Source organism: Peromyscus eremicus, chromosome X, assembly GCF_949786415.1.
Source record: "Peromyscus eremicus chromosome X, PerEre_H2_v1, whole genome shotgun sequence".
NCBI lineage: Eukaryota > Metazoa > Chordata > Mammalia > Rodentia > Cricetidae > Peromyscus > Peromyscus eremicus.
The window spans coordinates 20,001,038-20,145,216 of NC_081439.1; the positions used below are offsets into that span (position 1 = coordinate 20,001,038).

At 38.6% G+C, this 144,179-nt stretch overlaps 1 protein-coding gene and 1 pseudogene across 2 annotated transcripts; one reads left to right on the plus strand and one right to left on the minus strand.

Annotated features, from left to right (window-relative positions):
• Nucleotides 1–13,232: 13,232 nt before the first annotated feature.
• Nucleotides 13,233–117,953, minus strand: Mid1 (midline 1). Of its 2 annotated transcripts, none has more exons than XM_059250191.1 (9): nt 117,367–117,953; nt 78,868–78,963; nt 52,644–52,751; nt 46,950–47,098; nt 41,137–41,264; nt 36,142–36,285; nt 25,229–25,390; nt 20,152–20,359; nt 13,233–13,814 (listed from the first exon to the last, which is right to left on the minus strand). In XM_059250191.1, the coding sequence occupies exons 1-9, from the start codon at nt 117,910–117,912 to the stop codon at nt 13,466–13,468; spliced, it is 1,890 nt and encodes a 629-aa protein (XP_059106174.1). In that variant the 5' UTR covers nt 117,913–117,953; the 3' UTR covers nt 13,233–13,465. The 2 variants fall into 2 exon arrangements, with proteins under 2 accessions (XP_059106174.1, XP_059106172.1); XM_059250189.1 differs by having other exon boundaries at nt 117,253–117,953.
• LOC131898904 (fructose-bisphosphate aldolase A-like) lies at nt 66,829–68,128 on the plus strand (annotated as a pseudogene).
• Nucleotides 117,954–144,179: the final 26,226 nt, after the last annotated feature.

Consider the following 144,179-nt stretch of genomic DNA (forward strand, 5'->3'; position numbering starts at 1 on the left):
ATGACTGGGGAAATGCCAGTTTCTTGCTAATTGTGAGCTAAAAGCTGTCTTTAAGTTCAGAGGCCACCCAGTGTTTGCTGCCACAGGGCTCTCACACAATATGTCCAGTTGCTACTTCATAGCCAGCAATGATGGTTGTTCTAATTGTACTAGCAAGGCAGAACTTCACATAAACATTCTATAGTACAGTCAAGACAAATATCTTTGCCATATTTCATTTATTAGAAACAAGTCACAGGGCTTTCTTACATTCAAGAGCAGGGGATCATACTGAGATCTCTGTTCTGAGTAGAACAGCCTTTCAGATGATTCAATTGCAAGGTGTGCTGGATAGTTTTATGTTAACTTGACACAAGCTCAAATCATCTGAGAGAGGGGGATATCAATTTAGAAAATGTCTGCATAAGATGGGGCTGTAGGCAAGCCTGTAGGGCATTTTCTTAATTAGTGATTTTTTGGTCGGGGAGGGCCCAGCCTATTTTGGGTGGTGCCATCCCTAAGCTGGTGGTCCTGGATTTTATAAGAAAGGCAGCTGAGCAAGCCATGGGCAGCAAGCCAATAAGCAGCATCCCTTCATGGCCTCTGTACTATCTTCTGCCTCCAGGTTCCTGCCCTGTTTAAGTTCCTATCTTGACTTCCTTCAATGATGAACAGTGATATGGAAGTATAAGCCAAATAAACGCTTTTCTCTCCAAGTTGCTTTGGTCATGGTGTTTCATCAAGGCAATTATAACCCTAACAAGGCCACAAGGGCTGCCTGCAATATCTTCTAAAGAATTCTTGCTTGTTGGTGTTTGCATTTTCACTCACGGCGCCAGTCTATTGATAATGCTTGCATTTTATTTTTATGACTTTTAAGCAACTGTATAAACGCTTTGTGATTTAAATAAATGACAACTCATTCAGTCTTTCCTCAGTTTATTTATATTCTGTTTTTTTTCTTTTTTTGCCTCTTTAAATTGATGTCTTTTTGTACATGCCCTTAGGAATCGAAGCTTTATTGAGCTGTGGGATTTTTTTTACCATACTACTTATGTATTAGAATACATAAGCATAAGGGATAGATGTTGCCTATTGCTTACATCTATTCAGCCAGAGAGTTAACAATTTTAATGGATTTATTTATTATTGAAGGTATATGATGGGTATATCTGTGTGTTCGTCTCTCTTTTTTGTTATTTTTCCTCTGGCAGAGAGGCTGCACTTGAATCTGCTGCTGTTTAAGCCAGTAACTGTTTGAGCAGTTATTGGTCCATTTTTCAAGAAGGGACTCAGCAGAACTTTTATGTCCTGCTGGATTTGCCTCCTGCTGCTGCCACCAGATGTAGTTTTTAAGTAAATCTCTATTGTTCTGTTTATCAATAAAGACTCAGGAGTCAGAGGGCAGTGAAAACCTGCTAGCTCAGAGAGGTTGAGGAACAACTAGCTGACCTTCCCTCTTCACCAGTGTCTCAGAAAGAAAGCATTTCTTCTGCCACTCCAAACCAAAAAGGACCGCCAGACTCAAAGTCTCTTCCTCCTACTTCCTGTGCATCTCTCTATCCATTATCTGGATTCCCTCTGACTCTCTATGATTCCTTTCTGTCAACTAGTTGCTCTTCAACCTCTCTGGCCCAAGGTTGATTTTATCTAATTAACAAAAACACAAAGTCAGTGTTCACAGTGTGATCATATACCCCACAGTACTTTGTGTGTGTGTGTGTGTGTGTGTGTGTGTGTGTGTGTGTGTGTGTGTATACACACTTGTGCAAGAATTTTTGTGAAGGTTAGAGGACAATTTACAGTTCTGTTGTGGGTTCCAAGGCTCAATCTCAGGCCACCAAGGCTGTTTGATAAAACCTCAGGTAATCATATTATTTTATATTTATTATGCAATGTTTTTCTTTATTCATACAAATGTCCCTTGTTCAGAAGTCTTCTTTGTCTTTTCTTAATAGAGCCACTCTGGATTTGTTTTGATGAATGTTTGCTGCTATATCTTTTATTATCTTGCTGTTTTTAACCTACATCTTCATTATTTCAAGTGAGTTTCTTATAGATTTTACTTAGTGTATACCAGTACCATGTCCTGGGACCCTGACTAGGGACTGTGAAGGAATAAAGAATAGATAAACACAAAACATGTATAAGAAAAACCTGGGGTCAGGTGGTATGTGCTCTCTGGAGCCTCACCTACAACTGTAGCAATCCAAAACCTCAACATATTTAATATACAGTACAAGGGAAGGAGTTAATTAGTCTGAATGGGGATGTCTGTATGTAAGCAGTCTTAGTCTACAAACACCCTGGAGAAAGAGGAAGTTGAAGTTGCTAGTTTGTGTACACACTGATCAACATCCATAGACATTTGTATTTGGATAGAGGAAGACTTTGTCTTTCTGAGCCTGACCCATATGAGGAATGGCTTTGCCAATTTCCCATGGGCCCAAAGCCTTGGAATCCTAGGTATGGCCATGCTCCTATCAATAATACACATTCACTCTTGACTTGACTCACTCAGGGTTTCTTCAACTCCCTACGGGTCAGTCTGTATTTGGGGGGCCATGTGGATGTGACCAATTCGTTGAAAGGAGCAGAAGGAAATTCAGACCTGGGAGCACAAGAACAGCCTCTGAAATGATGGTGAAAACAGAGAAATCAGCCATTGCAAATAAGCAGGGCAGGAGCATAGAATTGATGACCAGAGATACTGAACAAGCAAGCAACAGAGGTACTGAATGTGCTCCTGCTACCTGGAAGTCCAAAGTTCACACAGAAGAACAAGTCAGGAGAAATTCAAAACCAGAGAAGTCAGCTACCAAGAAGAAAAGAAAGAGCCTGGGAGTCTGTGATGTTGTAGTCCAGAAGAGAGGGTTTTTAAGCTAAAGAAGCAGAAAACCAGTCAAGAAAGAAATCAGAGAAACATCACCTTTTACAATAGCCACAAATAATATAAAATACTTTGGGATAACTCTAACTAAGCAAGTGAAGGACCTGTATGACAAGAACTTTAAGTCTTTGAAGAAAGAAATTGAAGAAGATATCAGAAAATGGAAAGATCCTTCATGCTCATGGATAGGTAGGATTAACATAGTAAAAATGGCAATCTTACCAAAAGCAATCTATAGATTCAGTGTAATCCCCATCAAAATCCCAACACAATTCTTCACAGACTTGGAAAGAACAATACTCAACTTCATATTGAAAAACAAAAACCCAGAATAGCTAAAGGAATCCTGTACAATAAAGAAACATCTGGAGGCATCACAATCCCTAACTTCAAGCACTACTACAGAGCTATAGTAATAAAATAGCTTGGTACTGGCATAAAAAACCGACATGTGGACCAATGGAATAGAATTGAAGACACTGACATTAATCCACACACCTATGAACACCTGATTTTTGACAAAGAAGCCAAAACTGTACAATGGAAAAAGGAAAGCATCTTCAACAAATGGTGCTGGCATAACTGGATGTCAACATGTAGAAAACTGCAAATAGATCTATATCTATCACCATGTACAAAACTCAAGTCCAACTGAATCAAAGACCTCAACATGAATCCAGTTACACTGAGCCTGATAGAACAGAAAGGGGGAAGTAGTCTTGAATGCATTGTCACAGGAGACCATTTCCTAAATATAACACCAGTAACATAGACACTGAGAGCAATAATCAATAAATGGGACCTGTTGAAGCTGAGAAGCTTCTGTAAGGCAAATGACATGGTCAATAAGACAAAAAGGCAGCCTACAGAATGGGAAAAAATCTTCACCAACTCTACATCTGACAGAGGGCTGATACCCAAAATATATAAAGAATTCAATAAACTAGATATCAAAATACCAAACAATCCAATTAAAAAATGGGCTACAGAGCTAAACAGAAAATTCTCAACAGAAGAATCCCAAATGGCTGAAAGACATTTAAGGAATTGCTCAACATCTTTAGTAATCAGGGAAATGCGAATCAAAATGACTCTGAGGTGCCATCTTACACCTGTCACAATGGCTAAGATAAAAATAACTGAGGACAGCTTATGTTGGAGAGGATGTGGAGTAAGGGGAACACTCCTCCACTGCTTGTGGGTGTGCAAACTTGTACAGCCACTTTGGAAATCAGTATGGTGTTTTCTCAGAAAATTGGGAATCAATCTATCTCAAGACTCAGCAATACCACTCTTCAGTATATACCCAAAGGATGCTCAATCATACCACAAGGACACTTGTTCAACTATGTTCATAGCAGCATTATTCATAATATCCAGAATCTGGAAACAACCTAGATGCCCCTCAACTGAAGAATGGATAAAGAAAATGTGGTACATATATGCAATAGAGTATTACTCAGCTGTTAAAAAAGCAATGACATCATGAAATTTTCAGGCAAATGGATGGAACTAGAAAATATCATCCTGAGTGAGGTAACCCAGACTCAGAAAGACAAACATGGTATGTACTCACTTATAAGTGGATACTAGATGTAAAGCAAAGGATAACCAGACTACAACCCACAGCTCCAGAGAAGCTAAGTAACAAGGAGGACGCTAAGAGCGACACATGGTGCCAGGCGGGAGGCAGAGCCAAGCAGATCTCTGTGAGTTTGAGGCCAGCCTAGACTTCCAGGAAAGGTGCAAAGCTACACAGAGAAACCCTGTCTCGAAAAACCAAAAAAAAAAAAAAAAAAAAAAAAAAAAAGGGACACATGGATCTCCCTGAGAAGAGGAAATAAATAAAATCTCCTGGGTAAACTGGGGATAGAAGATGGTAGAGGGGAGGGGATAGGGAATAAGATCATGAGGGAACGGGATGGTCAAGCTGGGGGAGGGACAGAGCGGGAGAGCAATAAAAGAGATATCTTGATAGAGGGAACCATTATGGGATTAGGGAGAAACCTGGTGCTAGGGAAATTCCCAGGAATCCACAAGGATGACCCCAGCTAAGACTACTAACAATAGTGGAGAGGTGGCCTTCTCCTGTAATCAGATTGGTGAATACCCTAACTGTCATCATAGAGCCTTCATCCAGTAACTGATGGAAGCAAATGCAGAAATCCACAGCCAAGCACCAGGCTGAGCTCTGGGAGTCCAGTGTAAGAGAACATGGAGGGCTTAATTGAGCAAGGGGAGGTCAAGATCATGATGAGGAAACCCACAGAGACAGCTGACCTGAGGAGTGGGAGCTCATGGACTCTAGAGTGGCAGCTAGGGAGCCTGCATGGGACTGACCTAAGCCCTCTGCATGTGGGTGACAGTTGTATAGCTTGGTCTGTTTGAAGGGCTCCTGGTAGTGGGACCGAGATCTATCCCTGGCACAAGAGCTGGCTTTTTGGAGCCCATTCGCTATGGTGAGATGCTTTACTCAGCCTTGTCACAGGCAGGGAGGGACTTGGTCTTGAGTCAACTTAATGTACCAGGCTTTGTTGACTCCCCATGGAAGCCCTTACCCTTTTGGAGGAGTGGATGGGGAATTGGCTGAGGAGGAGGCAGGGGTGGGAGTGGGGGGTGTGGGTGGTGAGGGTGGTGGGGTGGGGTGGTGTGGTGGTGGGAGGAGAAGGGGTGGGAGGGGGGACTGTTGTTGGTATGTAAAATGAATGATACAAAAAGAAGTAGAACACTGAGGTCAAAGGTTCCAAGATGGAGTTAGTGATACCTTAGATCATGATTTCTGGGTTTACACCTGGGTAGTTTTTACAGGGTCAGGTAAGCTAAGCCAGAAAACTAAAATTATGTAAGCATGCTCCAGATTTAGAATTCAGAGACAAAAGTCAGACAGGAGATAATAAAATACTGATGGACAAATTTTTCCCATATTTTTCCTGGTAAACTTGTAGATGTTATAAAGGTAATATGGAATTTACCAGAAGATAGATATTCTAGATTTTATTTTGATACTATTATTTATTTTTTAATATTGTTTTATTTAATTTTAACAAAATATCATGTTTTGACAATTGACATAATGTAATTCAAATCTTTGCATACATATTACTTGCAGGAAGCATTTAGAATTTGCTTTAGATTTGGTCTGTGTTTTCTTTTTTTTTTTTAAATTATAGTATAATTACATCATTTCCCTCCTCCCTTTCTTCCCTTCAAACTCTCTTTCAAATTCATGGCTTCTTTTTTTATTGTGTTGTTACATGCATATATGGATATGGATATACGTTTGAATATAAAACTTGCTCAGTCTGTATAATATAACTTGTATGCATATTTTCAGGGCTTAACCATTTGATATTGGACAATTAATTGGTGTGCTCTTCCATGGGGGAAGCTATTTCTCCCATTCTCAGTGTTTCTTGGTTTTCCTGTAGCTCATTGTGTATTTTTTATTCTGTGGTACATGTTGTTGCTATCAATACGAAGGGGTATGTTTTGAGAAACACAAGTCTGTAAATAGTCTTTTCCAGCATATATGGGAGAGTTCAGAGGAAGAAAATGGAAGACAGAAATGTTGTAACTATATTATAACCTCAAAAATAAAAAAATATTAAAAAGTAGAGAGAGAAAAAGGACACAAAGTTAGAGGGTTAGGGAGGTGGGGATTGTCTGAGAGGAATTGAGGGAGGGAAATATGATTAAAATATATTATATACATTGTTTATCAAGAAAAAAATTTAAAAAAGATTATTGGAGATGTGAATTGAAGAGAAAATTGTAAAATACATCCATGGGAATTTGGAATTCTGCTTTAAATATTTATCAGTTACCTACAATATGGCAAATATTTGGCTAAACAGAGCTTGGTCACAGATTTCAGAGATATTACACACTGTAAAGGGCATGTAAGCAGAAATAGTAAACAAAATTTTCCCTGATTAAAAAAAATCACAAACAGGGAACACATCATGTAGATAGACACAGATGTTTCTGTGAATGGATGTTAGGGCAATGTGGTTCAAGCTGGGATTTCAGAAAAAGACTCCTCAGGAGTTGAAGAGGTTGATAGGAAGTAGGGGCAAAACTCGGAAGGGTTTTAGTCAGTACAGTAAAATGCCATATAAACTAGCTAGGTCACTTCAGTGGTAGAAGTGGTGGATGTGACAGAGTTGGAGGTTGTGTACAGAGGTAGAAGTAAGTAAAGCATACTTAGGAGATAAAGTCAAAAGGACTTGGTAATGGACTGGACCCAGAGGACAAAAATGACATCAAATATCTACCTATGGATTTAGGCTAGGAGTTTTCAAGCAGAGCTCCTGAGTACAATTCTGGACATACTGAACTTGAGGTGCCATTTAGGTTTGCAAAAATGATTGCCTCGAAGCCGGCCAATGTATATGACAAAGCTCAGAGGAAAAATTAGACCTAGAGATTTGAACTTGTGTGTGTAAGCAGTTTTTGCACACAATGATGATTAAGGCAATGGTAGAGATATCACCTATGGGAAGATTTAAAAGGAGGTAGCTAAGCACACCTCAAAAAGTTGTTGTATGTCAAGATGAGGACAGGTGAATACTTGAGACTGGTTTGTTTTTCTAGGTGTGGATGCCACTTCTCATATCAGTGAGTACTTTTCAGTGTAATGAAAGCCCCTGAGCTTCTGATGGCACATAGGAATGTGCAATGCTGGATGAGCAATGAGCAGTAGCAGGTATGAACAGCCCCTGGGGAAGCTTGAGAGAGAAGAGGAGGTGAAGGAGGCCAGTAGTTGGAGGGAGAATACCATTAGTTAAGGGGAAAATCATTATTAGTACTTGAAATGCATTAGTGAATTTGAACAGCTTTTAATGACCATCATCAAAATTGAGCTTTGAGAATAAATAGACTGTGCAAAAGAACCAGTGTTCATTAAATCATTTTTTTCTGTGCTATTTCTTAATTGGTAATTGGTTTTAGGCCATGGCATATTTGCTTGCTAATTGCTATGCTTCCTATCTAATCATGCTTTAATAATTCTCTTAAGAGGGCATTCATTACTAAAAAAAATCCAAAGGGAGAACTGCATTCCTTTCCATAGATTGCCCATACTAAGTTAGGACAACTTAAAGAAAGGATTGCCTTTAGGTCCTAGACCCCATTTTCATCTAAATGTGTATTCCGTGAGAAGGCTGATACTCAAGGGAAAGGGAATTTACAAGTACCACGTCTCCCCTTTCGTTCTCTATACAAGCAACTACCTTCTTAAATATATCACACTTAAGACAAAAAGGATGGGATGTGGGCTGCCTTGGGAATTGCTTGGCATGCCCTTCAAGTTAACGTTTAGAAGGAGATTAATTATAGTGGTGTCTACAAAGCTTTAAAAGTTCAAGTGAAATGGTCTTAAAACACTTTTCAAAGGGAATATATTTTACACACCTGTCACTTGTGAGAAGTCTGATTTGAGTTAAAATTACAGAGGTAGTAAAGCTAATCATTAAAACATTGACATGCCCCACCCTAGTCTATCAAATGAGGGATTTTCCAATATCCATTGAATAGCCATGTCTTAAGTACCCCATAACCAATTCTCCATGGGTTCTGTGGTTTCATAGACTTGATGGAACTCTGTGTTGGAAAGAACTTTTAGAGCTCACCGAGATGTGAAGACGGCACGGCCCAGTCTTGAGTGAGTGAGAGGGTACAGAATGCCCAAGGGCTTTGAGTAGTCGAGCATCCACTATAGGAGATGCCAGCAAACTACAGCTCATGGGTGAAGTTTCATTGGCTCCCAATCACATCCATTCACTAACATATTTTCTATGACCAGAGACTGGAGGATTTATGGCAGATACTGTGTGCCAGAAAACCCTAGGATTCACCATCTGAACCTTAAAGTGCCCAACTCAGGCTATGGCACTGACTGCAAATCCTGGATGAGCGTTAGAATGATGGTTTTTAAAAGTACATACTGCTGGGCTGTTCTTCCTCACCCCCGCTTGTCACATCACCTTTCAGAGTAGGACCTAGAAATCAGCATGCATGAAAAAGAACATTTTCATACAGTCAGATGAGGAATCCCTGCATGATGTTTTGCTTTGATAGTGCTTAGCCTTAGAAACACAGTTTGGGTTAGAAAAAACCTTTTTATATGGGTTATGAGGTTGGGAATTTCTGCAGAGAAGTGTCTCCTAAACTCTCATTAGTAGCAGAATCTAGTACAGTACTTGTTGAAATTCAAATTGCTGGATACTTTCTTCAGAGGTCTGACTGACAGGCCTGAAGTGAGACACAAAGGGCCTTTTCCATAACTGTTTGAAGGTCCTGATACTGTGGCTCTGAGCAACTCATTCTGCTTAGCAGTGACCTAGACCAAAATGGCTTGCATTTCTAAGATGCAAAAGTCAGTTCCTGTGGCTCCTGGCATGGGTAGCGGCATGGGTATGGACTTATGAACCACGTGGAAGGATGGCTGCAGACCACACTCTAAAGACTACTGTTTCTCTGCTGGCGGTCACTGTTCCCCTCTTCTCAATTACCCCTGTGAGACTGGACATCAAGCAATCTTTGCTCTGCTTATGCACACCTTAAGGAGTTGACTTTTTATTGTATTTTAAAAGTCTCTGTAGGGGATCTTAACTGTTTTCCCTTCCTGGGGCCTTCCATGTGTGTCCCTCTTAGGGTCCTCCTTTTTAACCTAGCTTCTCTGATTGATATGTAAAATGAAAAAAAAAAAACTTTAAAACAAATAAATAAATAAAATTCCCTGTAGGGGATTTTCAGTGCTGTAAAGTACCTGTATTTTGAATGGAGGAGGGTGGATAGTGGATATGACAGTATCAGGTGTCAAAACAAAATGAATGGCATAGCATAAAACAGTGGAAGAAACAAGTAGAAGTGGAAGGAGTGTTTGTGCAGGTCATGAATGTGAAAACGTAGAGCGGCGAAAGGCAACTAAGCCTGGCAAAGACCTGTTTTGGTGCCACAAAAGGATTTTATTTTGAACCAGGAAGCAACAGAAAACAAGAAGAGATTCAGGCTCGAGGGGCTTGGCAGTTAACTCAAGTACCAGGATTGAATTTGTGCTGGTACCAACAGGCATAGAGAAAACTTCATTTCTACACTAAGACCAGCAGATCACAGCACTTATTTCAGTAATTTGCATTCACACAGTCTTCGATTGCTTTAGAATTCAGATTTTGTAAATAAGTTTTGATGATGAAGGTGCCACTCCTGTAACGGTATTGACTGTTGTGCCTTTTTGTTTGTTTGTCCCTGGAAAAAAGGCAAACATTCAAGAGTAGCTGAACTAGGACACAGCTGACATCTTGAGCCAGATATCATTTTCTGGCGAGAAGATTCACTGTGCACTGTAGGATGTTTAATGCCATCCTTGACTCCTACTCACCAGATGCCAGGAACAACATGTCTCCAACTTGTGACTACCAAAATTGACTCCAGATATGGCCAAATGTCTTCTTGGGTAGCAAAATCAAGACTTGGATGAGAAGTACTATTTTCAAAACATTTCTCTTGCTAGTGTCATTGTCTCTGCTTGCCAGTGATGTTTTACCAAGAGAGACCAGATGTCAGCTTTCCAACACCAGATGCACTGAACAGGCAGGCACATGTCTCTTCAGCCATTTGTATGCACTCCTGGAGCTGAGATTGAAATCCATCTTGAGTTGGAGGGCACTGGCTCATTCCTCAGGAAGTTCAAGGTCCATTTATCGGTACCATAATAAAAAGTCTGTCTGTGTTCAGGTGGCTTTTCTCCCCACAGAAACCATTATCTATACAGTCACTTTCTGAAGTCCCTTTCTTTTAAAGCTGGAGAGAAAATCTTCACCCTGCACGTACCCTCATCTAATCCACCATTTAGATTTGTACTCGAATAATATGAATCTAAAGCAAGTTTCACCGAGCAACGTTCAAACTTGGATCCATGTTCTCTTTATCCATTAGGAAGAGCAGTACCATGTTTTCGAGTCCTGTTCCAAGGATTGGCTACATAACACACAGGGTCAAGGGCAGAGAGAAAATTCTGGCCTTGTGTTCAAAAAGCACTAAGAGTTTCATCATGGTGAAGAGAGAACATGATGCTAGGCTTATGCCCTTCTGCATTCAGGGTGCTTGGCAACTGAGTCATTCACATACACATGGTGCCAAGTCTTTACAGCCTTTGTTGGCATCTCATCAGTTTCATTGTACTAATTTAATTGGCACTGCCATCTCTTTTGCCCCTCTATGGAAATGCTTCCTGTGAGTGGCCCCAGTCCACTTAAAGGAAATGCAGAGTTATACTGCAGCAAATGTTTACATCATGTATTTTTAGACTTAAAAAAAATCCACACGGAAATCTTTTCTACATCATTACAGCAATTAAACACTGTGGCCTTTCACCATATACATATTTTCCTGTAAATATGACAACCTGGAAATAGTAACTGCTACATCCACAATGTTTTTAAGTTAGCCAAGAGTAAGACTTCCACAACAAAATTATAACATAATCTGTCTTGTCCTTACAAAAATAGTCAAAACACACCCTAAACAGCTTGCAGTGAAAATCTGAATAGTTAACATCTTTATACTGAAAAACATATTCATGGAAATAGTGTCCTGCTAGGAAATGCTTTATGTTAACATTATAAGGCAAACTGTAGCATTTATTGTTACCTGGAGACCATGAGTTTTTAAAAACTCAGAATTCGAGTTTTAGACCCTTTTGTTTAGAACCTGTAAGTGTACAAAGTGCATTAAAATATCTATCCAGTTACCCAAAATGTACATAAAAATGACTGAGACAACTTTTCAGTTTATTCAGGGAAGGCAAATATGTACTTTTATATTGTCAAAATCCTAAGAAGTTTCTAGAGAAAGATGAACGTTTTTCCACTGAGGTGTCCATTTTTAAGATGTGAAATTGTCTTAAGCTGCTATCAAAATATTCATCTGGGTATAAATAATATAGTAAATATATAAAATCTATCCATTAAGAAAAAGGACAGCATCTGCCAGGGAAGAGACAAAAAGACACAGGAAGCTGGCTTTGTCTTCCATGAAGTCCAGATAGGCAAGTACATCAATTGTGACCACGTGACGCTTAAAAGGAGAGTGTATTGAGTAATTTCTGGGAAATGGTTGATTTGATTAAAAACAAAATCACCAACACCAATTCTTCAATCCACCAGTCTTTTCAGTCAATGGCTGGTTGACATGGTGGCCCAGATAAATATTTTAGCAATTGAAACCGTTTATACAGGTGAACCCATGCCAATGTCCCATGCCAAAGACCACCTGAGGAAGTCTTAATCCAGGGACCATTACAGTGTATCAGATTAGCATAAAAAAATTCTATCTGAAGTTTGATTATCAGGTTCTATTAGCAGATTCCCCTGTAGGAACAGCAAATTTGATTTTTTTCTTACAACTCTATGATAAACTATACTAGGATATAAGGGGATGTCTACAACTTTCAAAGTGTGGTTACTAAAAGACTGTAACTTTAGAGGCATGTATACTGGTGACTAGTACTTTGTATAATGTGTTATCATTACTCATAAATACTGGTGGTTTTTTTGGTGACTTATATTTGGACATGGTAGTGTTCAAGGCTGTGTGTTGATGTCCCAGAGAACAAAATCAATTGAAAATGGGATTGCTGTTTGTGACAGGACATGTTAATTTCCGTAGACCCAGAAAGGATAGAAAAATTGATTTGTGGAAGGGTAAAATAAGGTACCTATCAAATGTATCAAAAGAATTTCACAGGCCTAAAATAACTAGTAAGAGAAAAGGGGAAATAGTTTTATACCATGAAACAGAATTCTACTTTTGATAAAACCAAAATCAACATGAATTCTTGAATCATCTGTAAGATTCAATTGTAATCTCATTCATGATGTTAGCCCAAAAGCTTCAGCCCTGGAGAAGTGGGTGAATACATGACTAAAGGTTTAAGAAACTTTTTTCTTCCCCAGATCATCCTCTCAGTCTCAGCTAAGCTTGAGGTCCAAAGTTAATTCTTTCCTTCTCCCTTGTTCCCCATTCTATTTGATCCAACACAAGTTTCTGACATCACAGTTAAAATAACTCAAGTTCAACCAGAATAAGGAAGCCTGTTAACTTCCTTACTAGATTCAAAATGTCTTTTGCTTTTTAAATAGCTGCATAGTCTGTTATTCTAAGTGACAGGACCTAGCACGGCCTTAGTATGAAATAGAATGTGAGAAAGTGAATCAACACACAAATCTAGGAAAGGGTTTTTGCAAGCCCACACACTGATGAAATGAAACTGGCAAAGGGCTGGGAAACTTATGGGCCTCTTAATGCACAAAACCAAGTGATTCCTAAGAGGTGTAATCCAGATTATGTTTTTTTTTTATAAATAATCTATAGATTTTCCTCTAAATACAAAAAAAATCAAAGAAATTATTAAAGCCTGAACTTAATACAAAACACAATAAAAGGAAGGAAATCTCTCATCTGGAGCCCTATCTGAGCTGGTTTTCTGGACAAGCTGGGGAGATTCAATCACACTCTTGAAGCCTTAGTTTCCCAATCCCCTAAACAGTGGCCTCAACCTTTGTTATTCCTCAGAGCTGCTCTGGGGCTGGATACTCAAGGCAGCTGTTCTGTACAGTCCAAATGGTCTGGGATGGGAAGGCCCGTTATAATTGTCAAACACTTGTTCCACACAGTAAAGGTGGGGCACACAGGCTGTGAAAGCGCCACATCAAAGGTGTAGAGGTGGATGGAGTTCAAAGCATCATAAAAAGCGATGGAACCATTATCATAGTCCAGCAGGATGCCTACGCGCCGGAGGTGGGGGGCTGGCTCAATGGGGATTTCCTTGCTGTTATGCCTAACCACCCAGTTATTGTTGCAACGGCAGAGGGCCCAGGAAGCAGAATTCTTCCCAATCCATTCATGTTTGGGGGCCGATTTGTATGCAAGGCCAATGGCGTACCTGCAGAGACAAAACAACAGTGATTAAAAAAAAAAGTGAACCACATTGCATGTGAATAAAATTTACTCTGTGTTCCACGGAAGCTGTTAAAATGTGATCATTTGTTGCCCGATCACTCCCTTGAAGTGAGTATTTAAATATAAATAATCATCTTTGTCCTTCCGGAACACATGGAGGTGGAAGGCGTGTTGGTCTACCTTTTTACAGCTTAGATGTTGCAAGAGAATCTTGACTCTCCATTTTACTGTTCTGTTTCTCTTTTGTGCATGCTTGTATATTAAATTCTCTGGACCAGTGCTGATCAACCCAGCCAGGCCTTTCTGTAGTAATTGAAGTGTTCTGCTCTGTGCAGTGTGGTCGTCATAAGCCCCATATACCTACTGAGCCTATGAAATTAACCTTAAATTTACAGACAATCCATGATTTAGGATGACTGGATTTAAGATTTTTTTTTTTACCTCATTAAAGGCAATGTACACTCAGCAAAATCATCCCCTGAGTTTTGATATTTTCCTTAGCTTGTAATGCTATCCTTTTGTATGATATTGGGTATCATGAGGGTAAAATGATACTATACAGTGTACTGAAGACAATAAAGGATGTGAGATAATCAAGATGTTATTACAAATAGGGCTTTGCGCTAAAGGAGTTAGCCTAACTGCAGGTTCATCTAAGTAGTCTGAGAACATTTAAGGCAGTCCAGGCTGAGCTATGATGTTCAGGAGGATAGGTGTCAGAAATACATTTATTTTTCACTTATAACATTTTCATTTGTCCCCATGGGATTATCAGCATATAACCTCAGTATACATATGGAAGAGCCTGTATCTGTCTATCTATCTATATCTATCTGTCTGTCTGTCTATTTATTTTGAAAAACAGTTTCATACTGTAGCCCAGACTGGCCTTAAAATCTCACACCCTTTCTGTTTTCAGCCTTCTGAGTGGTAGGACTTGAGTTACTAGCCCCACTTGTAATGAATTTTAATTTTCGTTAAGTTTATTTAAGTAACTACACATGTGGAGCAAGGCTGCCATACTGGAAAACAGACTCTATATAGGCTTATTCTTTCAGAAGACTTTAAACTTTGTGATTGCTATCATATCTGCTGCTTGTCAATGGCTTTGAATGTACTTTGGCAAAGACAAACAGGAAAAAATGATTTCCACTTAAAAGGTTAAGTCCTTTGTCTTCATTCATTCTCAATGTCTCATATATAACACAGGAAGAAGTATAGTCTCCATATCCCCAAATTAAAGAGTAAAAGAAAAATGTGTTTTAAATCCCGATCACAACGGCTGGCAATGTGATGTTCTGTAACTATTATTTTATCATTACTACCTAATGACACACTAACAGGAATCAGAATTCAAACCTAGTCTGATTCAAAAGGCCACAACTTCAATTGATACTTTATACCATCTTCCTCTCATTAGAAACTTGCAACATACCACTGCCTTTCTGATTATATTTCCTAGTACAATTTTAAGTTTTAAATATATCTTTGAGAGGGCTGTAGAAATGGCTTGTTAAGAATATATACTGATCTTCCAGAGGACTCTAGTCTGGCTCACAACCATCTGTTACTCTAGCTCTAAGGGATCCAATGCCCTCTTCTGACTGCCACAGGCACACACACACACACACACACACACACACACACACACACACACACCTAAAAATAAATTTTATGGATTCAATGTGGAAAGAAGAAAATAAAGAAGTAATGTTAAAGTTGGGTGGAAAGGGATGGGAGGGTTGGTAAAGTAATAAGGAAAGGAGTTGAGGAAAGGGTAGAAGAGCAAAATACGTTATACAAAATTCTAAAGGAATTAACAAAAACATATTTTAAAATTCACTGAGCAGATAGTTATTCAGTTATTCTAAATATCCTTTCTTACTACTCAAAAATAAAAATTCTAAAGAATTTTCCTACAATATTCAAAACTTCTTAATCTTTTTACATAACTGAGACATGCCCTTTAATACTTAAAACATTTCACAGTTATTATCATAAGACAAACACATCACTATTAATCAAGAGTGAATAACCCTGAGTTCAACTATCGATATGTTAGAGTAATCAGATAGTACATATAGTACCTGACCCTAAGCAGAGAGAAAAACTCCACTGGTCTTTGTTAAATTAGCATTTTTAAAAAGAAAAATCAAATTGCATGTTAGATCTAAAATACAATCGCCTTAAGAGAGGTGTTAAAGAAACTAAATGCCACAACTAAAGAAGATGTAAAGGTAATCCATTAAATCAGAGTGCCAGCCTTACTGTTAACAACACAGCATCTTCTTGTCCCTCCTGACAATCTCCTGTGCACAGACAGTTCTGGGTTGTACTACCTGGAAGCCCCATTTTTGTTTCAGTCTGGAACAGGTTGTGCAATTGCAACATCCTTGCACAGGGTCCTGAAGTTGGAAGAGGATCAGGGACACTGTTTCCCAAAGGCAGACAGTGGATATGAGGTTTGCTGAAGCTTTAGAGGACTTCGTGGTGCATCTGCTTGGCAGTGGAGAGCAGGTCCTCATGACTTCATGAACTGGAGTGATAGACTCCAGACCTGTATTCCCAGCCCTGTTGGGATCCTGTAAGTTCCCTACTCCCTTTATCTTTGTAGGTCCTTGACTGACTTCTGTTTATTTGTTAAGAGCCAACCAATACATTTTTGGAATATTTGTCCCCCTTCTGTGTGTGCAGTGTGTGTGCGTGTGTGTGTGTGTGTGTGTGTGTGTGTGTGTGTGTGTGTGTGTGCGCGTGTGCATGTTCTCTCATGTCCATGTGTGCACATCTGAGGTCAGAGTTTAATACCGGGTGTTGTCGTCTATTGCTCTCCACCTTATTATTTGAGACAGGATCTCTCATTAAATCCACACCTAACTAATTTGCTTAAGCTCTTTAGCCAGTGAGCTATGGGGAATCCTCTTATCTGTGTTTCTCCACCTTCATACTAGGGTTACAGGCATCTGCAACCAATGCCCGGCTTCTACGTGGATACTGGGGATCAGAACTCAGGTTCTTATGCCTGCTTAGCTGGCACTTTACCAACTAAACCATCTCTCTAGCCCCATGATACACATATTGCAATTTAAATTATCTTCATTCACGGTATACTCTATGGCTCATCAGACACTATTTTAATTTTCCAGATAACATAGAACTTCAATTTGCATCCCTAAGTAACAATGGCTGTATTGTTTCCTTCTTGATGCTGCAGATCATTTTTAAATTAAAGAACGCTAATGTTTAGTTTGAATTTTAACCCCCATTGAACCCTTTGAAGTAGCTACAGCAGGGAGGGCTGATTTCATTCAGAAAAGCAGAAAGTTAAAATTAGAAGAAAAGTACAGAAATCTCATGCTGCCCACTCGACTTATAGTCTAGTAGTATTGGTATGAACCCATTACTACTGTCTTAACACTATTCATTAACACCAAGTGCATGTTAACAGCATTTGAGAGCAAGAAAATTATCAAGTGTACAGTCCATTAAGCAAAGGAAAATACCGTTATATTATCATTAATCTGTAAAACTATGTAATATTTCCATTGAGCTTGAAAGGTGCAGGCAGAATATAATGTTCTATTAAGGTACGCAGTGAGACATAAAGAAATTAAAAAGTACAAAAACTATGTTTCTCAGAGCAATGTTAACATGCCCCATTACATGGATCATAATGTGTATGTTAATTTAAAATCAAGCATATATTTCATAAAAATATATATGCATCACTAACTGTTGTAAGTCACAGGCATTTAATTCTAGGGAGCAACCCTCCCTTGCTGTTACCATCTAGGAAATGCAAAACTACTTTCTACGTGTGATTTTTTTTAATTGACACAATCAGGTTTGCATATAAAGACCCAATGTGTGGCAACTAATTGTAGAATTTATTTTCCTACACATGATTTAGTTTTGACATCTGGAATGTGTTTTAAAGGTAATACTGATCTGTGTTTATGTTACTAAAGTGGTCTGGTGGAATTTTCCACACTATTCATCAACGGCAATGAGATCATAATGATCAGGTATCATTTATCACAAATAATTATTAATGGGGTTATAATCATTTAGACACTAGATTCTGAAATACCAGATTAGTAAAGCACATCAATTAACTAGAATTGTTGATTTTTCTGCACATGAATTCTACTTCCCTTTGTGCATTTATCTTGCCTCAACATAGCTAAAAATTTCAAGTGCCAGTCTGGGGAGATGTTTCAATTGGTTCAGAGAACTCAAACTTGGTCCTCAAGATTCCATGTAAAAGGCTAGCTATGACAGTGAAGCTATACTCAGGACATTTCAACAACATGGCTACCTACACAAGACCTGAAAAATTTCAACAACAGTAAACATCACAGCATAGAAGGGGAAATCTCATGAGGTCCTACCCACAAATGAAAACCTGTAAGCAATCAACTTCGAAGAGAGGGAGAATCAGTCTTCCCCATGAATGAGCCCCCTCATTGGTTATCTAATACTAAATGGTCAGCCCTAGAAACATACATGCAGCAATACTGAACAGACTCAGCAGGTTGTATTTGTATGTTTACTTATTTATATGTATCTGTAACCACAATGGTTAAAAATGGTTAAAAAAGAGGAGGCATCATGAATTTGGGAGTTGTGGGCAGACACGATAGGGAAGATAAGGAGGAAAGTGAGGGACAAATGAAGTAATTGTGTTTTAATTAATTTTTTAAAAAGGGAGAAGGAAAAAAAAGCTAGGTGTGGTGGTCTGTGCCTGTAATCCCAGCACTGGAGAAATGGAGACAGAAGGATCCCTGTTGGTCAGCCAATCTAGCTGAATCCTTAAACTCCAGATTCAGTGAGAGACCTTGTCTCAAAAAATAATGGAGGGCGGTCGAGGATGCAGCTGGCCTCCATATGTACACACACACACACACACACACACACACACACACACACACACACACACACAAGGTACACACATAAATTTCAAGTGCCAATGAATCTCACAGCCTTGGAAGAAGTAGGATTTATTCTCCATCCTCTGACAGAATGTTGGAACATGAGAATTGTTTAGGCAAAGAGAATCAGGAGGATAATAAAAGATGAAAAACTACCTGCTAGGCTAATGTAGATACCATTATTAAGAGAGTGGGGATAGCCACTTGTGCAAGCTTCCTTTGATTCGGGTTGACTTGTACCCAGCTATGTGTACCTTGCATTATTTGCACAGAGTCAAATGAAAATGTCTTTTGTAATAAAAGTATTTTGTCATGCTTGTATTAAAACAAACATTGCTGGTATCCTCATCAATATCAGGTTATGCACTTTTGAATGTTGCTCGTAAGTTTTATTTTTGTTTTTCATTTTTTATTGCTTGGCAGCCTCATACACTTTTGTAATGAATTTTAGTCCTTTTCACCTCTCTCATCTCCCTCCCTCTCCCACCTGAATCCTTCTCCACAACTCTCTTCTTTCATGTCAGCGATCACTCATTAAGTACACTCCTTCAGGCATTAAAGCATAATTATAACATTTCAAAACTATATCACCCTTTAGTGAGTGATGGCGTACTATGGCAGTTAAAGCAGGGATCAACAAAATACAACCCAGCGGTCAACTTCCGCCCCTTGCCTATTCTCACAGATGAAGTTCTATTGGCACTCAGCCATACCCATTTGTATATGCATTGTCTGTGGCTGCTTTCCCTCTATAACAGCCCCAGGCTGAGTACTTGGGACAAAAATTTCCTGGCCTGTGAAATCAAGACATTAACTCTCTTGTCCTTTATTTATGAGCTCCTAGTTAAAAGTTAGACCCTTGACCACAGAATTTGTAACTACCAACTGTGAATTTTATGACTTTGGGCCCATGCCTTAGTCACCTCATCTGTAAAATGAGAATGACATCACCTACTTTTTTTTCTTTTGGCCTTGAAATATATATATGACCTTGAACTGTAGTTCTTCTTGCCTCTGCTTTGTGAATACCGGGATTATAGGCCTGTACCACCATGTTAGATTTCTGCAGTGCTGGGAACAGAGACACAGAATAGATCTAGACCCAACCTGTAGCTTAAAGTATAAACTCAGTTGGAATTAATCCTTATCAGCTAACCCACAAATATATGTGTTTAATAGCATTAGTAAATGGTTGCTGTTGAAGACACACTGATGTCTGAGGATGTTGTTGTGTAGCATTATTGTAGGGGTAGGTTTGGTTCTTCAGAATGGATGCTGGTTATAAACTTATAACTTTGACAAAGCACAAAATAACTTATTGATATCCTTGAAAAGGTTTAGAACAGCTTGTGCCTTTTTACAGTTGGAGGAAAATCGATAGAAGCTGCCTACCATGTGCTTCCGCTTATGACCACTTCCCAGTAATGCCGGCCACTATCAATGAACACGTTTCCAGCCACTCCATAGCTCCCTTGGCTAGTGAAGCGTTCTGGTGTGTGACTCTTTTTGGATGATGACTCATCTCGTTCTACAGTCAGGTTATCATGGGACACCTTCAGTTTTCGGTGAGCAGATTTGGGATCCAGTTTAAATGGCTGACCTAGAAACAAGTTCACAAAAGGAAAAGAAGTGAAAAAGTACTGTTTATTGGAATGTAACAAATGGTATAGCTTCATAGATCTAAAAGTCTGAAACAAGGGATGAAGAGATAGCATGGCGGTTAAGAGCATTAACTGCTCATCCAGAGGGTTCATCCCAGCATGCACACGGCAGTTCACAACTATGTGTAACTCTAGTTCTAGTGGATTTGATGTCCTTTTCTGACTTCATTGGGCATAAGACATACACATGGTTCACAGGCACACATGCAGACAAAATACCCACACACATGAAATACAAACAAAGATTTCAAGTCTGAATGTAGACTCTTCTAAACACTCAAACACATCATTCTGAGCTTGACAAAAGGAAAAGTATGACTCTTTAGGGACTATACATTGAAAATTTTTTCAGCAAGGGCAAATGACAGTAATGTTTAAGTTTTCTATTTCTGGATTTATTAATACATATAATAAATACAATTCTCTTTCATCATTCACACTTGTGTTTTGAAAAGTCCAACATTAAAAACCCTGGCACAGTCATCTATGGGCACTTTGATGTAGCTGGTCCTTCTTTGTCAATTCAGTATTGGGTGTGGGTACTGCCTATCCCTTGACACCACATAGGGTACAGGACTTTTAAAGACAGGCAACATATTCCAATTTGGTAGTAATAACATGCTGTCCACCTTCATAGTCACTGTTGCAGTTGGGAGAGGCCATGTATACAGGTCCCAGGGAAAGACAGGAAAAAAGCCTGGTAAATAGGACTAAAAGCAATGCATGTTTGGGCTGGAGACCCCCTGGGGTACTGTGTTCACTTAAATATGGGTAGTTCTGCTTGGATCTAAACATAACACCAAAACCTCAAAAATTTTTGCCTTTAGGTCAGAGACTAGCACACTTTCTGCAAAGGGTAAGAAAATAAATATTTTCAGTTATGTAGGCCATGTGGTTTCTTTTGTGACTCTGTCTTTGTAGTGAGGAAGTCGTCACAAATTGATAAATGAATGGGTATATGTAAATAAAACTTTATTTATAAATGTAGGTAGTCAGATTTGGCCCTTGAACTACAGTTTACTGATCCTTGTTTTATATTTCTGTAGATATCAAAGGGAAGCCAGTTGACATGCCAATGGGGACTAGAAAATTCTCACAAGGTTTCACCCTTAGAAGAGGAGCCACAGGCAAATTGATGGTTGCTGAGGAAGGGAGAATCAGTCTTCTCCAGGGGCAAGCCCTCTGATAGGTTAGCCAATCCAAAGAAGTCAGCCTTAAACACATATAACACTAAATGATCTCAGCATATGGTATTTATAAACACATATATGCACACACATATACTTATATACGTATATACATATGTGTGTGCATAAGACTTACAATTAAAGAATTAGACGCTATGAATTTGAGAAGGGTGGGAGGAAAGGGGAAGGAACTAGAAGGAGAAGAGGGAGAAGAAAAATGATGTAAATACAGTACTCATAGCTGAAATTCTCAAAAGAATTATTTGCTATGTTTGTATCTTATTGAGACCTTCAATGTTTTAGCAGAGGTCTTATAAATTCTTAAATTTATTTCTAATGTATCATTTTGGTGTAATGATAAACTTAAACTTCCAATTTTTGGAGCTTATACTTGAATATAAAATTGATGTCTGCATACTAAAAATAAATAAATGAAATAAAAAAGAATAAAAGAATATAAACCCGACTTAAAAGAAAAAAGCCCACAAGGGCCGAAAAGGTAGCTCTCAGAGGCTATCAGACCTACTGGATAGTTTACATTTTCAAGTTTAAACTTGGCTTGTCTTGTAAAAAAAATAAAAGTCTCCAAGGACATTCATGCCAGCAACTGTTGGGGATAAGACATAGAATAAATTCAAAAAAGAACAATGATGCGATTTCTTAAAATATTCCATTTTTTTAAAGGTGAAAGACAAATGTGAGTAAAAATCATTTGACACTAATGGGCAGAGCAGGAAAACAAAAACCTCCATCTTGGAGCTCCCCATTTATGTAGGCCTGAGTGCTGTTTGGCCTCTTGCCAGTGAGCAACAGCGGCCGAATGTTCAGAAAGATGAGGCTTGTAGCAGAGATCTGCCTGCAGTGTCCTGCTTGCCCTCTCTCCCTCCCTCAGCCACTCACACACATAGCAAGGCCCCACCAGCTTCAGTGCGACCCAGGCCTTGTGTTCTCATTGAGCTAATTCTGTCGGGGCCACAGAGGCCTTTCAAAAAACAAACCACTGCCCATTCTTACCAACTTTCAGGCTTTAGCTTCAATGAAGACAAATTAGCTTGAGAAGGAAGTTAAACGATTGTGTTACTAAAGAACTTAATTCATCAGACCTTTTGTAGAGGACATGACCTTACCATGGCTACTGTTCTTTTACTTGGACAATGCTTATAATGATATCTGGACACATTCCCCAGCTGTCAACCTTCCTTCATTTTAATCAGCTCATCATATCACAGTGCAAAAAAGCATTATGTTTTGCAGATCCTCATCCAGCCTCTATCATATATACCTGTCAACCTCTCTCCCTTCAAACACTGCTCTTGAAAAACCAACTGCCTCATGAGCCATAATGGGTTTACCATCTGGTTTTGTTTGTTTTTGTTTTGTGATGCTGGGGATTGGAACCATGGGTTCACACATTCTAGCCAATCACTCTACCACTGAGTTATATCCTGAGCCATATCTGACTAGGGCTCACTAAATTGCTCAGGCTGGTCTTGAACTCACTCTGTAGACTAAGCTTGCCTTGAATTTAGGATCTTCCTGTAGGTAGGATTACAGGCCTATGAGAACAGGTTTGGCTAGTTTTTATTTTTTAAAACTGAGCTCTCTCTCTCTCTCTCTCTCTCTCTCTCTCTCTCTCTCTCTCTCTCTCTCTCTCTCTCTCTCTCTTTTACTGGGCTTTGTCCCACTACAAACTCTAGGTTGGTCTGGAATTTGGGATCCTGTTTTACTGTCCTGAGTGCTGGGATTACAGATGTGCACCAGTGCACCTAGCTTTACCATGTGGTTTTTGTTTCTAGCTTCCTTGTTCAGCCATCCTTTCAACTTGTGTCTTATTTTTATCATGCTGATTCCTTTTCTGTTGCACAGACATAATTTTTTCTTTGGGCCTTTGTATATGCTGCCCCTTTGTCATGGGCCATTCCCTTTTCTTTACATCCCATAATCTTACTTCACCCTGAAAAGCCACCATGGCTATGCAGGGTGATGATTTTTTGAATATCCAGCACTTTCATGAGTTACTGCCATTACAGACTTCAGAAATGCAATGATAACTAAGGCTTAGTGTTCTGTCTTCCCAACAGTCTACAAACTCCTTGAGAGAAGACCATCTGTAGGAGCTGAATATTGTCACAGTGTGCTCAGCCTGTTGCATAGCACCTAAAATTTACTAGAAGCTCCAACAGTTTTTGAGAGACCAAATATAGCCTCAAGTGTAAATAAAAAGCTCTTGACCCGAGCATGCATAAGTTCATTTCCATGTGCTCTGTGGCTTTTTAACAAAGCATGGCACAATATTATTCTTATGTTCTCAAAATTGTTTCAAATTTATCTTTGTGACAGCTTATAAATGAGACCAAATTTTCCTATTTTAAAAGTGAAGAACCAAAAACTTCTTTTAAAAATGGGAAAAAAGATGAAGAACCACCAAATGTGGTATGAGTTCTTAGACTGGATACTGTGAAAGGAACTGAACGTTAGAGATAACCCTGTAAACTCTAAATAAAGCCTAGGGCTTAGGCAACAGAAATGTACCAATGTTAACTTCTTAAGTTGTGACAAATGTGCCAAGGATATACAAGATGTTGATACTAGGGGAAGCTGAGTAAAGGTTATACAGGACTCTCTGTAATGCGAATCTACAATCATCACAAAAGAAAATGGTTTTGTTTAAGAAAATATGAAAAGATGAGTCTTACAGCCACATGGACACCATGTGGCAGAATGTCAGCTTTCTCATGCTTAATCCAGTGCTCTACTTCCAGCCTTGGCTTGTCCTTAGATCAAATCATGTGCTACCATGCTCTGGGAAACAAGGATGTGGTTAAACGGGAGCTCCTCTTGAAAACTCATAGTTTCTGTTGACTGGCAACCCCACAGCATGGCGCCATATTGACATAGCATAGTGTTTCTAGATCAAAAAGATGTAAAGAAGAAAAGAGGTTAAAAGAAAACACATGTAGACAGAGACAGCGACAGCAACAGCGACAGTGAAATGACAGAATCGTGAACCACAAGGACAGGCTGCACCATTCTTTGTGTTGGGAGCTGTCCTCTATACCATAGATGTTTAATATGCCTGTCTCCCATTCATTTGATGGCAGCATCACCCTCCTCAGTTGTGATAATCCAGGAAAACATCTCCAGACTTTATTAAATGCTACATGGGCTGGGGCTGTGGGAGAAAAGACAGAATTGCCCCCAATTGAGAATGACAGACCCAGCCAGATATTTGGAATAAAATAAAGAATTTCTGAAGAAAGAGTTATGAACTTGTTTTCTGCTGTGGAAGCAATCCTATCTACCATTCACAGAGCCCTGTTCTGTACTGGGCTTTGTAAGCACCTACTCTATTTCTCACAAGAACTTCTCCAGGATTATTTTCTCAAAAAATGAGAGCAACTATATGCAAAGATGTTAATAGCCACATGGTTTAGAAGACACTTTGGAACCCAGAAGTAGCTGCTGGGAACTTCAGTACTCCATACTGGCTCTTTATTTGCTTTTCTGAGCCTGTCAGTGATGCCCAAGACAGAAAAGGAAAAAGAAAGGCAAGGAAGAGTAGTGTTATCCAAGAGATGAACAAATGTGAGATGACAGCTCAGTTGAGTTCACAGCACTTACTGTTTGTCTTCAACTTCCCAGGCTCACTACTGCGGCTGCCTGCCTGGTTGATGGCCTTGACCATGAAGATATACTTGGTGCCACTTTGTAGGCCATGCACAGTGTAGTGGTTCTGCTTGATGTTGGGCACAATCATCCAGCTATCAGCTGAGTTACACAGACCTGCAAAACCAACAAAACAGGGGTAATCATAGGCAATGTTTGCAGAATTTTAGGTTATTTGAACTGTAAACATTGAAAAACGGAGAGCGTTTCTCACTTTTTATATGGGATAACCAATAAAACAGTGCTCAGCATGCTATCTCTAACGAGAACTCGCTTTATATTATATGTTCCCTTTGAGTGTTCCATCTGGACAAGCCACTGAAGATGCTTACATTGCAAACTCTGGTCTGTGTGAACAGGTGCAGCAAAGGTGTTTTTGTCTGGGATCTCATGCATTGACCATGCACATGATGTGTTATTAAGGGTTGTGGGGCAGAAACAAAAGTAACCACTGATTGATCCCACCCTTGCTTACCCCCTCCCCAATGACACTGGTCATTCTAGCTTGGTTCTCATGAATTAGGAAACTCACAGATTGTGAGGGTTTCTGATGCATGTACTAAAAGCTGCCTTCACCAGCACCGACATAGTTGATTGCATTTTTGCCTCTGATACTTTTCCTGCACATATCCAAGCCAAAGTGGCTTTGCAGCTGCTCTCTCTGAAAAGGAGGGATATACTGCCTTGCCATGTGGCTTTGGGTTTGGTCATATGACTTGTTAACTTGAGCAAAAATGACAATGTGCTTGTTGCAAGAGTAGGCTCGAGGTTTTCTGTTGGTCCCCTGCTTTTCTGCCATTGCCATGGGGGGGGGCAACATTTGAGGGGGGCAGTCTGCTTATTTCAACAAATGAGACAAGGAGGGTAGCTATTTTGACTAATGTCAACTTGACACAAGCTAGAGTCATTTGGGAAGAGGGAATTTTAACTGAGAAAATTCCCCACTAATTGTCCTGTGGAGAAATCTATGGGGGCATTTTCTTGACTGGTTGAAGTGGAAGAGGCCAGTTCACTGTGGATGGTGACATCCTGGGGCTGGTGGTCCTTGGGTGCTGTAAGAAAGCAGGATGAGCAAGGCGGTAGAGTGGTACTTCATGACTTCTGTATCAGCTCCTGTCTCCTGGTTCCTGCTTTGCTTGAGTTCCTGACCTGACTTCCCTCAATGAACAGTAATGTGGAAGCATAAGTGAAATTAGACCTTTTCCTCCCCCAAGCTGCTTTTTGTTATGGTGTTTCATCACAGCTGTAGTCCGTCTAAGACAACAGCCTTATCATTAGGTCAGTGCAGTGGGAGACCCAGCACAGATCGGACAACTCCATCCAACTTCTAATGGAAGCAATTTAAAAGTGATCACCAAGGTGGTCTATGATCCTGTATTAGTGTGGATTCAGAGAAACCTGAGGCACCAGTAGCACTTTAGGGACAGCTTGGCACCCAGTGTGGACCTTGGGAAAGTGTCCACGGGATTTTTAACCAGCTACATCCCTGGGAACTCTGGTCCAGAGTGAAGTAGGGCTGCTCTTCTGTCTTCATTCTGCAGGATGTGGGTTGAGAAACAGGCTGAGGATTTATGAGGCTTGGAAGAACATGTAGGAAAAAGGAAGCCTATTTTGTTTTGCAGCTGACTGATGCTAGAAACTTCTTTTTGGTATCAGGCCCAACTTTCCTCTCTCCACCCATCAATCTCCATTCCAATAGAACTTTTTCCCATTTCCCTGGTGACTAGGCTGTCATGAAGTTTCCTTTCTCAGTACTAGTCGCTGAGAGAGTGCCAGACCCTTCCACTTCCTGAGGTACTCCAAACTCACCTCCCCCTCTTTCCTTTTTGGTTCATTTGCAAGTCAAAGGGTTAGTTCCTTTGATCTCAAGGCAACTTACACCTAACCCAACTCTCAAGCAACAGTTCCACAAGAATCTAATCTTTCTGAGAGAAGAAATTCACAAATACACATCTACACCAAGCCACAAATATTTGCATAGCATTGCAGGATAGTCACGGGCTCCCTGAAGTCTGACTTTGATTTATATACTAAATGCTTTTTCCAACTTGTGACTTAAAAATTACACCTGGAATTATGACATGTGAGAAGAACTTTTAAAAACTCTGTTTTGAAAATCATTCACATTCTTTGTACCATTTTTGGTGTATGTTCATGTGTGTATAGTGTGCTTATGAGTACACATGCACGCACAGGCCAGAGGTTGATACCAAGTGCCTTCCCTTAATTCTTCTCTACTTTATTTATCAAGATAGGATCTCTCCTTGAACCTAGAACTCATCAGTTCTAGCTAGTTTGGCTAGCCAGCTTGTTCTTAGGATTCTCTGTCTGTGTCCTAAATGCTAGGATTACAGGTGGCCACAATGCCTTTCGGCTTTATGTGTGGGTTCTGGAGATCCAAATATTGGTCCTTATGCTTGAACAGTAATCACTTTATCCACCGAATCATCTCTCTAGCATCACAGGCTCCGAATCTTGAGTGAATAGTATTTTTAGGTACTCCTGTAAGTCATTTGGTCTCATGAGAATTTTCTGTCACTTCTCTTCATTTCTACCTGTGAACATTTTTTTTTTTTTTAGTCACAAGACCTTGAGACTTGAAAAAAGTAAGCAAAAAGCAAGGAAATAACTTGATACTCATAGAAGAGTTTGAGTGTGTGAAACTGCATTTAATACTGAGTAGAAAAATTAAAGACATCATCTATTTCTCCTCAGTTTGTCTGTAAATCTGCACCTGTATTTACTTCCCAAGTATCCCCTGAGTAAGAAGAAAATATCCCAAGTTCCAGTTGGCCATTTCTTATCATAAAACAAAGCTTCCAGTACCAGGACTGGGTTACATCCAATTGATTTGTTGGCCAAAGGGATCACATGGAAATCCCCAAACAACCCAAGCAGTTGCCAAGAGAATAGGTTGCTCTCATCAAATGGAGAGGAGGTCCCATTGCTAAAGACCACATCTACACAACTCATGGAACATGGAGAGGTCAAGCTGCTTCCTACATACTCTTCACCACCATGTTCTGGTGTCTTTTATATGGGCAGGTACTCTGCAGGCTACCCAAAGAGAAATGTAAACATCAATCCAGTCACAAAAATCTTGGATCTATGATGCTGTCTTTACTGAAAAATGTGCCAGTGCAATGGTGGTACAAAGCCTGTGGGAGTAACCAACCAATGTCGGATTTGAGTTAAGGTCCATTCCACAAGCTAGAACCCATACTGGACTCTGGTTGGGTGACCAAGAATGAGAGACCAGATAGTCCAGAGACCTAGGATCAGGGCTTTATTCAGCCATCATTAGGGAAGCTTCCTCCTGTAGCAGATGGGAAAAGATACAAAGACACAGAGCCAGACATTATGCAATGAGAGAGACCTTGGATGCAGCAAAATGATGTCTCCATCAAATCCTTCCCCTCAGGGAGAGCTCAGGGAACCACATGGAAGAAGAGGCAGGAGTGTAAAAGCCAGAGGGGATGGAGGACACCAGGAGAACAAGGCCCTCTAAGGCAACATGAGCAAAGCTTATATGAATTCACAGAGACTGATGCAGCATGCACAGGACTGACATGGGTCTGTACCAGGTCCTCTGTGTATATATTATAGCTTTCAGTTTAGTAATTATTTTCAGTTTCTTTTTTAACATTCTAACCACAGTTCCCCTCCATCCTCTCCTCCCAGTCTCTTTCTCTTCTTCTCCCTGCCCCCCTGGTTTAGTATTTTTCTGGAGGTCACAAGTGAGTCTCTGATTCTTGTTTCTACTTTTAGGATTCTTTTCCTTCTGTTGGGCTGCCTTGTTCAAATTCAATGTGATGGTTTTTGTTCTATCTGATTATATTTTCTGTTGTTATGTTTTGTTGTCTTTTAGAAGCCTGTTCTTTTCTTTTTTATTAAGAAATTTTTTATTCATTTTACATACCAACCACAGATCCCCCTTTCATCCCTCCTCCCACCCTTCCAGCCTCCCCTGCCAGCCACCAACCCATTCCCCATTCTGTCCTCTGACAAGGTAAGGCCTCCCATGGGGAGTCAGCAGAGCCTAGTATATTCAGTTGATGCAGGTCCAAGCCCTTCCCCATCCAAGGCTGTATGAGGTGTCCCACCTTAGGTAGTGGGCTCCAAAAAGCCAGCTCATGCACCAGGGATAGATCTTGATCCTACTGCCAGGGGGCCCCTTAAGCAGATCAAGCCACACAACTGTCTCAATTATGCAGAAGGTCTAGTCCAGTTTAATGTGAAACAGAAAGGCAGTGGATCTGAATGAGAGGGGAGGCATCAAGGAACAGGGAGGAGTAGTAGAGAAAAGGGAAATCAGGATATATTATATGAAAAAAAATTTTTGGTTTTTCCAAAAAAATATTTTTAATAAAAGAAGGGGAAAACAAGAAAATATCCCCAAATGCTATGGTGACAGGAAGATCTCCCTACTCTATATTCTCTTTGATCCTTTCTCATTATACCTTGTTTTAGAAAACAACTACAACAAACCCTGTATTCCTGGAGCCTGCTGCAGCCAAATATTAGATTTAGAGCCAACCAAGGTAACGTCATTTTGAACTCTATGATCCAGTCCCTGAGAGACCTATAATTTACTAGAAGACATTGAATAATATTATTAAAATAGTAATAAAACAAAACAAACTTTTCTATCTTAGGATAGTCCACTCATATCCTTAGGTCTTTGTCAACAGCAGTCAGGCACAAATGCAAAACAATAACAGCATTCAGCAGATTCAAATGAAAATCTATCAATTTCACTGCTTTTGCACCGTTCCTGTTTAATTGCACATGTTACAAGGAAATGACTACTGAGGTCAAAGAGGGACAAGATAAAAATGCTTCAAAAAACTCTGCAGTCACTGTACAAACCCAAAGCTGGGTTTAATGTAGTTGGGGATACTTTCAGCAACACCATAGAGCAGATGTCTGAAATTGGTACACACTGCAATTTGGCTTCCAACCACAAATATTAACAAAGATTTAATGTATCAAACCCTCCCCACAAAAAGCCAGGATGTGAAACTGACTATCTTGATTATTTTGAAGAAGTCACCATTTTTTTCTTTGAATATTAGCGGAGTAAAATTTTACTGGGTAGCTTTACAGTGAACAAGCTACCTTCATAAACACTAACCAGTTTTTTTTTGCTTCCCTTTATATTACTAATATTGCCAGGATAATGATGGATAATTTATTGAAAATACCAAGAAAGCAACACTGAAAATTTTCTTTTGGGGCATTTATGTGGGGGTGCCTTGGGGTGCACCTCACATATGTTGCTAGTGTTGGTCTTATACCAGCCTGTACCATCTAATTTCTTGCACATGGCACTATGCTACCCTGACACTACACTGTGCCTAGTCTAGTGTGTAGGTTTGCTTCATCTGTTTATGAAACACTCACATGATGATCTTGACTGAAACTTCACTTTCTCCCAGACTTGTCCGGATGCTCTGCTATTCATGACTGCAACTCAGGTAAAAATATTAAAACAACAAATGAAACTAGAAGATCATTTGTTCATAATGAAGCATAACTGGGCCTTTTAACTTTGTACAGTATTTTTCATTGACCATGAGTCAGAAGCATTTCTCTCCCACTGTAGCATATTAAATGATCTTAATTACGTTGGGGATTTGAGAGCCTTGCATGGCAACAGCCACTTTGCCGCAGGACATTGTGCAGTGTGGACATTGTTTGCAGAGGCTGTCTATGGATTCTCAACAACCTTTGTCTCTTCTAACAGTTTGGGCAGAAGTAAACCATTTTTATTTCTTCATTATTAAAATAATATATTCTTAATAACTTTCATGAATGAAATATATACATATAACTATTTCACATGATGTCCTCAAGAAATGTGACTTCTGCTTATTTTGCAAATAATGAGAAGAGCTTGCTGGCAAAAGGCCCCAATTTGAGATTTTAAAAGAACATATGAAAAGTAGTTTTGGTAAACATTGTAAATTAAATATGTATCTATGTGCTAATAAGAAAGTAACATATGTAGTCATAATTCTATCAATAAAGTGACAAAAGCAGTATCATTAATTTTGTATTTGGATGTGTACATTTATGAGAAATTTAATGAGATTAAATAAAGTTCAAAGATATTATCTAATTCCCCCTCACTAAAGTCAGGTGAAAGTAATTAACTATGGTTTGTTCCAACGAGTGAGGGAACCATGATCTAGAAACAATAAGAGATTGCCTAGTGGCTCAAGGAGCCCTGGGCAGGTTTTGAAACTGCTTTCCAGTTTCAAATTGGAAATCTATTTCATTGACAATAGATCTTGTCAATGAAAAATATTCCATCAAAGCATAGGAGGGATGGACAAACAGCATTCAAGGAGAGCCTTTCACATGGGGACTATGTAAGAAGCTATGATGGAGATAATCCTGCTAAATATACAATGAGTAATTTTTCTCAGTCAAACAAAAATTGTTTCAGAGAAATACAATACTCTTCACATGGACCCAGAACTCCCCTTTCGGTTTTAAATAACTCCAAATGTTTTTTTTTTCTACTTATAATATTCACTTATCAAGCTTTCACTCATATAATATATAATATTCACTTATCTACATATTCTTGCCATCTTTTGCATTCCATATTTGAGTCTGATAAAATCGTTAGCTTAGTTTACCCAATACACTAGTAATATGATACACTAATAACTTTGATATAATTATTTATAATATATTTAGTAATAAAATATAATACAATAACAGCAATATAATACAAAATAATTCCTTAAATGAAGACAAAAAGATATTTGCCATTTTTCTGTCTTGTGTTTTCTGTACTATAGAACCTTCTACACTATATAGCACAGCTGTGTATGGGTTAATATATTATGGGTTCTGCATTAGCTAAGTTATACCTTAGATTTATTATGTAATACTATGTAATCCTGTAGATACTTGTTTGCCTTGCTTTAAATTGGGTTTCTTACATTTAACTTATAGTACATATGTCCAAGATCAGTGAAATGTAAGTTCCTACTGCTACTAAAATGCATTTTAAACATCACCTATCACCTCTCTGAAGGGCAATTTAGCAATGTCAATCAAAATTAAAATGCAAATAATCTCTTTTTATCAATGATATCTCAAGAGATTATACTAGAAATTTTATTTTGCATGCACGAAATGGAAAATATGCGAGGATATTCACTGGGGTAACATTTGCAGACATTGGAAAGGAGCTAATGTTCGTCAATAGAAGATGGGCAAGATAAATCAGGCTTTGAAACAGGACACCTTACTGCTTCAGGAAGAAATGAGGCAATTGTCTGTGCCAAAATGGAATGGTCTCTTATTACACTTACTTTTAAAAAAAGTAAATATCCACATATAGTATGATAATACACAGGAAGGTAGAAAAATTGGCATTTATTAATGCCATGCAGCAAGACCCATACAATTGGGAAGAAGAATAATTTCAGAAGAATTCACAGTCTTAGGATGAGTGCTGCTTAGACTTGTCTCAAAAGGCATTTTGAGCAAGTAAAAGACAGTGATGATGTTACAGGACTAAATCAGCTCAAGGACAAGGAGTCTTTTCAGCTGAGTGTCATTTAAAGATCTCGGTTAACCCTACACCTTAGTGAGTTCCCACGAAAGGCCTGCTGTTCTCTTTGCTTCTAGCCCATTCTGTCCCCTCTCCACTCTGTGAAGTGCTGGCACAATTAAGCTTCAGATTGTGCACCTGAACATGACCCTCCAACATAAAATTCTGTGGTCTAGTACTTGTCTCTGGGTTTAAGTGAGTGATGCCTGAGAACATGTGCGTTCTGAAGCTAGCTCCATGGTTATGCTTCTCCCTCTTCCTTTTCACTGCTTCCCTTTCCTCACGGAAATTTCCAGCCAGGCATCATCAAGTCAAATCTTTCAGTATGTTCTACTACTCTGTTGGTTTTACTTACAATCCAGCTGTCTGCAGATGGACACAGTTATCTGCAAATACCCATAATATTCTGATCCTGCCTCTTGACGCCACCCTGTGTCCTGACGTAAAAGTCTCTTTTTAAGGAAAAACTCTGCCCATTTCTCTCTTTCTTTTCTCTTCTGCTTCCTTCCCAGGAGGTGCATACCCTCGAACCCTCCCCTTCTCTCTCTCTCTCCTCTCTCTCTCCCTTCCACCCTCTCCCTCCTCCCCTCTCTCTTGGTCACCCTCTTTGTGTCTCTCTCTGCCTCTTTATCTCTCTATTATAGCAAACTCTCTATGTAGATGCATCATCTGGGTTGTTTATCACTGGCCGCGGCCACCGCCATGCCTTGCATGGCATGCATCTGCCCAGCCTGCTTCATCTGCCAGCATGGTTTCCTGCATGCAAGGGATATCCTCGGGGCTCTCCGAGTAATATAATTCATGACAGTGACCACAACCTTTCAAAACTTAGTTTAACTGCAACTTCACTCCAAGGCCTTTTTGTCACATCCACTTTTAACTTCTCTCTGTTCTCTACCTACAAAACAGGTTGCCAAAACCGTTCTTGACATAACATTTCATGAATCACTCTTCCACTCATATATTCCACACTCCTGAAAAATTGCAAGAATTTTATGAATGCTTCCAAAGGCAAACCAATTAGGGGAAAGGAGAAAGAAGGAAGGAAGAAAAGAAGGAAGGAGGAAAGGAAGGAAGGAGGGGGGCTAGAGAAGAAGAGAGAGAGAGAGAGACAGGGAAGGGAGAGAGAGATCTGAGAAAAGTGTCTACAAAGGGGTTAATATGGATCATTTGCACTTTTGTCATGGTGAAGCTAGTGCCTTTCTGTATTACTGTTACAATTAATCTTAAACCAAATGTCTATTTAAACTACCATGTACTCAGAACAATATGTACTATGAAAAAAAAGTTGAGAGAGGAGGATTCTTATAAAAAGCACATTAAACTGATATTGATGTATTCAAAATATCTCTGTGGAAAAATGACTGCTACTGTATTCTACTTCAACATGTTCTGTATTTTCATTGTTGTGCTGGCTAGTTTTCCTTCAAGCTAGAATCATTTCGAGGAGGGAACTTTGAGAAAATGTCCTGTTAGGTAGGCTCATTGGAAAGTCTGTAGAGAATTTTCTTGATTATTGACTGGTATAGGAGGGTCAAGGTCACTGTTCACAGTGCCACTCTTGGGCAGGTGGTCCTGAGTGTTATAAGAAAGCAGGATAAACAAGTTATGAAGAGCAAGCTTGTAAGAAGTGTTCCTCCATGGACTCTGCATCAGTTGCTGCCTTGACTTCCTGCCATGACTTCCCTGGATGGTGAACCACAAGCTGTGAGATGAAATAAACCCTTTCCTCCACAAGTTGCTTCTGGTCACGGTGTTTCATCACAGCAATAAAAACTAAGAAAATCACCAAAGACAGTTCAAATTTGTTGCCCTGGAAAGTGATTTCTTCTAGCCCGTTGCCAATTCTTTAATTTATTTTAAATAGCTCTGTTCTATGGGTAGCTATTGCTGTTTGAGCTGGTCATAACATTCACAATGCCAACTGTCAAGAAAGCATGCGTGACAGAGGAGCGCCTCTGCATTTCAGGTAAGCCTGGTTCTTCCTAGGAGGTGCTGGTTACTAAGATTTAAAGTCGCAGTCCTAAACTACCTCTGAATGGCACCGGGTACTTAATATTCTTTAGCTGTTCATTTTACTAAATTCTTATCTTTTTTCTGAAAACTGAAACATTTAGTAAAGTTTATAAAATTAAATGCATGATAAAGTGATCAAAGCATGTTAACTACCACCCAGAAATTGTTGTTCATCCTATGAACCATCATATGTACAAACATATATACAATATACATGTACCCTGGATCTGAGACCTGAGCCACTGAAAGAAACACTTTAGCTCTGAACCTAGAACCTAAGAAACACGTCTAGCCCTAAAATTAGGGCCAAAAGGCTAAAAAGGGCCAGTGAAAGAAACACAGTTTGGCCCTCAAATGAGAGCCAACTCTGCCCCTGACCAACGAAACTAACCAATCCATGCAGAAACTCCATCTATAAGAAGCCCTATATAAACCCTCTGCCTGTTCAGTTGTTGACTGTCATATGCCATATATATATATATATATATATATATATATATATATATATATATATATATATATATATAATATACGTAGGTGTGCAGGGAGCAGGATGTGTGTACTCATAGCTGCATGTGTATGTGGACTCCATGGTCAACATTGAGTGTCTTTCTTTATCCAACTCCATTTTGTTTTTTGACCCAGGGTCCCCACTGAACCTATGACTTGCTGATTAGGTTATCCTGGCTGGCCATTGAACTCCTAGCATTTTCTTGTCTCTATCCTTCCCCAACACTGGGATTACAGGTAAATGTCACCATGCCTAGCTATTTTCCATGTGTACTAGAGTTCTAAACTCTGTTCCTCATGTTTGCAAGACTAATACTTTTTTTTTTTACTGACAGCTGTATCCCTAGTTCCCTCATATATTTCGTCCCAGTGACAGTTTCTATATTTCATTCAAGATATAATCAACATCCTGATTAATATTTATATTTTTAACCTCTAAGAATGAATCTTTAAGCAAAAAATATTTTGATTTTTAAGTTAGGAATTGATAAATGGATTTACTTTGTATATGTTGTTACCAGTTGCTTTCATTAAACAACATATTCATGAGCTTCATCGATGTAGTTTTCCAACTTCATTGATAATTGACCAGCTGTTTTCACTACTTCAATACAAGTGAGCATTATCCCTTCTTTAAGAAAAAGAAACCAATAAATATCGTACTTTTTTCCCTTCTTTATCTACCTTTGGTGTTTATATTCCTTCACCCAGTTTACCTGAAAACAGTCATCAAACTGAGAAGTAAATAGGTCATGTATGTGATACTCACTAACAACATTGGCTTGTCCAGTGAATATGGTGTACTGGAGTTCATAGGAGACCACACTGAACTCATCATCCGAAGTCCAGTGAACAGTGATGGTGTCATAGGAAGCCGTGCAGAGCTCTTCTCTAATTGTGGGAGGGTTGGGAGCTGTGGGCATCAAGAATGCATATCAGTGGAGCAGCAGACATCATAGGGATCCCATTCTGGAGATACATAACTGTTAAAGCAAGCTATAAGTAGGTCTACCAGGACTGCTATCTTAGAGATGGAGATTTCAGTTCCAAAGTGTTTAGCTGTCTACTTAGGGAATTTGTTTGTTAGTTGTTTGTAAGCAGTGTGGCTAGAGTCCACCAGAGAGTAAGACTTTATCTCAGTTTATCATTAGAATATATTTAGGAGACTAAGCAAACAATAGCTTCTTGTATGTAAAGAGAAACACATTAAAGACAAACTTTCATAAGCTCATTCACTTTGGGGGTGGGGTTGGAAAATTTTACCGTAAATGACTAGGTGATAATTTTAGGTATTGTAGGCCAGACTGTTGCTCTTGCAACTACTTAACCTTGTCATTGTATCATGACAGCAGATGTAGATAATTTGTACATAAATGAGTATGGCCACATTCTAGTAAAACTTGATTTACAAAATAGCCACAGGAACAGATTTGACCTGAAACCCACTTTGCCAGCCTCTTATCTACATGACACCAGACATTTGAAAAATATCATTTGTTACCCCATAGCAAATCAACTAAATAACTGAATGTTTTCTTTTATTAGATATTTGATGTCTTGCTAAAATTATTGGTGCATTCCTATTTTCTTTTCATTTTTCAATTTATAGGTGATATGCTTAATTAAAAATATCAAAATTAATAAGAAGTCCTCTGAGAAATGCATTTTTGTTTACAAAGAAAATCATGAATGTTTGCATTTCGTTGCCTTTATCACTACAGAAGCCCTTGGTTTTGTTTAACACAGTCAACAGCCAAAAAGTTTAAATACTATTAAAAATGATTTCTAAATAACTTGCATTGAATTAAATCCAATAAGTAACTTAATAAGTAGAATAAATAAGAGAATACAAGGCTACGAGTGTTTTGTGTTGGCAATAACATTATAAAGCAGAGGTCGGCAAACTATAGCTATTTTATTTTATGTATGTAGGTATTTTGCCTGCATGTATGTCCATTCATCATGTGTGTGCAGTGCTTGTGAAGGCCAGAAGAGGGCATAAGATCTCCTGGGACTGGAGTTACAGCCAATTTTGAGCCAACATGTTGCCGCTGGGAATCAAACCTTGGCTCTGAGGAAGAACAGTCAGTTGTTGTTAACCACTGAGCCACCTCTCCAGCCCACAACAGCTATTTTTGTAAATAAAGTTTTATTGGAATACAGCCACGACTCACTCAGGTATTGTCTGTCTATGACTGTTTTCACACAACAGCAAAGCTGAGTAGTTACAACCATATGGCCTGCAAAGCCTAAGACATCTGCCATCTGGCCACTTTCAGTCAAAGTTTACCAGTCTGTGGTTTAGAGAATTGAACCACAGCTTTTCTTTATATTCTTCTGTATACTGCAGCTGAACTTCAAAGAGAGAAGCATGTTTGCATTCTATGGATTTAGAACAACTTTTACTTACACCATCGCATAGGTCTTTTCTGTTCTAGATTAGTTTCTGATTAGAATTGGTGAATTGTAAAGAAACCTAAATTGAGGGGGAGTGTTTATATAAATAGTAAATTAAAAACTCTGCTTTGATTCTCTTCACTTTGCCACCTGAAAAGACATTTAGGACAAGTCATGAAAAACTCTGCCTGTTAAGTTATTGAATTGCGCAAAGACTCTCCATTAAGAAAAAGGGGCTCAGTGGGATCTGATGGCATGCATTTGTCATCTCAATACTTGGAAGGCAGGGGCAGGGAGAATGTGAGTATGAGGATAGCCTGGGTTATATAGTAGATCCCATCTCAAAATTAGGTCCACAAATGAAAAACAAGGAAATAGAAATGAAATAAATAAGCATTCATCATAACCCTTCAAGCATTTTTCTGGAAATGTGTGCTTGAACATCTGTCTTCTGAAGAGCCCACATGTGAAATTTAGATTTGTGTGGTGTGACTTGGAAATGCATGAATTAGTGACACCAATCAGGAGATGCATTCCATGCAGGTCCAGCTGGGCCGTAAAAACTGCTTGTTTTTGTCTGTGTGGTCATTGTTGCCGTGGTATCATCCCTGCACAAACCAGTGAAAAACAACTTAGTCTTTAGTAACTTAAATAGTTAATTGAATTCTTTCTCTATCAGCTATTGTGGAAAGAAAAGAGATTTTGCTGTCCACATGGTAATATGTGATTAAAAAGACAGAAAATGTAAGTTCAAAATAGGCAAATGGCTGTGAGACACATGGCAGTAGCTGCAATCAGGAAGGAAATGTCACCTCTATGGGTTATTAACTTGACATACTACTTAGAGGTAAGTCATAGGGAAAAAAAAATCTTGTTTGCACAGCCAGGCAGGCTAACCCTGTTTTGACTGTAAACCCAATGGGTTTGTCCTGCAAAGTCAATTCCTAATTTTCTGTAAATGAAAACTGCAACATGCTGCCAATTTCAATACCCACACAATCAGTACCAGAAGTGTTATTTTCTTGCCTTCATCACAAACACTATACAAGGAATGGTGGGCTAATACGCCACAAACACTTCATTTCCTGCTTATAAATATCAGATAAACTATTTGGACTTGGTAGTATCAGCCAAGCATTGTATGTTATGGCCAGGATTGATGTTATGTCTAGAAATGGACTTTGAGGTTGACGGCTCAAAAAGCAAATTCTCAGGTACCCGATATGGCCTTTAGTTTGGCATAAACAGCCGTCGTTACAATTTCATGCAGACCACTTTCACAGTTTCCTTTTTAGTCAATGAGTTCATGTTCCTACAGAAATTTAAATGGACATCTATTTTGAATATACTAGGTAATTGTTGGAAAATGAAGACACGTTCTTGTTGATGAGACAAGGAGAGCAAAATGATTGTACAGCAAGACCATGTTCCTGGGCAAATATTTAATTTTCTGGTTTCCTCTGGCCTTGGAAATGAGACTGTGACATGGATCTGGTCCAAGAGACCTAAGTGAAAATTTGCTAGGTAGGTCTTTTGAGCAAGAGTTTTGGTTTTATGATAAACAAGGCCATAATTGGCTGGCCAAGTTTTTTTCAACATTATTCCCTCTTTTCTTGTGTACTTTTAGATAAAACTTCAGCATGATAGTTGTAGATAAAGTATTCATGTTGTGAAAAGACAATACATGAAGATGTCAGGGCAGGAAAAGAGAAAAATGTAGATAGTGATACAGTAGCTATGGGCACCACGTAGCTCTTTAACTTCTAATTACATTCAGCTCAGTTAAAACAATCACATCTCACTATGCACATTTCAAGTTTTTAATTACTCATATGTTGGCCATCATGGACACAGAACATTTTTTATCACCATAGAAAGTTCTACTAGATGGTAATAGTTTAGACAAATCTCAAAATCAAAAGCTAAAGAAAGAAGGCATCATATCCATAAGTATTTGAAACCAAGTTTGGTTCCTTAGTGTAAATGCTTTGTGAATCAAATTCTTTCTTCTTTAGTAGGAGTCATATATTTGAAAGAGAGAATTGTACAAGACAAGGAGATGTTTTGTGGGATATCTCAATCTGCTTGCAAATGCAGAATAAATGCGAAAAGGGGCAGCTGGGGTTCTAACAAGAAAAGAAAATTGAAAACTGGATAACTCCCTGTTTTCCATCTACACACTATAAAAACAAATGCTACACAATGTTCCCTCTCTTCACCTCCACCCTCCCCAACCACTCTCCCACAAACATGCCCATACTGGCTGGGAGTTGAGAAACTGACACCATGCTCAGTGAGGGATGTGGTTTCTGGAAGGCTCTATGTCCTAAGTACAGGGCACATCTGGCTTCACTGCATACATGGTGTTTTCCTGAAGTCGCGGGTCCTGGTGGCTTTGGCTAACACTACTAACTTTGTCTAAATGGTCCTCATTCTTTCTACCAACCAGTGAGCCCAGTTTCTGCTGCAAAGGCTAACACCAAAGGAAAGATTAAGATTTACTACTAGGAATATGAGTAGCCACAATTTTTCTTTTCTTCCTGTTTCTTTTCCTCATTGTTTTCTAAGCCAGAAAGGAAGGGAGGATGGAAGGAAGAGAAAGAAGGAGAGAGAGAGGGAGGGAAAGAAGGAAGGAGAGAAGGAGGGAAAGAGGAAGAGTAGGAAAGAGGAAGGGAGAGGAAAGCCAAGTAGAAAGTATAGGGTTGAAACATGGCATCTGGAATTGCAATGTGATTTCTGTGACATTTGCCAGAGCAACATGAAATTCAGGTTTTTACTAGAAAGTGCAGAGACCTTCGCTGTTCATACAGCACTGAGCCAGATCCTAATTTTACTTACACCCTTCCTATGTGACCTTCAGCATGATGGCTAAATTTTGCCATTTCTAAAATGAGGACTGCAATGCTTTTCCTAAATTTGATACTGTAACAACTAAGATAAGATCACAAATACAAAGAGCAAGAGCGGTATAGATGGCCAGTTATTTAAGTTGCCTTTGTTTTCCCACCGTGAGAGTCAGATGCCACTTAAACATGGTGACAAATACCCATGAAAACTTCCAAATCTTTTTGATGGCTAGCAGTGCTATTACTTTGACCATCTCCATGTTGAGAATGAGGAAATGGTGATAAGGACACATTTAGCAATCCGTATTCTCTTTATTTTCTTGCCCCAATTTATCCTTAGTCTGTGTTATTTGAGTTAAAAACATAAAGTGTACATGAATCATTTATAGGACTATTAGGTAGCATTTCAAAGCCTGAAGCACACATGTGGTTTTTAGAGAATAATTGATCCAGTGGAAAAGTGCTTGTGTCACTGAACGTACACTATATTAGACAGAACACAAAAGACAGTAAGACAATACCTGTAAGGTAATCCAGACATTCTAGCAGTTTCTTCTCCCGAGAAAAATCTAAGGCAAAAGTGTCAAATGTGTCATTGAGGTTGATTTCAGGAATTAGGACCTGGGAGGATGCAGTTGCCATGGAAACTCTGTAATTTAAACAAAACAATGTTTTAAGGAATGTCAAGGTGGCTTTTATCATCACTATGAATAAATGAGAAAAAAAATAAAAGGAAAAGAAATATCAGGTCTTTAAAAAGTACCATCTCTGAATGGCATAGCGCACTAACACAAAGCAAACTTAGAGAAAAAGCAAAGGAACTGGGAGAAATAGCACAGTGCCCCCCTTCCTTTATACTATCGGAAAAATTCCCCATGGAGGCAAAAGAATATTCATATTTCATGTTGCTGTGTGTTTAACAGCCTGGCCCAGTCACATCTAACCCCAGCAAGAAGCACATAGCTCCAGGCATTTCTTCACACATCTGTCTGGGAAACTGTTTGTTCCTTTCAGACTCGCCCCTGCTCCACTTCAAAGGGGAGTCTCCAAAATTTCAAACTGCATAAAAGGCAAAGTGAAGATTAAAAAAGAATGTTTCCAGATATTGGATTAGTTTAATCAATTACTAGCCTCTCTCTAAAATAAACATTAAAAAGGGGGTTTTGTCTGGTTCTTTTTCATTCTCCTTCTATTCACTTTTTTTTGCACCATATTCCCAGCAGATGCCATGGAAAAATATTCATAAGTTTTTTCACAAATTTCCCCAGCAGGCACACAATTTCTTCTCCACACTCAGGTTTTCTGGTGAGAGCTCTCATGTATAAACTATAAGGCAAGGTATATGTGTCTATTTCTTATGTGATCTTGGGTTGATCTGGAAAGTTCAGTTACAAACAGCAGAACATTCTAGTGGATTCCAAAATGCAAGTAATTATCTTAAAACCAAGAAAACCATGGCTTGAAGAACTCGACTTCTGAGCATAGAAAACAATGCTAGACTTTAATCTTGATGTGTTTCGAGTTTTTTGTTAAGTTCCATAAACATTAGGACATTAATTTTTTAATTTTTGCAAAAAACATTGAAATGACTTAGCTATAAGTCTAGTTACTTATTTTTTTGTTAAAAGCATTGCTGCTCATTTGCACAAGATCTCAGGGTTAGATGGTAATTAACAGTCAAGAGGACTTTTAGGTGTGTACTCTTTCATTTCATTATTGATACTTACAACAGGTAATGTAGCTGGGTGGATACAGGGAGGGATGCTAATTAAATTGTACCTTTAACCAATATTCACCAAATATGTATGAAGTCCTTAAAGTGTGCCTTATACCAAAGAGCCCAAAATATTTGCATCAATGCAGAAAACTTCAAAGGAATGCTCTAGTACAATTTGCATGCCTCAAAAATATTTCAAAATAAAAAAATCTCAATGAATTCTACCTTATAACCCCAACTGAGAAAACTGGGCCAAGCTAGTAGGAAACAAGTACCAAACTTACAATAGCCTTTCTCTTAGGCTCTCTTGCAACCCAGATCTTGTGTCAATTGATGAGACTGCTCTGAATACAGATAATCTGGCTTTATCGTTTCCCCTCTTGGAGGCAGGAGCCTCTTTGTTCGGGCACATCCAAAACAGATGGTGTTCTCAAAATTTGTCCTGTTTCAGGGGTCAACATCCAATAAAATAAAATGTGTTTTTGTCAAATGACATAGTAAATGCTCCCACCATTTTGACAGTGGGAACTTGGAGTGGGAAGCAGAAGGAAGATAGTGCCTAGCCTGGGAGGCAAAGACTGACAGAAGAAATCTTGGGAGATTAGTGCAGCTTTTAACACCTACAGTCTTTCTTCCCTTGGTAGAAGGAAAGATACTTATCTTTGGCTACAATTTCAAGTCATCAACTGGAGTGACAGGTAAAGGGATATCTGCCAAACTCAACATTTTAGGGCATGTTTTTCCCCCAAATCCTTGTTGCCCATCTTCTGGTCTTTTATGCTGCCAACATTCAATGGGGCTGTTAGTGCTATGCTTCTTCTTACTTCCTTGCTTTACAGTCATGCCCCTCTCCGCCCCACTCTGTGTAGAGAGATTATCTATTACTCATTACTCCTACATATGTCTTTCTACCTTGGTATCTCTAATCTGCAGAACACTCAGTTGTTAGTCACACAGGGCCAGTATTCCAGAAGGTGGATATGTCCAGAGAGACACTGTTCACCGGTCTTTGCCAAACACCATACACCACCATGATCAAAACCAGCAAAGTACCACAGAAACAAAATGTGTTCCACTTTGGTCAGCTCAAGATTTCCCAAAAACATTTGGCCCTGGAAACGCAGTGTTGTTATAACATCTATTAACTTATCAACACCCTACAGATAGCATTTCAAAACCCACACACGGGATATGCTCTGACTCTTAGGACTAAGTAACGTTTCGCCAGAGTTTCCAACTGGAATTCTTGTCTTTCTGGTTTTAGAAAAGCCTGGTGTATCCTTAAACTGTCTGTGATGGTAAGGAATAAAGGGATCACCTCACAGTAGAGAAATTTCTAGGTGATCTGAAAATACATTCTGTTCTGAAGGAATTTTCTTAACATCCACTTGATAAAGACAATTTGCTGCTGAAAGTAATTTTAGATTCCTTGAAAAAAGTGCATGAAGTTTCTTATGCCTGGATTTAGTGAATACTTTTGCTCATTTAACATACTGCTCCAAAGGTCACTATGTAACCACACCAGTGGCAGCTTGAGAACAGTGTGGTACACATCATATATGGAGCTATGCAGGGAACAGGAAAGGAGGGAATTTGTTGCCTGTTAACCTTTGTGGCAAGAGCTGGGCTGTTTTTATTTCTGTATTCATATTAGGCATAACAACTCTATTTTGTATGAATAACTACAAATAACTACATTGTGTATAGATTCATCCATGTCAGTTTTCAGTATGCTGAGGCTCCCATTGTGAAAACAAGATGGCTAGATTCCTGCATATTTGAAGCAAATAAGGAAAACTGGGCTCAGAAATGTTAATGAGAACCCTGATTCTATCCATAATAACCAAGCAATTAGGACAGAGCCAAACAGTTGATTCCAAAAGAGATGTATCTCCCACAATGTAAAGCTTAGGACTCTCACTGCACTGTGGATTTATTTAAATGTCTCTTAGTTGAAAAAAAGTTTGTGCAGTTTTGATTCACCAGGTTGTTTTGTGAATGGTTTTATCGACACATTCTCACTTTGGGAATGCCTGCAGGATTGAAAGTATGTTCTGGGTCCTACACTGTGAATAAAAGTATTGTAAAATATTTAAGTGTCAAAACTTAAGGCAGACAGATGGATTAGAAGAAAGACCCCAGAAGTTATACTGTATGAATTTGAAATGAGAGGTTGTAGAATAGAAGCAGGTAGCCAGTACAATGGAAAAGACAAACAGGAGAGGTCAATTGAAACACTGAAGGATTAGAACATCCATTCAGGTAGCATTTACAGCGTCTGTGAAGGAGTTTTCAGCATTGTTATCATTATATGCATAGCTACCATGAGCATGTTTCCCAAGTAGAAATTGCTCCCTCATGGTGGTCTCAGAAATAAAACTGACATAGGTAAGGATTCTTTTAGAACATCTAGGTGATTGATATAAAAAATCACTCATCTCCATGGGTGTAAACACCTGTAATAATTCCAGTGACTTCAATGAGAATCAGGCTGGGTTTGATCCAAGCAATCCGTGCTGGACAAATGACATCTCAGAGCAAAGTGGCAGTGCTGGGATTTGAATCTTGATCTCCCAACAACTTGTTCCTGCCCAGTCCCCTTCTGCTATATCCCAGATCATAGAAAGAGAAAAAAGTGATGACTTAACCAAGGAGATGGGCAAGTAAGAGATGAGACAGTAGAAAGTGAAGGACAAATGTTGGCCAGTGAATAGTTACAGTACAAGTGTTCTGCATTCCTACGTGACAAGAGCAAGTTCTTTATGGAAACAGACACAAGTCACCTTTCCTTTCCTGATGGTATGCTCATAGTACAAGATGAGATAATGGGACAAGATCTACTCACCAGATCAAAGGAGGACCAGTGTGCACGTGTGTACACAGTCAAGTGCTTGTGCTGTCCTTCAAATACAAGTCTTTTCCTGTTCTAACTGGTAACTGGCCATTTTCTCTGCCAGTTAGCTGCAAATTTACTCAGGCCTCATTCAGTTGAACTTGTAAGGATTGCTGTGGAATGCCATTTACTGTTGCTGTTTCATCTGGATATGCCCCAATTCATTAACAGAGAAATGGATTCTCAGACCCCATTGGGGATCTCCGACCCATGTGTTAACCATCTTTAGAGTAAGCATATTGAGTGCAATGGAAAGCAGTGATGTTTAAGCTTTTTAGTTTTTTTATTTTGTAAGTGAGAATAAATAATAGAAATTGGACTTGGTTTCGATGAGAAGTGCAAAGAATTAAACACCTAAAATCTAGGAAACCACAAGGAAAGAAATCGCCTTTCTTGTAATCGGGAGGAGAGTGTCTTAAGGGTAGCCATTATTCATGTCTTTTATGGGTGATAAATAGCTAATCAGCTGCAAAAGGAATTTTTCCCAAATATAAGAAGAAAACAGTGAAACCGGCTGACCAGTAGGAGACCAGGGTTATGAAAATATTGTGTACTCTTAGAGGATGGTGAAAATGGTTTCCGACCCAAGCAAGCACCTGTGTTAGTTTTCTTTCTCCAACTTTGAAGAAATTTAAGTCTCAAGATGGTAAGCATGTTTCCCCCACTAAAGCCATGGGCTGGTAAGGGAACACCTGCAGATTATTTTGAGAATGGTTTCCTTGGCACACAGCCACACCCACTTGTTCTCTATGGCTAATGTGGAGCTACCCAGGCAGCAGTGAGTAGTAGCTGTGACAGAGCCCTTACAGCCTACAAAGCAGAAAAGTAGTTTACTTTCTGGAACAGTGTGGTGGTCTCTACTCTAGAATAGAGGCCAGTACAAATGAGTTCTCTGGGGTTTTTTAATAATCCAATTCTGATATGGTTTTGCACAAAAGGCAGTTGAAAATTAGAATAAATGAAAAGTCAGGGTATTTGGTGGTGTCTAGAGATGCCATTTATCCAGGCCAGCCTCGTGCTTCTCTTTGGATCCACTGGATTTACTACATGGGTCTATGTCCAGGGAAATGAGTAATTTCTATACTAAATAAATGAATATACCAAGAGAAGACTCATCTTTGCTCATCTTACTACTGAGCTGACTACACGAGGAACATCATTTCCCGTTTTCCTCCCCACTATTAGAGGGGATTTTAAAAGAAGGCAGTGGGAGGTGGCCTGTTTGACCTTTCTCTCCCATGTGAATCAGCCTTGGCCTTTTCAGGTGATGTCAACCTTCTCGGTCATGTAAAAAACAAGACAAACAGAGAACAACACCTGTGCAGTTATTTTCTTTAGATAAATGGACCACGCAATGGAAGATAAGTTTCCCTTTTATGGTTTTTTTTTTTTTTTGCCTGCAATTCCATTCTTTGTTCCCAAGGCTATGATAAGATCAAGTTGGAGAATCACAACAAATGCTCTCCACACACCAAATGGTTGGTTTTATTCTAACTGGTGAACCGCTGATAGGAAGACCTTGAACTCTAGGCAGTTATAGAAAGGGTTTTGATATGTCAAAGGGAAGTATCCTTAACTGGAGCAAAACAGCAGCAGCTTCTATTCTGTCTGGTATTCAACCTTGAAAATAAGGGGAAAATGTCAGTTGAGAGCAAGGCCAAGCAGTCACACCCAGATACAAGCAATCAACAGCCTGAAAACATCCTAGCCGTCCCTGCACTCACCTCTCAGTGATATTCTTTGCTGTCTGTAGAAAGCGGGCATGGTCATTCTCCTTCAGAGAGTGTTCTGCTTGGGAAATGAGTGATGCCGACCTTTCAATGCACTGTTTACAGTTTGCAATCTGCTGAGCTAGTTTGCGGAGCCTCATCACCTAGAACAAAAGAAGCATGGCAGACATGGTTATACTCGAGGCTCACTTGTGAGGTGGTGCGGGGCTGGGCCTTTCTGTGGTGTGCGTGCTGTTATGTAGAAGTAGAGAAAAGTAGAAACTAGGAAGACTCAATTACAGAACTTCAACTTTATCTCCTTGGAGAAACGTTGGTAATTTGTTTTATGAGGAAACACTGAATTGCTAATTACTTCCCTGTTGATGGGAAAAAAAGGTGTTTGTCCAGTGGCAAGTGACAAAGGGTCACTGAACCTCTTCCCTCTACTATTTTATTCTACATAATTACTCAAGACCTTAGGGAACCCTGGAACTTTCTCCATCTCAGGTTTTCAGCTGTGCCATTAAAAAACGAAAGCATTTCTGTAGGTGTAAATTTGAGGCTTAAGTAAAAATCATTTTCTAAAAAGTTCTTTGTAATCCATGCAATAAAGTTGTGATGTAAAAGCATTTAAGTGGTCCTATTTTCCATACTGTCTAAAACTTGTGTATTAAATTAACAGAAAGGGAGCATTTTTCCCATTGATTAATATTTTTCCTATTGAACTGATGAGAGAAAGCCAAAAAAAGCACAGCTGGGCCGTTTCCTCTCACTATAAACGTCATTTCCAGGCACTTTGTGCTCTTGATAAGTAATAACTATTTTGATAAGCATTTCCCATTTGGGATAAAACACATACTTGTTTCACAACCTCCTTTCCAGTTCCTGGTTCTGTCTTGCTTGAAAATGACCCTCAAATGTAATTGACCATAACCTCTCAGGCAGGCCAAGATAAGTCCAAGGTAACTCATTTGGCCATGGCACTAGTGTTTGAAATGTGCTGTAAGCTGGAGCCCTCCGGCCAGAAAGCAAGTTAAATTTAGACCAGTAATTGGAATCACCTCATGCCTACTGCCCCCATCTATGCAACAAGGGACGGGTTTTGGCTGGCTTTCTGATAATTCTGGAGTGGAAAATAACCTTGGGTGAAAGGGTAGGGAGGACGCCTGGTTAATCTGTCTTACAGACAAAGCAGGCTCAGGCTCCCTCCAGAATTCCTGCTAACTCCACGAAATTTCTGCTTTCTCCAAGCCATCATTATCATCCCAGGACAGCTCTAATCTTGAAGCAAAGGAAGGAAGGAGATGTCAGATCTGTACGCCTCTAGGGATTATCCAATTCCAAGTATGTACTCTAGCAAACAAAAGAAACTACAGCTGAATTGAGAAGTGGCAGGCCGAAGATTTCAGGCAAGGTTGAGAAGAATCCATGAAAATAATGAGTCAGAATGAAATGTCCAAACTTGGCAGCTACGAGTATGTGATCTCAAGCATGGTAAAAGTACATCATTCATTATAATGGTAGTTCTTGTTCCTATCAGGATAACTGTGTACCTTAGTTGAACAAAATAACACCATTTTACACCAAAGAGAACAGAGCTTCTGGCAACATTATATATAGAGGCAAGGCCAAGGCAGCCATCCAGTCTAATTCAGGATGTTATAAAACATCCATTAGAAACTGTCAGAGGAAGGGAAAATTCCAGAAGGAAAAATAAGTTAATAGCCCCTACAATAGACTAAACGAATGGAATATTTAATCACATAACATAAAGAATAATTTAAATTACACGGCCAAGTTGAAGATGTTTGATACAATTCTAACAAAAGAAAATGAGGTCAAGCTATCCTTTTGGATGTATTTCATGCCACTGTCTTATCCTTTGGATATGCGAAGTAGAGACCACATGTATTACAAATGTGACAATGACTGATCTTCAGTTTTATCTTTTTCTGCTTCCTCTATCAAGGTATTAGAAATTAAAAGTGACATACAAAGACAAGAAAAATCCATTTTAAATAATGTAAGAGTCTGTGTGTTTATTTTATAAGTGGGCTCCGGGACTGGTGGGACTTGGCGGTGGGAGCTGGAGAAAAATTCTCCAGCTACAATCCTCTCTAAATTGTGCATGTATTGAAGCAAAAGAAAATGAGAGCATTCTGGGAAACTACAAGAATGTTCTAGAGAGAACCATTTAGGGCATACTTTTAATTATAGGTCAGTGTACAGTGGCATCAGAGATTTTCAAACACTGTATGCAAAAGAATCCACTGGGGACCCTTTCAAAGGAAAACTCTAGATGTCTGGGCACATCCTCCAATATTCTAGTTAATGAGTTGTAATTGGCAGAGCAGCAGTGATTTGCATTTTAACAAGCAAGGAATGTTTTTAAATCTCCAGGTGATGAATCACTAGCATGGTCAGGCCTAGCATTTAAAACACCAATCTAGTTTAATCTTTGAGTCCATGGACATCTGCCATGCTTGAATGTCACTCAGACACTTTTGCCCCTTCCTCCATTTATGAACTTCTCCAAGTGGAGGCCAAAACTCGGTTTCCCAATTACTTTTGTAGCTGTTTTCTGTCATGTATCTGTCTATGTATTTACCTGCAAAACTGCTCATTTATCTGTGTTTCTTCTATAAATCCCTTTCTCTGTGGTTTCATGTGTTTCTTGCTCTTTTAAAACAAAAATGATTTAAAAAAATCTCTGAACTGTTTTGTTTCAAGTCTTTGGCTTACTCTCTTGCAAAACTAATCTCACTTGGGGTAAGATAATGATGCTGATTTTGTTGGCTGTAGTTTTAGAAACTGAGAGGTTTTTTTTGTTTGCTTTGGAACCGAGCTTAGCATTTCAGTTTTAAAGAGAAGAAGCTGAAGATAACACCTTGCTCTCCCTTACTCAGTCTACTCTAATGCTTTTACAGTTGCCTTCACCTAACCTGGCCCACGGGCTCAGCACTCTGGAATCCTGTTGTATCTCTCTGACTCTGAGGCACCTGTCTTGTGTGATATCAGAACTGGTGGGGCCCAGGGCCCACTTAAGAACTGACATAGTTTCAGAATCCCAGAACTGAAGTTTGCCAAAAGCTATGATGCCAGGCAGACATTGGCAATAATCTTCTCCAATCCCTTGTAATGAATGAGAAGCCTTCTACAGCCCATGGCACTAAGGCACAAGTCTGGTTTCTGCCCTCTATCAAAAGCAATTCTAGTCCCCTCCTACAAAACTTCAAGAGTGTTTTTAAATCACAGACTTGGAACTGCAGCTGCACTTCTTGACCAAACCTGTCCCTTGAGCCGTAGTTGTAGCACTGTACTTTTGTCCCCGTTTTTGCTCTATGGAAATACTTCTCTTATTTCACTCTGTCCCATTTTATTCTATTTCTATTAACGGTGTATGTTTGTAGTGGTGCGAGTGTTTCAAAGAATGAACTTTACATACCACCATGGCTAAAACTGGTATACCTTTTACCACTATCCTCTATTTCATAAGGGGAACTCCCATGCCAAGAAATTCAGGTGTTGGCTATGTAAGGGTAAGCATGTTTGCCAGAGAGTTATGTTGAAGTGTCATTGCAATCTGAATATGGGCTCTCAGTGAGGTCTGCATCTGGACCTCGGGAATCGTTGAATATGTTACCTTCCATACAAAAGGAACTTTGTAGATGTCTGGGTTAAGGATGTTGAGGAGTTGAATTTGTTCAGGATTATGTGGATGACTTCCAAGTAATCTCTAAAGTCTTAATGAAAGAGAGACAGGAAGGTCCATGCTAGAGAAGTAGACGGGAGAACGGAAACAGAAGGTAGAGTGCTATAATGAAGTAGTTGTGAGCCAAAGACTGTGGATGGCATGCACAAGTTTAGAAAGGAAAGAAATAGCTTACCAACATTGCAGGAACCTACCTAGCCTTTAACTCAGGGAGATTGCTGTATAGGGATTTTTAAACAGTCTTAGTAAATAAGAAACACAGAGCCAAATACAGGGGTAATAGCCGAAGAGATCAGAGAACTAGCGAAGAGCTACTGACTACCCTTTAGTTTATCACTAAGCCGTAGTTTTCCACCTGAGAGAGAGCTTCTTCCTGCCTAACCTGCACTTTTATTATTTTCCTGTTCTGTCTTTTCATTGGCTCTAAGCCCAGCCACATGACTTCCTCGTCACTGCCTTTCTATACAGACCTCCAGGTCTCTATGGTTGGTACTGGGATTAAAGGCTCGTGTCACCACTCTTGGCTGTGTCCTTGACCATACAGAGACTATGTCTGTCATGTGATCAGATTAAGGATGTGCTACCACTGCTGGACTTCTGCTTATGGCTCGCTATGTGACCTCACTAAAAGTGGAAGGCTGAGTCAGGAGACGCTGCCAGCCACCGCCGTAATGAGGAGTAAGATGTAAAGTACCGGTAAGCCACAAGCCATGTGGCAACTTACAGATTGATAGAAATGGGTTAATTTAAGATATAAGAACTGGATAGCAAGAAGCCTGCGCCATTAGGCCAAACAGTTTAAATCTGTGTGTTTATTTGGATCTGAGTGGTGTGGGCCTGGGTGGGACTGGAGATAAATAACTCCAGCAACAGATTGCTTTTAGGCTTCTGAACTCCATAATACTAAAATAATCAGTAAGAGTGTTCTAAGCTACCAGGCTTATGGTAATTTGTAATAGCACAATAGAAACTATTATGAGAAGAGTACACAGCCAATTAAATAGGATAAGTAAGCTTTTTTTTAAACTTTAAGATACATTGCACAGACTAATAAATATGCCAAATGTAAACTACTGAACATTTCAAAATCAACAGAGCATTTAATTTAAGAATCTATCACCACAAAAATATAAGTATTCGAGGTGATGAATAAGTTACTTTGATTTAATTATTATACATTGTGTTCATAAACCATAGCATCACATTGTACCCAATAATATATATAACTCTAACTTGTCAATTTATCATTAAAAACAGAAAATTTCAAAAGAAATATATACAGGTTAGGAGAGTATTGATATCTGCATGCAATCATATGGCAATAGCAAATTACCTTCCTCTTGCATACTAACAAGTAATGATGGCTACATTTCAGGAAACCAGGCCTCTGAGAAACTAGAAGATGGCAGAAATAAGAGATGAATTAACATGGTACATGATGATGCTCTAGATCAGTGCTTTTCAACCTTCCTAGTGTTGTGACCCTTTAATACAGTTCCTCATGTTGTGGTGACCTCCAACCATGAACTTATTATCATAATTATTATTTTTTGCTACTGTTATGTAATGTGTTTCCAATACATGTGTTTTCCAATGGTCTTAGGCAACCCTTGTGAAAAGGTCATTTTGACCCCAGAGGGGTCGCAACCCACAGGTTGAGAACCACTACTATAGGTGGGGAAATTGTATCCTCAATATATTCCAGATGGACACTCACTGATGTAATACAGCCAGGGGCACTTACTAAATGTGGTGCAATGGTATTCAGAATTTTCAGTCACCAGAACTGTGGACCAAATAATCCTCTTTACTTTATACACTACTCTGTGTCAGATATTCTATTACAGCAACACAAAACAGACTAAGGCAGACACCTAAGATGGAATGATGGATAATACAGAGTGTATTATTTTATATTTTCAAAGCTGCAGATGTGCATAGGAGTATATATTCTCCAGGTGAGAAATATAAAAAAACTTCTGCCCAGGAAATCATACCTTTCCTTCTTTAATCTTCGTTCCAATAATTTGTCGTCTTTGTTGAATGATCTCAATGAGAAGATCACATTCTTCTGTCAATTTGGCTTCTTGACGTGATGCATTGACCTACAGGATGAATAAAATGGCATTCATTTGGCCTTTTAGTTAAATATTATTGTCAACAGACTAATACACTTCTAGTAAACTCTAGATTGCCAGAATGTACACTTTAAATTTTAATTCTCCTTCCTACTGTTTGCAAGGATGGCAAATATAGGTCCTATATGCCTGTCTGACTTGTATCCTCAGAAAACAAATCAGTTACAACACTCTTCCTGCCAAGCCAGACTTGCCCTTATCAACTAGTTGGGAACTGATAGGTGAAATGAAATATATGTGTAATTCCCATTTTGGTAAACTTGAAAAACAAATTTAAAAACCACTTAATCTTATTAATTTTTTTCAGAACAAATTATTCTCAAGATATTTAACAGAAGTTTCCCAGAAACAATGTAGCAGTTTACATTATATATTCACTTAACATGTTTTAAATGTTCATGTTTGGATTTAATCCCTGTAAGATATCAAATCACAAGATGATGGCTTGATGCTTTATTCATTTTATGACATAATTTTAAATCTTACTCCTGATGTATCTAGACACAGAGGTTATACAAACGAAAGCACACCATCTTCATGTAAAGGTGGATCAATGCAGAATGGCCTGTGTTTGAAACTTTGAGATGCATTGTATGGGACAGAGAATTACAATTAGCTCACTCTTGGCAACTCTACTTGGGAAATAGCGCGTACATGCTATTTCCTCCACCTTGTGACCACACTGAAATGCTTATTCACAGACAGAAACCCAGAAATCCCAGCTGTGGGAAATGGAGATAACATCCACAAGCTTTATTATTTTAGTACAGCTACAGGAGGAGCTGTAAAGTTTCACAGGAAGACAATGGCACTGATGATTCTAGCATATCTCACAAAGAAGACAAGGGCCAGTTATGAGTTCTTTTGATTTTGGTAACGAGCTAGGGTAATTTCATTCTTTATGAATGAGATAAACTGGAAGTAGTACTGTGAGTTCAGGATAAACATCCAGTCATCACGGCTCACATAAACTATGTCCCTTTTCAAGTGGCCTAGGATTCCTTGAATTTTATTCTTGATCATTAACAGATGCCACATAAATATGACACAAAACATTTTATTGAGAAGACAACGGCCACCAGCCATCTATAACAAACTGTGAGACACTGTGTTCTATGTTAAATTATCACAGAAGTATTTGCTAAATGTTTGTCTAACTAACAAAGACAAAAGAAAGAATGGATTGACAGCTACAGAATTTAGAAGTCAGGCTGATAATTCAGGGAAGACAATCACTGGGTTCAATTTATCTTACCATTATTTTATGTCATCATTTCTAGTCCCCCTAGAGGTTTTCTAAGTAAATTTAGTTTTATATTGAAATATTTACTTAAAACTTACTCTCAATCAGTGCCTTATCTTTCTTTTTTTTTTCTTTTTTTTTTGGTTTTTCGAGACAGGGTTTCTCTGTGTAGCTTTGCGCCTTTCCTGGGACTCACTTGGTAGCCCAGGCTGGCCTCGAACTCACAGAGATCCGCCTGGCTCTGCCTCCCGAGTGCTGGGATTAAAGGCGTGCGCCACCACCACCCGGCCTCTTTTCTTTTTTTTAACCTTAATGTAATTTAGTAACTGATTCTAACTAAGCTGTGAAAAGAAACAGCCCATATTGAGAACATGAACATATTACAATGGAGGGAGTGAGATGTTTGGAATGTAGCAATGATTGAAATTCTTTTCTTGACCAAACTTTAGTGAGATTTCTGAACCTTCTCCTAGGTCCACCTGTGTACTTCCTTGCAGAATGTCCTTTTAACAGGAACACTGCTAAGTTGGTTATTTAGAATCTTCCCTCTTGGTCACCCTCAGCATCTGACCTTCATCTACCATGATTGAGGTTATACTTGATACCTTGGTCTATTTTCATCAAAACTACAGTTATCCAGAATCCTTAGCCAGAAGCTCCATTCCTCTTTCAAAACTGACTGAAATTTGAGTTATTGCAAATTAGAAAAAGTGTCCCACAGTTGTCATAGTAGCATGAAGCTCTACTGTACAGATTTCATTTTTATGATGGATTGATTGACTGACCTTACTGAATTTAAAAAAATGTGGACTGAGATCTACCATGCTGACCCAAACATATTCTGAGAAACTGGATACTACAATCACCATCACCTTGAAACAATATTTCCAGAAATTTGGAAACATGGTGTGTCAATTTTAGGCCACATATTTTCCTTCAATTTTTTTTAAAAGAATACACACAGCTTTTCTTTGCAACTAGAAAAGTTGAATCTGTTTTTCTACTAGCATTAAGTTCCAAATTTTTGTTAACTGAGAGCATTCCTACAGGTAGACTAAAAGAAATTGGATAATATTCTACATTTCTAAAATTATTTCCCTAAAGTGAAGTTTTCCACAGTTTTACCATATCATGTTAGAGTTAATGATCTGATTGGATTTTATTTCTTTTTAATGAGAAGGTAACAGATGTCATCAGGCCTTTCTAGTTCCCAGGTTTGGTTTGGAAAGGAGCGGGTCTTGGGTATGATTTTAGCTTTCATTTCTGATTCATACCTTTTGATAAAGAAATCATTGTGGCTGACGGAATGCTCCACACGGAGCCATCTAATCATGCAAAAACCATCCCTAAACCTTCTTTTCTCAACATGCACTTCCACTTTTGTGTCATCAATGTCTTTCTTTGTTCCCAAACTATAGTTAAGTGTAGGATATAGATAAATGGGACATCCTGTATTTGGACCACATTGGAATGGGGAATTAGATCTTCAAAGTCCTTGATTTGTCAGGAAAATATTAATATAGATCAATTGATCATAAAAATATGAATATAGCTTAAAATTGGAATCTGTCCCATCTCAGCCTCCTCACTGCAACTGTTCTCAAGCATGTTGACAAGCAAACATCAAGTCAGCTCCTGAAATTAAGAGGCACAGCTGGCTTTGCCTTGTCTCTCTTTGGACCTCTCCCATGTGCTTAGCATATACCTTCTCTAAATCTAGACTCACAGCTTCCTTTTTCCTCTTGAAGGCCGTCATCTCCTCCCCGTGGTTTTCTTTTCTTCTTTAGTACCAGCTCCATCTCTCTCCAGTTAATTCCTCTCAAGTCAGAGACAACCTCAAGTTTAAAAACCAAGAATGCATTGTCCCTCTTTTGATAAGCCCCCAATTTGTTATTCAAGACTTCAAGTGCCCTAGCCAATGCCATGCCAGCTGAAGTCCTGACTATGCTTGCAGCACAGCTGGCACTCCTCCTTCGAAAGAATCACAGGCTGGGCGGTGATGGCACACGCCTTTAATCCCAGCACTCGGGAGGCAGAGGCAGGCAGATCTCTGTGAGTTCAAGGTCAGCCTGGTCTACAAAGTGAGTTCCAGGACAGGAACCAAAACTACACAGAGAAACCCTGTCTCGAAAAACAAAACAAAACAAAAAAATCACATTCAGACATTTATTTAGTCATCCATCCATCCATTCCAAAGAAGCTCCCAGGCTTCTGCATGATACCAAGCAGCATTCCAATTGATGTGATAAAAAGGACAAAGTCATTGTTGTTTTGAAGTTTACATAAAAATATATGAAATAGATTGAGCAAGTAAAAAAATAGAAATTTAAGATTGGGGCATTATAGGAAAGAAGTTAGAGAGGGTAATGTGATTAAACATGGCTGAGAAGAGAGTTCATTTTATTGCATAGATGAGAATGCTTTGACAAGTCAAGAGGAAGGAAAAGAAGGAATGAGCTAAAGGATGCAGACAGGGCATTTAGAGGTTCTCTTGATGTTATATCCAGGCTAACCTTCTGACAAATAGCATCAGTCCATCCCCAATAGTTGCCAATTCTGTATGCAACATTTTGTTTGCTAAACCTTAACTCTGGACCAGAGGCTCTTTCAACTGCATTCACAAAGAGCATTGAAAAAGATGTATTGCCCTGTGTATTCAGAACTGAGGTGGGATATGGTATTAATCCTCTGCCTTCTATGCCAGCTTTTGTGCAGAAGTATCAACAGGATGGAGACAATGTGGAAGGTTCTGGCATTGGGATGGAGGCACATGAATCAAATACCCAGTACCATGATGGTTTCACAGTAGCCATTTACTACAGACCCTCCTTTGCTCTCTTAAAAAAATAAGGAAAATAGAATCTACAAGATAGGTTTTAGGATTTAAGATTATATTCCTTTTTGTCCATGTGTGTATGAGACACAGCAATGGCATTGGGAAATTTAGCGGTCATAGTGGCTTGATAGAACACAATTCCAGTAAATAATGAGGATAGGCTCTTATTTTCCACCTGTTTGGTGAGTTCACAGTTGTCTTAAGTATTTTGGGAGCAGGGAGGGTAGACTAGGAAGGGAAATTACGTAATCAAGGAACAGCAGAAGAGTCTTGCTGTAAAGACTTGCTGACCCACTTTCTCCTAGTGATAGGGTCATTTTGTTGCTTCTCAGACCTTGAAATGAGAAAGTTGAAAATTGAAGTAAGTGCAGAAGGCACACCTAAGGCCAAAGTCTCCTAGACTAGAGATCAAATTCAGCCACGCAGGTCTCTCTTCTGCATTAACGTCCACCTCACATTGATAATTGGTTAGAATTCCAAAATTGTCAGCACGGAGATTACCTTCTTTTATGGTAATATACATAGTTTCTTACATAAGTCAATGATAACATAAATTGGTTAACTATTTTTTTTCCTAGATCAGTCTGTTAGCAGTGCCCAATAAAAAGTCCTCCTGCTACGTTTTATGGTCTAATAGTGTTATAAGATTTCACAGAAGGGGTGGGGTAAAGTTGACAATTTTTTTCCTTGTCAAATATATAAACATTAAAGGGATTTAATTACAGAGACACACTGAAAATTGGGCTATATGTCTGTGGAATGTTCTTTAGCAGTCTGTAAATGGTCTCCATTATTCCTTAAAACTTGCTCTTTCGACTTGTATTTAACTGCTAAATGAGATGTATGGTACCGAGTATAAACATCATTAATTTTCACACACGTGTGGCCCTAAAATCTTTAGAAATATTTCATGGAACTCTTAGAAAAAGGAACATCAATGGGGAGGAAATGTCTGGCCACTTCTCACAGGGAAAACTTAACTAATGTGCACTTTATTTATTAATTTATTACTTTGATTGTTTTTAAAACCGTGTGTTAATATGTGTCCACTGGACAATATGATGGGACTTCTGAATCTGGCTTATTTAACCCACTCTGATGATCTCCAGGACCATCCATTTTCTGACAAATGTTAAGGCTTCATTTGTTCTTATGTGGAATAAAATTCCATTATGTGTATGTACAACAGTTTTCATCCATTCATCTGTAAGTGGAACTGTAGGCTGATTCTATACCTTGGTTATTGTAAATAGTATAGCAATAAATATGGCTGAGCAAGTATCTCTGTGGTAGGATACAGAGTCCTTCGGGTACATCACTGGGAGTGGCATACAGGGATCATGTTGTACTTCCGATTTTAGTTTTTATGAGGAACCTTCAAACTGAGTTTCATGATGAAGATACTACTTTGCATTATCACCAGCAGTGAATAAAGGTTTCTTTTACCCCTGCATTCACACCAGCATCTGTTGTTGTGTCTAACAGTACTTTAAACACCCTCATTTTTTTCTCATTTGACAATGCTTGCTTGAAATGAGTTAGCCACCTACAGTCTTTCAAAGTAGAACCTCCCAATTCCTCCTGCCAAAGGGATACACTCATTTGATAGATGGCTTCCTGTTTGTACACAGATGGAACACTGAACTAAGCCTGGGACAGGATAAAGTCAATGTGTTAGAGACAGGAAATTTGACTTCAGAGTATTCACGGGGAAAGGAGCATTGCTCAATGTACTAGGAATTCTACAAGAATAATGACCCTTGGGGATTACACCTCCCAAGGGACACACTCGCCCACAATTAGTGCAATCTTGAAATTATACCACCAAACAGTTACACTTTTCCTTTGAGACTGTGGTTAACCTTGCCATCTGTGAGTTTTAAAAGTATACATCTACAGTGTATGTTTGCCTAAAATCAGTTCTTATGGTAAAATCAAAAGCAGGGTCATTCCACACTGATTTAAATTAAGGTGACCTAGACAAAGGTTGCAACATTCATATATGATGTTCTGTAGATGCTGTGCTTTGGACCTCAAAGCATTTGTCTCTGTATACTAGTCATCTGTAACTTTTAATCTGCATCTAAATCTAAAGCGGGTAGCAGTATTTAAAAAGTATGTCCTAGTTATCCCATATCACTCCAAAACAAACACACTAAAGGAGTTCATTCCAATATGGATAAGCTGATATTTGGCCAGTAAGATGAGGGAATGATGGGAAAACTGCATACACTTCAGCTCTGTGCCCCACCGTGCTCTGCTGACCAGGTGCAAAGAGAAATATGAGGATCTGAGGGTGCTTTGGGTTTTATTGCCAAAGGCAGCTGTGATGAACATTCCAGACCCTGGGGCAGAAGTTAGACAGAGCTGCCAGAAGGAACAATGAAAGGGATTCTAATAGTTCAGTTTGTATATAAAGCTGAGCCAAGGAGAACTGAGTAAGCACAGACGGTATTACTGTAATACATCTAATATGTTTACATATAATCTTTACTCTGAAACTCTCTTGACCAAACTCAGATACTTGTAGATCGTGCTCAAGTAGTCAAAAGAGAGAATGCCCCAGTACCCAGGGTCTCTGTGTAAGGAGCAGAAACCAGAAGACGCAACACAAGAGACACAGCTTTAATGTTCATTATGTTAATTTAGTTTGTGAGTTTTCGTGATGCTGGGAATGGAATCCAGAGCCTTGAATGTGCCAAGCAAGCCTTCTATCACCAAGATACATCCCAGAGCTTAATAGTTAGTATTTTTTTTGACTATTCAATTCCAACAATGGCTTTTCATGATTAAAACATGGAATCCCTTCCTAAAGGGATTTTTGTGGGAAGTAACCATAGTGAAACTGTGGATATAAGCTATTAGAGCACCATGGTGGCAAATCTTTTGGACCACAGCAGATCAATCATATTTATTGAGTGAATATTCAGATAGGGTTTGTTATGTGCTTACTATTTATTTAAAAATGATTCTCAGGATCCTCATGGTAAATCTTTACTTGAGGTTTCTAAGATTACAAAACTCAAATGTTGGATAAACAAGGTCATAAGATGCTATTAAAACGGTAACACTACTACAGTGAGTAGAGCAATAAAATTCCTATAAACGAAATACAAATGTAACAAGGCAATAAAACTGCCCAGCAAAAATGCCACTGCTAATGCCTAAAACTTTGAAACTTCACACAAGGGGGTTTTATTCCCAAGAGTAGTGTAACAGAACATGTCCATTCCAAGTGTTGATGCTGTTGCTAATATTTCAGTAAAGCCAAATCTTCAAATATGGTAAAATAATTCAGAGAGACCAAAGGCTAAATGAGACACTCCAGAGCTCTGGACCTTGAGATGTTTTCCGAGGAGAGCAATGTAAGGTCTGTGTGAATCCCTAGCTGTATGTTCCTGGTTGTCCGTGTCAACTCTCCACTTTTCAGGTTCCCTGTATCCATAAAGAAAACACAGATTCTTAACTCCCAGAGGAAATGCAATATTGTTAAACATACTACAGGGTACAGGACAGTCCTCACATCAGTCCCTTAGGAGCACTGGCAAGAACTAATGAGTTAGTACATGAAAAAGCATTGAAACTTGCTTCATAAATAGCAATGCTATGTTCATATCCACTCTCAATGCTGTTTCTAAGCTCAGTTTATCTGCAATGTCCATATAGAATGAAAATGATAGGTACTAGGGCCAATCATCCTATTGTGTCTTCCAGAAGACATTGTAGCATTAATCAATACATCTGCATCTTTCATCAGCTCAATAACTCAGGAAGCCATGTTAGCATGGTGACTAACTCTAGAATTTTTGGAGTTACGTTGAAATCCCAAGTGGATCCCATGAAGGTTGTTTCCTATGCAACTGAGTTGGGAGAGAGGATGGGCTGAGGAGATTCTTCCATGATATAGAGCAGGAGGTGGGAAAAAAATTCTTGCAAAGCAGTAGAAAGTAAATATTTTAACTTTATGGACCATATGGACTCTGTTGCATCTAACCAATTCTTGTTATAGGCTTAAATGCAGTCATAGACAATGTATAACCACATAGGTGTGGCTGTGTGCCAAAAAACACTTTATTTACCAAAAGGAGATGACAAGTAAGATTTAATTCTAGGGTCATAGTTTGCCATCCTTCAGCATAGAGAACAGATCTTGGCTTTAAAGCGAAAAGTGTGAAAATGCATGAATTTCTCTAAGATTTCTTTATTTGCATAGTTTCAATGAAGACATCTGTGAACAATCTGGAAGATAGTAGATATTCAGTAAACCTAGTCTTCCTTCTAGTCATGAAGAGTTTGCAATTACTGAATTAATAGGTTTCCATTTTGAAGCTGACAATCCTCCACTGCTGCCTGGCTTTTATTTTCTCTACTATGTCCTGCAGACTTCTGTCACATTTATAACAAACATTGGCCCTCCCATGCTCTATTTCCTGGGATACACTCAGACGACTTCAGCCTTCACTGTCACATTCTTGGCACTAATGGCACAGACATTTGAGGTTGTTTAATGGCAACTTTTTGGAAAGCAGTTCCAAAACGAAGCAACAGAATGGAAGGTGTTGCTCATAATTCATTCAAAAACAATGATCTCCTTCCTTCCTTTAGCTTATTAATTATACTCTTTATAAAACAAATGCTCTACACCCTTCCGTTTGGGCTGGGCACATAGAATAAAAAAAAAAAAACTCCACTAAACTGGCATGCACAATTATGTCTATCGAATCCTTTTCCTAAAATTTCTCAAAACACTCTGTTAGGTAATCTTCAACAAGTGTATTTAGTAAAAATAAGCTTCTTTTGAAGGTGAAAATAACTTACAGCTGCTTGTTGAGTTAAAGAAAAGATAGAGGCAACACAATTCAGAGAAAGGAAGCGATTCCTAATGGAAAGAGGAAACTTCTAGTCTGCAGTCTCACATTCATTACTCGCACTTGCATTTGTCATTTTGGTAAGTGGCATTCTTTCCAGTTTGTACCATGATTCCTGTGTGGTGATGTGATGGAGAAATACAGAGTTGGATTTCTAGTCAAGCTTGCAGTACTTCAGTGTAGTTACCACCTGCTCCTCTGTAAAGTTCTTCAGAATGAGAACCGGTCCCTGCCCCTCAGCATTCCTTCCAGAGAGTGAAACGTACTTGATTACATTACTAATACAACTTGGAAGTACAACTGGAAAAAGGTAAAAATAGTTCTATCTTCATGAAGCATCCACAAGTGATATCTATGAAACCTCTTGTCTGGCTGTTGCCCCTCCAGAATGTGAGCAGTAGCACAGAGGCTGACTACTGAATATCTTTGTTTCCCAAGCTTTAGTATCTATATTTATGCAAATACAACAAAATAGAGGATGGGTTGCAGAAATTGGATATGTGGACTATGGTCACAAACAAAGAAAGCACTCATGCTATCATTCCATCTTAGATGCAGTCTATGACTTTGCTGTTACTGAAAAATGGTATAAGATGAGAACGGAAGCACAGATACTTGATGAGAAATACCTACAGGAAGTGGGGAAGTGGACAAGGGAAGGTATGAAGACAACAGTGTGCCTACCCAAGCTCAGTCTGGGCAACTAGAGATTAAAAACAACAGGCAACTCTGAGAATCACTGAAGCTAAGGGATTTATCTAACATGTCCCACCAGGAGCGAGTCAAAAGCTTCTAAGCACAGGCAAGGAATTCACCTCCTCTGGACTTCTCTGGGAGAGGCCAAGAAAACCCCACACCAAGGGAGGCAGGTTCAGTAAGTCTCACACGGACAAGGCACTGATAACCATAGGTGCCATACACTCTTCTTGTCATCTTCTTTTGATCCTTTTCCTCCTCCCACTTCTTTTTTTTTTTTTTTTTTTCTGAGACAGGGTTTCTCTGTATGACAGCCCCGGCTGTCCTAGAACTCCCTTTATAGACCAGGCTGGCCTGGAACTCATAGAGATCTGCCTGCCTCTCTTTCCCAAGTGCTAGGATTAAAGACGTGTGCCACCACTGCCTGGCCCTCTACACTCTTCCTAAGACTAGCTCTAGAAGATAATTTTTCTTCCAATGGTTTCATATGCCCAGCTCTAGAGGAGGCTAGAAGGAGTTGGTGCCACATTCATCCCCTTTGCTCCGTAGCTCTAATAGCTTAGGACTAAATATGAAGCACACAGACTGTGTCTGACAGTGCTTTCTATATTGACCATGGCCATTCCCTACTTCAGGGCCACACTCCACATATGAGTATTTGTGCTTCACTTACGCAACTTGTCTATACTTGGGCAAGAGCCAGACTACAACATTGTGTGTGTGTGTGTGTGTGTGTGTGTGTGTGTGTGTGTGTGTGTGTGTAACATGTATGCATATGTGTGTGTTTCCTTATTTAGAGACTCCTTGCTTCCATCATTTCCACTCATTGTGAAATTATCGTTGACTTTCTAAAGCAATCGTTCTGAAGGTTAAAGATCTGCACTACAGCTAATTAAAAAAAAATTTTGAGTTAAGGAGCAGCACTTGAAGAAATCTCCATCTCAAAATCTACTATCTATCTATCTATCTATCTATCTATCTATCTATCTATCTATCTATCCCTTCCTTACCTCCCTGTCTTTCCTTTGCTCCTTCCCCAGCTGTTCAACACCTCCATTATCTGAAAGGTCAGCTATATTTCTATATACAAGCCAGGAATACGTTGCTTTCTCACCTTCCTACCTGGGAAACAGCAGGCTCTGTTCAGTGTGTGAAGATCAAGGTTGGGTAGAGGCTAGGGAAGGCATTCTGCCAGGTAGTGGAAACACTGCTTGCTTTAATTTTATAGCTAAGAACAAAGCCTTCTTATTGTTTAATAGAACGCTTAAAGGCAGGCCTCACTGGCATAGTTCTAATTTTTTTTAAACCACAAACAAGAGAATCCTTTAAGGCCAGTTCATGAAAAGCAGAAGGGAAAAGCCATTTGATTCTGCAAACATTAAAGTGATCCTTTGCTTCAGTAGCCAGGGGTTGATTCCAGGCTAGCATTTACATGTGTCCTCTTTATAGGAGCATCTGTTGCTACTGTCTACCTGAACCCACTCTTTTACTCACAATAGCTCATGATGATGGCAAATCCATGAAAAAAAAAATAAACACACAGATCCCATCTTCCTTCAGGATGGCATCCCTTTGGCATCATTATTTTTGTATAATGTGCTAAAAGAAGAACTAATTGCACCAAAATCCAATGATCCCATACTTTCCTCATGCAAGCCCTATCTATAAGCTTGGAACTACTGCACCTTTGTTCAGTACATATTTTGATTTTTGCCAATGAATTAAGCCTGTTATGCAATCAACTTCCAGACTGCAAGGAAACCAAGGCTAGTGGTTTCCAGAGATCTTTGCAACAGTCTTAGCAGCAAATGAACGGAAACAAGAGGAAACGAGGCTGCTCTTGTTTCTCCCTGAATGAAGGAGATGCTACCAGCATACTCATGATGATAACTGAAGCAAGTTTTATTGACTTTGAATGTCTTTTGGTTGTTGATTCAGAGGATATGGTGTAGTGTCTCACCCCTCTGTGTGTGTGTGTGTGTGTGTGTGTGTGTGTGTGTGTGTGTGTGTGTGTGTGTGTAGGAACAGTCTGATATTTTAAAAGATGACTCAATAAGTCACTTTTACACCTCTGTCATTTTAACTAGTTTTCACGTGTCAAATAATTCTTTTAAAAGCATTTCCCCCCAACTTCATTCAGTCTGGCTATCAGATTGATTTTAGAACCAAGAGAGGTTTCTGAGAGTATCTAGAACATTGGTTCTCAACCTCCTTAATGCTGTGACCTCTAATACACACAGTTCCTCATGTTGCAGTGTAATTTTGCTACTGTTGTGAATTGTAACATAAATACCTGTGTTTTCTGATGGTCTTGAGCGACCCCTGTGAAAGCGTTGTTCAACCCCCAAGGGAGTTGAGACCCACAGGTTGAGAATCATTGATCCAGAAAATCAAAAGGAAAGGTACAGGTTTACAGTGAGGGGTTGGAAAGACCTTCTATGACCTCTCTTAATGGCTCCAGAATGCCCCAGATGGACATCTGCCTTCTAGTTCTTTGCTTTGCTAACTCCGTCTTCCTGCCCCTATCGGTGCCACATTCCTCAATTTGGACAAGATCCTGGCAGGTGTGTTTATCACCCACAGGCTGTGTCTGGGTATCTGTGGTTACTGAAATATGCCACTGCAGAGTATAATGAGTATAATGTTTTCAAGGAAGGCCCATTTCTGCTCTTTAGGGTGACAATTTATCTGGCATGCAGATTTATGCAAATAAGCTACTGCTGGAGGGCAGACAGAAGGATGCAGGTGATGCCTTAGAAAATGCTATTAGTGCACCAAGAGCCATCAGCAGATATTATACCATTTGTAGACATCCTAGGAAGCCTGGCATACTTCCCAAGAAATCCTGCCAAGTAGGAAAGGCCTAGACATGGACTTACAGACCATGGGAATTTTTGTACAAGGAGTACATCTATACAAGTCATTAACTATATAGTTTTTCTTAAGCTTTTAAATAAATCTCATTATCTACTTATAAATCTAATACATTTTATAAAACCAAGAACAGTCACTTATAGGGCATCCTTAACTCAAGCTGGCCAGATCCAACTTCATTAAATAAACAATTCCATCTACAAATCGGGTAATTAAGGTAATTTTTTAAAAATGAAGTAAATACTCTCATACAAGGAAATGCACATACTTTAAGGGATACCTAAACAGATATTCATGACCAACACAACCAAGATATAAGACATTTCTATAATCCCACAAAACACCCTCAAGCCCTTCTTCCAGGCAATGCTCACCCCAGACAATCATTGCTCATATTTTACCAACAAATTCCTGAAACATAATAGTAAACTGCATTTATAAATTTCATCTTCAGTTTACTTTATGATCACTTCAAATTCTTAAAAGGATAAAATGAAACCTTTAAAAAGTTCATCTTTCCCAAGTCCTAAGTAGCTTTCTATAAGTTCCATAAATTAGACATTCAGCTTAAAATTACAGATCTAAACAAATTATGTTTTAAATTTAATCTGAAAGCGAAAATTACAAAAAAAATTTCAAATTTCTGTAAAATGTCATCTCTTAAATTCTATACATCATTGACATACAAATGTTAAATTATAACATGAAATATTGATTCTATGGTGTTATTTAGGTCTTTTGTCTTGGATACGTATGTTAAACTTCCATGTGAGAATGAAAAACAACTCTTTAAAGGAAGCAAATTTGTTGTCTCAAAGAAGTTGGGGTAACCACAACAATGGTTAATGACCAAAGATTTATGAATACTTCAGAACTGATGACTCTTTGATTCTACTTGTACCACAGATGTGTTTGTGTACTTACTGAGCCTTTGTGAAGGTCTTCTGGGCATAATTTAGTGCGACTTCTCCCAGGGATCTATCATTCCAATCACCACTTTCATTTTATCACCTACTTTGTGTAGTTCAGGAACCACTCCAATCACTTTACATTGTTGGAGGGAACTTCATACGCATTCTCGTTCATATTCTTCTCTCTATCTCATTTTGTTGTGTTCACAAACCTGGCCTGAAACTCAGAATGTAGCCCAGGATGACTTCAAAGTCATGGTCCTCTTGCTTCAGTCTTGAGAATGTAGGATTACAGGTGTGCACTACCATGACTGGCTTACCTCATTTCTTTATTAGTTGATTTTTGTTTTGTTTTGTTTTGTCTGGCTTCAAGCTACATACCTATGGCCAATATGATAATGTTTACATGAAAAGGCTGTTGAGATAATTATATTAGAAAGTGAGTATATGCCCCACCTCCCTCAGCTGAATAGGCTGCATTCTTTTGGAACGTACCACAGAATGGGGTTCTGGTGACTATCGGCATTCGCTCCTCAGTCCTTTCGCTTACCCACGGCCATACTCGGCAGATCGCACCCCTACACCCTGCCCACTCCTGCGCCAGGAACGTGCTACCACTGGCACCATGTCCTACCAATACCCAGCATTGACCCCGGAGCAGAAGAAGGAGCTGACTGACATCGCTCATAGAATTGTGGCTCCAGGCAAGGGCATCTTGGCTGCAGATGAGTCCACCGGAAGCATTGCCAAGCAGCTGCAGTCCATTGGCACTGAGAACACGGAAGAGAACAGGCGCTTCTACCGCCAGCTGCTGCTGACTGCTGATGACCGTGTGAATCCCTGCATTGGGGGCGGGGGGTGATCCTCTTCCACGAAACACTCTACCAGAAGGCGGATGATGGACGTCCCTTCCCCCAAGTTATCAAGTCCAAGGGTGGTGCTGTGGGCATTAAGGTAGATAAAGGCGTGGTGCCCCTGGCGGGAACCAATGGCGAGACCACCACCCAAGGGCTGGATAGGCTGTCTGAACACTGTGCCCAGTATAAGAAGGATGGAGCTGACTTTGCTAAGTGGCGTTGTGTGCTAAAGATTGGGGAACACACTCCCTCAGCCCATGCCATCATGTAAAATGCCAATGTTCTGGCCCGTTATGCCAGCATCTGCCAGCAGAATGGCATTTTACCCATTGTGGAGCCTGAAATCTTCCCTGATGGGGACCATGACTTAAAGCACTGTCAGTATGTAACTGAGAAGGTACTGGCTGCTGTCTACAAGGCTCTGAGTGACCACCATGTCTATCTGGAAGGCACATTGCTGAAGCCCAACATGGTCACCCCAGGCCATGCCTGTACCCAGAAATTTTCCAATGAGGAGATTGCCATGGCAACTGTCACAGCACTTCGTCGCACAGTGCCCCCTGCTGTGCCTGGGATCACTTTCCTATCTGGAGGGCAGAGTGAGGAAGAGGCGTCCGCCAACCTCAATGCTATCAACAAGTGCCCGCTGCTGAAGCCATGGGTCTTGACTTTCTCTTACGGCAGAGCCCTGCAGGCCTCTGCTCTGAAGGCCTGGGGTGGGAAGAAGGAAAACTTGAAGGCTGCCCAGGAGGAGTACATCAAGCGAGTCCTGGCCAACAGCCTCGCTTGTCAAGGAAAGTATACCCCAAGTGGTCAGTCTGGAGCGGCAGCCAGTGAATCTCTCTTCATCTCTAACCATGCCTACTAAGCAGAGGTGATCTAAGGCTGCCCCATCGACACTCCAGCCTCCTTCCTACCCACTTGCTATTCAAGAGGGGGCCTTCTGGCACTTTCCCATCACTCTTATGCTGCCCTCGTGACTGGTGTGTGGTGTTGTCTGTGAATGCTAATTCTGCCATCCCTTCCAGACCACTGCCAATAAACAACTATTTAAGGGGGGGGAAAGAGAGTATATGATCTTTTCAAATGACCATAGTTGTTTTCAGGGTACATGTGTATAAATCCTATTACTTTTGCTTTCGCTATTCTCTAATACATACTTGGTTATGGAAATTTAATAGCTTTATACAATAATATTCTCCTCTTGATACCAGCATTCATGAAGGAGACACCATTTTCCCAATCCTTTGGAAATAGACCAAAGAACATTGTGATGGCCTAACAATACCTTGCCTAGTCAGAGAATTATGCCTTCATGAGAGTTTCATCATCTTTTATATAAGAACTTGATATTGTAGCTAGTAAAATAGTTTTTAAAGCAGAATGGAAGTTCTACCATACATTCCCAGGCTTAGACCTTGCCTCACTTGGTTGTACATCCTTTGTGAGTTCTTCCTCACTGCGAGCTTTTTGCATTCAATAGCAGCTTCAAGCCATTTAAATAGCTGAATTTAAAAATTCAAATTTCTATTTCAAACAGAAATAAGCAGTGCTACAATTGCACTCTTGTTAATGGGAATTTTGTATGCATGACACAATTATTTTAAAATTAGAATAAGCCTCTTCCGTTTTTCCTACATTTGACAATTAAAAATAAAAGTCCATAGAATGAGGGTACTAGATACTATGTCCTGTGTTTCTCATAATGTATAATTATTTTACACACATAAATGGCTTGATTGTCATATAGAAAACATTTTGCTACCCATTAATTGAGGAAAATAATCTAAAGTATATATTAAACATAGAAGCAAAAAAATTTGGCTAAGTTACTTAATGATTGTTGCTTATTGTGATCACGCTTATCTCTGAATGGACCGAACAGGAGCAAGCCATGAGAAAGCCAAGCTCCTATCGGCTCATCATGGTCACCTTTCATCTTGGACCTGCTCATCTGAATCCATCCAGCTAAGCTTATCTTATGTGAAAGCTGAGTTATAGCTAACTGATGACCATTTTAAAGTGTATCATAAACTGTTCATATTATTCTTGTGTGTTTCACATGTATACATTTGCACATACATGTGTGTGAGCATACCTGTGAAGACCACAAGTCAATGTCAGGCATCTTTTGATATGCTCTCCTTCACTTTCTTCTTTTTAATTTTTTTTTTTTTGAGACATGGTCTCTCACTGATCATGAAGTTCACTGACTTAGCCAAATTAGCTAGTCAGCAAGCTTCAAGGATCTGCTTGTCTCTACTTCCACTAGCCCCACATGACACTGGGATTATAGACGTGCACTGCCATGCCTCGCTTATGTGTGGGTGCTAGAGATGAAGCATGCGTCTTCGTGCTTGTATGTCAAGCACTTTACCAAGTGAGTCATCTGTCATGCTTACCTATTCCCAGTATTCTTTACATCATGCCAGGGAAATCAGTACTGCTCTAGCTACCCAATAGGTTACTCGTTCAAAAGAATGATGTTGCATGTAGCATAGTTTAAGGGAGGTACTATAAAGAATTCCTTTATTGTGTAGAGAGACCACATTAGGACACAATAGAAAAACCACATTTTCTCCTTCCTTATTATTATTGCTCAGCCCCTGAGCCCTAGTTTAGGCCTAGTACTCCACGTTCGATTTAGCAAGGTCAAACTCCACTCTGAGTCATCTGGTAGAACTCAGAATATATAACACAAAACTCCATTGTGCTGAAATTATAAAGATTAACAGATGATGAATATTTTGGATGTCATTCTTAATGTTTCAAAGCTTGAACTTGGGAATGTTATAAAAGCATTATCAATTCAGTCATAAAAGTATTTCCTAATTCTAGTTTACTGGAAGACTTTTGCTGTTATCTTCTCTCTATTTCTCATGAATTTTAAGAAAGTAAAATGATTCAATGACTCTTATGAATAATTTTTTACCCCCAAAGCATTGAATACAAGTATGTGTTAGATAATACTTTTATAAACAATCACTTTAATTCACACTGAGAAAAACAGGTTTTCTTCATAACTTATTAATTGTAGTAAGCCTGGTGGCAGAAACTAGATATAGTAATATACACAATGGACCCACAAAATGGAGTTTTTCTGAAATGATGAAATTTAATACAGACCGTTGGTTCTTTTGTAGTTGTGTCACAGGAATCCCAAGACCTGAACCTGATAAATCAATTTCACTATAGTAGTGGCCACAATAGAGTTTCTGAATGCTGACAATTGTCCAATCACATTGCTACCCTTTTAGAGATATATGCATGAATAGGAATTTGCTGGTCTGGTTTAAAGGCGTGGAATCTAACTCTAAATAATCCCTGACAACATCCTTGCTGGGTGTCAAATGGACTGGGAATCTGACTTTTCTCTGCAAGTAGCGATGGACTAAAATTTGTATACAAATTTAGATACTGAAGTTGCCCACAGCAAGATCTACTTCATTCAGATCACACACATGTCCACAAGACTTAAAAAGTGTGTGTGTGTGTGTGTGTGTGTGTGTGTGTGTGTGTGTTTCTGTGTCTATATATGTGTTTTTATGTGTGTATATATATTTGGATGCTGGCCTTTGTCCAATTCTATGGATGAAGCAATTGCCAATGTCTCTACAAAGAGAGAATACTTTCACAATAGAAAATGGCACAATTAATTAGAGCAAAAATGTTCATCATCTTTCATGATAATTCATCCCCATCATTCCTCTTAACTCATACAGTCCACTACTGGAGCAGAGATCTAGTTAAAAATGCTTAATTCACTCACAAAAGGTCTTGTGTTCTATGTACCAATATTGGAAATCCACAGAAGGCCAAAAAGGAAACAAATTTACCATTAAAAGAGAAGGAAAAACTAAGGGAGAAAAACAAAGGAGTCAAAGATAATTTAAAAGTGATTGCAGACTGATTACAGGCCAGAGAGATGGTGTATCTAGTAAGGGAACTTGCTGCTGCACCTGAGGACCTGAGTTCCACCCTTGGAATGCACATGGAGGAGGAAGAGAACCAATTGCCACAAATTGTTCTCTGATATCAATATAAGAGATACAGTAGCACATGCACACACACACACACACACACACACACACACACACACACACAGAGTTTTAAAAAATTAAGGTGATTACAATCAAGGCAAGATTAATCAAAAGAGTCAAGGATAGCACACTGACAAGCTGGTGGATTAGACCTTGGACAAAGACAGTCAGCTGGGCCTCTATCTTCCCAAAACAACAATGGTAACTGGTCACAATTATCTATTTGTTCTCCATTACTATCTCTGTGTGGATTGATAGTCATTGTCACCAACAATTCCCCAAGTGGTCTTTACAATGTGTTGTATTTGCTACAAAAACAAGAGTAATGACTCTAAGTATTTTCTTAAGCAATAAAATAGGTTTTCTGATTTTTCAAAGAAAATCGGTAGGAGAATGTGGTAATAAGAACTGTAATCCATATTTGACCTACAAAAAGTAAGTTCTGCAGCTAGTTCTTTTTTAAATTTAAATTGACCCCCCCCCATTTTGTTTGGAATCAGCATTTCACTATGTTGCCCAGGCTGGCCTTGAACAATCCATCCACCTGCCTGAGAACCCCCAGTGCTGAAATTGTGTGTGTGTATGCGCATGCGTGCATGCACGTGTGTAGGTGTGTGTGTGTGTGTGTGTGTATGTGTGTATGTGTGTGTGTGTGTGTGTGTGTGTGCATCTGTGATCACATCCAGTTCCTGACCCAAATTTTGATCACTTCTCATAAGCTTGTTTTATGCTCTAGATAACAGTAATTTCAAACTTGACCTGAGGGAGCTTTTACTGTAATCCTCTCCTGGAAGAAACAAAGCAGAGCAGTTCAAACCTATGGTTTAGAGAGCCCCAGCCATCAACTTCACACGAACATTTGTCAGAGTCTCTCTGAGGTTACTCTTTCAATGCCTCTATCTCCCAAATCCCAAACAGCCTTGGCCTTTACACTCTTTCTTCTCTAGTTTTTCAAAGATTCAGCACTTACACAATCACAAGGCTATTTCATTTGCTTGTAAAACAGGTTGGCAAAACAATGGGGGGAGAAGCAGAGCTTCAAGGGTTTCACTTTTTTAAAGAAAAGCCAAAGTGAACCCCCAGGATGAGGGGTGGGCTTATGAGAATGTAGCATTTCCTCCTAACACCCGAGAAGGAATTCATTGATTGAATTTACAACAATGAGGAGTCACCTCTGTGCTGAGCGTTTTCTTAGCCCCAGCTAGCATGGGAATGTTGTTTTCCCCAAGAATACTCAGACTTGAATACAAGGACAACTTCAGGAAGAGGAAAAGGAAGAAGTACAGTCTAGGAACGTAGGTTGGGAAGCCGGAAATTCTTTTCCACTGCACTGATTTAAAAGAATAGCTTGCTGGTCCCCAACACATTCCACTACCTTCCTGGAGTTCCCTTGATACTGTGGCCTTTTTACATGGAAGAGTGATTCTTTTGCAGGAAGATAAATATATTATTTTTCCAAATAGCTACAAATATTAAGTCCTGAAATGAGTTAGGGTTTCTAGTTAGAAGTGTGAAGCCAACACAATCTACATGCTTCATGATTTGCCGTTGAAACTTCAAGAGCCAATTTCAAACTCAAATGCCCAATGAAATAAATGCTTCCCATTTCCCATCTCTCCAAAGCTGCTCCCTACCAGGCTATGATAGCCTCTTTTGTTCAAAAGGGTTTTTTATGATCCTGGTAGCGCTTCATTGTGATGATTCAGATATGCACTCATTCAATTATTACAGGAAAACTTGGAGTTTAGTTTAAAAAATATTTTGAGAATATTAATAATTAGGATAAATGCAATATTCATAATTCATAAATGGTTTTTTAATTTTTATTTAGAATACATTTCTTGGTTTCCAAATTTAGTCAACAATAAGCATTTATTTCCACTCCAATGGATTTACAAAGCAGCAGAGGAAGAAATAAATACTCTTCAATTTTATGTCTATTTGTAAGTTGGCCACAAGTAATTCAGTAATATTTCTCTTTTAAAAATTAGTATCTCAACTAAAATAACACCTGATCCCTTAAAATAAATAGTCTGGTGATCAATTTCTTGAACATATCTCTCATCTGAAATTACTGAACATGATAGAATATAATTTTATCATGCTACAATGAATACCATTTTGTAAATTCAAGTCATATTAACATTGCATTAGGAACAAGGCATTTGTTCTGAAATTATTACCAGCCAAAATGGAAACCAGACATTAATGCTTTAAGAAGCAACTAGCTGAAATTGAATGAAATAATCACCCAATCCATAAAGCATTTATAAGATTTACCATAAAGCACAGGTGATTTTTTTCTACTAAAGAGAAATAATTCTTTCCTATTATCCTAAACATCAAGTGCCATCACATCATAAAAATAAAATATGGCACATGGATCATTCTATTTTGTTCATCCATTTATTCACACAATAATGTATATTCACTTTGCTCTGCAATAATGAAAACATTATGCTTCTTCGCTATTATTTCCCATATTATTTAATCAATAAGGCCCAACAGATTCAGTTTCAGTAGGATAGAAAGATCAAGGTTATGCAACCTGCTGTTGCTGATGCTGTTGCCTTCACACTCTAAGCTGCATCTAACAGCATAAAAGACAGGCAGGATGATGATTTAGTGATTAAAGGAAGGAATCTATGACATGAGCCCAGGTGCTAATCCTTTCGACTTCCATGTTGCTCTGTTCTATATCTTTCCTTTATCTATTATACCATTCTTAATGGCACTACTACAATGAGCATTAGAAAGGATGGTTCAGGAAAAGGTAAACACCCCACTTCTCACCCATGAACACTACTGCAGAAACACATAGCAAAGTTGGAGCTTGAAAAGTTTGCCAACATTCTTGCTTCTCAGTAACCAATTTTAAATTTCCAATCATAAAGAGGGTTCTCGTAAGGAAAAGCACAGTCTTTATGAACACAAAATATTTTAAGCATTACACATAATCTCTAATGTTTGCATAATAAAGATGCTTTTGAGCTGAGAGTATTTGAAAGCTTAGCTTTATTGTGCTGAAGAATATACCATCATAAACATCATTGAATGGCATTAAAAAGAAAGCTGACAGTTCCAATCCCTGGGATGTTTTTTAAGACAGTACTTTTGAAATCTATAGGACAAACTCAGGTCTTGACTCCTCTGTAAACTCCACAAGATTTCAGGCAAATTATAACTCTCTCTCTCCCCGTCTCTCTCTCCGTCTGTGTGTGTGTGTGTGTGTGTGTGTGTGTGTGTGTGTGTCTGTCTGTCTGTGTGTGTGTGTGTGTGTGTCTGTCTGTCTGTCTGTCTCTCTGTTTGTGTATGTGTCTGTTTGTCTCTGGTTCTATCTTTGCTCCGTGTCTCTGTCTCATCTCTCTCTTTCCCTTCCTCCCTCCCTCCCTGCGGCCTTCTCCTCTCTCTGTGTTTATCTGTGTACAATGATTCGCAGGTGTGCACGTGGAAGCCAAAGTACAACCTTGTCGTCATTCCTCAGACACCATCTCACCTTCCACTCTTTTTAGGGGGATAGGGCCTCTCACTGGTTAGTCTGGCTGGTCAGTGAGCCCCAAGGATCTACCTGCCTCCACATCCTTGGAACCACCCTGACTGGTGATTTGTTTTATTAACTTAAGTTCCTGATCAAACTCAAGTCCTCACGCTTGTAAGTCAAACACTTTAATGCGTAAGCCATTTCTTCAGCCACCAGTTCTTTCTTCCTTATTTAAGTTCTGAGGGAGGGGATACAGGGAGAGACAGCTAAAATCAAGGGACATTTGAGGGGCAGTACGGAAACCTAATTAATACAGTAGAAGCTTCCTAGAATATATACATATATGAAGGCAATATACATCAAATTGCCAAATGATAGGGGAGACAGAGTTCCAACTGGCCATTTCTTGTCACCAAATGAAGCTTCCAGTACCATAATTGGGTTACATCTAACTAAGTTTTTGGCTAAAGAGGTCCCATGGCAATCCCCAACAACCCAGGCTGTTGCCAAGACTGTAATGTTGCTCTCCACAAACTGATACTCAGGCCCCATTGCTGAAGACAACACCTATACAACTCATTGAACATGGAGAAGGTGAGCTAGTGCCTACATAGAGCCTTCACTCCTATGTTCTAGCAGCTTTGATATAGGAAGGTACTCTGCATGCTACCAAAAAAATATAAACATTAGCCCAGCCACAAACCCTTTGATCTACAATGATGTCCTGACTATAAAATATGCTAGGACAATGATGGCACAAAGCCTGTCGCAGTAACCAACCAACATCTGATTTAAGGCCCACTCCATGAGATAGGACCCATACACAGTACCATTTGTGTGACCAAGAACCAGAAACTAGATAGCACAGGGACCTAGGGTAAAAACCAAATACTACTGTTCTAAAAAATATATATATAGCAATAAAATGACTCCTAATGACATTCTGCTATACTCATAGATTAGTGTCTTGCTTGGCCATTATCAGAGAAGCTTCCTCCTACAACAGATGGAAACACATACAGAGACTTACAACCAGATAATATGTACCGAGTGAGAGATTTTAGAACACTCAGCCCTAAATGGAATGTCTTTGTCAAATCCCTCCCCTCAGAGCTCAGGGAACCCCACAGAAGAGGAGGCAGAAAGAATGTGACAGCCAGAGGGCATGGAGAATACCAAGAAAATATGACCTTCTGAATCAATATGATCAAAGCCCGTATGAACTCAGAGACTGAGGCAGGATGCACAGGGCCTGCACAGGTCTGCATCAGGTCCTCTGTATATATATATATTGGACTCCAGTTTAGTGTATTTAATGGGACTCATGAATGTATGAATGAGTGGATCTCTGATTCTTGTGCCTTCTCTTGGGCTCTTTCCCTTTCTGTTTGTCTTGTCCAACTCCGATGTATTAGCTTTTGTTTTATGACATTATATTATATCATTTTCAAAAGAGTTTTCCTCCCGATAACACAATCACCAATCTAGGATACAGCAAGTGTCTAGTTTATATTTTATGTGCCAGTAGGAATGAAAACGAAAGCTAATAGTTTACCTGTATCCCATCATTGATTTAAAGTTATGCATTGTTGCTGATCTGCTGAGAAACATGGCTCTTTGAATAAAAAAAAAAAAGCTACCTTCTATGAGATCAACATCTGATTGGTTGCTGTGCTGTTCTTTAGTTGTGCTATTATCTGAACCTTCAGACATCCAATATGTTATGATCTTTATTATTCTTTCTACTATATTGTGAATCTGCTTTCATAGTTCTGGGCACATAAGGCCATGCATTTTACTATTAGTGATTAGAGAAGATAAAAATGTCGACAAAATATCATTATTTTGAGAGTAGTAAACCTCTCTCTATTTCTCCCCATCCAAATACCTGGTAACCTCTATGCCAAGTCCTCAATTTCTAAGTACTTCAAATAATTTAAAATCATATAAACTTCATCTTTTTATGTTTAGCTTATTTCACTTGGCATAATGTTTTAAAAACAAAAGTGTTTAGGATAATGGAAATTTTCTGGATGTAGTGGTGAGAAGATGTACAATATTGAAAATGTATTGAACGTTGTTGAATAATGGGAAAGTTGTTAAAATGGTAAATTTTCACACATTCAAGTTTAAAAATTCCTCCCAGAATTCCAGTATCTATATTGCATTAAGAGTAATTTTCTTTGATGGATTTTTCTCCTTTTTAATTTTCCTATGTCTTTGATGTCTAGTACTTCTGATTGTGTAGTGGACATGATGACTAATGTATAGTTGAGATGCTAGATTTTTTTGTATTTTTTAAAAATATATTTTAATTTAAAAGAGAATTACATCACTTTCCTCCCCCTTTCCTTTCTCTAGCCCCTCCCAGGTACCCTACCTTCAATTCTTTCATGGCCCCCAACTCTCAAGTTAATAGCCTCTTTTTTCTTTGATTATTATTGTTATATACATATATATGTATGAATATGTGTATACAAATATATAAATGCACTTTGATGAGTCTGAAAAAAATACATTGTCTCTCCAAACATGGATATTATAGGGGGAGATGAACTCAAACATTCAAAGCTCTAATTGGCAAGAGTATAGTGGCGTCAGGCATATCTGTCCAGAACAATTTCCCTAAGATTCTTTTCTTACTTTAAATTGATCTTTTAACTGATGGATACATAGTAAATAACATACATATAGGTGGGGTCTACAGCTTCTGTTTCAAAATAGATGTACCAGAGTCTGTCTGAAATTCAGAGAAGAATTATACTTGGTCCTTATTTTCAAAGCTTCACATTCTAATTGCAAAAGATTGAACCAATATGCAAAATACCGATAAAAACTCACTCAAGGATTATTGATAAAATATTGTGACTTGGAGAAAAGAAATGTGACTTTGGTACAGAAATCAAGACAAATATTCACAACTGAAGTGGCCCTCAACTTGTGACTGAAGGACAGATAAGAAGGACTTGGACATATAGATATCAGGTGGCAGTTGACCTACCATGCAGAGAGTTTTGTTAGGTTAAAGACCAGATAGCTTGAAAGCTTTCATTTGGGTGTATGAGTTAGGGCATGGAAAAAGATGGGTTAAGCCATTGGCTTTCAATTTGGTCTTATGCATTGTAGAATCACTAAAGGTTCTGTTAGTGTTGCCATGGTGGGTTTTCACAGACACTTAGCTGACAGCTAAGCAGAATGTAGTATAGACCTGTACTGGGACAAACTACGTAAAATTATATGTTGAATGGGACCTTGTTTGGAAATACTGTCTGTGCCAATGCCATAATAGAGTAGGATGGGTCCTACCTTAGTGGCTTGATTATATGAAGTTGGACACAAGCTCTGAGATGCACAGAGAGAATGGCATGTGACAGTAGAGGTATAGACTGGATCGCTGCAATTCAAATCAGCAGAAGATGGGAAGAAGCAGAAATGACTTCTCATAGAGCCTACAGATAAAACAGTCCTGCTGACATCTGCAATTCAGACTTCTGCCATCCAGAGCTATGAGACAATAAACTTACATTGTTTATGATTTTTAAGAATATAGCGTTTTGTTATGGCAGCCCTAGTAAACTTACAAAACACCTTCTAAACTGTGCTTTGGAGGGGTATTCTTTGTGAGGGTGATTTAAATCTACAGTATTAGGAATGACATATAATATTCGATCAAGAGGGAGCTATAAAGGGATGAGGATTCAGCAGCCCTGGCTGTAGAAAAAGTCTCTAAGCTATTGTTCTTTCCAATTTCATCGGTTGCATATGTTTGGTTTCTGTAAAATATTTAAAAAAGATTTTAAAAGATTTTTCTCTGTAAAACATTTATTTTAGTATTATTATTTGTATTTTTATGTGCATATATGAGTGTGTGGGTGTGCATGTGTGAGGGTACTTGTGGAGGCCAAAAGAGGGTATCAGATCCCTTGAGCTGGAGTTATGAGACTATAAGCCACCTGACTTGGCAAGTGTTCTTACAGAGCTGGGCGGTGGTGATGCACACCTTTAATCCCAGCACTCAGGAGGCAGAGACAGACAGATCTCTGTGAGTTTGAGGCCAGCCTGGGCTACAAATTGCGTTCCAGGACAGCCAGGACAGTTACACAGAGAAACTCTTTCTTGAAAAAAAAAAAAAAAAAAACAAGAAAAAAAAAAAAGAATTGAGCCATCTCTCGAGCCCCAAGAAAGATTTCCCCTTTAAAGTTTTTGAATGGACAGAAAAAGTCCAAGCTAGCACTTTTCATCTGAAATAAACCATGGAGGTAGGGGTGGATACTCACTTCAACATGTTGACAGGTTTGGATAAGTTTAGCCAAAAGGGTCTCCAGTTCTGTATTCCTCTTAATGAGATTGGTGAGATTGCTCTCCAAGTTTTGCTGTTTAAAAAAAAGAAAGAAACGTTATTCTACATACTTTTTTAGTATGTACAAAATGATTCATCCTTAGAAAAACAATGGATAGATTTTCCAGAAATCTTAATGCTATTAATTCAATTTCAAGTATTTATAAATTTAAGTAAGATTTTTCCAAAGTTGTATTTCAAAGATTCTCTTAGAAATATTCAAACTTTCTATTTTTATTAATGATTATTGTGTTAACTCATTTATATTTAATTGGACAATTAACAATAAGTTCTTGATAGATCCTGAACTTGGGAGAAAGTACATAGTTCAATATTTATCCCTTTGTCTGAGTCAGAAATAGTAGTAATAGCAAGAATATATTCCTTCACCGTATAGCTTAATTTTCAAGTTTTGAAATTTATCAATTTATGGTTTGGATGAGGTTAATTTCTTAATAGCAGGTTTGAATTGACCAGCTATGGTTAAATATAGCCATTTATAGTATTTGCTAGGAGTTCTTGTCACACATATGACACACAAATATGTCATACTTCCCAGTCATAATATATCTTATTCTCTGTGTTTCCATTTTTCTTTATATTTGTTCAAGATCATATGTCCTTGAACACTATATTCACAACATTATGCATCTTAATATATGTCTGTTCCTTAAGAGCATCAAATTTAAAGTTTCCTGGAATATTTAATCACATTTTTTACCACAATCACCTTTTGCTCTGAATAAGAGTCATTGAAATTTCTCCATTCTTCTTTATTCCATGTGTTCCTCATTTATACTGTCCATTCAATTATTATCCATTCACAAACAAACAATTAAGATTTTAGTAAATGTCAGAGACCAAGAGAGACACTAGGGATATAAAAATAACAACCCCCATTTCCTGTTCACAGGGAAATGGCTGTGTAACTGGGAGAGAGAGGCCAGAAATGAAGGGTGGGGAGAGTTGATGGCTGCTTGGAGTTATCCAAGATGATGACATCATTCAACTGAGGATAGAATCACAGACATGGAGTTTTTGTTGGACAACGGTGTCACCTTCTTAGATGAGACAAAGGTGGACCTGACAATGTAGAAAACTCCTCCACAAGCGTGAATCATATGACAAGATCAAAGAGGAATGAAAGCAATGAAACACAGCAAAAACATGAAATAAAGGAAAATTCCATGAACAAAATATCAGACTTCAGCAGATTTATAATGCCATCTAGTAAAGCAGACGTGGGGATTGTGGGTACGGCCCTGTGGTAAAGCACTTGCCTAGCAATGACCTGGATTCTATCCAAACAAAAGAAAAACAAGCAACAACAAAAACATAAATTCACTCTACAATTTATAAAAAAAAAACAACTTGTTTTCCTTTCCTAAACTTTTCACTTAAAAAAGGCATAGTAAGGATGAAAATTATTTTCATCTTATTTTTAATATGAGTGTTCCAGAAGCAGTAATCTCTGGTTATATTTTTAAGAATTCAATTTACTAATCTGGAATTTATCATACTGCTTAGGTTTGGGGATTTTTGTTGTTCGTTTAAAATAGTCTTGCTTTGTAGCCTCAGCTCTTTTCAAACTCTCTTCCCCCCACCCCGGCCCTGACTTAGCATCCCAAGTGCTTGGACTACAGGTATGAAGCACCATACCAAGCTTACATGATCTTTTTTATAATGAGCACATTTTTGTTTCCAGTAGGTTCTTTATCACATATCTCTTTTCTTGTTAAAAAGATTTTCTGTTCCTGTTCCAAGAATGCAACTCCCCTCATAATTCCAAAAGAACTAAACACACTTATTATTAAACTTTTCTGAGAAAGAGAAGGTCCACATTTCCTGGTGTTTTCTTAGTGTTTCCCGAGGATCTAAGTTTAGCTTGTGTCTTGTAATTTTTGTCTGACAGTTCATCTGCTGTGAACTTTACTCTCCGTGTTGTGATTTGGGTATTGATGTAGCCTAGCCAGGGGAGGTGCACATCTGAGGTTAGGTACTCTCCCATAAGATACTCATGTGCAAGTGAGGCACAAATCCTGCTTTGGCTCAGTGCCTTGTTTCATTCCATGTCACTTCCACGTCTGGCTTCAATTCCAAAGAAGGTGTGAGGTGTAGTGTGAGCCAAGTGTATGCATGAGGAATCTTTTCTTTCTACTGTTGGAGGCTTTTGCCACAAGAAGTCTCCACTCCCCTAAGTGTTCCCTATATCCCCACTGTTCTACTTCATCCTTACTTCTTGGGAGCAGTCCAGCTTCAGTCTCTACCATTCCCCTCATTCCATTTCTTGACCTTGACCTTGATATGGTCCCTCTCGTGCTTAAGCTTGGATATATATACTTGAAGGTACTTTAGAGAATGAGTACAAGAGCAGTTTAGATGAAACCTGATTGTTTTCAAACCAATCTTCCCTCCCACACACGCACATGAGCACAGTTGTGTACACACACACAGAGTGCTTTTACTGTTTGGAGTAAATGAATACAGAGTCAGAGACTGAGACTGAGACTTTCCATTGCTCAAGTGTCCTTGGTTTAGATATGACTATAGTAAGAGGAAATCGTCAGCTTCTTTTGGCGTGTTAATCTTAGAGAATCCTTTTACTTTTCTTCGTGGCTGACCATACACAGCAGGAAATTTCTAGGGAAATACATCATCTAACCATTTAGAGTTTAATTGTCACAGGTACGACTTTTCTAAATCTGGTCATAAAGAGAGCCAAATAAATGCAATCCAACACATTCAGATTTTACAAACATCTGCTTGCTTTCCCCTCCCATTATTAAGTATACTTCATGCATAAAATCTGTTTTTAATCAACTGATACAAAGACTAAAGCCTGCGGTTTAAGCACTTTGACCTATCCAGATCCTTTGGGGTTATTCAAATTTAAATAGTATAAGTGTTATTGAGGTCCACAAAGAATTACTGAGGTAGTTAGAAACATAATAAAGAGAAATTAAGCTTGGAGAGAGATTTGTTTCCAAGTAGTACCAAAGGGGCTGACAACACTTTTGAAGAGAACATGGGCAATGGGACAGTAACAAAATCCCGTCTTCACTAAGCCATGCATTCACAAACTTCCACTAAGGGACTTCACTGGAGGTTTTCTGGAATTTAACTCTGTCACTAATATCCTGTGTGGTGGCAAGAGCAGCTCTTTAACCTCTTAATTTTGAATGTGCTTTGTGGGAAAAAAAAATGCTAACACTTTTCAGTGTTGAATTCTTGGAACTACATTACTTGAGGTGAAGGCAGAGGATCAGTAGTTCAAGGTCATCTTCAGCTACCTGAAACCCTGACTCAAAACAAAACAAGCAAATCTTACCTACATAATGTCCACTTTCTTACGTATTTCTTTCTTTCTTTCTTTTCTTTTTTTTCTTTTTTTCCGGAGCTGAGGACCGAACCCAGGGCCTTGCACTTGCTAGGCAATCGCTCTACCACTGAGCTAAATCCCCAACCCCAATCCCTCTTATGTATTTCTAGGAGTCTACAGAACACAAAAAATAGCTTTAGTTTTCTGTTGTCACCTTAAAACAACCAATATTTTTTTCATGTTCTTGTCAAGCCAAGCTTTAGAGAAGCCAGAAGTATAGGTGACCATTTATGATCACGAAAAGATGTGGGATGCCATTCCAAATTGGCAAATCAGTGGATATATCTTTGGCTTAGTTTCCTATACATAACAAGGATAATGGTCATCCCACCTATATTTATGCTATCACTAAGGTCATATGAGAAAAGGAACCTATATACTAGTAAGCTACACAGTTGTTGACTGAAGAAAAAAGACCATTCAGCCTGTTCTCACAGCAAGATACTGGAGAGCTCAAATTTATGCCTTTAGCAAGCATTATTCTCAAGTTTGCTGATGGCTTTTTTCTTTCATGCATGCACCTGTGATCCTCTGCCTCAGGGTTGTTTCTGGACCCAGGAAAGGCAGATTACAGTTCTGGGGAAACTCAAGAGAAGCTGGTGCCCCTAGAATCAGTTCTCTACCACAAAGAACTTGCAATTAGTAGACAAATGGTATAGCTCCCTCATTTTCTGGATGAGATCGCTCTGAGCCTTAGACTATAAAAGCTCCCCCAGGGCTTCAGTGGGTAGGAATTTGGGGATCCATAGCAATAGCATGCTCACTAACATGCCCTCTTTCTTCTTCCTTCCCTGTGCTTTTTGGATCATCTCCCAGTTCAAACCCCCAGTCAGAGTCTGCTTCTGGGAGAACCCAACTACAACTGTTTCTGTGGACATCCTGACACATTCTGAGTATTTGATGAGGAATGATGAGGATGGTTGAGTTGACAATTCATTGCTTTAGAAAGATATTTGCAAATCATCTCTCCTTCCTCAACTAATGTCTAGCTCTCTGTTTCTACAGGTCACATAGCCTCCAAATTCCAAATTCTAGACTGGCACTGTTAGCAAAAATCTAATGTGAGACACATTTGACTCACATATAAAATTTTCTAGTAGTTACTGCTTTAAAGGCAGAAATAAGTAAAACTAAACTTAATGACATCGTTGTTTCGAAATATCACCAATATGTAAGCATTGATGAGGTATTTTATACTCTTTTTTTTTTTCTTTCTTTTTGCTAAGTCTTTGGAATCTTAACTCATACCTGTCAGTCATATTTCAAGTGCACAGCAGCAACACAAAGCTTGTGATTAATAATATTGGACAGTGGTACTATACTTTCAAAAAAGACCTTTTCAGTAAAGAGTCGCATAGAACTATTAGATTGTTTTGGTCTTAGTTGGTCTGTAACAATAATTCAGTTCTGTTGCTGTTTCATCATAAAACAGTCACAGACAGAGAGTATGAAAATGAGTGAACACCATACTATTGTGCTCTAATAAAACTTTATTTACAAAACAAGTAGTAAATAAGATTTGACCTGTAACTGTTATTGTAAAAGCTTGGTACAGACTCTACAATATAAAAACTACTATGTCACCATTTTCTGGCCTATTAATACACACACACACACACACACACACACACACACACACACACACACACCCCTTATGTCAAACACTAATCTTTGTCTCCAATCTTTTGTGTAAGAATGCAGACACAGGCACACGGGCCTCAGGAAAAATTCTCTGCAAACAAAATACAAAAAGGTACTTTTTGTTTATGGCTGACTAGCTTAACTTGACAGAACTCACAACAATCCAAGGAAAATTCAACATCAGTGAGACCTGTAGACATTGTGCTCCTAGAAGCATAATGATTAATCGCATGAAGCCTAGTGTGTAGATTCAGATACCAGCTCTAAGACCTCCAAGCAGTCCTTTACCTCTCTGTGACTCATTATCCTCATGAACCTTCTAAGGTACAAACAGGAGGAAATGTATGAAACCCCACAAGAGAAATCCTAGCACAAACAGTGGTCTAGAATTGTTGGTTACACAGAATAAAGAACTTGAGTTCAACTTTGAACTTTTATGCGTATTATAAAAGCTAAATTTGTAACCCACCGGCATCAAACTAAAAAGTATTTCCCTTCATTACACAAAATATTTCTCCAATAGATTTTTAGTGTACTAGTATGTATCGATAAGACTATATTCTACCCCAGATTACATTTCCTAGAAATACCAAGTGCAATTTCTTCAATGGTCTCATGATATTGTATTAATGTCACTATTCTCATCTTAGGTACACACAGAGTATGTGTGCTAATTATCAGTGAATGCTAATGTTACTAGTCGGTGCCAAATTATTTGTGAAGCCTTCTTTACTTTCTAATCTAAATGGGCAAGTTTTTGTTAAGAATGAACTCTCTCACTATGCTTCTGCCATCGACAGTATTCTGTGGATCCCAGCTTGATTCTCAGCCTGGGCACAGATATGCTCTTCCATGTGACATGTTTGTACATATCAGGAAATAATCACTTCTGAAAAGAAGAGCAAAACAAAACCATACTGTACATCAAAGTACCTACTTTACACTTGTCTCTGCTTATTCCTTCCCACCATACACCTTCTAATAAACACATGGGAACATTTGGCATGAAAAACCGAATATTCATTAGACATCCTTTCTGAAATCTAATGTAGTAAATCATTGCCACATTTATTTCAAATTCCATCTTAGACCCAAACAAGTTGTTTCTAGTGTTAATTCATAATGTCATCCTCAGGTGAGTTTTTCACAGTACTGTTAATTCTGTGAGAGGAAAGGACATGCTAATAGTTGTTGTTGAGAAAGTCAAGTGCTATGGTTTGCGTATGGTTTGACGGGTCCACAAGGGTCCACTTGTAATTAAAGATGTGGTCTCTAGGGGAATGCTACTGGAAAGTTGTAGAAAGCACTTTTATGGCTAGGGCTTTGTGAGAGATCATTGGGTAACACACCGTGGAAAGTGGTTTTCATGAGAATCATCGGAGACTCTCTAAGAGGCCTGATATGAAAGGCTGAGTCTGGACTCCCCCAATTCACTCTGTCTCTCAGTTCAAGATGTGGTTCCTTACTCCAACGTTCACTTCCACCATTGCCATCTACCATTGCGAAGAGTCCTTCAGCAGAAATCAGTCTATGCAGGTACTATGACTGTGATTCCTGAGAATATGAACTAAAGAAACCTTTCCTTCACTAGCAGAGAGGCAGGAAGATTGTAAGTTCATGCCAGACTAGGCTACACAGAGAGCTGCTGTCTTAAAAAAAATATAAAAAGAAAAATCAGGAAAGCTTTTCTCTCCATAAAATGTTAGCTGTCTAGTGTATTTCATGATAGTGCAAACAAGCTTACTAATGCCATAAAGTTTTAGTGAGTGCGCTACTACTCCACGCATCGAAATGCTAGCCGCCTACTACTACCATCACAGAGGAATACAAACAGTTCAGGATGTTTTTTTTAATGGCATGCATGCAAGCAGTTAGATTAAATCTTTTAATACTAACCAAAAAAAGTAATGCAGGCCAAATTTTGAAAGATAAAATTGGAAAATATATGTGTCATATCTTCTTTATGCATTGATTTTTCCTATCATTTTAGTTTTTAATGCATGCATTTGTAATGCATTTTCATGGAGCCATAGTTAACCTATTTTGTGGAGCATACTTAGTGAGGTTTATTTGAGTCAATAATTTAACAATCTATGTTGAGACAGCTGATTTCTACACCAATTTTGATATAAGCCTTGAGGCATTGATGTGGACATCAACAGAGAGCAGTAAATCCAACTTAACAGATGAGCTTTGTACTTCTACCCAATCAAACAGCAAGGTAAGCAGACAAATGCCCCTAATTTCAGCCTTTGGAGACCTGTACCTAAGAGTCGGATTGCTGGGAATTAATGACTTGTCATTGAACACTACTATTAAAATGTATGCCTGAAATAGGAGATTTCAGTAATTCCTTTTGGGTTTTCCCAGGCCTTAAAGAATGTTTGCTCTTATTCTGAAGTCAATACTTCAGAATGTCTTTAAAGTATAATATTAGGTCTGGATACCTTTCAAGGCAAACACAGATCTGGCTTGTTTCACTCTACAACATTCAGAGCGACATTCAGGAACTGTGTTTGCAGCCCTGACACCTAATACCACCACTCTAAGGCCATCAGGATATAGACACGTCGAGTGCCACAACCCATATATTTTCTTCTAAGGAACGTTAATCACAATCTTTAGTATGAAAACACACTTGTATTAACACATGCCACCTGCATAAAAGCATAAATTCTTTATATGTAACTGAACTCTTAAGATGTTTTAATTACATTGCAAGCGTCTGAGGCTATCTTCAGGCATGATTCCCAAAAGACTGTAAATACACGTGATTTGTGTTGGTTTAATTTTTAATGCTTTTTTTCATTGGTTATGATAGTTACTATTTCCAAATGTCCTGGCAAGGCAGGCCGCCCAGGGAACTTCAAAAACCTAATAAAACACAATCTGCATACAAATTCAAGTCTAGTGTTCCATGGACTACAATTTAAGTCATTTTGATATGTGATCCCGTATTTACTTTTGTCAGATTTTATTTGAAATTTCTATATTAACATCACAAAATCAGTTCTATATATTTATAAATTCCATCATCAGGAGTCCAATGTTTATTTTTCTAACCTGGTAGTCAATAATATACCGAGAACCATTTTTAAATACTGTTTATGTTCTTAGGTATACTTTCAAATTTTAATTGAGGTAAACAAATGTCATTGTATAGCTGTACTCATTTAGTTATAATTTTAGTAGTTTCAATGACAAGTTACTTCCAGGTACTAGAGACATGAGTGGCCTTTTTTAGTTCACTCCTTATTCCCAGCTCCATTTCTGCCTATGTGAGAGGTGAAAAACTAATTAATGCATTTAGGCCTTTTCTCCCAGTTCCAGAAATAGAACCCAGGACCTTGCAACTTCCAGGCAAGTGCTCTACCACAAGCCAGATACATCCCCAGCCCTACACTTAACAGTTTGGAGAATCACTACTGATTGAAGCTGTACTAACAAAGAATCTTTGAATATCTCTAACTTAAATATAATGCCTGAAGTTGCAATGTTTGTGTCTGAAGAGCAATATTAACAAGAATATGACTATATTGTTGGCAGAACACGTAAGCATTTTAGAAGATGGCACAACATAGGTCTAAGAAGTCTGAAGAGTGGGAATTTGCAGCGTCCCTGCTGCTCTTTGGGCCTCTGTACCTCTCTCAGCACTGCACTGAAGGCTGTTATTGCCAGCCTATCAGAGGAGAAAATTTACTTGTCAGGTAAGATTCACATGGTTCAAGAAATACTGTCTGTCTGCCTCCCTCTCTGTCTCTCAGTCTCTGTCTCTCATACACACACACACACACACACACACACACACACACACACACACACACACACACATTTGAATCCATTTACATTTGTTCAAGTGAAAAGCTTTCCCATCAGAATTATACAGTTAAAATATCTTAAACCAGAGGCCAGCAATATACGACAACATGCCAGAGCCTACCTACTGCCTGTTTTTCCTATGGCTTGCCAGATAAGAGATGATTTTACATTTCATAATTTTTGCCCTTTATTTTTTGAGACAGCCTGGACTCAAACTTCTGCCTTTACCTCTTGCATGCTGAGAATACAGACATGTACCATCACATACAACACATTTTGAAATGGTTTATTTTTAATGAAAAAAAGTAGGGAAACTGGTTGGATGTATTGTATGAGAGAATCTATTTTCAATTAACAAAAGTATTTATTTTTATTTTATATGTATGGGTGTTTTGTAGGCATGTAAGTCTGTGCATCATCTTATACAGTGACCAGAGCCACCAGAAAAGGATGTCAGATCCCCTGGAACAGGAGCCACAATGGCTGTGAGCCTCCATGTGGGTGCTGGGAACCAAACCCAGCCCCTAGGAATAAGTTTTTAAAAATTAAAGGAAGAATGAGATTTTGGGCACGTGAAAAGTAGAAGAAATTCATATTTCTGTGCCTATGGAATATACATGCTCCAATTCTTTCATGTTCTGTCTGTCGTTGACTTTGTGCTACAGCAGCAGAGTTAAAGATTTGTCCTTGAAGACAAATATATTTGCTATTTGATGAAAATTGTTTTCTTTTTTTGTATAAGCAGATGTAGAGCATTCTCTCTGCTGTTCCAAACTATCCAAAAGATTCAAAATAAAGTTCACACAACATTTTCAGCATCAACTACAGGAATATGGGTGTATGCCTCAAACTCTACTCTTTTGGATACACAAAATTGGAAAAGAGAAAAACCTTTTGGTCTCTTTTTCATTAACTAACAAAATGATTTTTATCTCACTTCAGACAAAAGTAACTAAAAAACTGGTAAAACACAATAATTGGAGAAATTGTTGTTTTGTTTGTGGGTTTTGTTCAGGGCAGCAGAAAATTTAGACCAAAGAAGAAAAAGAAACTTTGCTCTCAAATCTAATCAAATTGCTAAACCAAGAACATGGTCACAGCTTAGTTGGATTTTTCTGTTTGTGACTAAGTATGCTGAGTTGAGAGGGCATATAGAATTTGGAATCACTTGTTAATTACTCTCTCCATTGATGCTGTTTCCCTCAGCATTTTTTTTCTTTAATCATAAAATAGATCTTTAAGGGGGGCTTAGAGCACTGTATAATTAATGTCAATAAAATCCCCTGATATTGATGGATGTCATACACGTTGTTTGTATATGTCCTTTCAAGTTTTACTTCCTCCATTATTCAGGGATTGAATAATGTTGATCTTATCTCCTCTCTTCCATCTTAAGTAGACGATGACATTGTCAGACACTCATTAATAAACATGTTCTAGCCTTCCTTACTTAAACAGCGTTTATTGATACCATCAACATTTTTATCAGACCTGAATCTCAAAGTAGTCTCATAGCTTTAGATGTATGCAAATACATTTTTGTTATTCAGATACTGTAGGATGACAAAATCTTTTCTTTAAGACAGAACCTCACATCTAGCATGTCATATTGGTTCAAATGAATACTGTGAATATATTTCAAGCTGAAATAATAGCCAAAAAATTTAATTTAATAATCTTGCATAGGTAACTCTGACTTATTTTGTTTATATAGGAATGTTTACCTTTCCAAGTTTTAGGTTTTATAGGAATTGCCTTTCCTGGCCCAGGTGCTGAAAATGATTTTTAAAATATGTGCTCAACTTTGCTCTTGAATTTGTAGTATTCCCAGGAAGGGTTCATATTATTCACAATGCTCACACTCCCTCATTGGTGATGCAAAAGGTATTTAAATCCAAAGGAGGTTACAGTTTGGGGCTTAAAAAAAATAAATGAAAATCCCATTATATTCAACATGTGTCTGGTCTGTTGGGAATTTACAAAAATCAATGTTATCTAAGAGAATTCTCCTTTGGAGACATCTCACAAAATCAAAGAATATGAAAGTTTGCTATTGCTTTCCAGGTCTCAATAACCTTCCAAGACAGACTCTTGCCTGGGATTCAAAAAGTGTGACTCTCAAATAATTTCAATGAATTGCTTCCTTTGTTCCTTACTTCCCTACCTTTACTCAGCATCTTCCTTCAGTCTTTAGCAGGACTGATGCGGCCTTTATCCACACAACATAATTGCCACTAGGTTGAAATGAAAGCAGTGTGGGTGTAATAGAAGGAAGCAAGATAATGGCCATGTACTAGGTGAAGGGCTCCTTCTTGAACTCATACCCAACTTCCTGTGGACTTAGAAAACATGATGGTTAGTTTATATCTCCTTCATAAACTCAGAATCTGAATAACCTGGCCTTGGGACAGGCTCAAGGAGTGAAGCTTTCTGAAGCTTCTTAGGATATTCTAATGTGCAGCCAATGGTGAAAACCATTGCTTACAACCGAGTCATAAGCTCAGCGGTGTAATCAACAAAAATGAATGGTTAGTGCAATTTATTCGTTTTATGCTTTAATAGTTATTCAAACTAAAATAGTGCTTTTCCATGTTTATAGCAAGTACAGAAATAAAATCACAGGTACTTGCATATAGAAATATGAATTTATCACAAAAATATCAGGAATTTTTCTAGCAGGGAAATATACGTTGTTACTGCTAAGAATTTTAAGAAATGTTTTGTTGTGTTATTTCTGTATCTCTAATACCTAAATTAAACTTCTTGTCATACTTTATAGAAACATTTGTATCATAAATTTGGTATGTGGGGCTGGAGAGATGCCCCAGCAGTTAAGAGCACTGGCTGCTCTTCCAGAGAACCAGTGTTCAATCCTGAGCACCCACATGGCAACTCACACCTGTGTGTAACTTCAGTTACAGGAGATCTGACACCATCACACAGACATGCATGGAGGCAAAACATCAAAGAACATTAAAATAAAATATGGAACAGAATTATACTATAGACATTTATAATTTAACAATATTCTTAATATATAAAGCTGAAGATTTAGGTAGCAAATTTCAGTCTCTATTAGCAAAAGAATTGGCCTACTACCCTATTCATTATTTTTTAAAGACCAACTCTGGTAATATGACTACTCCGAACATAAAAAGCCTGGTAGCCTAAAATGTGAAATGCTAATATTTTCAATGATGGAAACTAAAGTGATAACATAGTACTATTTCTTTGATTAATGACTACTTTCTTGAGTAGGGGAAATTCTTGAGAGTTAATTATTTAACTTGCGGTACTTTACAAAAAAACTTTACTCAACCATTTTCCCAATAGAGTTCATTTATGTATACATAACAAAGACAATGTAAGGGTCATTGTACTTCAAAAAGGAATGATCTCTCATTTCCCTGGAATAGATTTTAGTTTACCTACATAATGTTTTGCTAATGAGTCAAAGTCAGAGAGTAAATGTTGCTTTTTAAAAAGTAGCTTTGGCTGTTAAGCCAGTTAGAAGAAATTGTCTAATATACAGAGAACTGGACGAGACTTGCCAATTATAACAGTTACAAATCACTACAGACTCCAGAAAGAAAGCCTGGAGTTCTTAGGGGTTAGATTGGGCCAACAGCAGCAAACCAACAGCACCTGGGGTGCTGGTGAGAAAGAGATTGCTGGACCCTATTCCAGATCTACTGGCTGCAACTTTGGAATCCTGACGGGTAACCAAGTATGAGAACCACTTATCTACAATATCTCAACATCCTTCAGCTTGAATGAGATCAATATTTTTTCTCAGCTTTCTTAGAGGAAATGAGAAAGTGGAGAAGCTAAGAGATGGCTAAGGGATCTCTCTGCTGCTTTTGTCCACCCTGCCTCTCTCATTACATATTGGAGAAAGACGTTGATTTGTGGAAGGCTACAGGTCCTCTATGTGATTTACTAGCACTGTTACCATAATCTTAGGCCAGAGGATCCTGAGACACCCAACAAATCAGGTCTAGCCACTTACCCCGTAGCCATATAGAGAACCTGTGGCCTTTCATAAATCATTGTCTTTCTCCAATGTGTAATTTTTATTTTAATAAGTGACCACTTACAGCAAATGACCAAATTTTCAAGTACACAATTACAGAAATTAAGAGTAGACATAGGCTTCTCACAAGTGTGCTTTCTGCCAGAACCTGCTATTCCACTTCCAATTATGATAAAATGGTGACATCGTATATTCGCTTCTCCTTCCTAACACATTTGATTTTTACAGTGTCAATCCTCTCCTCTTCTTACTCACATGCTGTTCTCAGATCTCAACTCTGACCTAAACGCTGATCTCTCACTCCAAGTTTTATACAAACTCTTAGTCCTGATGCTGCCTTGTTATTTTAAACTCAGCTTTCATAACTGCATTTTCCTTCACTTTGAAATGTCTTCCCATCTTCTAGCTTTACAAAAGATGTAATTCTCCAGATGTAAATCCCTGCAGAATTCTACAGTATGACCTTTCCTTCATGCCTGTGTCCAACCACTGCCAAGGCCTTTTGGGTTGCTTTCATTAAGACAGGATCTCTCTATGTAGCTCATGCTGGCTTCAAGCTCACAATTTTGTCTCTGTTTCTTAAGTGCTGGGATTATAGGCATGTGCCACCTCTCCTGGCTCAGTCTTCCCTTTCATCCCAAGGTTATTACTCTAACCATCTTCTTCTATGGAATTCTGGCTTTTGTTCCTTTCATTTTTGCTCAGCTAAAGTGTATGCCACGGAGTCACCGAAGTAACCTTCTGAGGAAGTTTATATTGCTTCAAAACTAAAAATTTTGTCCATTCTTAATCGATCAAAGCATATTTTTGAACTGGCATGTAAAATCCTCAATACTATATAATAGGTTTAGAGTTTCTCCAATACAGCCAGCTATAATTAGCTGCACAGTACAAAATGAACATTCAACTTCAGTGAAACTGGATTCTTTAATTGGCCAGTAACTGTGTCCATTGTTCAGTTGGGGCCTTTAATTGTGTCTTCCTGTCAACGTAGAATTTTTTTCTGTTCTTGCACAGCCTTTCAGTGACCAAGAGAGGGATAACTATTTAAATAGAGCAGTGGTTCTCAACCTTTCTAGTGCTGTAACCCTTTAATACAGTTCCTCATATTGTGGTGACCCCCAACCATAAAATTATTTTCGTTGCTATTTCATTACTGTAATTTTGCTACTGTTACATACAGCCATATGAATATCTGTGTTTTCTGATGGTCTTAGGAAACCCCTGTGAAAGGGTCATTTGACTCCCCCCACCCCAAAGGGGTTACAACCCACAGGTTGAGAATTGCTGAAATAGAGGTTTGTTTGATTTAAAAAAAATTTACACAAATAGTAATTCAACTGAAGATTTCCTGTCTGTAACTGGAGTCACATGAAGCCAAATGTTAATTCCACTCCAAAATTGGATAGAATTAAGTCATATGGTTCTGAAGACATCAGTACATATTCGAAACATCAAGCCCCAGTTCACTGTACTATAAAAACACTGATTAAATTAGTTTCAGAAAATTGCTCTGCAGCCAAAGAGCTATCTGCTACACAATGGACCACGCAATAAATCTTAGACTATACATGCTGACAGGTGTGAGATGATTTATTGAATCATGAGACAAGGGATTGTGGAGAATTACTGAGAAACATACACTCTTTTTCAGTGCAATGCTATTTTACTTAACACAGGCAATTGAGAAGGAAACTGCTATTATAATAATAGCCACCTCTTCTCAGACATCTCTAATTCTACATATTAAAGATGATCCAGGAATGAAATCATTAGATGGTGCTGTTGGCTCTAGATCAGTCAGATGACTTAATAATGATCCATCTCCCTGCAGCAACCCTCATTTCTGTTAATAATCAAAGAATGTATACTACCCATGACCTCCAAATATTGCTTTAATCATGTTAGCACTAGGATTTACAATATTTGATCTGATTTTTCTTTGCAGTGTTATCTGATTTTACTTAATGGTCAGTAAGGAAATCAAACCTCCACTATAAATTGATATTTTTATTCCAATTTTTACTATAAACAAATGTTCAATTAATGGTCATTCTTTCCACAAACTGAAATTTTCAATGACATACAGTCCTAGTTTTGAAGCTAAATAGACAATGTTGATGGTCATAGAAAACAATATCAACATATAGTAATCATTATCAATGTTAGGGACTGTCTTTTATATGTGACAAAAACAAAAAAAAAATGAGAGTTTACCTTAACTTCATGATAACACATTATCATGTAACTGTTGTAGAGTGACTTGGCCTCTGGTAGCTTTGCCCTCTGCCCAGCATTTGTGGGTTAGAGCAGAAGGTGGGATGCCCCAAACACCACCCCTCCCCACTTTGCCCTTGGTCTGTGGGATCTCACTGTTACTCAGCACTTCAAAATAACAAGTGACCTTAACACAGTTACATGGAGAATTGGACAAGATTCTCAAATTGAGCTGTTTCTGAAGTCAAAACTACCACCAGCAGTAATACCAATAAACTAATAAATAAACAAAACCAAGTCACTTGTTTAAATTTTCTTCATGATTAAATTTAATTGTTAATAATCTCTTAGCTGCCTGAAAATGAACACTGTTCGTCACTATACCTTACCTAGGAGTCAAGCCATATCTTTTTAAGGTTGGTTTAACAAAAAATGGTTTCTGGTGTTCAAGATACAAAGATAACCCAACATGCCCTAGGAGAGGCTGATATAATTGTGTTATGATATGTAGAATGGGTATCTTCATGAAAAAGGCAGGTTTTACGTTGTTATTGGAGGCCAGCCTCTGATATACAACCATTTCTAGGCCAGAGAAGGGTATATAACACTCCTCATCATAAACAGATGAAGAGATATTATTAGGGAATCTGATACTCCTGCTCTTGATCACTAATCCCCCAGGAATATCCTAGGCTAACACAAACTCTTTGCTCTGGAAAAGATCTACATAGGAGCCTGCTGTAGACCTAGTAGATCAAAGAAATTTGATTCTCACTATTGTCAGCATTGTGCTAGAGAGTTAGAAAGATAATGGGGGGGGGGGCCTGGAGAGACGGCTCAGCGGTTAAGAGCACCTGACTGCTCTTCCAGAGGTCCTGAGTTCAATTCCCAGTACCCACATGGTGGCTCACAACCATCTGTAATGGAATCTGATTCCTTCTGGTGTGCTTGAAGACAGAGCACTCATAAACATAAAATATGTGGATAAACATATCTTTAAAAAAGAGAGAGAGAGAGAGATAATGGGATAGGTCAGTTCCCAGCTCCTCTAGCATGGGAAGCAAATGTTCTACTACTGAGCTACATCCCTACCCCCCTGTTTGCATGCATCTTAATAACCATTTAGTTCCTGAGACTAGAGATCAAGTTAGGACTAGTTATTTGCCTTAGTTGTGTCAATAAGTAATATGTTTACTATCCTGTTTTACAGATAACAGGGTGTCAGTTCATTACTATATACAAGTGGTCTGTTAAATCAGACAGCTGGTCTTTGGAAGGTTTCAAGATCTGAGAAATCCTCAACTTCTTAACAATTCTTATAACACCAACCCAAAGACTTTTGTTTGTTGTTTTTGGTTTTAGAGACAGGTTCTTGGTACATAGCCCAGGCTGATCTCAAATTTCCAATGTAGACAAGGGTGGCCTCAAACTGTGACAAAAGAAGTGTGCCACCACACTTGGCTTTGGATACGGCTTGCGTGGGTGGTTGTGTTCCCTGCTTAAAGTGTTCATGTCTTGAGATTTTATTCCCATTGTGAGTTATAAAGAAGGTAGAAACATAATCTGGCTATGATGTTCAGAGGTGAGGCTTTAGGGATTATTAGGGCTAGATAGGGTCACCAGTGGGGAGCTTTCATGGTTGCATACTGGTGACACTATTAACGATGAAGAGAGACCAGAATACACACGCATGTGCACTATCACTTTTGGTGTGATGTGCTACCAGCCTGCTTCCAGACTGTGTGAACAAGAAGGTCATCATTAGATACAGTCTTTCAAAATCATGTGGCACCTTACTCCCAAATCCTGAGAGTGAATTTCTGCAGTACAGGAGGTTCTCAGGATGTGGAGAGAAGCTGCTGCTACCTAAGAGTGGGCGGTTCTTTCAGTGATATTTAAAAAATATTTTTTGACAGTTCCAGAAAGTTCCAGTTATTTGCATTGTAGCATTCTATAGAAAGAACAACAATGAAACAGGTCATCTGTCTCTGTCTCAAACACTAACGCTTTTTTTTGTCCATGAGCTAAGAAGAGGCTTCTCTTCTGCTCTAACCTGGATTGTGCTGCTGCGTGTTAGCACATGAAGCTAGGAGGTGCTTGAATTACAGACAATGCCAAGTTCAGGTGTGGATAATAGGTTTCCCCAAGTGTTTCACAGCCGGCAAATGCAGCTTCTCAGTGTCTGAAATATCTAACTTTAAAATTTGCATCTGAAGAAAATCCTCTTCAATATACTCTGAGGCAGATTTTGTATGGCAGAATCTTTTCTGATTAACTAATTATGTATATCAAGGCTGAAAACCATAAGTTTTAGGTTACAACTGACAAGCATTGTCTTTCCTCTTATTCTAAGATACAATAGGATTTTAAAATAGGAGTTCTACAGTAGTTTTAAATTGGCTCCACTGTATATTTTAAGAAAGTATTTCCTAAACACATAAGCCAGGATGGACCTGCATTTCTGGTATTCATTTCAAGCTGCTGTCTGGAAATGTAAAAAGAAATTACAAAAACAAGTTCAAATCATAAAATACAAAATCCCAAGTATAATTTTTTAGCATATGTAGAAATAGGGGTCAGATTGAGGAGTGCAAGGGTGGATAGGGTTTCAAGAGAGGAATATTTTGCTTCAAAGACTTTGGGAGACCTTCGTTGCTAGCTATTTCCACTGGATTCCTCAATACTCTGACACATTTGTTTCTAGAAAGCCATTTTATCATCTTTTCATTAAATGATCTGGTGGGATGTTATTCTCATTAATGAAACTGAGGTCAACAACATTCTTTCAACATGGAATGGATTTTGCAAAATAATGGACCTTTAAAATAGTTAACACACTTGGATCCTAATGATTACATTCTTACAGAATTTTAACCTAAATCAAAAGTTGACAACATACAACTGGAAGGCATGTTTAAAAAACGAAATAACCATAATGTCTATATATTGTAACTATTAATGTGTTTTGCAGATTTTTTAAAAGGCTGGGATGAGTCCAAATTGACCATGTATATGCTGTCTTTGGCAATTGTATGGCTTTCCAAAATAGTTATAAAAACAAAAGAAATATTTGCTCATTGCTACTAATATATGCAATGTTTCCATAGAGTACTTTGTGCTGTTGGAATTAAACACACAGAACCTTTACTTTACAGCTAATGTCCACTTATAAGTGAGTAGATACCATGTTTGTCCTTCTGAATCTGGGTTACCTCACTCAGGATGATATTTTCTAGTTCCATCCATTTGCCTGCAAATTTCATGAAGTTATTGTTTTTTACAGCATTGTATATTTGTACCACATTTTCTAAATATGTTCTTCAGTTGAAGGACATCTAGGTTGTTTCCAGGTTCTGGATACTATGAATAAAGCTGCTATCAACACAGGTGAGCAAGTGTCCTTGTGGTAGGATGGAGTGTCCTTTGTGTGGTGATATTTTATTTGTACTCTAACAAATTAAAACTTATCTGGGGATCAGAGGACAGAGCCAGCCACTAGATTAGACATAGAGGCCAGACAGTGGTGGCACACATGCCTTTAATCTTATTACTTGGGAGGCAGAGATCCATTTGGATCTCTGTGAGTTTAAGGCCACGCTGGGAACAGAGCCAGGTATGGTGGCACACACCTTTAATCCCAGCACTTGAGATCTCATGTCTTTGTTTGGGAAAGACACATGCCTTTAATCCCAGGAAGTGATGGCAGGAAGCAGAAAGGTATGTAAGGCGGGAGGACTAGAAACTAGAGGTTTTTTAGAGCTGTTCAATTGTGACCCTCAGGGGTGAGGACTCAGAAGTTTTCAGTCTGAGTAAACAAGATTGCTGAGGAGCTGGCAAGGTGAGGTTGGCTGTGGCTTGTTCTGTGTCTCTGATCTTTCAGCTATCACCCCAATATCTAGCTCTGGGTTTTTTTTTTTTTAATTAATAAGACCTTTTAAAATTCGTGTTACACCTTTGGGTATAGGCCTAAGCCTTGTGTAGTTAAGTCTTGTGGTAGATAGATTCCCAATATTCTGAGAAATTGCCATATTGATTTCTCACTAGCAATGGAGAAGTGTTTCCCTTGCTCCATATCCTTGCTGGCATGACTTTTCACTTGTATTTTTGATCTTAGCCATTCTGACAGGTGTAAGATAGAATCTCAAAGTCGTTTTCTTTATGACTAGGGATATTGAACATCTCTTTAAGTGTTTCTCAGCCATTTGAGATTCCTCTGTTGATATATGTACCCCATATTTAATTGGATTATTTGGTTTGTTTGTATCTTGTTTCTTGAGTTTTTATGTATTTTGGATATTAACCATCTGTCAGATGTGGAGTTGGTTAAAATCTTTTCCCATTCTGTAGGCTGACATTTTGTCCTGTTGACAGTATCTTTTGCCTTACAGAAGCATTTCAGTTTCACTAGGTCCCATTTATTATTCGTCAATCTTAGTGCCTGTACTGTTGCTGCTCTGTTCAGGAAGTTGTCTCCTGTGCCAATGGAACAGAAGAAGGAGAAGAATCCCAGAAGAAAGGCCCAGAAAATATTTTTAACAAAATCATAGAAGAAAATTTTCCTAACCTAAAGAAGGCTTATAAAGGTACAAGAATCTTAAATAACACCAAATAGATTGGACCAGAAAAGAAATTTCCCTCGCCACATAATAATCTTTTAAAATTCCCCAATACAGACCATTACAGAAAGTTGTTGCCTTTCTTTCTTTAAATGTGAGACCTCTAGTCCAGGTAAATAAGATTGTCAGTACATCTGCTCTTATGATTCTAAGGAAAAAGAGAAGTTTCCTGGAGCCTGTGTCTTTTGTCCTGCCTAATTGAGATAAAATTATATGATTCTGTCTTTCACTTTTCTCTGATGTCTAATACCAGACAGACTCCCATGTCCCTTAAGGATATCTAGTAATTTCTCTTTGCCTGCTACTAAGATAAAAGTTATAAAAAGTATTCAGGTCACAAAATTTAAAGAAGAAAACACTTCCTGACAAATATCTTCAAAATAGAATATTTGTCCATAGTGACATGATGATGGATTCTGGGTGAAAAAGAAGAAAAGGGAACTGAGGAGAAAGAAGAAAAAAAACATTCTAAGCAATTCCTCCAAAGCCAGTTTTTTCCTGAGGAGAGCCTGAATTCAATGCCCAATGACGACAATCTAGATATTTAGTTTTCTTGCTTTCTAAAGCTTTTGTCTACCTGTTCACTGTGGTCGCTGCTGCCTTCATGTCATAGAAATTATTATTTAGAAAAATGTTCAAGATATTTAAAAGTGATAATTACTTTCAGAGCAGCAACACATACAGCCAATATTGGGACACAGTCAAATGATAGGTTGGGGGAATATGTTTTGAAATGCTTTGTTTGTGTTTCTTGATGCTATCTATATTTTAGCTATTTATTAACCATTGACTCACTTGACTGCCTTTTAATGATCACAGTCTGTACAGCTATATCATTTTCCTTTAGACAATCTTTGTAGCTGTTTTCTCAATGATGCTGTGAAACAAACAAAGCAAGCAAATTTTTGCCATATTTTTTACAGCTATCATCTGTGATACAAAAACAACCTCATGTTCAGAACTTCTTGGGATAAAGACCAGTTTAAGCTTCAGTGGTTGTCACATAACACATCCTTGTCAGAAGAAGTGCTTGTGATGAACTCATATCACTCATCTTCTAGAACATTCCTTTGGAACACTTCATTTCACAGAATCCCTTACGGATATATAACTCTCATCATGGGACAATTACTCGTCTCTGAAAGAAGACTCTGAGTCTCAGGAATCAAAGATTAAGACAGGGTGGAGTGTACAAATTTAGGTTTTGCTATCATCACACACAGGAACAAAGAAAAACTCTAGCATTATTTTCTGTCATGTACTTCTAAACAGAGACACTTGGAAAAGAAGAAACAGCTTGAAGCCTTGGCAGTGTTATGGCAAAAAGAAACATCATCATCATCATCATCATCATCATCATCATCGTCGTACTGAAGATAATCATTTGTTACAATATATTGACAGTTTTTGTTTATTTTTGTTTTGTTTTGTTTTGTTTTTGTTTTTTTGATTTTTTTGAGACAGGGTTTCTCTGTGTAGCTTTGTGCCTTTCCTGGATCTTGCTCTGTAGACCAGGCTGGCCTTGAACTCAAAAAGATCCGGCTGGCTCTGTGATATCTGTGAGTGATATGAGTGCTGGGATTAAAGGCGTGTGCCACCACCACCCAGCTTGCACCACCACCGCCCGGCTGACAGTTTTTGAAGTAACAGGTTTCTTAATTCTTCACGGGCCCAATCATACACACTTCTCACATAAGCTATGAGAGGAAGATCTTCCTAGGCTTATTTTTTTTTTAATTTGAGAACTCTGATTTAATGATGTTCAGAATGTTTCTCAAATTCAGGCTTATCTGAGGCAGAGCCAAAATTTGAATTAAAGTTGGTGAGACTAAAATCACCTTTAACTGAATAAAAATAGGGAAAACCTAATAACGCCAAGTAGGTTAATGCAGAAGGCCTCAAAGATACAGTGTGTTGCAACCCCAGGTTCCAATACTTCTAAAGGTTGCAAACTCATGCTTGTCATATCAGAGAACTGTATAGAAGACATGTATAAGACGTTGAATATGACCTGTTGCTACTATACATACTTTAACTGTATGGACAAGCCTAGTAGTCATTATTATGCATGTAGACAAATTGAGTACTAGATTATTGGAATCTACCCCTGTTTCTCATGAATGTAAGATCCTTTTCTATGTTGTTATTATCTGTAATGTCTCAATCTGTTCCATTATTATCTGTGATTCCTCCCTTTATAGTATCAGCTATGATTCTCCTCTACATTACCTTTCTCAGTAATGCTTCCCCTTGACCCATCTAGTGCAGTGATGGTGAGGGACATGGCTCTGTGGGGGAAAATTGATTTTGATTTACCTTCTCTACTCTTTAGTCACTCCGAGAAACTACCGACAGGACGTCACTTTATATTATGTATGTATTGTGGACACAGTGGTGAGTTTTACAAGATGAGAAGAAGATAGGCAAGATATTATGCAGACACAGAATAGAGGGATAGAATCACTTTTTCTGAAAAGTTGCTATGAAGGTAACTACCAAACAGAGAACAGCCAGTGTCTGAGGTAAAAGACTAGATTTGATGGTTTTTTAACCTTTTAACTACTTTTCAATGAGTGTATTTTGGAAGGGGTAACAGACCAAAACTGTCATGAGATCTGAACACATAATGCTCCGAAAAGTAAGCCATGATGGCTTCACTTCTGCTACCTCAGCCTTAATCTATGCTTATGAGTTTGTTTGTTTATTTGCCTACTTGTTTTTGAAAGAAAGAACATGAAGCTGGGTGGGTAAGGAGATGGAGGGGGATCTAGGAGGAATTGGAGTAGGGAAAAGAATATGATCAAAATATGTTGTATGAAATTCTCAAAATGTAAATTTAAAAAAATGTAAATCCCCTTAGGACATATTATTAGGCATAATACTCCAATTTGCTCAGAATTATTCAGGGGAAATCCAAATATATATTCCCCATGGGCCATTAGTACAATAATAAAGAATTGAGAAGTCTACAAATGATTTCGTTACCAAGTAAAGAGAAAAACAAGATCTCTATCTCCCTTTGAAAATATTTTTCTTGCCTGATGATGGTGCCACATGCCTTTAATCCCAGCACTTCAGAGGCAGAAGCAGGCGGATCTATGTGAGTCCGAGGCCAGCCTGGTCTACAGAGTGAGTATCAGGACAGCCAGTGCTACACAGAGAAACTGTCTAGAAAAACAAACAAAAAAAAGAAAGAAAGAAAGAAAGAAAGAAAGAAAGAAAGAAAGAAAGAAAGAAAGAAAGAAAAAGAAGAAAGAATGTTTTGTTTTGTTTTGTTTTGTCTTTCTTTGATCATCTAACCATATCATTTCAATTCTGACTTTCTGGCTGAAAACTTGTCTTTGACAGGAATATTCCCAGTTACTCTATTAGAAACACTGACTATTATTTAAAATTTAGTCAATATACTTAAAATGCAGACCTCTGACAAAGACAAAGCAAATGAAATTTTTCTGTGAGAACATACACAGTCTGGAAGATAATGGCCTAGTTTATATAATGGCATGAATTAAACCTCTCCGGAACTCAAGCTATAGACACACCTCCAAAATGAAGACTGAATTCAATGGAAAAACAGCATTTGTTCAAAGTTGGTATGTCTGTGGCCTAGCATATGGGTATCTACTAGCCAATTCAGAAATCTGAACTATAGGCTGGCAAACTCTGGCTCATGGGTCAAATCTTGCTGACCACCTGTTTTCACAGTTGTCATTGGAACCCAGCCATTATGTGGTGTGTCTTTAGCTGCTTTTGCACGACAGTAGAATTGAACAATTCTGAAAGAAACCATATGGCCCCGAAAGAGCAACTGGCCACTTTCTATGTTTGCTGATTTCTGTTTTTAGGAACTAATCTAGGCTTTCATTTCTCCACTCATAACTTGAGGCAGTCGACTGCACAGAGCTAAAGTTGTTCCACTAAGCTGACACATCAGAATCTCTGGGGGGCCACTGGGCTTAGAGGAAGCCCCCAGACTCAGTTATACTGCACAGTCTCTTGTTCTGTCAGGAGAGGCTCTTGCCTGAGGTGATCAACTTGGGGAACTCAGAGAGCAGCCTGTCACTAAGGCCCTTGGAGTTCAGTGTTTTCATGCATGAACTTCTTGTGAAGCAAATAGGATCTCCCAACAGGATCAAACACTTGGAAATCATGCCTAAACACAGTCAGCCTTGGCACTGAAGACTTCCATTTGATTTACAACCTTCCAAGTTCTGGACTTGAAGATTTGAGAATCTGTGGATTTTCACGGATCAAGATATGGTGCTACATAAATATAAATGGTTCCTTTGGAAGAAACTTAAGTTAGACTAACAGCTTTAATGAGTTAACGTTTGATCTATGGAAATAACTTATTTTAAATATATCACAATGAAAACAATTACACATCAAATATACGCTGATTCAGTGACAATCTCAGCTGGCAACTCCATTCTCTGCAGACTCCCCACTTGGAGGAAAGCCCCAGGCTCTGTCTCTGCCACAAACAGCTACACCTGGAAGCCAGTCCTGAGAACAAGTTGCAAAACACTAGGAAGTCTGGGGGATAGCAGATAATATCAAAAGCACCTAAATCATGTTTGGGGAAGGGATTAAAGAATATTTCCTAAGCCTTTAGAGGTTTAAATATTGCTGCAAGAGCCTGAAAGATGGCATGTACAGGCCCAGACTGCTTAGAAAGGCTGGGAGTACACAGAATGGAGAGAGCTTGCTGGGCTCTGAGCTTTGAGGTGCCTTTCAGGCTGTCAGCTTGCCTTTCAGGAAGACTATAGATGGCAGTGAATGCATGGTAGGGGATTGTCTCTGCAAAGTCTGGGCTCTACATCTTAAAATAGGGTTGGCTTTTGAAGTCACAGGAACAAGTAAATGATACTGAGACAGAAACTGACCATTGCATTGTTGGCAAAAATAGGTTGATTCAACCCATGCCTCTTCACCATTGACATCTGAGACCACATGATTCTCTGCTGTGGGACCTAGCCAGTGCATTTAAAATGTTGAATAGCATCCCTGGCCTCAATACATGGGGTGTTAATATTAACAGTAGCTGCCATGTTCTTTACTGAGCTGGACTAACAAATAAAACAATGGATTACAGGTTTTCCCAATGGGCCTCATGATTTCACACTATTCTATTTCAAGGTGAACTAAAGATAACTTTATTCTGAGTAAGATGAAATAGACACATAAAATATCTATATGCCATTTATATGATGATACTTTATTATGTCTGTTATTTCTGCCTGAGCTAATGGTCTTTTGTGGTAACAGAGACTGAACCAAGAGCCTTGTGCATGGAAGGCAAACACGTTACCTACCACTGAGCTACAATTCCAGCCCATTGTTTACTTTTACCTCTTGTACTGGAACCTGTATTATACCTATTAGTATTTTTTTGACAATGCTAAGGTGAAATCCAGGCCTTCTCACATGCACACATTCCAATAATTTTTAATATTTTTATTTTAAGAGAGGACATTAGTGCATAGCCCAAGCTGGCTTTGTACTCATTCTGTATCCCAGGCAGTTCTTGAATTTGCAATCCTACTGCCTAAGTTGCCTGGGTAGTGGGGACAGTCCTAGACCACTTGGCTCAGTACAAATGATAGCTTAGTAAGATTTTCTTTTTAAATATTTTTCCTTTGGTGTTAGGAATGGAACCCAGGCTCTTGCATGTGCTAATTAAGAGCTGTAATACTAAGCGAAATGCCCCATTCTAAGGGACTTTCTTGAAAGAAATACTTAGGAGGAAATTTGTAGATTTAGAAAGGAACACCAAGGCCTGAAAAGGAATATTTTTATTGTTTATGCATTTGAAACTTAAGAGAACGGCTGGCGGGCTGTGGTTTTCTTTTTTATCTGATAGGCAAATTCTGCCTACACAATTGAGACTATGATCTGGTTAAATTATTACAGCCTTTTCCACTTGTTTCTACAAATATTCATTGCTGATAAAATACCATGTAGTTTTTTAATGCTCCAGCTGTTGAAAAATGAATAATCAGATATAAAATAACTGTAAGATATATACATTGGACTTGAGAAACTGAAAAATATTTGGAAAGGGAAGACTTGGGCTTAGGAATGTTTATAAAATAATAGGCATATGTGGATCATTGTAAGGGGATGGAAAAGAAACCAGGGAATGGTGAAGATAAGAGAATTGTGTCAGAAGCTAAACTATAATGTTCCACCACAAACCTCAATTTTCTCCTTTAACAATAATCAGGAGTTACTACAGGAAGAGGTGGAAGGATTTAGTAAGGAATTTATTCACCTTTATTTACATAAAATATAAGGTCCAACTTTTAATAATAATGCATTTTTGTCTGTAGACCTATAAAAAAAGCTTAAACTCTGCAACAAGTAAGAAAAGATACAAACATTCGGAAAACACCAGTCAGAACTGGAAAAGGGAGCACTATGTATCATTTGTTCAATGATCTCCTGGGTCAAGCATTACAGGGTTGATTTCAATTATGACCTCTGTTTTCCAGAGGAGGAAACTAGGTTTAGAGGGGTTCAGTTTGTTTTTTAATCTTTAAATTCACAGAACTCTAAAATGGCAAGATCAGGGCACACGTTAAAAATCAGATTTTCAATCTGCCTCAGAGTTGATGAATCATAATATGCATTGGAATAAGACCTCCTCCAGGGCTTCCTATGCATAGGGTGTGCCACCATGCCTGGCTTCCCCGCACCCCCATAAACAGATTGTAGGGTCAAACTCAGGTCCTCATGCTTGCTTGGCAAACTCTATTAACTGAGACACCTCCCCAGCCTCTAAATTCACATTTGTAGGCAAGGCAAAATCATATTACAAATGATGAAATGAATTTAAGGATCATCAGATTCATTCATTCACGTAATACTTAGGTATGGGAAATCCGCTGAGTATTCTATATTTCTATATGTAGATAAAAATGATTCCATAGAGATTTACATGTTTGAACCTTTATTTTTACTTTTTTTTATAATACTATGGAATATAGACCCTCTTCAATCATATTCACCACAGTAAAGGGAAGTATTTGCTCTTTTTATGGGGTGATAAAAGTGGAGCAAAAATACTCTATCTGTCTGTCTTTCCTTCTTGCTAAGTTTTAAAATGTGCCACGTTTGTATCATGGTTCTTTCTGCTTTAATGGTGCTAGTGATTAGTCAAGGACAAAATCGGACTTCAAGGCCTGTGTCCTTAAACTTTAAGTTCTCAGAACATAGATATGCTCTGTGTGTGTGTGTGTGTGTGTGTGTGTGTGAGAGAGAGAGAGAGAGAGAGAGAGAGAGAGAGAGAAAGAGAGAGAGAGAGACAGAGAGAGAGAGAGAGAGAGAGAGAGAGAGAGAGAGAGAGAGAGAGAGAGAGAGAGAGGAGAGAGAGAGAGAGAGAGAGAGAGAGAGAAGAATGCTAGGGATTGACCCATAGCCTTGTTCACACTAGGTAGGTGACCTACACCCTAGTTCTCATCAATATGCTTTCTAAATTTGCCATGGCCTCGTGCTTTGCAACATCAAGATGATTCCAATATACTAAGCTGTTTCCATATACTAGATATTGAACAGGACACTTGGACTTTTATATTTTCTCATTTAACACTCTCATTATCACTAACAGACAAATAATATACCTTTTTGCAGGAGGTGTATTGTTTTTCCAAGTATCAAGTAATATTTGAATGTGCTTTGCAAACTGTCAGTCTGAAGAATTACAAATACTATTCTTTTTACTATAAGTGCCTGGAGATAGTGTGTTCTTGGTGTCAAACCAACAAATACTCTTCCGTCTTATCTTCGAATGAACTTAAAGCAGCTTCCTGAAAGACACTTCAGCTTCCATTCCACCCAGTCCTACAAGCCTTTTTATAAATGTCTGGATGAATCCTCAGAAGAAAAGAGCTCTTGCAACTGCCTCGCCTAAAGAGCTGAGCTTGAACAAGTCAGTGAGACCTTTGTTTGCTGAGACCTTGTGCAGCTCGGCTTAAAAGTCCTGGGACACCAACACTTCCCTTTAACCCCTTCTTGCCTACGGAGCTTCTAGAAGCAACAGGCCATGCTCAGTCTGAAATGAAAGCCTGACCCTTTCTCTCTAGGCCCAGAAATTGACTCCACCAAGCAAAAGCAACTGCACTTTGTATATCAATGTCAAGGGGCAAAGGAGAGGGAAATAAGAACTCTCTACCAGGTCAGGACATTTATCCTAAAGCCCAAGTTTGTAAGAATCCCATAACAGATAAAGCAAGCCCCCCAGCTGGTCACATTAACACAATAACACTTCTGTGAGTTGGTCTTTCTTCTCTCTCTTCCTAGAGATGGTTCTCTCAATATAGAAATCATAGCAACTGCTTCAGAGTTTGGCTACTTATCTGACCCCCTTGTCAGGAAGGATATCAGATCTCTGAGGAAAGCATGTGAGAAGAGATGACTGTCCAGCCCGAGAACAGCAGTCCTTTAATAAAGAGGCATCCAGTTTGGATTTTAACATGAGTCAGAGTCCTAACACTGAGTCCTAACCCGCAACTCCAAACAAAGGAATGTCAATATTCTTTCTGGGTATTTCTACAGAAAGATGGTTTCACTTCAGCTACTAGAATTAGGCAGTTTCTGGATATCAACACTGAAGCCAGTGATCTTTGGCAATTACTCACACTGAAAACTATTTCTCAGATTGACCTCCATGGAACTTTTTCCATGGTTCTTTTATGTACTCTTGTGCCACGTGATCTTTACTTCTAGACACTGGAGGCAGTGTTTGATCTTTGTTATTCATTTCTACATTCCCAGAACTTACCCGTTCTTATCTCATAGTGACTACATAGAAATTCTCCTTGGGTGAGTGGGAAAGGTTTATTTTCTTTTGTTAAAAAAAAAAGAGGATTTGATAAAACAGATAAGGAAGAGAATATTGGTGAAGGCATAAAACGGATAGATGCTTTAGTGATTTTCATACACTTGCAGTAATAAGAAACCTAGTCTAATCCCAATGTGAGTAAAACCAGTATTTTCTTGATATAGGCAAGAAAAAGCAACAAGATGTGAGGGTGGAGACAGGTGACGCCACTGCTACTCTACTCATTCTGTACGACACTTACGAAAGCACACCCAGGGCCACAGGTGGTACACAGAAGCCACCTCTCTCTTTGAGGTCTTTCACTCCAGGGGTGTCTTCCTCTGGGGCACCAGCCAGCAGTGAGAGCCTCCTATTTCCCACTGCAAGGGAAACAACTGAGGTAACACAGCCCAGGGCTCCGTCACATACCAAAGGCAACTGAACAGTACCACTGAGTTGCAGCTGGTCTAAGCTCCCTGAGTGTCTTGTTAACAATCTTTTCCTTACCTATTTACGTATGCCATAATGTAACAGCCATGGTATAAAGCCAAATGCCAGCGTCTCTTTCTGTGGTGACTTAACAACTCAAACAGAAACATGAATAAGCAGTCCCTGCCTGTGATCTTTAAACTGGCCTTGTTTCTCAAGCCATTTCAGTCCATCTACCACTCACTGCTTTTAAAAAGTTAGTTTCATGACTTAGCTTGGCATAGGACGAAGGACAAACGAAAATTTCCACTAGCTTTTAGAATTCTGCAATGGTTATTCAATGTATCCCACACTGGGGGCCAGAAACACTATTCAACCCTATAGTTGAACTCAGTAGTTTATGAGTCAGTGAAAAAAGTCTGTGATTGGGCTATTCAGATGAAGCCTTGACTGTACCAGTAAAAGTAGAGATAAAATAATAACTATGCTCATCCAATGCTTACTGCATGCCCATTCTTGCACTTTACAAGCACTTTCCTTTTTGATGAGAAACCAAAAAAAAAAATGTGTTTTCCTCAGTTTAAAAATAATACATGCCCAATGGCTGCATAAAAGACTTGGGCTTTGTGCTCAAAAGTTCAGATTATAAAGTGAATCTGTATTTTTTGTTTATTTTTTGAGACGTTCAAGGAAAAAAAAACAAATTGTAAATTAGCATTATTGTCTTTTCTCTGCAGTGTCCTCGGGTACCCTAAGAACATGCACAGGATCCCAGATCTGGGTATGAGGTCTGGCTTTTCAAGATAATCAGTCTATGGAAATGCTGGAAGGGGAACTCTGTAAGACAGCTTCTGTTCTATGCTCAATCATACCACAAGGACACAAGTTCAACTATGTTCATAGTAGCATAATTTATAATAGCCAGAACCTGGAAACAACCTAGATGCCCCTCAACTGAAGAATGGATAAAGAAAATGTGGTACATATACACAGCGGAGTACTACTCAGCAGAGAAAAACAATGACATCATGAAATTTGCAGGCAAATGAAGGGAACTAGAAAATATCATCCTGAGTGAGGTAACCAGACTCAGAAGGACAAACAAAGTATGTACTCACTCATAAGTGGATACTAGATATAAAGCAAAGAACAATCAGACTGTAACCCACAGCTCTTGGGAGACTAGCTAGTAAGGAGGACCCTAGGAAGGATGCATGGTTTTCCCAGTGATGGAGAAGTGGATGAGATCTACATGAGCAAACTGGGGGTGAGGCGGGGAGTAATGGAGGGCAAGGGACGAGGAATGAGAGCTTAGGAGAGCAAGAGGTTCGGACTGGAACAGGAACAGAGTGGGAGAGCAAGGAAAGTGACACCATGATAAATGAAGACACCATGGGAATAGGGAGAAACAGAGTTTTAGGGAGGTTCCCAGGAATCCACAAGGATGACTCCACCATTGACTACTGGCAATAGTTGAGAGAGTGCCTGAGCTGGCCTATTCTGGTAATCAGATGGCTGAATACCCTAACTGTCATCCTAGACCCCCATACAGTGATTGATTGAAGCAAATGCAGAGATCCACAGCCGGGTCCCAGGCAGAGCTCCAGGAGTCAAATGGACAAGAGAAAGGAGGGATTCTGTGAGCAAGTACAGAGACAACTAGCCAAGCTAGTAGAAACACATGAACTGTGGACCAATAGCTGACGAGCCCCCATGGTACTGGACTTGGCCCTCTGAATAAGCGAGACAGTTGTTTAGCTTGAACTGTTTAGGGGGCTCCCAGGCAGTGGGATCGGGACCTGTTCCTAATGCATCAGCTGGCTTTTTGGAACCCCATGCCTATGGTGAGACACTTTGTGAAGCCTTGGTACAGGGGGGAGGGCCTTGGACCTGCCTCAACTGAATGTACCAGGCTCTGCTGACTCCCCAGGGGAGACCTTGCTTTGGAGGAGGTGGGGATGAGGGGTGGGTTGGGGGGGGAAGCTGAGGGGTGGGAGGAGGGAGGGCAGGGGAATTTGTGGTTGGTATGTAAAATGAGCAGAAAACCTCTTAATAAAAAAAATTATTTAAAAAAAGACAGCTTCTGTGATGGCTCTAGAGGCATCATTCCAAAGAGATATATCTTACAGCAATTTGCAGAGCCTGTAGGCAGGCATCTTCCTCCTTTAGGATGGTGGCTTGCAGCCAGGCCAGGTGTGTTGAAAATCACTGTAAAATTGTGGCATATATTTCTCAAAACCTCAAAAATGATTAGCTCATTTAAAAATAATACTGCCTTTGTTGGCCTTGTTAGGCCAGAAGAGAAAGAACAAACTGGGCACTGGGGAACTGAGATCTGAATGTCGAAGTGATCAGGGGCCGGCAACTCTGTGTACTACTTTCAGTCTAAATGATCACAGCTATACAATGTGGATGGAACAGCGGGAGCTCCAAGGTCCTCCAAAAGGCCACTGCAGTAGGTGCAATGCTCTGAACTGCATCCTTCATACAGTGAATCAAAAGCTGGAAGAGACAGCATATTGGGCTCTATGTGATATCTAGTTGTGCCGGGACTGCAGGAAAAGGATTACACTTGCACCTGGATCCAGAAGCCAATTAACAGTTAGTAACACTCAAATGCTGCTTCTTAGTCTTCAGGGACAAGGCTTTGAATGTCACTTTCGTTTTGAGCTGGGGTGCACTGTGTCAATTAAAACAGACCATAAGATGAAAACTAATGCAATTGTCTCTTCATGTTTTTCTTTCCCCCAGGAATGTTACAGTACTACCTGTATCTGCTATTCTCATTTGACCTTTCTTCCATAAAACATACTTTGTATCACCCTCCCTTTGAAAGAAAATCATTTCACTGTTATCTTATAGGCAGGAGTAAAAAACACCTCAAAGTTTTAGCCTTACATTCAAAGACTTTCAAAATCTTCCTTAAAGATGCCTCTTCCGATATTATCTCTTTGGGCCCTTCATTCAGCACTCCAAATGCTAGCCAGCATTGTCCAGGGTCCTAAGCTGTCTTATCTATTGCTACAGACAGGTCTATGCTGGTTCAGTGCATGCGCAGAAGCTTTACTCAGCTGCTTTGATGCATAATCCACTGATCTGTCAACACAGCTTAAATCCCACCACCCTGAAGAAGCAAGGTTTATTGTCTACTCAACACCAGAGTCATCTCTTCCTCCTCTGAATCCCCAAACACTTGTCTAACCTATCAATCAATTCTGCACATGCCATTCAACAAGTGTTTATAATTGGCATGCCTCTACCTGTGGCTAGGTACTTTCGAAATAAAACAAAATACATTAAAGGAAAAACATGCACTCTTATCTCACACATAAATATGGCAAGCAATAGCTAAAACAATATTGGGCGGCCAGTGAAATGCCAAAGTCCTCGCACTTAACCATTAGACGCTGCCTCCTGCTTTCTAACAGTAGTTCTGACATATTGCAAGCTTCCTCTGGGCCAGGCAAAATGCTAAGAGTTTACATGAAACACTTCATTTTGTTCTCCCATGTTTCTGTAAAAGCAAGCACATTACATTACTAGCCTTGTTTTATAGACAAGTAAAATGGGGCGCAGGAACATTAAGTAATGTGCCTAAGTATTACATTTGTTTACATAGTCCGATGACTCAGAGGTACCTTGTGTACTTGTCTGTGCACTTTCCGAACTCCCAGAGCTTACAAAAAATGATCCCAATTATAATAAATCATCAGGCAATAGTAAATTTCTCCCTGCAAGTGAAGGATAAGAGAGGGGGAAGTCATGAGAGAGTAAACAGGTAGAAAGGAGGAGGGAAGGGAAGTGGCTTTGAGCTTCACCATAAGAATAGGTCCCTGGAGACACTTTCTTCCCACTCCATCATAAATATTTTTGCAGCAAACTAAAGAAATTAAAATGCCATTTTTGTGTATTTTACAAATATTTCACAACCTTATTCGTACCACATGGGAATATTTAAAAATATATACACATTGTAGACTACAGAAATGTTGCCATGAAGTAAGCACAAACAGAAACTATTTTTGAGGGAGACAGTTAGAACTGGTGAGAAACACACACACACACACACACACACACACACACACACACACACACAAGTATTTTTGAAAATACATGACTCACTTTTTAAAATACCATGTGGTGAATCATCATACAACCTGTATATATTTTAAGTTAAAATCTAATCTAAAATACTTGTGAACAAGCCAGGCGGTGGTGGCGCACGCCTTTAGTCCCAGCACTTGGGAGGTAGAGCCAGGCAGATCTCTGTGAGTTCGAGGCCAGCCTGGTCTCCAAAGCGAGTTCCAGGAAAGGCGCAAAACTACACAGAGAAACCCTGTCTCGAAAAACCAAAAAAAAAAAAAAATACTTGTGAACTGCTTAATAAACCTATATAGGATTACAAAAAGAATGCTGTATTGATAAAAAGTCAAATTTGAGTGATGTATAACAGGAGTTTCATAGTTTATACTTGACATTGTTTTCTAATACAAGACTTGGAAGTGGTATGTGGAGATGTTTTTGTTTTGTTTTGTTTTGTTTTGTTTTGTTTTGTTTTCTGGGAAGAATTTCTCCATCTCTAAGACTTGTATCTGAGTCTTTTCTCTGGACACAATATGACTTCCTCCACCAGCAGCAGAGAAAATATTTGACTGTTAGAATTCCCTACTAGTCTGTTAGTTCCATGAAGATGGTGACTGTTTCTGTGCATATTACCTTCACTTAATAAATGGACATTAACTTAATTATAAATTACCTCTCAAAAGATCTATAATCTTGTTTGTTATTCATAACATAGCATCAAAAGTCTTGAGATGAGAAAAATGACACTGGTATGAAAAGAACTTAAAAAGTTCACTCTCTTCAGTGGAAAGCTTAAATGTACTTGTCTTAGTCACTGCTTGATTGATTAAGCAGAATAAACCAATTGTTGAGACTATAGGAAATTTAAGATACAATGAACAAACATATTAATGTCTAATAAGCAATGCTGTGTACATAAATAAGACCATATGCAATATACATTTAACTGAAAAAATATATGTATGCATATGTTTGGAACTTTAATGACTCTACAAAATCTTGCAATTATTTCCATTCATCCACCAAATAGTCAAGATATGGTTAGAATATTTAAGGTAATAGGAGGAATAGTTAAAACATTTAAAGTAATAGGAGAATAGTTAAACTACTAAGATTCTAGGAACATAGTTAACATTGTTATAGTTGTTGCTATTGTTTGCCATAAAGGGAATACTGGAAACATCAACTTACCTACATATAATTCAGAATTATGAAGATTCTAATATTAAAATAAGCAACAGCATGTATGCATACAGATACACAATGTGTGTCTATAACACACACACACACACACACACACACACACACACACACACACACACACACACTGGCCTATGGCCTGCATTATACATAATTAGGATTTTCGGTTTTTTGGTGGTACTGTCATTTGAGTCCAGAGCATCTCACATTTTAGGCAAGCTCTCTCCCACTGAACAGTAGCTCCAGTCCTCTCTTTTAGTTCTTATTTTTGAAAGAGTATGTCACACATTATGTTGCCCCAGCTGGCTCTGAACTCTTACTATCCTCCTGCCTTGGCCTCTAGAATAACTAGGATAATAGGCCTGTGCAACCAGGCCAGCCCTATTTCTATTTTTATAGTAGAAACACATTATAGAAAGTCTAAGAGAAAAGAAAACAATCTCTAGCTCAGCATCCTCTCACACCATTATTGCAAATTGGGAAAGACTTTCAGAACTATAGAACCTTATCTGGGCATGATTGTATACACTTCTATTGCTGAGACAGGGGGACTGCTGAGAATTCAAGGCCAACCTGGGCTATATAATGAGTATCATACAAGTCAAGGCTACACAGTGAGATTCTATCTCAAAAAAAAAAATTAAACCTAAGAGTAAAATCTCCTATCTCTGCTTCCAGATGCAAAGTGCTACATAAAGAAATTTGAGCTTTAATGGAGCTTTTGGAGGGATAATTTTTAAATCTCTGTGGGTTGGTCCGTTGAAAGCTTTGTTGCATGAAGAACTTCCCACAGCCAGCCTTTAAAGTAAGCATAGCAAGAGCAGTTTTGAACTTCAGTTTTAGTTTGTTTGAAGGGGTGAGTGAAGGACAGTGAAAGGTCAATTTTTCTCTTTTAGCATATTTTTATAGGCTCAGCTAGAGGAAAGAAACAAGAGGACAAGTACGATATGTGAGCACAGTAAGAGGGGAATTAACTACATCGTAATTTCTTGGAAACTCTAGAATGCATTATTAAACTCTCTTATATGTCAGTTATGTGGTTCACAAATCAAGTCTTTAACCAGAGTTTGTAGGACTGGAGGGCTTCTTAAAATTCAATTAAAATGATGTTTTAAAATGTCATGTTTTGATGTGCCTCATTTAGAGACTGCATTTGACATGGAGACTTCTCTAGTTACCTTAAAAATAGAGTTCAGGAAATGTGAGTTTAATTTTGTCATTGCTTTACTGTCTCATGAATGCTTCTCATGTATAGTCTCTGAATGCAGCAGATTACTGAAGTGACACTCTTTCAAATGATATGGAAGATATTTTTAATATTTTTCTGTTTTGAGACAGTATCTCAATAGAGATGTGTCAGATTTTACATACATGAATTCTACATGTTGAAATGCTATGTTGTTTTATCTTTTATGCTTCAGGTATGGATGTCGATGTTCAGAACTATATTTCATTTCTGGTTTTGTTTTGTTTTATTTTTTAAGGTGGGGTCTCAATATATAGCCTTGACTGGCGTAGAACTCACTATGAAAACCTGGTAAGCCTCGAACTCATAAATAGTCACCTGCCTCTGACTCCTGAATGCTGGAATTAAAGGCATGCACAACCATGCCAGCTGTATTTCATTTCTTTACAGAACCATACATCTTTTACATTGAAATCTGATGTAATTAAAACGCTCCTCCAAATTTACATTATCAAAGGAAACAATTATTCTTCATAATCATATCAGCACAAATATATATAAATATGAAATCCCACGGAAAACCATTTACTTTTTCAGACCACTGTAACAACTAATAAAAACACACAATTCCTTGGTTTGAGTCTGTTCATTATGCTATTAATTCCTTTTTTTTTAAAAAAAATCGGCATTTATATTGTACTAGGTTTTTAGCAAAACAGGAAAGTACATGTGTTCATTGGTCTGTGATGACTAGAATCTCATCTCCTCCCAAATGTCCTATATGCTTATGATATTTTATTCTAACATTAATGGCATGTTCCTGAACAAACATGCCTTGCTGGTATGTTATCCATGCAAATGCTTAAAAGCACATTTCATGGGATAGCTGTAAATAATTGCTCATAAATATATTTTGTTGAACAGCTGCACATGTGTTTCCATTCATTGGATGTTGTTTATATGCCTATATTTCTGTAATTAGAAAATAAAATATACAACATGGTTAATTGTCAGGTCCTCCCTGTGACAATATCAATGACTGATAATTCATTGGCTTAATTAGACAAATGCACTGGATTGCAGATTTGCATTTTCATCACAGAAAGGGCTATTGCAATATCTCCTCATAAATTTGAAGATGTTACGTAAATAATTAATAACTGTACTGTGACAGCACACAGAAAATGAGCAGAACTTGATTACCAAATGTAAATAGCAAGCCTGGGAGTTGTTGAATATGCAACCTAATTATGATGATATTGTTTTAACAAATAATTCTTAATCTAATCAAAAGAATATTTTCTTGATAAAGGACAAGAAGGAAAGGAAGATTAAAGATCTCTATTGAATCATACCAAAGTTCTTTACCTCCCAAGGACAAGAAAGGTTAAAAGGAGATCACCATGGATTTTACAAACTGACAGCCATCTGGCATTTTGAAAAATTGACTTAGTCATAATTTTATACACATTCCTTTCCCTGTTACCCACTTTGGTGATACTTTTCTCTGCTACCGCTGTGCAATGCAGCGGAATCTAATGGGTGTCTATCTTCTCTTGCCAGTGTTACCTAAATTCTTGTGGCAAACTTCCTCTACATGGTGAACAGATGGATTACAGCCACTCACTCCTTGGACATTTGAAGTGATGAATGCTGGGCAGGTATAGCATTTACTTCCCCCATGACATTTAGAAGCAGGGATTCACTTTAGCATGTCAACTTGCCTCAGTGTGTCAAGAAATCACAAAGTTGAATCCCAGAGGTGGTTCCTTAATCCTCGTCATCACAAAATCAACTATGTAGCCCAAGTAAATACAACCACTTGTTAGCATTAGGAGAAGGGATAGGAACCATTTGTTAAAGGTGATGATACTCTCTGAGCAATAATACTCTTTGGGTCATCTGATTCATTTTGTTTACTCAACAAGTTGCTATGTTTTTCCTGAGAGGAAGGACTTCAGTATATATTTACTTAGCACTTTTAAATTATACTTCCTTTCCTTTTAATTAGTGTCTTGTGATCTAAAATTAGATGATGAACATAATACCTCACTTGAACTCTCTCAGCTGAGTTTGCAGTAATTAGGCCCACAGTCAACTGAAGTTGAACAGACAACAGGAGATGGGTTTTTATTTCTTCCCTGGTGCTTTCAAACCTTATTTAGAGCCTGATTTTTTTTTAAGTTAACATGTAACCATACTAATTACTATCCCCCACGATGGAATTTGGATGATTTCTTACTAGAAGTGAGTGAAGTTCGGACAGTCTTGCCTCTAAAGTCACTGAATAAAAGAAGCCTATACTGACAGGAATGCTCTCATGAAACTTGAGACTGTCAGAACATGATAGTTCAGCAGTAAGCCAAATATCACTTACAAAAGGAGGCCACATGTCCTCTAAAATCCCACATTTGCTATAGACATTCTTCCTTTTAGTCCTTTGTTTGTGTAGTAACTAGATAAAGATACAATGTGAGTAAACCAGTTTTCACGGATGAGTGAAGAAAATAAATGTCCACAAATGCTCTCAAGATAGGTTTTTATCTTCCATCCCCCATTTCTCGCTCCTTTCCCTCCCCCATCTTTTTCTCTCTCTCCTCTCTTTGCAAGAACTGCAGACATTGAAAATGATCCAGACAAACAGCAAGGGTTGAAAATGATCCAGATTTTTAGAATTTGCCCTCACCTTGACAACACTAAAATTACAAGCAGCAGTCAACTTTTACAAGATACCCTCATTGTGTAACATTTATAGGCTGCCAAAAACATGCTACAACTAATCAGACAACAAAGGTGAAGAGAAAATCTTCACCCACCATGTAGCTAGCAGTGAATACACGTCTTATTTCCATGACATTTGCTGGCAGAAAGGGGTTGGCTTAAGGCGGATCGGACTAACCTTCAATTTGTCATAGCGCTCACTCAAAGCTGCCACCTGATGATCGCGGTGCCGCCCAACCAGTTTACACAAGGCACAGATTAACTGGTCATCGGTCACACAGTACATATTCACCTTCTCATCCTCGTGCTCCAGGCACATCAGCCCCCGGATGTGCGAGTCCGGGATTGGCTCAATCAGACGATGGCCTGTAAAGGGCTTCTTGTTCGGGTGAGTGGCTTTTAGGCACTCATCGCAGTAGGACACTTCACAAGTGACACAGGTCTTCACAGCATCCTGGGCAGGATCCTGGTCACAGAACTGGCAGAGAACCTTCTCGGCAGAGGACATGGTGTTGGCGTCAAAGGCCCGCTCCCTGCGGGTCTCACTGGGAGAATTGGGCCCGCTCACAGATGCTTTCTGAAATCTGTCAATGATGTTTTGTAGGGTGACGTTGCGCTTGAGCCCGTCTAGACCTCGCTGGCTGAGCGTGATGACATGCCGGCAGGTGGGGCACTGGAAGGCGCTGATGGACTCCACAGGCTCGTTGGTGGCACAGTGAGAGACCAGGATACGGTGGGCGCAGTTGAAGCAGAGGCTATGTGCACAGGGCAGCAGGAGAGGGTCTTCAAAGAGCTCCAGACAAATAGGGCAGGTCAGCTCCGACTCCAGTGTTTCCATCTTCAGGCAAAACTCTCCGGGGTCATCAGCAAAATCCAAGGAAGCTGATCAGCTATCTGGAAACAGAATGTAAGATTGGATTAAGCATGAGGGGTCAGCCAGGGGGGGCTGTCAGCTTTGAATGCATCTCAGAATAATTCCAAGCACAGGTCATGGAAGGAAAAATAAGTATATGTTCCAAATGCCTCTCTTTACTGGGAGCAAATGATTTTTTAAAAATGAGCCTAGCATTTTCTCAACGTTCTGATTGTTGAAAGTGACAGCTTTCATTTTTACTGTTTATTGTTTTTTATGTTTTTTTTCACAGCTCTGGCTTTTAAAAGGTCTAAGTCCAACTTGAAAACTAATTGAAACTATAATTTCTATAACTGGTGTATGATCAGAATAATTTTATGTTATAGCCATAATCATTCACAGCTTTGAATTGGTGAACTTAAATATTAATGTATATGCATTTTAAGGACTATCAGTTTGCAACAGCAGATCAGGATATTCAACTGTACAGACATACCCACTATAGATATGAGCATTCGGCATATATGAACTCAAATGTATGCATTTCAGTAGAAATAATTTAAATTCAGGACATCATTTTCCAAGACATTCTTGAGGGAAAAAAAACCATAGATTTGCATGAAGATGATCATAGTAGAGAAGGTATTTTGGCACATGTTCATTATTCTTCTGTTGTTTAATCCAGAAGCGGGATGTGGGAGGCAGAGAGAAACAGAGAAAACTATCCGGGAGCCTTTTTGAAGGCTGCAATGCCAATAACTAATATTATTACATACATTTGATAAGTTCTAACAATTATAACTACAGTTTAGAAAGCAACTTGGAAAGACTATGCCAAGGCTGCTGAGGAATCCTATGCAGCCCACTTGGTCTAAACTATCCTATCTCAGGCTTGACACTGTTGCCAGCAACAAGCCTGGCTGGCAGGAGGTCTTGTCTCATACTCACAACCCTGCTGGCCCAGGCATGACCTCTGCCAGCTTTGTTGTTCCCCTCCAGGCCACCATCGGGTGGCCCAGCTGAAAGTGCCCCTTCCCATAAATACCTCACTGCTTTTGTGAACTCCTGCCTCCCTTCCCTTCAAAAAAGGGAAGGCAAAGAATCCCACACAAGCACCAGTTCATTAGGGTGAAGAGGCCTCCTGCTCATTAGCAGGCCTGGGAACTAAGCCTCTTTGAACCTTCTCCCTTTCAAGGCCATTAGTGGAGGGCTGTAGAATGCAGCCCACTGCAGGCTGTGGGAGAACAGTGAGGTTTACCAGGTCAGGAGGTGCAAATCACTCACAAGGGTGGAAAGTTCTCAATTGGCTTTATGGGAAGGCTTCACTTCCAAAGCTGTGCTTAGTGATTCTGACAGTCAGTCATTTGTATTCACACCTCTGCTTCTTTGCAAAAGGCAGGGTTTCTAGAATCATCTGACCTTTTATGAAACAGTATCCATCTGAAATATGAAGAGTGTGCACAGCTCAGTGAAACACCATCACCTCACTGCGAACTGGAAGATCAGTAAAGAGTATAAAGTATATGTCCTGGGCCTATTAAACATAAGACCAAACTATTAGCCCAGGAACAACCTGTGACCAGACACTTATATTTACTGTCTGATAAAGGCGTGGCTGCAATTTTAAATACTGGCGCTTACTCATCTTTCCAATCTGCAATGTAAAATCAAAGGTTGCTCTTCTAAGAGACTTCACCATCCTGACTTGTGCCTAGTACATTGTTCCTGTAGACGGCTCCGAAGAAATTGAAAGGTTTTGCCTATTAAGCAAGACTTTGATTAACTGTGGATAAAAAAAAAAAAAATTATCTCTGTGTCAAATTTCTTCTCCTTTTCTATCAGAAGCATAAAAATCAAAGGAAAATAGTAGGCCTTATCTATTCTATGATGATTGTTGTTAATTTTTATGTTATTTACTTACTTAAATATATTCCTGTTTAATTTTTTGAGACAGGGACTTGTTATATATTACAGACCTGCTGTAAACTTGCAATATTCTTTGCCTCTGTCTCCTGAGTGTGGAGATCATCAGAGCAAATCACTATCACAGAAGCACGCCACCCACCATGCATAGCCAAATTATTTCCATTTAATTTTTATTTTCACATATACAGTATTTGCACACATTTATACTGTATATAGTATAAATATAGAATATATATTTATATAATATTTATCTAGTATTCCATCCTATACAGTATTATAAGCCAATACATTAAAACAACAACAACAAAGTGTGGAGAATCTTTAAAAAAAAGTAAAAAAAACTGGAAGTGGGAATGGGTAAATTCTTAATGATTAAAGCACCTGTTATGCAACATGAAGACTGGAGTTCAGATTTCCAGAACCCACATAAACACTAGGTGGGCATGGAGGCCACCTGTAATCCCAGTGCTTGGGAGGAGGAGACACGAAACCAATCTCCCAGAGCAAGCCGGTTAGCCAGACTAGGCCTGTAGAGCTATGGGTTAATCTAAAAGACCCTGCCTTAATGAATGAGGTGAATAGCAATCAAGGGAGACTCCCAACATAAACTCAGAGTTCCACATGATCGCACACATTAGTGTGCCTGCACACATGTGAATATGCACATACACACTGATGTACATGGAACACAAATAGATAAAATTGAGTTTTTCGTTTTTTTAAAACCGAAAATAGCACTGCCATGTGATCCAGAAATAAAATGAGTATGTGAGAGAGACATTTGCATTCCCATGTTTGTTGTAACATTAGTCACAGTAGCCATGCTATGGGAACAACCTAAGTGTTTGTAAACTGATGAACAGATAAAGAAATGTAGTACGTACACATGGTGAATTACGATTTGGTTATAAAAATGGAATTCTGTCATTTGCGGCAATCTACATGCAACCAGGAGACATTATGACAAGTGAAATAAGTCAGACAGCGAAAGATAAATATTACATGATGACTATGTTTTTAGTGGAAGTGTAAGATTCCTTCCCATAGAGGTAGCATGGGAATTTCCAGGGGGTGATTCCACTGGGCATCCCAGTGGAAATGCTGACATTTTATTCACTTATTCAAGAGAAGGCTGCTGTGTGCTAGGTACTAAGCTGGTCCAAAAAGGGAGACCCATGTGCTGTTGCCACTCCACCTCTATTATCATGAGCCAAGCCACTATCATCTCCTTCCTGGGCTATCACAAGACCTTTCTAAATGCTTTCATGTCTTCTCCTCACTCTGGCCTTTCTCCTTTTAGTCTAGCTCCCATTCAGAAGGTAGAGAACCTGTTAAAACACGCCAGATTCTGCCTCTCTTCTTCTCTTCCTCCAGGGGCTTCCCATGTCAGTCAAAGGGAAATGCACCACAATAAAACCAGCACTAGAAAACAGACTCAGACGGTGAGCTCATTTCCTCCCACGCTACTCCTTTCTTGTTCTACTTAGGGTACATGGCTTCCTTGTCAATCCACAGATATGCCAAATGCATCCCATCTTCTACTTGGCACATACAGTTTTGGAATCCATGTAACTCTGGGCTCTACAGTCACCTTATCTGAACCCACATAAAACTAATTCCCTCACTACCACCATAACTACCCATCCCTTATAGAAATCCTTCTTGCTTTATCTCAGTCTGTTGTTCTTTAGATATATCTATTGCTAACATATTCTATTACTTTCTTTATTGATGTCTCCCTTTAATGTCTCTAACACTAGACAGTGCTGTATAGGAACAGAGATTTTTTTTCTCTTTGGAGGCTGTGTCACAAATACCTAGAATGGTGTCCAATTTACAATAAATTCAAACATTCATTGATTTTTTTCAACTGTACTGGGCTGAAGTTGAATGAATAAAGTATAACTCTTTCCTTTAAAGATCTGTCAACCAGTAAAATGGACGTCAGCAAGCTTTCTGTATAAATAGCAGGGTAATAATTTTTTTTGTTTTGTGGGCCATGGGATATGTATTGCAGAAATAATCATAAAGAATATAAAAAGGAATGTTCATGCTATGTTCTGATACAGCTGCATTTTTAAAAACAGATAATGAGCCAGATTTGACCTACAGATCTTATTTTTTAGAGGAGAGAGATACACACAACCAGCCAGAAAACAAAATGAAAATCAGCAGCACAAAGGCATGAATAAAATGCCAGGTGTGTACGAACAACAGCAAAGATGGAGGAGTCTGACTTGGACAAGCGAGTACATGTTCCCTTGTTAACAGGAAATTATTTGCAATGGGATTTCACCCTGACATCAATGGAAATTATGTGAGTTCAGTGCTTGGGGGCAATTCATGTAGGAATGATTTAATAGCAGCTGCTCAGATCTGAATCTTTTCCTTTTACTGCCATAGTACTCAGCATGGTGCTTTGAGCAAATGTCTACACTGTAAATAGTTAACTGAATTAAGTGCTGAGAAAATAGCTAGATGTGATAAGTGAAGTCCAGCCAAATGTCTAAGTCGTTGGGTCACACACTTCCAAAAAGGAAGGGGTTTTGAGTTGATATCTACAATAAATTCCACTCTCTACTTTTATCCAGAAGTTGCCACACATCATCTTCATTTCTCAATATCTACATATGCCATTCCTTTCTTCAAGAAATTAGCCTGCCTTATTTTCTACCATTTAAAAAATATCTAGAGATATTAAAGTACTATTAATTCTTTAATAAAATATTAAAATCTTTGCATGCACTTGGTCCTGGGGTAGGCTCAGGCAATGTATAGCTCTTGCCTTGGTATTTAACAATTCATTAAGGAAGGCAAAAAGTACTGGGCAGTTAAGAGCATTTGCTGCTCTTGCAGAGGACCCACAGTTAGCTCACAACTGCCTGTAACTGCAGTTCTATGGACTCCAACACACTCCACAGGCACTAGGCATGAATGTGGTACACAGATACAGATGCAGGCAAAACACCCATACACATAAAATAAATCTAAAAATGAAAAGAATATGTTGTGTAACATAATGAAATAGGAAATTCAAAAAACAGAATAACCTACTCTGCCCAAAAGGAAAAGGGGACAGGAAAGTTTCCTCAGGGTAAAAGATGAGGGAGGTTTCAAAAGTTGAGCAAGGTTCATTCACAAGATAGTGGGGGTCAGGTAGGATTTGTGCAAAAAAAAAGTTATCTTTCTTTTGTTTTTTGCCTAACCTTCACAGTTCACTTTCCATATTTTTTTTAGCTAGCGTCTTAGAATTTATTACAATAGAAGGAAATCACACATGCATATTGTTGTCAGGAAATTCTATAGCTCAACATTTTTATGAATGGGCTGACTGGTTTTTATTCTGGAGGAGGAGTGGCTAATCATGGGAACCTCTTGAAACAAACTGGGAATAGCAGCAATTCAGCATTCACAGCTTTGCCTGCCTGCAGTTGGTCTACTAGAATAGGGCAGAATATTAAGCAAAAAAGGAGTTGAAAAGATAGTCAAAAAATGTAGAACATTCACCATGCTGCATGTAAGCTGCCTGAGTGTCCTAAAGAATGAGTCCACAGATGTTCCCGACAATATTAGCACTCGTTCTCATCATGTCCAGAATTAGGATTGTCTTCAGTGACACATTTCAGTGAAGGCTTGTATCCTTAGATGCCAGGCCTCTTTTCATGAAACTCATTTACCAAAGAAAGCACTTCTTCACAATGGAAAGCAAATAAATGGAGGTTTTGGTGGATAAAAGAAAGATGTAGATGTGTGCCTACGTCTTTCTTCTCCAGGGCTGGTCCTCTCCTTCTGAGTATCATTGCAATTGCAATTATCCTTCTCTAGTTGCTCTCTCTCAAACTGCTGTGGACTTCTTCCTGTCCATCAAAACCTTGGAGTTTGTTCTAATTGTGTGTCCTTCCTTCCAGGAGTTCACTCATTTCATGGTTACTTTCCATGAAAGTGATTCCTAGGCTTGAATCTCAAAGCACCATCTTTCTGGCATTTCTCTTCAGAGTTGACAATTCTCGGCTTCATGGTCTACAACTGCTTCAGACTCAGAATGCAACTCTCATGGGAGTTACTGACTTCCTCAATCTGTCTTTTCTAGAGGTGTTGCCTAAAGGGCTTCATTTACCATCTTCAAAAAGTGAGAAATCTGCCATATTTTCTATTCTTTTCTCTCTGGAGAAGGCAGAGTAATGGCACCAAAGATGACTACACACTACGTCTTGGTAGGTAACAGGAGAAAAGAGAAATTAAAGTTTCAGATATAATTAAGGCTTGTAAGCAGCTGATTTTGCAGTAAAGAGATTAATTTGGATGATTTAAGAGACTCAAAAGAATCACAAGACTTCTTAAAAGTGAAAGATGTCGACTGAAGAATTTGAATCAGAATGATGTGGCGTAAGGAAGGCTAGAACCAACCATGGCTGCTTTTAACACAAAGAACAAGGCCACAAGCCAGGGAATGCATTTAGCCTGGAGAATCTGGTGATGGAAGAATAAAAATTGATGATATCCCACAGCCTTCAGAAAGAAGCAGAACTCTGTGGATACTGATAAACAGGCAATTCATGTGTGATGTCAGACTTCTGAAACTATAAAATAATGGACTTGTGATGTTAGAAGCCGTCAGGTTTGTTACAATGTAATATAGCATCAGTAGAAACAAATATATTCTTCCTCTCCAAAATTCAAATCATTCAGGAAGAAATGTGTGTCTACTTATCATAGCTTCATGCTGATTTGGACTCATTCTGCTACATTTTTAGACCATTGTCTTCCTCCATAAAGAAAACTAACCTCCTTAATTTGATTTCCTTTTTAAAATTTTATTTTATTTTTATTTACTGTATGCATGTGTCTACGTGTGGGTATATACATCTGAGTTCAAAAGCCCTCAGAAGCCAGAAGAAGACATTGAAGCCTATGGAGCTAAAGTTATAGGCCACTATAAGCTAACTGACTAGGTGCTGGGAACCAAACTTTGGTCCTCTAGAAGAGCAGAAAGTGTTCTTAACCACTGAGCCACCTCTCCAGCTGCAAATGTGATTTATTCCTGATCTTTCCTCCTTGAGTTTACTGATTGTAACCTGTTCCCTGAACTACAGCTTTTTCATAGCATTTCTCTTCATAGTATAAAACACAGTTCTCATGTTGCCTAAACAATCAATCTTGCCTGGCATCTCATCTCCATTTTCAAAGACTTGACCAAGTTTCTCCACACTATATCTTCAACTCTACTACCCCTCATTTCCTAAGTCACAGGCCCAATAAATAAGACCATTTGCCACTCTTTGTTTTTCTTCCTATATAAATAATTTTCATTAAAGATTTTTTTTTTTTAGTTTCATGTTAGCTTTTCTGTCTCTGTTTCGGGGGGATAAATGAAAATGGAATCTTCCAGAGGCCCAAAGAATCCTGGCTACTATTGTATTTGGCAACTTCATATTAAACAAGGAAGAACTGTTTAAAAACACAGCTGTAAACAGTGTGATGTGTGCTAAATGTTTACACTTAACAGTTACAAAGTAACCCTTTAGGCTGAAAAACACAAAGTGACACAATTACCCTACTTAACAAATCATGAAAATATTATTGAAAAATATTATTTCCTCCTACACAACAGAATAATAAGACCCCAAGTTTAATATGTGACTCATCCTAATCTCTTAATATATTCTAAATCATTCAGGGCTAATCCAGGGATACATGAGCTTAGGCATGAGCAGGCACAAACACACACACACACACACACACACACACACACACACACACACACACACACACAAGCTTTCTAGGAAGAAAGCATTCATAGTCTCAAATGTAGGCTTCAAATGGATGTGTGATTTGAACCAAATAGCCATCACACCCTCACAGGGGATAAAACCTGAATGCAGGAGTTCGCACCTCATAGAGTCAAGGAAAATGAATTAACAAAGGGATAAAAAGCTAGTGGGGAGGGCTGGAAGCATAACAGAATCTTGGCACAGGGTGATAGTTGAGGTGATCTAGCTGGTCAGCTACCTGAGTAGAAAGCTACTTCCTTGCTCCCTGTAGGTTCCAGGTTTCTTCATCCTAAGGTATTTTTATACTGAAGAAGCATTCATTCCAGGAGAACTTTCTTGGGGTGGGGTATTGTCTTTTGTTTATGGTATAGCCTATGGGAGAAAACAAAGGGAAGCAGAAAATTTCCAATGCAAGAGTCATGGCACAGGGACCTCAGCTGCAGGGTTTGGCTTTAGAAAAGAGGTTTGGGGAAACCCAGGATAGGTACTCTTAAGGAACAACTCATGGGCTTGTGCCTATTGGACTCATCTTTAAAAAAACAAAACAAACAAACAAAAAACCTCTCCTCTGAAGTAAAAGGTGAAAGCATAGGAAGTCAATGCAGACAAAACATATAAGCTCCAAGCCTATGTTGTTAAATCCCTTGCCATCATCTTGCTCTGCAACTCATGTTTGAATTTCACAAGGGTAGTCTGGGAATCCTCCCAGGATCTCTACTTTGATACAGATAACATAACCTAGACCTTGAGGAACCATCTAGTATCCCCGTGAAGACAGCATTCATTGCAGGGTTTAATTCATGACCAAACTCAGGCAAGCATTCTGGTTCAGACATCAAGACCATGCAGGTTTCACTTTCATGCTCAAGAGTTGGACTGAGAGTGTTGGGAAGATGGCTCCGTGTGTAAAGGCACCTACTGCCAAACTTGATCCTCAGAACCTACATGGTAAAAGAGAAAACTGACTCTCACAAGTTGTTCTCTGACCTCCATGGACATGCCAGAGCATGCACGTGTGTGCTCATGTACACACACACACATACACACACACACACACACACACACACACACACACCACAGACAAGCATATGCACATGCATAAATAAATAGATGTCATTTTAAATTCTAATTTTAAAAATGAATTGGATTAAGAACTAGGTATCTCCAGGAAAGATGTGTTCTTTACCCACCTACTCATATTCTGTGTCATGTTTGCGCAATGCATGAAACATAATTGTTATTCTCATTTGGAACATAGAAAGAAGATCACACAAGCAACGCATGAATAATTTCACTCTCAGTCTCTCACTGAACATCATTGAACAGCTCTGAATGTCGTTACAATCAGGCATATTAATAGTGTGCTGAATCATGGAATACACTGGAAAAAACCACTTTGGGATACTTGTGATTGATTGTCAATACCAGATGTTTCCCGCCTACTTCCCAGATGATACGCAAGGAAGTTCATATGGTTCTTATCCAAATACCCTTTATACTATGGAACTGAATATTTATGTTTACCAAAATACAAACCAGATAAGAAAAACTTTAACACAGTGGTTCTTAACCTTCCTAATGCTGTGACCCTTTAATACAGTTCCTCATGTTGTGGTGGCCCCCAAGCATAAATTATTTTTGTTGTTACTTCCTAACTGTTATCTTGCTACTCTTATGAATCATAATGTAAATATTTTTAGAGATAAAGGGTTGTCAAAGGGGTCACAACCCACAGGTTGAGAACCACTGCTTTTTAAAACAACAGAAATATATACCAAGATTCATAAAATTGGTTTTACAAAGTTAGCTCCTAAAAGAATTGTGAGCAACAAACATCACTGAAAACGGCACAAATAAATTGTATTATTTGTTTCAGAAACATGTTCCACATCTCTTATCTCCATCACCTGGGGGAACCTAAAAGTTAGTTGACTTACTGATGTTGGCATCATTATTATAGAGCTACAGGTGCTATATGTTTTGAAGGACATGGAATGGTGTTTCTATCATGGACCAGCAGAATACAGACTCTAAAGGGCTCAAAATGAATGATGTGAAACACGGAATCAACCCAGGCTTGTGAGATTGCAACAGGCTGCGTTCAGAAGGAACCTGCTTTCATCTATAAGAGTGTAATTTTCCAAGCCAGGGAAGTATATAATAACTTCAGTAAAAATTGGCTCCTATATGCAAGGTGAATTCACTACATATACAAATTTTAAATGATATAGTACAAGCATGCAACATCTGCATATTCAACATCTGCATATTCAACTATGTAGCTCAGTATTTAATGTTCAGTTATAAAAGCCACCAAATCAACATACTACTTAAAAACTACTTTAGTGATTATTACTCTCTCAGGGGAGCCAAAAAGGGACAATAAAATAGGGTTTCTTGGAAAGAGAGGAGATTCCGCTGGATTTAAAGCCATTTTGCAAGACTGGGAATGGGACCACAATATTCAACAATTTCACACTCTTGTTTTGACAGAGAACAATACACAGACAAAATAGATTTTTCAATATAAATAGTGCATTGATTAGGAACCTGTGGGAAAAGGGTGATCCAGTAACATTCTACAAGTAATGAACATTACTCTACAATTACAATATCACTACATGTAACCTGCAAGTGCCAGCACATCCAAATTCATCTAATTGGTAACAGACAAGTATGAATTCCTGCCAAACGAACTGGAGGGGTCCAGGGGGACTGGACTGACTAAAGCAAAAATGACAAGCAGATAAGCACCAATATGCTAGTCTTGAGTTTTCAAACAATCAATTAGTACATTTTGGACAATTTATAATTTCTTGTGTGTTTTATTTAGGATAAATCAAGTTGCAATTGAAACTTTGCCTGACATGAGAACTAGGGAAGACTTAATGTCACCAAACACTCACCTGATGGAATTCATGCAAGTCCAATCAAACTATTAAGCAGCCCTTTTTCTGTACTTCCCCATCTGCCTGTAACGCATGCACTTTTAGTAATTGGATCTCTAGGACATTCTTTAAAATAATCACACACTTGCCTGACCATGCAACCTGATTAATAATGAATGAACATTCCTGAAAAGAATCATTTGGAAGCATGGCAGATGTCTGTGGGGATATGAAGGTTTTAATGATCAAAATTAAGGGGAAATGGGAGCTGGGTCACACAGTCTGGTTATTTTAATTGAAACCCAGTCTTCCAAATTTACTTAACAGAATGCTTAAATACTCCTGAAAGTTCATCTCCACACATAGGCAAGCAAAAGAGACTCATGGCAGTGAAAAAGAGCAATTCCTGTCTCACTGTCTTAAGAGTAAAGAAAGCCCCTAGAAAGCCTCAATCATGCAATGCATTCCTAGAAGCCTGGTCAACAGGCTGAAAACAGAAACTCGTACACTGGTACTTAAGAGTCCTTTGAGCACCACTCAAGGTTCTGACAAACAGATCCCCTTGAATACCCACCAACGGACTGCACACTAGTTCTTTTTGAAGAAACATCGCTGTAGGTAGAGGATGGAGTTCCACAAAGTGATAGACAGGCCACTGAGACCAGGTGGTGGGTGGCAGGCAGAGCTGGAGCAGTCCTGTGTGTGTCTGTGAGAGAGTCGACAGTGAAACACAACAGGAAAATCGGTCCAACAATTCCAGGAAGGCCAGCTCCACCTCATCCACTCCGTCAGGGTTGCCTGAGTTGAAGAATCAACTGCCTTTTCCATGGCCCCCACTGTGACTTCCCTGTCCCCTAGCCCAGTCAGTGTTCAGCTGAAATAAAATGAAAAGGCAGCTCAGGTCAGGCTAACACTCACTGCCTGGCCCAGAAGCATGAGGACTTGGCACTGAGATCAGCACTCTCCCTGCTTACAGGGACCAACAGTGGCTCAGATGACTGGATGGATGATGTCTGAAGCCAGAGGCAGAAAGAACATCAGCTCTCCATGCTGCTATCAGGAACTATCCTTCCCAGCTTGGGGGTCAGAAACTGACTTTAACATACTACTGAGCACATTGTTTCATTATGCTCTGAAGGTTAGTTTGTTTGTTTTAAAAATAATATGCTCATTATTTTGTTTCTTTAGTCTCACAATTCAAATTTAATTTCTAAAAGAAGTTAGTTTCAGCTTATATTAGGAGGAACAATCTATTGTACAAATAGTAAGCTATTCATGTTTTCTTCCTAAAAGACCTTTACATTATACAATGAATTATCTTAACATACAACTAAAAATATACAAGTGCATGAGCTGCACACATATATATGTATATAGATATGCAACTATACATGCACACGTCTATATAAATTATACACATCCATCATACATACACACACATAAGCACCGAAAAAGTATCCTATGTGTAAATAGTTTTCTCTGGGTTTCCATGGAGTGGATTCAGAGCACCCCCACTAAAGACAGCAATACCCATGGATGCTCAAGTTTCTTATACAAAATGGCATGTTGTTTGCATACATATCCTCTCACATATTTAAAATCACCTCAAATTACTTATAATACCTAACACAATGCTATGGTGAGTTATTTGGGAAAAAGTGGCAAGAACAGTCTGTACATGCTCAGTATAGACAAAACATTTTTCACATCTGAACTGTGCTGAATCTATGAATGTAGAACTCACAGAAGGTTCATTTCATATGCATCTAATATTATACTATAAAAAAAATCTAATACCATATATATATTCAGACTACAAAAAGTCTGTAATTTGTCCCCAAACTGGATTTCACTCTCCAGAATTGGTTTCCAGAATGGCAAGAAAAGGGCGTGCTGAGAATGGAAAGTAATAATTTAAAATGTGACTATCTGAAGAAAGGGAAGTATATTTTCTAAGAGCAAAAAGAAAATTTGTCCTGCACTGCAGTTATTTGAAGGATGTGGCTTATCATTATACAAGACAAGAAACTGCAACTAAAGTACTTCACCAGGAAAGTGTGAAAAACAGTTCTACACGATTCAGTTTATCCTGTAGACAGTTGGGCTCCACCAAAGGTATATAAGGAACATGCAAGATAAAGAGGAAGCAGAGAGCTTACTCTGGTTGTACAGTGTAAGTTTGCAGCACCTGTTTTTATAACACAACACTTCATGGTAAACCAGAACACACTTCAGAGGAAATAAAAATGCACCGTTAGATGTTCTGGGTTTACATTTTTCCAAATCATAATTTTATTTACCTATTAACAATACAGGCATTACTCAGTTTTAAAATAGATTTCCTTAAGACGTTCATGTGATTCCCCAAAGACACACGTTTATTATCAAATAGAAAGTTCAATAACCTTTCATCTAAGATTTTTAAAAAGCTTTTGTGAACATAACATTAAAGTTGTTAACATTTATGAGATGGCTTTAACTTGTCTATATTCTGGCACTGTGGTGGGAAAATCAGCCTTAATAGCTCAAGTTAAAACATCAGGAAACAAAACGTTTACTCCACCCATGAAAAGACAATGATAAACAACAATAAAGCATTTTATAATCTTTTCAAGTTCATAAATTTTTGGCCTTCAGTTGAGATTTCTAACAATCAGAGAATCTCAAATATCTCACGTTTTATATATCATAGATCATTTTAAGAAACAAAGCATCCTGGTTATTTTTTCTTCCTCTTTTCCTTTAAAAACAAACAAAGAAACCTATTTTTGTTTTGTAGTCAAGGCTAGTGTGGAATTTATGATCTCATTCCCTCAGTCTCCAAGCACTAGGATCATAGCTGACTGTCACCAATCCTGGCTAAACTAATTCGGTTTTAAAAGCAAATGGGATATATTTTATATTATATTGAAAATGATTGATGTTTCCTGCTCTAGGCTTTTCTGGCTATCATACAAGAATTTGGGTCTGACAACAGTGCTAGGCTACAAAAAGAAAGACGACAAGAAAGATATATCTCAACTTGTCTCCTAGCAGAAGGTCTAAGATTGGATCTTCAGGTGAGTGGACCCATATCATGGTGGTGGCAGAAACTGAAGCTACTGATTTCTTTAAAACCACCCACAGATGAAAAGCTTATAGTGATGCCTTCCTTGAGTAATTTTTCATGCATATCTATATTTGGGTAGGCATTTATATATACCTCCATAGAAATCTAAGTCTATAAAATCAAATGTATATTGGAATCAGTATTTGTATATGTGTATACAGGTATATGCATTCACACACAGAGACATATACAAAAGCACCTTTTGAAAATTACTTGAACTTGTTAAGAGCAGTCATTTTCTAGAAGTCCCTTAGTTTGTTCATCCCCACTACATTACAGAAACACTCTTTATTCTGTGCAAAGATAGAAACCTGTAAGTAATGATTATTTATCAAAAAATATCTCCTGGCTCAATCAAAGGTTAGTTTGAAATTAGTAAGATGGTATAAGAGATCTATTCTCTTGAAGACACTTGAACCAGATTTTTGCAGGTAGATTGAATCCTGGAAAACTCTTAACTATTTTAGGACTTTTTTTTTTTTTTACTTTGCCTAAATAGTACTCCTTTAGGAGACTCATTTGTTTTCAATTATCCCCTAAATGTTCAGATTGTTCTCTGAACACTGGAAAGTTTAAAGTTGTTCAACAGCAAAAACAAATCCTCTTGTCATGCTCATGCAGATAATGAGGACTACAGAGCAATGGATTCCTACTGTATGAGCAGATGGGGAAACTATCTACTATGAAAATGCCTGTCATACACACACAAAAACATATTGCTTTTCTGGGCAGGTAAGATGGCTCAGCCAATAGGAGCACTTGCCAAGTCTGATGACTTGAGTTTTATCCCTAGCATCTGTATGGTAGAAAGAGAGAGCTGATTCCTGGAAGTTGTCTCCTGACCATCACTTGAGTGCCCACCCTCATCATATGAACATAGACACACGCACACAAACACACACACACAGGAATTACAAAAAAGAAGAAAGAAAACCGCTTTACCCCCTCAACTTCAAAGTTAGCCACACATAAAATCCTCGTACTCCCAATATCCTGAAGTTACTTTGTGATCTTAAAAAAATAAAGAAAACTAACCTTCATCCAAAACTCCTGGTTAACTATTATGAACATTTCCTGTGATCACTGAAGCCCTACAGTCAAAGGATAGAGTTCCCCCTCCCCCTGCCCCCCTTTTTAAAGGCAACCAAAAGAGGAGTGATTCTTTTGTTCTCAATTGTTATTGTAAAGCACCACATGAAAGACTGGGAACGATGGGAACATGGCAATGAAAAGAACAACAGCTCTGACGAATGAAAACAGGATATTAAGAACAGTATCAGGACTGTCTGTACAGAACAAAGGCAAGAGAGAAGCTTCTCCGAGAAATTCCAGCAAAGACATTTTTGCCACATTGAAATGCCAACAGATCAACTGCAATTTTTCAGGGAAGCATAGATGCTTACATTTGGGGCAATAAAAATGGGTTACCATTAAAAGACACACATAGACATGCAATATAACGTATCACAAAATTAAAACTGCTTCCAAATCTCATCAAATCTCCCTCCTTTGAACCCATATTCTACTTCCCCAAATTTCTAGATCTATGTTTTATCCTATATAAAATAAGGTGCTAGCTTTACCAAATAGCCGAGTTACAGAAATTGATTTGGTTTTTTTTTTTGCGAAAAGGAAAAAAAAAAAGCAAGACTGTCTCTTCACAATATGTTCTTTGTGTGTGTGTGTGTGTGTGTGTGTGTGTGTGTGTATGTGTGTGCATCAGAGTATGTGTACATGAGCATATGAATATATGCACACGTGTGGAGAACAGAGGTTAATGTTAGATATCTTCCTCAACTGTTCCCCTCCCCCCTCTCAAGTAAATGTCTCCCACCGGACATAGAGCTTACTGGTTCAGCTAGACTGGTGGCCATTCACCTCCAAGGGTCCACTTGTCTTTGTCTCCTCAGCACTGGGATTACAGATGTTTTTTTACAGGGTTTCTGGGGATCCAAACTCAGGTCGCCATGCTTACACAGCAAGGACTTTGACAACTGAACTGTCTCCTCAGCCCCCTAACTTAAACTTTAAACATACCCTTTTAGTATTCCCAGGGAAACCATGTAATGAGCACAGTATTAAGAAACAATCAAAGAAACTAATACAGTATATTGGTTTTGTCAAATCAAAGTGGTGCAAATTCTCCAAAAGCTGTCAATGTGATGACTCATTTGATAAGGCATAATGAAAGTTCATCTAGCTTATCGAACTTAACATATTATTAGTTATTATTATCACTGCAGTCTCTAAGATAAATGAGTTCTAAACAGTAAGTAATATATTTTGTACAGCATTAGGAATTTCCATCTAGATTCTCCTTGTTTCTCTTTCCCTCGGTGTCCTTTCTATTTTAGATGACTGAGAAACTGCTTTGTCTCTGTTGTGTTGTCAGAAAATTTGGGGCTAAACCTTGAACTTAGAGGGCCCAAGTGCTCTTAGTGTACTTTTGAGCCAATCCCATCAATGTGATACCATGCAAAAGGATGTATAGCTTGAAAATAGATAATACTGAGTTCAAGCCTGGCCTCTGACATTTCCTTGCAATGACAGATAAGGACCTGATACTCTATGTCTCTCATACTCACAGACACTCTCCATATCTTATACACAGTTTCTTTCTTTGTAAAATGAGGATGAGAGAAATCTCACAGTCCCTTGAGGATCAAATGAGGCCAGATTTCAAAAGTACCAGGAAAAAGTGTCATTTTCTTGTCCTTTTCCCCCTCTTGTCCTGAATTACCTCTTCACTAATTTCACTATCTGTATTTATTCTCTTAGAAACCCTTTCAAGCTATTTTGGGAAGCAGGAAGGATATCAATCCATTTAGTTATTTCATAATGTTCATGAAATATCTTATGTGAGGGATGTAATATTTCATCTTTAAAATAACTTATTTATTCATTTGTTTATTGTGTGTTTATGCCATAAGGAGAAGGGTAGTCTAAGGAGGCTAGATGCAGGTGTTGGATCTTCTGGAACTGGAGTTACAGGCAAGTGTGAACTGTCAGATGTGGATTCTGGGACTGAAATTCAGGTCGTCTGGAAAAGCAGCAAGTCTTCTTAACATCTCTCCAGCCTCTAAACTAACATTTTTGTTCTTCACAAGAACAACTATATTATCATAGTTTTTATGTAGACAATTTTGTATGCTTCCTAGACTTCAGTAGAACTCTGTGGTTATTATCACTGTGTCTCCTATAAAAATCCTGTGGTTACATTCTCTGCTTCCCACTCAAAGTCACCTTGCTCTCTGTATCATCTACCAGAGCAGTGTTTCTCAATCTTCCTAATACTGTGACCCTTTAATACAGTTCCTCCTGTTGTGGTGACCCCCAACCATAAAATTATTTTCATTGCTGTAATTTTGCTACTATTATGAATTTAATGTAAATATCTGTGTTTTCCAGTAGTGTTAGGTGATCCCTGTGTGCTGTGGGATGTTCTGTATGTTAAATGTGTTGCTGTGATTGGTTAATAAATAAAACACTGATTGGCCAGTAGCCAGGCAGGAAGTATAGGCGGGACAAGGAGAGAGGAGAATTCTGGGAAGTGGAAGGCTGAGGCAGAGAGACGCTGCCAGCCGCCGCCATGAGAAGATGTTAAGATACTGGTAAGCCACCAGCCAAGTGGCAACTTATAGATTAATAGAAACGGGTTGATTTAAGATATAAGAACTAGATAACAAGAAGCCTGTTGCAGCCATACAGTTTGTAAGCAATATAAGTCTCTGTGTGTTTACTTGGTTGGTCTAAGCAGCTGCGGGACTGGCGGGTGAGAGAGATTTGTCCTGACCGTGGGCCAGGCAGGACTGGAGAAAACTCCAGCTACACCTATGAAAGCATAATTCAACCCCTAGAGGGGTCATGACCCAAAGGTTGAGAATTATTATGTTAGGGCCATTACATTTCAGGAAACAAGAGACCCTGGCATGGACATTATATATGAGCCTTGTGAGAGCTGAGAACTATCAGATATTTTTCTGTTTGTAAGTTAATCTGTCAACATGCAAGTTACATGGATGCTCACAGAAAGCATGAGAGTCTTAAATTAGAGATAAAAAGCAGTTTTCAAAGCACAAATGGTGTATCCTTCATGGTCTTGTTTCACTTTGTCCCCCAAGTCTCATCTAGTGTACCTGGTACACATAGTGGGATACACCACAGCTCAGCAACCCAATGCTTAAGAAATCTGAATCTTGTTTTGTGGATTGTAAGTACCTCCCTGGCCTTAGAGGAAGATAACTATCTCTATTCTGTGAGACTTTTTGTTATACAGACATCCTTAAAAATAGTCTACAGTAAAGACAATTACCCCACTCCCAAGAGCTACAAAAATCTGAGCAATGTGTGGAAATTTACTGGTCAACACACAGTTCCTGCCCCACCTGTGGGTCTGACTCACAGTAGCAAATAAAAATCAGGTCTATTTCTCAATGGGCTTTCTAGCAGTTACAGTGGAGGCAGACTCTCGCTTGGCATTGAATGACCAGTAAGTCAAGGAAGTCCAGAGGTAAAACAAGTTTACAAGGAAGCAATGAGGTTTTTACCACCAGCATCAACCTCACCATCACACCACCTTTTATAATAAGTTGCAACCACAGGAAAACTACCATAGATCAAGAAAGTCCTACACACAGATTTTGCCCAGATAATCAAAAGCTGCTAGAAAAAAAGTCCGTCATGGTCTCAAATAAGCCTGTACCTGGCCTGAAACATCAGCTCTCCACTCTGCACCAAAGTAGTTTGAAGAGGATAGGAAAGAGGGCTATGAAGAGAAGATATGAGTTCAAATTCCTAGCACTCACATAAGAGCTACATTTGGCCAAAAATGTTTGTCAGCCCATGTTTTCTGTTGGAAGCAAACACATCCTTGGAGCTCAGTGGTCAGCCAGCTTAGCTGAAACAGCAAGTTTCAGGTTCAGTAAGAAACTCAGTTTCAACAAATAAGGTTGAATCTGATAGAGGAAGACACCTAAGACTTCCTCTGGCTTCTATATGCATGTGTATGGGTACATATAACTACACACGTATACCACACATACATGTGTGGGAGAGTAGGCTGAACCTTTAACTCAACATTTTTAATTGTAAGCTTACTTATTTTGGAATAAAAAAGCAGATAAAAGTCAGTTCTTTCATTCCACAGGGGTTTGTATTGGTTTTTGTTGGGGATTTTGCTTTTTTTTTTTTTTTTTTGTCTTGCTATTTGCCAGGAGCAGCTCCAGCCACTAGTAATGTAGTGGTAAATACAAGAACAAAGGCCTGCCCTTAGTTAGTTCTCTAACTGAGATTTTAATTGAGAAAACAGAAAACAAATGGCCAGGGAAAGGAATTATTTTAAAGACTCATATATAAAATGAAAAAAGTTAAAGGGATAGCATAAAACAAAGTTGGCAGGTGTACGCAGACTATTTTAGCAAAAGGGGTATTTCAACTCATATCTGGGAAGTCTTTCTTGACATTCTGGTTTCCCCCTGCCAATAAACAAGCAAAAACATCGTAATTTTAGATTTGGTCAGACACATTCAAGGTGGTATGACTATAGACATATTTTAATTTTAGTATTAAACTTTCCAGCATTTAGGCAGAGAGATATAATTTAATCTCTTCGATTATTAAATGATTAGCTTCAGATATCAAGCATAAATTTCTTTCTAAAGGGCACTAAAGTCCAGCCTTTACAATTTATTGTTTGAAAAGGTAAGATGATGAGTTATTTGAAAACAGTTACCTCCTGATTTATCTCTGCAATGTGATTTGACAGGATGACCTAGAGATTCTGTGTGGGCCAAGAAAGCAGAAAGTATCATGTCCTGGGCCAGTTTGTCTTACAAAGGGAGTGACTGGCCATGGTATAAAGAACAGCAATGTACTTTTCACAGTTCTGAAGCATAACCTGGGGAGTCCAAGATCAAGACATGTGCAATGGAAGACCCTAGCTCTGTTAAGATTGCTCCTTGAATCCTATGTCTTCCAGAGGATAGGAATGATGTGTCCTTAGACAGAAGAAGAACACAAAAGACCAAGCCCACTGTTGCCAGGCCCCTTTGAACACCTGAATACCTCGCAACACTGTTACATTGGGAACTAAATTTTCAGCCTACGAATTTTGTGAACACATTCAGACCACATGATGTAGTACTCAGAATTAGCTGGATGTGTGCTTGATCTTAGGATGTTAACTCAAAATTGAATGGCCACACAGTTACAGTTATAGGGAAGGGAAATGCAGGAAGTCGGGGAGTGCTGGAGGAAATGGATATCTTTGTCCAGAGCCTCAAGATTGGTGAATGTTAAAGATGTGTTACAACTGGAAGGTTCTGTTGTCTGGCAGGTTCTATTAGTATCTGATTGACAGCGGCAACAAATAGCATCTCCAAATAAATACCCTTGCTAGTTAGGCAAAATTGCAACCAAGCTTGAATCATGGGTTTTGGAGACGTTTTAGTAAGAATCAATAAGATTGCAAAGACATTCATTAAGAGAGAAAAAAGAATTGCCATTGTATCAACAGCATAGGCCCACAGAATACTTGGGAAGGTGGAGAAACACTCTGCTCCTCTTCCACACTGAAGTAAATGACACGGTTCTTTTTTGTGTGTATGTGTAAATGTGTGTGGTATGCATACATGTATACATATATGTTCATCTGTATGCGGATACACATATGTGTGTATGTGTACATGTATGTGCATGTGTAAGCCAGAGGCTGATGTCAGTTGTCTTCCTAGATTGCTCTCCACTTTGGTTATTGAGGCAGGGTCTCTCAATGAACTCTAGTTCACCAATCAGCTACATTAGTTAGCCAGGCCACATTGTCCCAGGAGCATTCCGGCTCTGCCTTTTAAGTGCTGGAATTACAGGTGGCTACCCCACTTTCTGGCTTTGATGTGGGTTCTGCCATCCTCATGCTCTCAAGGCAAGCATTTTCCCCAATGAGCCGTCTCCCCAGCTCCAGTGATAAGGTTTAGGACAGGACATGGTGCCTTTTAAAACAAGCAGTCTTCTGAGAGTGAATTAGCCCCAATACAAAGAGGTTTTTGGACTAAAAATCAAGATTCAAATGGTTTTTTTGGGGGGGGAGATGCAATACTTGTGCAAAAAACATTCTTTAAAAACATCATAGGTCTGGGCATGTAGTTTGGTGGGAGTTCCTGGCTTCTATCCCAAGCACTACAAAATAATTGTAATCTATGAGTTTAAATTCTGTAACAGTCAGGAGGATCCTAATGACTTTTAAAACATATCCTGTGGCAGACTCTGTTTTTACTGGTATTATCAGAATATTTCCTTGTTTTATGTTTAAGAATTATATATAAGTATTATTTGTACAGCATAAATATGAAGCATTAATTTGGAATTCATACCCAAAGGTATGATCTCAGGCACTTAATCTATGGGTTTTGTGTTGTTATTTTTGTTTTATATTTTATTTAATCGATTGTTTAGGACATAAAGGAAAATCCTTTGTTTTAAGCATTTTATCCTTTTATGGAGATTCAATTTACATGTGTATTTCATCACACACACTTTATCCTTTTACTCAAGCTTGATAAGAGTGTGGCTGTTTAAATAAAAGAAAAGGGGAAATTGAAAGGGATGTAATCTGTGACTCAAAAAGGCATTTATAAAATTGTCTGGCTTTAAGAACAGTGAACTTTCAAGGTGGCTAAGCTGTACTATGTTGGAGCTATATTTATCATTAACAAACGTGAATGTTAGCTGAAGAAAATACGACACAATAGCCTTACATTGTGAAAAAACCAATTTTAATGCCTAATTTATCATCTTTGTGGTAAAACTTGATCAGTTATCTCTTATTAAGCAGCTGCTTTAGCTTGTCATTCTTTAAGTCAATACGGACACTTGATTCAAGGCACAGATCCAAACAGATCTGCCAACAGTCTCAATCTATACTTTCTACTCCAAATTCCTCCAAGATACTCTCAATTTTAAAGGGATGCAAATATTTCGTTTTGCAACTTTAGTCATTTTCTTTCTTGGAAAACAGACTGAGAAATTACTCACTCCTGGGGTGCTGGGCAAAGGGCACAAGATGCTGGTAGGAATGCGGGTGACTTCCCTGAAGGGAGCTTTGTTGTGCTTGAGCCACCGCCAGTTAACCTCCCCCAACAACAGAAACTGCCAAAACATCAGTAGTCCAAAGAGGGGCGCTCAGGTCCCGCTTCCCGCCCCCTGACTATCAGCATCCAGAAGCAATTCTTTGCATGGGTGCTTCTTCATCCTGATCCTGAGTGGCAGCTCTGAGGATTAAACTCAGGTCCTTTGGAGCAGTCGCTTTATGCACATTAGCCCCCTGGGGTGATGAACTCCAAAACCTCTATTTTCTCCCCTTGGCTCTACCCTGCTCTCACAAAACCCTAGTTAGCCACTGTGCTACACAGCCTTTCTTGGATTGTAGGCTATCAAAAGAAAACAAAACAAAACACCAGACCCTACAACAATATGATGGATATGGTAATGAGGGTCTTTAGGTAGTGGGGAAATTCCAAGATCCTTTAGAGCTGAGACTAGGGGACTCCTTTTCTTTTTTAACATTGAGACTTCACATTCTCATCAGCAGAATCTTGCTTGCAATAGCACAAATGATCATTTGCCTGAATAAAAATCATGTGTGTGTGTGCATCCATTAAAAGAAGTCCTTCAAAATTGTCAAATGAAAATCAAGATGAGTTTTCCCTTAATAGGGCAAAATTTTTTGCTTAGTGACTGAAGAAAGAGAGAGAGAGAGAGAGAGAGAGAGAGAGAGAGAGAGAGAGAGAGAGAGAGAGAGAGAGAGAGGAAGGAGGGAAGGAAGGAGAAAAAGAAAGAAAGGAAGGAAGAGAGAGAGAGAGAGGAGAGAGAGAGAGAGAGAGAGAGAGAGAGAGAGAGAGAGAGAGAGAGAGAGAGAGAGAGAAAGCAAGAGCATCTGGCTTCTTCCTGTGCTACTTTGGAGCTTTTTGGACTCACTTCCTTGTTGTCTCTTGTGAAGACATTGTTCTTTTACATAGACGTTATTTATCCCATGGATTGTGGTACACTTCCTTCTGTGCAATACTTTAGTAACCTACATAGAAAGAAGGCACTGTTCCATTTCTAAAAAAAAAAAAAAAAATACTTGTAATTCTAACCAAAGATTTTGAGGGGAAAGATACTGGGGGGAGGAAAATGGAAGTCATATCATTCTGAGAGCACTGACTACTGGGACATCTTTAAATGCCTCATCTGCAAACACAGTCTCTCTTGTGCGTATATATGTTCTCTCTCACAAGCACTATATATATATATATATATATATATATATATATATATATAGTGATATATATATATATAAATCACTAATATCCAATTTAAAAGACACTCCTGCTCTGGTAACTCAAGGCAATGACTTTGATAATACACGCCCTTCAAGAAATAAGTCAGAAGATAGAATTAATTTCTGTTTAGGAATTAAGATAACAAGAAAAGCACAGTGACTCTTCATTTGGCTGAAATTCTCTGGAAACATAAGAGTTCTGGTTAATTTGATTTTCTGGTTAACTGAACCTCAAATACATAACCTGTTTTTAATCTTCACTGAAATGTGTCTAAAATGCTTGAGTCCACCCACTTTTACTCCAGCAACTTCAAATCAAGTGCTGGGTTTCATTTAAAGGTTCTCAGGTAATTCCAAATTTTATTTTTCCTTTCAGGTCATCAATATATTTCTTTTCATTTCACCATAAAGAGAGATTTCAAAGACTAGCTTGAATGTATAACTGTTTCCATACCCAGTTTCACATTCATCATACAATCACCTTTGTCTTTATATTTCACAAATGTCTCAGAAAAGTAACACAGAAATTATAATTAATAAAAGGCTCATTTATTGACAAAATTAAGAGTAAGGTTAATTAAGCTTTTCAATGTCTGTATATTAAAGGAAATTAGTAAAATTTCCTTCTCTAACTAATGTTAAGTACTTAATATAATATTTTAATATAGTACTTCTAACCAGTTTTGTTAGCACAAATTAAAGACTAATACTGAAATATATTATCTTTAAATATACTTTTAAAGAGTATATATATATAGATATAGATATATACAAACACACACTTTACATAATATATTCTTTTTTTGTTTTGTTTTGTTTTTAGAAGTAGGTTTCTCTGAGTAGTCCTGGATGTCCTGGAACTCACTCTGTAGATCAGGCTGGCCTCAAACTCGAAGATCCGCCTGGCTCTGCCTTCCAAGTGCTGAGATTAAAAGCATGTGCCACCACAGCCCAGCATAAAATGTTTCTTATTGTCAAAATGCTAGTATTTAGGTTTCCTGGTGGAATATAATGACAGCTGAATAGCCCCAGATGTCCTCTTCTTCACAGTACAGTTCAAACCAGTCTACCTTGGGGCCCCATTGCAATTTCCCACAGAAATCTACCCTATGGTAGCTTGAGCTACCAAATACTATGAGCATATTGAATTAAACTATTGCCAAGATAAAGATATCTCTAAACATATACAAGGCTTCCTAACTTTTAGTAAAGATTCTTATGGAAGGAATTCCTGCCAGTGTAAGATAGGGAATGACTTTGAAAATGTTGACTAAGATCACTGCCAACTCTACAATTCCCAGTAACTTCCACTGTATATAGAAAGACAAGATCAGGAAGACTGAAGCTTAGATTCTCTCTCTCTCTCTCTCTCTCTCTCTCTCTCTCTCTCTCTCTCTCTCTTTCACTCTCTCTCTCATTCTCTGTCTCTCTCTCACACTCTCGCTTGCTCTCTCTCTTATACACTTACATGTACACATGTGTGTGTGCGCGCACACACACACACACACGACCTCTTTTTTTATTTTTCTGGGGGGTGTAGGTATTACCAAAGCCAAAATAGACATTTTTTTGAGTTCTTATTATGTGTCAGAAGTTTTGTTAAAGACTGTGCACACAGTAAAGTTTTCATAAACATTTTTATGAAGAATTAAATGGGGACTGGAGAGATGGCTCAATGGTTAAGTTGAGAGCACTGCCTATTGTTCCAGACGACCCAGGTTCAATTCCCAGCACCCATTTGGCAACTCACAACTGTCTGTAACTCAAGCTCCAGGGTACCTGACACCCTCATACAGATGTACATGCAGGCAAAATACCAACGTATATAAATAACAACAACAAGAACAAAAAAACTGAATAAAGGTGAAGAGCTTAGCTATACCTCACATATAGATTGACAAAAGGTCTACTTATAGGGAGATCAATGATGTCAAATTAAGTGGCAATATTGGTGTTTCTCAATGATGACTATTTTGAAACTGGTATAGTTGTTACATCCTAACTTAGAACTCTATCATAAGATATAAATATATTTGTGTATTTATTTTATTAACTAATATGATTTGAGTGCAAAACTGCAGGTTATTTTGAAGGATACATGTATTAATTGTATATTTAAGATTTTGTATTTTATTGTGTGTTTGGGGGGTTCTCGTTAATTATGTTGCTCAAACTGGCCTCAGTTTCACAATCCCCCTGCCTCCTATTTCTAAGTGCTGGGATTAAAGGCATGCACTTCCACGTTAGCTATATTTCAGATTTCAATTCAGAGCTCAGCATAGACTTTGGAAAGACAAGATGAGTGGCTTGTCTTCCTCTTCATTGTGTCTTTGCATCTGTGCTGCCTCCCCTCCCTTCCGCCTCTTTTCTTAGTGTTGCACTAATAAATGTAATGATGCCAAAATCCTAGTCATTTTTTTCTTTCTAAGAACTCTGCAAGGACTTTTACAGACTAAACACTTGTAGAAGCCAAAAGATACTTTGTAATCTTAAATTAAACAGGGTGCCAAGTCCCCAAGGTTGACTGGCCTTCAACATCTTTCATCCCAGTGATTTCCAGGTTAACTGGACGCATATAAAGTCTAGGGTTACAACATCTGAACAAGTAGCCTCATTTCATTTATTCTTCTGTCTTAGTAATAAAAGCAGCATGAAGGAGTACTGTAGATAAGAAAAAGGTAACTGCATTGATTTTTCACTACACACTGCAAATAATGTGTGTGTGTATATATGTGTGTATGTGTATGTGTGTGTGTGTGTGTGTGTGTGTGTGTGTGTGTGTGTGTGTGTGTGTGTGTGTATGCATGCACCTTGATAGAAATAATTACTTGGGAGTAGATACTTCTATGAAAAACAAGGAGTACATTAAGTCTAACATGCATAAGTCTTCCTTTGCATTTCTTGTTTTGAAACATTCTTTCATATACCCATAGCCAGCATTTTTAGCACTTAAAATTTGTTATATATTTTATATAAATTGGCTAATCCCTACCCAGATCCTACATGGTAAGGCTCATTTGTCGCATTCTGTAGATGAGGGAATGAGGCTCAGAGTTTAAGGGACTTTTCCCAGGGCCACATAGTTGCCGTGTGGCACAGCCCAGTTTAGAATCATCATTTTCACAACTCTTAAAATCATCTTCAACAGGCATGAAAAATGTTGCTCCTACATTAGGAACTTTTGGTATATGAATATAATGAACATTTGGATTCTAGGCTCTACTACTTATAAACTAAATTTA

Coding starts and splice junctions, on each gene's coding strand:
- Mid1 (XM_059250189.1), bottom strand. CDS start 117,912: ATGGAAACACTGGAGTCGGAGCTGACCTGCCCTATTTGTCTGGAGCTC. Junction 41,265..46,949: donor GCAAAGAATATCACTGAGAG/GTGAGTGCAGGG, acceptor TTTAAATTACAG/AGTTTCCATGGCAACTGCAT. Junction 20,360..25,228: donor TGGGAAGTTGAAGACAAACA/GTAAGTGCTGTG, acceptor ACTTGTTTCTAG/GTCAGCCATTTAAACTGGAT.